The sequence below is a fragment of the Talpa europaea genome, assembly GCF_964194135.1.
Source record: "Talpa europaea genome assembly, chromosome: 8".
Taxonomy (NCBI): Eukaryota; Metazoa; Chordata; class Mammalia; order Eulipotyphla; family Talpidae; genus Talpa; species Talpa europaea.
This window is the reverse complement of record NC_140075.1, coordinates 29,387,734-29,531,912: the sequence shown is the minus strand read 5'-3', so window position 1 is coordinate 29,531,912 and position 144,179 is coordinate 29,387,734. Positions and strand designations below refer to the sequence as shown.

The following is a 144,179-nucleotide window of genomic DNA, read 5'->3' as shown; positions in this document are numbered from 1 at the left end:
CACATCAGTGCAGAGGCCGCTGCAAGGGAGGCAGCAGCCACATGTTCAACATGGAGTTATGTATAGCAAAAGCACAGGGCGAATTTTTCTGTTAAAGTCTTTCTTGTTTCTCAGAAGCCATCCTAGGTAAGATTCCTCTGTCCTCCATAAACCTTTCCTGTTCAGAGGGTGGCAGTACCACAAAACCAAATTGTGAGTCAGCTAAGCTGCCAACTTCCTGGAGACCATCACCAAGCCCAAGGTTAGGCTAAGGTTGAACCAAACTGGCTTTACCAGGAAACAACTCAACCAGCTGATCCAGAACTGCCTTGAAAAGATGAGGTATCACTTCGGCAAACACCACTGTCCTTTCTCACTGGGATCTGGTGTTGGTTTATGGCACTGACAGCGGAGACTGGGAAGAGAAATGAGACAGTCTCAGAGCTAACGAGAGGTCACCTACCTTTATCACCAGGACCAACCAGGCACTGCTGTAAAAATCAGTCAAGACAATGGTGAACCTGCAAACATAAATGCAGATTTTAAGCATGACATTCTTCCTTGGTATTTCGCCCTTTTGGACCTGCTGCTCATATTTTATAGATTTTATCATTTCGCACACCCACATTCCTATTCCCCAATAGATGCCATGGAGAATCCAAATTCCCTGCATTTCTTCCTCCTCTTCCCCCAGTCTGGAGGATTTCCTTCTTTGTCACTTTCTTGGACCCTCTGAGATCCACATTTAATTTTCAACCCCATCAAGGCATTCTTGACTACTCTGAACTCCAACAACCCCTAAACATACTTACCATCTATAGTAACTGTTCCAAAACGGAAATCAAAATAAAACTTTCTGAGGAGCTTTGTAAATATTTACCTATGTTCTCACAAGACTAGTTTGGAAGCATAGGGAAATAAGCTGGAATATTGGCCTTTGTTTTTTATTTGGATTTGGGTTTTTCGGGTTTTTTTTTTTAAAGATTTATTTATTTATGCAAACAAGAACTTTGGGTGTAGACCAGAGTTGGAGTGGGCGGTGAGAGGATTCACCAGAGACAGAGTGGGGAGCAGAACAGGCAGATCCACTGAAATACACTGCTGAGGGGAGCAGTAGGTGAGGCAGGAGAGGTCTGCTGTGCCATGTGTGTTGCTCCCTGGCCAGCCAGGGATCGAACTCCATGCTGCAGTGGCTGGTGATAGCTTGATAGTGCTGTCTTTAACCCGCGACCCATAAGGGAGGCTCTGGGTTTTTGTTTTTTTAATGTTCCTGTAGACCTTCATTTAAGAATCATTGGTCTGAGAAGAATCATGTCGTACTTGATTATATATACTATCATGGTGTTTATCAATTATTTCTACTTTGCTGCTTTTATTTTTCATACCACTCACCAGCAACTCTGGTCAGGGGCAGAACTCCCTACTCACACACCGATAACCCCCCCACAAACACACACCCCACAGCCCAGAATAGTACTAAATACTTGGTTAGGTAAGTGATAGTCAATCATTGATGCTAGGTTGCCATAAGAGATGCAAGGGAAAGGCAATGGAATGGTAGAAGAGTGAATTAGTTACATTGTCTTCCTTTAGTTGTGATTCCATGAAAAGTAAATCCTGTGCATGACCCAGACTAATCTTTAAAGAGCTAGTCTTGTAAGGGGCAAGTTTTGCCAATAATGCAGAGTACTGACAACTCCACGTGTTGGTAAGGTTGTGAATTAACAGGAATTTTCATTCATGGCTGGTGGGAATACAAACTGGTGTGAATAGTTAGGGAAATAATTTGGCAATATCTTATAAAACTAAGTATACTCTTACCATAGGACCCAGTACTATTCTTGATATTTACTCAGATGAATTGGAAACAATTGTCCAAACAAAACCTGAACACAGATATTTATAGCAGCTTTATTCATAATTAGCAAAACTTAGAAACAACCGAGAAGTCCTTCAGTAGGTGAATAAACGGTGGCACATCCTGACAGTGGAACAGTATTCTTTGCCAAAAGGAAATGAGTTATTAATCCTTGAAAAGATATGAAGGAAACATGAACGCATGTTACTAAGTGAAAGAAGCCAATCCGAAAAGGTTACATAACTGTATGATTCCCACCATATGACATTTTGAAAATGACAAACCCTGGAGAGAGTGAAAAGATTAAAGGTTTCCAGGACTTGGAAGGAGAGAGTGGTGAATAGATGGAGCGCAGAGGACCTTTGGGGCAGTGAAGCTACCCTGTAAATACTATCATGGTGGAAAGACACCATTACTAATTTGTCCAAACTTCAAGGGTGCGCCCTAATGTAAACTGTGGGTGATGGTGATATGTCACGGGTATAGTCATCAACTGAAACAAATATACCACTTTGGAGGATGTTGGTAACAGAAGAGGCTACGCATGTGAGGGGTTAGGAGAGAAATGGAAATCCTCTGTGCCTTCTACTCAATTCTGCTGTGAATGTAAAACTGCTCTGAAGAATAAAGTCTATATTTTAGAAAGTGAGGGTTAGGGCAACTTATTTACATTGTACCATGTTTTTGCCACGTGTTCCCACCAAGTCTCACCTGAGTAAAAGGAGGGTTATGAATAGGGTACAGAAATGATGGATTCTTAGGAAAGCAAATTAAGTCAGACTTAGGAGAAATGGAAAACCATCAGAAATATTTTTTTTTAAAGATCAATCTATGCATACAAGAACAGGGGTACAGGCCAGAGGTGCAAGGGGTGAGAGGATTCACCAGAGACAGAACAGGCAAACGGACCAAAATACACTGCTTAGGGGAGCAGCGGGCGCGGCAGGAGAGGTCTGCTGTGACATGTGGGTTGCTCCCTGGCCGGGGATCGAACTCATGCTGCAGTGGCTGCAGTAAGCTTCATAAGTTGTGTCTTAATCCCTTGTGCCACCAGGGAGGCCCACCATCAGAAATCTTAATAATAATAGCTATTGTGAGCGCTTTCTATGTGCCTGGCACTGGGCTAAGCAATTCACCTGGTCCTGTTGTCATTTCCACTTTAAAGATGAGAGAATTGCTCTTACCCTCCTGCGCTTCTGATTGTACCCAGTGCTTGTATAAATAAATAAATCTTTAAAAAAAAAATGAGAGAATTGAGTCTTAGAGAAGTTCAGTAATTTGTTCATGTTCACCAATGACAAAGGCCCAATTCTGCGCCATGTGGGACCCTTGCAGGTGGCCAGGGATCGAGCCAGCACTGCAGAGGCTGTGGGCAGCTTCGCAACCCAGCACTCAACCACTGCACCACCAGGGAGGCCTCCTAATGCAAATTCTTGAGAGAACATGACTTTCCAATGAATTGGCAGGCTTTGAATAGGTATCAGTCCAGGAGATATTAGCCATAGCCATAACCTATAGGGACACCCCAGAGCAATGGGTAGTATAGACAAATTACCTGATGTATCTATCCATCATATTAGGACAAGAATTACTATTCTTGAAGCCAGAACACTGGAGTAGGCATTGCAAACTTCCTACTTTCCTCTCATGTAGAATCAGCCTAATAATATTATACCCTCATGGTGTTTTTGTGAGGTTTTAATGAGTTAATTTATGTGAAGTGCATAGAACAGAGTGGCACACAGTAAGTGGTGTGATGATGGTGTTATTCAGGCTGTGCTACAACTGCTTTCACTCTGCTTTTGCAGTGTGCCATGCCAGTTTAGATTGATTACCTGCCCACCCCTTTCAAGAAAACTTCCTCAATGATTGCCAAACTTAAACATCTCTGGAAATACCTCCTTCCTCAGCAGAGGTTCAATAATATCCTTAGATAACAAAGGTGGATGATTGTCAGTCTGGAAATGACTAGAGCTAGTCTAGAATGATCCAAGCCAATGCTAACCTTTATCTTTGGGGAGGTATTTACAAAATCACATTTAAAAAGAGAAAAATTTTGAGCTCACTTGAAGTAATAGGCAGAAGACACTGAAACAAATTCTGCCCCTCCCGTCACATGTTTTGCCCTGTTGGCCTATTTAACAAGGAAACAATTCATTAATGACCATGAATAACAGACCAAAAGGGCTACTGTACTAAGCTTGTCCAGAAAGCCACAGTGAGTTAGACATTCTCATGATACACCACGCGAAATAGTGACCTAAATAGTGTCACCACACACAATCTGGGGAATTTAAATATTTATAGAGGATTGCTGAGTCTTACAATAGTTCTTCTAGAGTCAACTTAGGCAATACCTTATGCAAAATAAGCATTCAGATTTTTGTTCACTTTACAGAGTAAACAAAGATGCAGAAAGGCAACTCAGCCATGAAGCAGTACACAAACCAGCAAAGCAATGGATCCCTTAGTCCATATACCATAACAACCACCTGCTTATATTTGTTAAATTCAAATTTCTCATTTGATATTCCCCACTGTGGCCCTGCAAGCAATGTAAGGGTGTATTATCCAATTTTAAAGATGGTAAAATTAAGGCTTGCTACAACAAGATTGCTACGTCTTTACACTGCAGGTGAGAAGCATGTGGGACTACAAGCCAGGTTTCCTGACTCATAGGAAACCTGCTTTTTCTCTGTCCCATGAGGTTTCTCTGTGGTATGTTTCTGGTGAAAACTATGGAAAGACCCATCCAGATAATTAAATCAACTGGTTGAGAGATAATCGCCATCTGGCCAAGAGTCCTCCCAAAGTCATGCATCATAGACTCCAAGAATAAGCTTGGAAATTACTGCTCACCAGATAGCCCATCCTGATTTACACTACACATTAGTTCATGAAAGTTGCTGCACGATTCTATCACAAAGAAACCCATATAGTTTATATTTACCCTATATTCCTCAAACCTGCTTGGCCATAAACCATAAACGTCAAAACTCTTTTTGTGGGCATTATTTATTAATATCACACAGAGGAACATTCTTTGGAAAATATGTATGATTGTATTAAAAACAATTATTTGGTGACCTAACTAAGTTAACTTAAAAGTTATATCTCAGTTTGTTTGGTCCAATTCCTAGTTTCTTAGGCCCAAACTAATTTCTAGAAGTAATCCTAATTTTTAGGAAGCTTTCTGGATGAGCAGTGAAGTATATAAGGAAGTATATAAGGGGTTGTAGGGTAAGGAAAATGTCAGGCTTTTCTGCCCTTCTGCCATCAGGATAGATGATGGATCCTTGTCCTGAATGCATGCCTGATGGCGGGCACCTGGAATAGGGTGTGGGCATAGGTAGATGGAATTCAGCTGAGTTAAGACTGTGCTTTTAAGGGCGGCGTCATGGGGGGACGCCAGCAGCACCAGTAGCAGCAGTAAAAGCCAAAGCCGAAGCAGAAAGAAAAGCCGAGAAGCAGCAGAACCAACGCCAGAGAGCCCAAATAGAGTGAAGACTTGCTGGGGGCTGGGAGGCCTGCCAGCCTCCCAGCCCCCCAGCCAGCACCCCTGCCTGCCATATGCCTGGTGAGCCCCAAATAAAAAACCTGCAAAACTACTGAGGACTCTGACTCCTCCTTTACCCGGTCTGCATGGGATCAGAAAACCTGCACTGTATCCAGTCCTGACTTTACAGGGGTGATAAAACTTCAGAGAATTATAGTAGGCTTTAGGAAGGCAGATTAATATAGAAACAGAGTTTCTATGCCCAACCTCTTGCTGGCTTATGGAAACTCTGGCCTTCTTTCTGCTACTGAACACCAGCCTCAGTTTCCCTCAGCCAATAAAAGAAAGCAGAGTTTGGGGAAAAGGAAAGTGGTTTAATTTGTCGACAGCTGAGGAGGGCAGCAGATTTATGTCTGAAAGACCACCGTCCTGCTCTTTGGCAGAATGCAAGGGTATTTATACAAAGGAAAAAAAAAGAGGGGGCAGATGGACAAGGGTCAGCAAAGGGGAAAGGGAAGAGGTCAGTATGGAGACAAGACCGGGAGGGTGCCAGTTTGCTTTTTCAACAACTGCTGTTTTCTTTGGAAGGCAAGAAGACAAACCTGTCAAACAAGGGGGGAATTGCAAGAAATATGGGAAAGACAAACTGGTTAATGCTTACCTGAGAGTTCGGTCATAAAAAAGGCAGACTTGTCAAATAAGGGGGAAATTGCAAGAGATGGGGGAAGACAAACGTGTTCATTCTTATCTGAGAGACCAATCATTTGTAACTGCATCATTTCTTCATTTCTTCTTTCTACCTACGTGCCTTTTTATTTTTCTAGTGCTTTGTGATGTAAAAAGTAAGATATTTCTCCTTTCCTTCCTCATCTTGTAGATTTTCCCACAAAGAACTCTCTCTAATGCTCTGGGAGAGAACCTTAACTTCCTGGAGATCAACATATCATATGTGAAGTAGAAAAGATCCTCCTCTGGTTTCCAGAACAATGATTGGCAGCGTTAAGGGAAAAGGCAAGGTAACTTGTGTGCCTCTCAAGACCTTTATCAAGTGTCAACCATCTGAAATCCACTGCACAGAGTGCCTTTCTTTTTCAAAATATTTTCTCACACCTTATCAGCACTCTAGATAACTACTAAAGCAACTTCCCTTTTAATTGTGACTCTTCTTGACACTACCCCTTCATATTCAGGTAAAATTCATCGCAACAAATTGCCAGTTTTCTGCACCTATCTCCCACTTGGGGACACGCAGGTGCCCTCTTGAGAATGGCTGACCCCAGAAGCAGGGGTGTTTGTATTGTTTTGGTTTGCTGGCCTCACCCTGGGCTTAGGGAGTGTTTAAGGCACCAGCTGCTTTCTGCAGTGTGTTTGCCTTCTCGGCCGATCCAAATTGACCTGGGCCTCCCAGAGACTTTTCTCTTGCGAAGGTTTGAATGATTGAGGTTTCTTTTTCACTATCAGAGCAGCAAGTCTAGGAAACCATCTCAAGGTGTAAGACCAAGACAAAGACAAAATAAGACCAATGCCCAGAGGGCATTGGTCAGCCACCGCAGGCATCAGACTTCACTTCCTTAGAGGCCCAGGCTTCTCTCACAGACCGCGGATGTGTTTATTCTCAGAGGGTTCCTCAGGAGTGGAGATGGATTAGCTCCTTCCGGAGAGCCAGCTGGAGATGGATAAGGGACCTGTAGACTCCCCTTCTGTTACCCAGAGGGCACAAGGCCCACAAAGCGGTCTTGTATCATCTTCAACAATCCTTAAAACTACGTAGAGGTGCTTAGTTACCGGTGAGGTATATATTCTGGCCCAGACTGGTTAAAGCATGAAGGAACAGACACAGAGAGAGCCCTGGGTGACCTAAAAGTACCTTAGCTTCATTAACATCATTTGCAAAGAAATTCCCTGCCCAAGGGGGTACTTCACCACCGTTTCTGAATATGCAATCCTTGCGAGGCATGAGCTGGTCAGGAGGCTCCACTGCACCTGTACAGCCAAGATTCTGGACACTCCACCCTGCCCCGCCCTGTCCAAATAGCAACAGTCCCATAAATGTCCTTGAGGAAGGAAGAGAGAGTCTCTTTACCGGATTCAAAGGAGAAAACTCTCTTTGCCACACTCCTGCAGCTTGGTCTGCTCAATTGGCTGATACACGCCAGCCGGCAGGGAGGCCTTGTGTTTGGTAACCTTTTCCACCTGGGCTGACTCCAGCAGCCCTGAAGCAGATGTTACCTGGGGACAGGACATTCCTCACACTTCTCAGTGGCCTGCTGCCTGAGACCTCGTGGGTCTGGAGCAGAGATGGATCCTGTAGGGTAAAGAAAATATCAGGCTTTTCCGCCATCAGGATAGATGATGGATCCTTGTCCTGAATGCATGCCTGATGGCGGGCACCTGGAATAGGGTGTGGGCATAGGTAGATGGGATTCAGCTGAGCTAAGACTGTGCTTTTTAAGGGCGGCGTCACGGGGGGACGCCAGCAGCAGAAGCAGCAGCAGCAGCAGCAGTAGAAGCCGAAGAGAAGCCGAGAAGCAGCAGAACCCAGATAGAGTGAAGACTTGCCAGCACCCCTGCCTGCCATATGCCTGGTGAACCCCAAATAAAAGACCTGCAAAACTACTGAGGACTCTGACTCTTCCTTTACCCGGTCTGCATGGGATCAGAAAACCTGCACTGTGCCCCTTTTCTGCCCTTACAGATCCCCACTCATTTCTTGGTAGGAACCACACCTCTCGCTCTTTCTCTCTCAGAGCAAGGGCAAATTAAGTTTTTAGACATTACAGAGTGAAGGATTCTTTCTTGAGGAGTTTAACCTCAGGGCAGATAAAAAACACCCTGTTCAAATGATTCCCCCTCCTTAACTGCTTGCCAGGGGTCTTTTGATGTCACTCTGTTATAGAGCAGCCCCGATATTAAACGGGTTCCTGGCTGTGGGTCCTCACCCGCGCACTTTAAAGAGACTTATGAATACTCTACTACAGACACACACAAAAGGGTTAATAAAAGGTTTATTTACAAGAGAAAAAGAAAATAAGGAAAAGGTACAACTCAGGGACAAAATAGGGAAATAAAGTCTTTAATGCGTCCTACCCGATCCAACGACCTGGAAACCCAAAGTCACTCTCAGAGCTGACCGGACGCTGCGAGCTGGCCGAGAGCCCCCCAAAGCCCACGTGTCTGCCTTTTGTATCCACCTGGCTGCTTAACCCCACCCTCAGGTCCCAGCCACCTTCCCTTTGGTGGTGATGGGATTTGGAGTTCCCAGTGTCTTTGGCTTTGACCTGGGGTGGGGGTGGAGTCCACAAAGCCTACATGGAATTTGCTTTGGGACATCCTTTTCCCCCTAACAACTCTACCTTGATCGCAAATGGCACTTTTCTAAAAAGTTAAAAATAACATTTCTAAATAACAAATACTTTTAAATGCTAAATGCAAACACCTGTGGAGTGTACATAAGTGCTTTACAAATATTAATGTTTGTATTCTGTAAATATAATTAATATTCATAAATATTCATAAACTCGTATAACGATGCTATGCGGTAAGTACCATTCTAGCTCCATTTTACAGATTAGAGAACTGAGGAAAAGAAAGGCAAATTCCCTATATATCTGGCATAGTGATGGAGGAGCTGGTTTTTTTACTGCCAGACTCTTGGCCCCAGTGTCCTCCTCACTGAGAAGTGTTCATCCCTCTAAAAATGTCTCTCTCCCCACTCTATGGGGGGTAGGGGGTGAGAGGGGAGGGATTGGGGTCAAAATAAGGGGGTTGCAATTGTATGGGGAATATAAAAATAAAATTTATTATAAAAAAATTTAAAAAATAAAATAGGGCCTCCCCGGTGGCGCAGCGGTTGAGCGCTGGGTTGCGAAGCTGCCCGCGGCCTCTGCAGCGCCAGTTCGATCCCCGGCTGCTCCCCGGCCACCAGAGGAGGGTCCCACATGGCGCGCAGACCTCCCGCGCTTCTGACTGTACCCAGTGCTTGTATAAACAAAACAAACAAACAAACAAATAAATAAATAAATAAAACATGGCTCTATAAAAAAAAAATAAAATAAAATGTAATAAAACACACACACAAAAAAAATAAAAATGTCTCTCTCTTTCTCTCTTTCTCTGTCTCTGTCTCTCTCCCTCTCCCAAAGAAAAAAATTATTCTTTTATTAAAATAATAAGGAAGACTTTAAGACCTTTGCTATCAGGCTATTACAATAGGACAGAGAGAGACAGAGAGAGAGCCGGCTTAACTCCAAATTCCACAAGGACAAATGGTGACCGATTGCCTGGAACAGAGTGAGAGTCATGGATGAAAAATTAGTAAGAGGAGACAGCAGAGGGTAGGCACTCTTGCTAAACTGGCCTAACAAGATTCTTGCTGAAAACAGGCCAAGGATTTGGACTTGAAGCTGGGTGGTGGAGCGGTGGGGGGGGGGGGGGGAGGGGGGGAGGGTGAGGAATCTCTAATCTGATATCAAGGGTATTGTTCATTCTTCCAAAATTGACTTAACAAGATTCTTAACAAGTGCCAAGGTCAAGAAATAGTGGGGAGGAAGAAACACACACATACACACACACACACACACAAGCACACGGTTTGTTCTCAGGCAGTCCCCCTACCGTTATTCCTTTTCAAAGAAATTGTGGCAAGCTAGTGATCAGAAAACTAAAGTTTGGGTCTCCCTGGTGGCGCAAGGGGCTAAGCACAGCACTATGAAGCAGTCCACAGCCTCTGCAGCATGAGTTCAATCCCCAGCCAGGGAGCAACCCATGGTGAGGCAGACCTCTCCTGTCTTGCCCGCTGCTCCCCTCAGCAGTGTATTTCAGTCAGTCTGCCTGTTCTGTTCCCCACTCTGTCTCTGGTGAATCCTCTCACCCCCGCATCTCTGGCCTGTACCCCAGATCTTGTATGCTTAAATAAATAAATCTAAAAAAAAAAAACAACTGAAGTTCTAGCCATTGCCTCCTACTTGCTCTCTGTCTTTATTCTTGAGGCCTGGGAGAGGAAGGGCAAGTTGAGCAGGTATTCTGATTTTCGTGGACCTCCCTGAGAAAGTGCTGGGTGGTGGGAATGGCCAGGCTGAGGTCATATAGGTCCCACTCATTGTCACAAGGCCTCAGTGGGCCCAGTGAATTGGAGTTGAGGGAGGAGGCAGGGAAGTTAAAGTGAGCTTGCTTCCCTATGCAGGTTTCAAGAATTTTTTAACTACATAACAATATTGCAAGAGGAGAAAATAGTGTTACCAAGTTCTTTCTGCTCTAATTTTAAAGGATTTAGTACTCCTACAGATCTAAGCACACAGAAAACTGGTGAAAGCTCCTTGAAAGGGGCACAAAATTATGGCTTATACTTTCAGTGACATGCTAGATATTGTCTGGAAGACTTTTCCAGGGTTTTTGATTCATTTGAGGTCTGTGCCTGTGAGGTAAATGATTTTCAGGCTTTTCTGCCCTCCTGCCACTAGGATCGCCCTGCCTGATGGGGCTCCTGCATTTGTTCCATTGTTGTAAGTTGTGTTGTCTACTTCTGCAGGCCGTGGCTGGAATATTGAGATATTCGCCAAGAGAAGCAGAGGCAGGAGAAAGGGGAAAGAGAGGGAAAAGGGGGGTGAAAGAAGGCCAGAGAAGCCCAGAGTGAAGACTTGTCCGGGGCTTAGAGGCCTGCCAGCCTCGTGGCCTCTGGCACCCCTGCCTGCCATATAACTGGTTGCAGCACAACATGTGAAAAAAGCTTAGTAAAAGCCTGCAGAAGCCACAGAGGGCTCCAGGACTCTCCTCCTTTACCCCGTCTGCTTGGGTCAGTTAAAACCTGCCCTATGACCATCCTGCCCTGCAGTGCCTTTCCTGATTATCAACTATTTTGCAACTCTGTAGTGGGAGATTTTTTGGAGACCGGATAGTGAAGTAAATGATGTCTGTCCAGTAAAAAGCAAACGAATTTTATCCTGTGAAATTACAATTGATTTCCATCCTGTGGAAAGGCCATTTTTGAATCTGTGAGCAAATTAAAATCAGCATTTCTGATTGCCTGTATAAATGGCTTGTCTTTAGCTTTTCTTTTGGACAAGTTGTAACATCTTGTTAGTTCTGGCAATATTAACGAGTTAAATAAATTATTTGACATCTGTAAATTCTACATTTATATGGGAGTCACAATTTTACTTTTTTAAAAAAGCATTCTCTAACAAGAGATATTTCCCAATTTGATAGCTACAATGAAATCTTTTTTTTTAAAGATTTATTTATTTATGCATACAAGAACTGGGGTGTAGGCCAGAGGTGCAGGGGGTGAGAGGATTCACCAGAGACAGACAGAATGAGGAGCAGAACAGGCAGATCTACTGAAATACACTGCTGAGGAGAGCAGCGGGCAAGACAGGAGAGGTCTGCAGCACCATGTGGGTAGCTCCCTGGTCAGCCAGAGATCGAACTCTTCATAGTGCTGTGCTTAACCCCTTGTGCCACCAGGGAAGCCCAAACAATAAAATCTTTTCTTACTACTCTGTACTCTGTTGTGATCCCAAGATTAGACCAGGTACCAGATCACGCTAGCCCTCAAAAAGAGGCAGCTTTAAATGTGAATAAAACTGAAAATTTCCTTAAAAGGGGGCCTGGGAGTCCTATACTATCTCTAAGTCATTGGTAGGGACTCCCTGTAGCATTGCAGCTGCACTTAGGTCAACAGGAAAATACCAGCTTGCAGCATCGGTGCAGTGTAAAGGTGTCTCTGCACAAATACCATAAACTCAGGGTGCTTGGACAAAACCTGCTTAGAGAGTGAGTGTAGGGGCAGGATGAGCGCAGAGCTGGTTCTTTATGATTCAAGCAGAGCAGGTGGGTAAAGGAGAGTCCTGGAGCCCTCAGTGGCTTTCTCAGGCTTTTTACTGAGCTTTTACATGTAGTGCAGCAACCAGGTCCACAGCAGGCAAGGGTACCCGGGGGCCAGGAGGCCCATAGGCCTCCAAGCCCCCGGCAAGTCTTCACTCTGGGCTTCTCTGGCTTCTTTCTCCCCTTCTCCCTCCTGTCTCTTCTGCCTCCGCTTCTCTTGGCGAATATATCACTACTAAGCCATGGCCCACAGAAGTAAACAACACAGCTTACAAAAGTATAACAACTGCAGGTGCCCCATCAGGCAGGGCAATCCTAATGGTGGGAGGGCAGAAAAGCCTGAAAAACCACTTACCCTACAGTGAGCAAGAGCTAGCTTATGTCACTTAAATCACTTCAGAGTTAAGACTTTTAGTTGGAAATAACCCTACTTGTGTACTTTTGCCTTTGTTACTTGTGTTTTGGTGTCAGAGCCAAAAAAAAACATTGCCAAGACTAAGAGAACATTGGTTATTATTTTTTAAAAAAGAAGGAAATCCTGCCATATGCGACAACACAGATGAACCTGGAGGACTTTATGCTGATTGAAATAAGCCAGTCACAGAGGGACAAACACTGCGTGATGCCACTTCTGAAGAACCTAAAATAGTCAAACTCCTAGAAGCAAAGTGTAAAATGGTGGCTGCCAGGCCTGGGGCTGGGGAAGGGAAGCAAGGAACGACTGTTCAATGGGTATAAAGTTTCAGTTCTACAAGACAAAGAGGTTCCAGAGAACTGTGTACAACCTCATGCCAGCAGTTCACAATTCTGTGCTGGTAGTTAACAATTCTCACTCTACTGTGTACTGAAAAAGTTTGTTAAGAGGTTAGAATTCATGTTAAGTGTTCCTACCAGGTTGGTTTGTAACCTCAGAATTTTCTCAGGTGAAATTTGAAATTAGCTGCTCTACATGGAGGGCAAGGTGAGACCAAAGAAAGAGGCAGCCGCCCCAGATGGGAGAGGAAGGTTTCCACAAGCAAGGAAACTGCCATACTGTTAGGGGGAAAAGGCTGTCCTAAAGCTAATTCCATACAGGCTTTGTGGACTCCACCCCCACCCCAGGCCAAAGCCAAAGACACTGGGAACTCCAAATCCCATCACCACCAAAGGGAAGGTGGCTGGGACCTGAGGGTGGGGTTAAGCAGCCAGGTGGATAGAAAAGGCAGACACGTGGGCTTTGGAGGGGTCCCCCATTTTGGCTCCCCGCCAGCTCGCAGCGTCTGGCCAGCTCGGAGAGTGACTTCGGGTTTCCAGGTCGGTGGATCGGGTAGGACGCATTAAAGACTTTTATTTCCCTATTTTCTCCCTGAGTTGTACATTTTCCTTATTTCCTTTTCCCTTGTAAATAAACCTTTTATTAACCTTTTGTGTGTGCCTGTAGTGGAGTATTCATAAGTCCCTTGTAAGCACGCAGGTGAGGACCCACAGCCAAGAACCTGTTCACTATCCGGGCTGCTCTATAACAATACGAGGCTTGTTAGGACAGCACAGATGGGCAGGCTTCTGTGACCACCCACCGGCATCTTAAAAGTTCATATGGAGGCCGGGGCCTCCCCGGTGGTGCAGCGGTTGAGCGCTGGGTTGCGAAGCTGCCCGCAGCCTCTGCGGCGCCAGTTCGATCCCCGGCTGCTCCCCGACCACCAGAGGAGGGTCCCGCATGGCGCGCAGACCTCTCCTGCCGCCCGCTGCTCCCCTCAGCAGTGTACTTCGGTCCTTCTGCCTGCTCTGCTCCCCGCTCTGGCTCTGGTGAGTTCTCTCACCCTCCCGCGCTTCTGACTGTACCCAGTGCATGTATAAATAAATAAATAAACAAATAAATCTTTAAAAAAAAAAAAAGTTCATATGGAGGCCTTACAGGGGTCCTTCACATAACAATCCAGATCATTCCACCGACACATTACATTGTCAAGGTTGCCTCCTTAAAGTGGCTCCTAGAGTGGGAAGTGGCCAGAATCGACATTTCCAGGACAAGGGAGGGGTAAAGAGCCTCTGCTTGCCCAGGTCCAGCTTGCGGGTCAACCTGTAGTCACATGCTCTTGATTGATGACCTCAAGCACACACAGAAAAGGGACAGAGGGAGAAAAGGGTTGGGGGTAGGGGTAGAGGCAGGGGAGAGAAGGAAGAAGGAGGGCTGGAAGAAAAGAAAGTTAACATAAAAAGCTTTAAAAAAAAAAAAAACAGGGCTCTTTAATTTCCAACTTTCTCTGCAATTTTTAAAAAAAGATTTCTTTATGTATGCACACAAGAACTGGGGTACAGGCCAGAGGCACAGGAGGGTGAGAGGATTCACCAGAGACAGAGCAGGGAACAGAACAGGCAGACTGACTGAAATACACTGCTGAGGGGAGCAGCGGGCGAGGCAGGAGGGTCTGGGCGCCATGTGGGTAGCTCCCTGGCCAGCTAGGGATGGAACTCGTGTTGCAGAGGCTGCGGCTTGCTTCACAGTGCTGTGCTTAACTCCTTGCACCACCAGGGAGGCCCCTCTGCAATGTTTTTAACCCAAAAATGAAGACCAAATCCTGGCTATGCTGACCTGGGGGTGGATACTGACATTACCCGAGCAGCTTTTCCATTCCCTGCCCCTGATTTTTAGTCGCCTTTAATCCTAGTTTATCTGAAGGAGAAAAAAAGAGGTGGTATCAATGACCATGAGTGGCTCACTGTCACACAACTTTTTGTTGCCCTGCTTCTCCCACAACCCCTGCTTCTCTCTACCTACAAAAGCAGACCTGATTCACCATCACAACGGCAAGTGGCCTGTTGTCTTTAAAGAAGAAGCAAAAGGAGGCCCAAGCTCAGGTGGTTTCCAAGGTGGTCCAAAGCCCACGTGCGTCTGAGGGAAGAGCCTGTTAGGAATGCAGGTTCCTGGCCCCCACCCTGAAACGTTCTGATCAGCTAGCGATTCAAATGTACTTCAAAGTTTGGAAGTCATCAGATTTTGAGTCCAAATTTTATTTGGACTAAAGCCGGGCAGGAAGAGCTAACCCAAGGGGACAGGTTTGCTGAGAGAGGCCTGCGTGGTTGCAGGCGGGTGGCCCTGAGGAGAGTGGTCTCTGCTGAGGGAGGTCAGTGAGGAGAAGTCCAGGTACAGGTCACGGGCAGGCAAGAGGCTGCTGCCCTGCAGAGGGACAGAGCTGGTGAAAGGAAGCACCTGCAGCAGAAGGACTGCTGCCTAGTCCAAATTTTAAAGAGTGGAGCATTTTGCTTACCCTCTGTGAGTCTTCCAAAGCAGCCAGGGCAGAGTCAAACATGGGCTTGGGCTGTCCCAGCAGGCTCTCCCCACCAGGCCCGCTCCCTCTCAGGCTGCTTTGAGCTGTAGAACTGAAACTGCTTGATAAAAGTGTTTTGCTCTTCGCCATCTGTTTGCCATTTTCAAACCATCTGCTCCTTCTCATGAACTATTTTGGCTATTAAGGCACTGGATTCTGGACCGAGAATACCAGGATTTATAGTTTGACTTAGTCACTCACAGCTTGGAAACCCTGGGTAAAGTGTCCTGTTCCTCAGTTTCTCATCTGTAATAATAGATATCATGGCGAGAGTTATACTAATGAATACAAGTGTGACAGTCATGAGAATTCAAATAACAACATATGGAAGGAGTTTCAAACAGAGCCTGATAAATGTAGTAAGTGCTCAGTGAGTATCAACTGTCACCCTTATTATTGTTGGTTTCTGGCTTAGGAGTCTTCCTTAAGAGAGGAGGAGAGTTTAATAATGACTGTGACTATCATGGGTGTAACACTGAGAGGCGATGCCCAGCTACCATCTTAAACTCCTGGTCCATAGTTCCCTTATTTAGCCCTGTCAGTCAATGTCACTGTCCTTGAACTTCTGCCCAGGGGCAGGTTCATCAGGGACTCAGTTTGACTAATGCAGACTTAGGAGGCAGGGACCTAAAGAGGAACCCACGTATGCCTGTGTGGCCTTATGCCTTATGTCATTGTGACTCTTCCCCTGGTTAGCTTTCTTAAAATTCAAGGTATTCTTTAGTATCCCAGCCCTTGACAAAAACCAGAGAGGCATCTACTAAATCAAGGCACAGACTCCTGCTAAGAGGAGAGATCCTCTCACTCTTACCTGTGGGTCTTGTTCTTCTATACCTTACCCAAGCCTGCCTCCTCCCACATCCCCAGTGAGGGGCTTCTCTTAAAAGGAGAGAAATGCTGAGATCAATTTAGTGCAATGTGCTCCAGAGAGGAGGATTCGATTTCTTAAACATTGATAGCCTGAATCTCTCCTTAAAGGAAGATGACATAAAGAAGTGGTAACTACCAAACTCAAGTCTGTCACTTAAATAAAGAGCAAGCATTACTTATCACATGTGCCCTGGAAATGAGACTCACTTTAGATAATTAGTCTTCTTGCTTTTAAGAGAACTCGGGAGACTCACTGTGCACAGTGGGCTGGAAAGTCATCACAACTGCTGAAGCATGTCGTGCTAGGGCGCTAGCAGCAGTCTCCCAGAATGCCCGGAGGCAGCAGGTCAAGAAGCATCCTGAGCTGCTCAGATGCTGCCTGCTCTTTTCACAAGTATTCATCCTAAGCGGCCCTGGGCAACAGAGGCCACAGGGGATGTGAGAGACTGCTCTGCATGGCTGCTTGCTGAGCCTTGGACCAGATAATGCAAATCCCTTTGAAGTTCGGTTTCATCATCTAGGACAGAGGGAGCAAAAATACTTAACTATGTTAGTTAGGTGCTTTCTTTGGGTGCAAGTGACCCGGAAAAAGCCTGACTCCAGAGCTTTACCGTGGGAAGTCCTATGTCACATAACATCAGGACTGTGGGTGCTTTTCTTGGCTGTGGCCTCCTCGCTCTCCTGTCTTCCTCTATAGTTGGAGCAAGTCCAGGCAAACGTGGAGACAGCACAGAGTCTTACAAAATAAGGGATGACTTTTTCTACATGCCTGGCTTCTATCAGTGAAGAAATCTTCCCTAGCCTCTCTCTCCCCACTCTCCATCCCACCCTCACCACCACCCTCAGGCCTCATTGACAAGAATGGGTCAGAACCAGTCGCTGGGGATGGGTGCCAGAAGTAGTTTAGACTATTCAGCACTCACCCCAGGGCTGAAGACAGAATCACCCTCCTCAGGGAGTGGGCTGTAGAGAGGAGAACAAATACCTCAACAATAGCAGGGCTTTGAGAACATAGAGGAAGCAGTGATTGGTTAAAATGTAGGTGATCAGGGCCTTCCTGGTGGCGCAAGGGGTTAACAGCACAGCACTCTGAAGTAGTCCACAGACTTGACAGCACAAGTTCGATCCCCGGCCGGCCAGGGAGCTGCCCACATGGCGCAGCAGACCTCTCCTGTCTTGCCCGCTGCTCCCCTCAGCAGTGTATTTCAGTCAGTCTGCCTGTTCTGTTCCCCACTCTGTCTCTGGAGGGTCCTCTCATCCCCCATATCTCTGGCCTGTACCCCAGCTCTCGTATGCATAAATAAATCTTTTTAAAAAAATGTAGGCAACCAACCATGTCTACTGATGGAGGATAAGAATAGAAAAACTGAAAAGGAGGCACCCCAAGACCAGAAACCTGGCTCACACAATGCCAAGAGCTGGGGGGGGGGGGGTAGAAGGGATTAACATAGCCATTAACCCAACTATAGGAACCAAGATCCTTAGGCTCAGCCTGGAGCACAAGGCATAAAACCCAAGCTGGCATCACACCAGGTATAGGCAGTGCCAGGAGCACAGACCCCAAGGTAAAGATATGGAGATAGAGCCCATTGTTTTCTCCATAGTTAGCCAAAGTCAACAACAAACAAACCACTCCAGGAAGCAGTGACCCCTCCCAAACAGAAGGCTATATCAGTGCAGTCTCTGCACAGGCTGGGGAAGCAATCCCACCACCCACCTGTGGCTATCCAGGTGCTTCCCTCACCTGTGGCTATCCAGGTGCTTCCCTTCATCTACTCTCACCCTCTGCAGGGCAGCAGCTTCCTGCCTGCCTGTGACCTGTACCTGCCTGGACTTCTCTTCACTGACCTCCCTCAGTGGAGGCTGCTCTCCTCAAGGCTGCCTGCCTGTGACCATGCAGGCCTCTCAGCAAACCTGTCCCTCTCGGGGGAACATTTCCTGCCTGCTTGTGTGAGGAGGTGAGAGGATTTACCAGAGAGAGTGGGGAGCAGAACAGGCAGACTGACTGAAATACACTGCTGAGGGGAGCAGCGGGCAAGGCAGGAGAGGTCTGCTGCGCCATGTGGGTAGCTCCCTACCCGGGGATTGAACTCGTGCTGCAGTGGCTGGCAATAACTTGATAGTGCTGTCTTTAACCCCTGTGCCACCAGGGAGGCCCTCACATTGTAAAGGTTTTTTTGGTTTGTTTGTTTTTTAAAGATTTATTTATTTATGCATACAAGAGCTGGGATACAGGCCAGAGGTGTGGGGTGAGGGGGGCCGAGAGGATTCACCAGAGACAGAGTGGGAAGCAGAACAGGCAGACTGACTGAAATACACTGCTGAGGGGAGCAGTGGGCGAGTCGGGAGAGGTCTGCTGCGCCATGTGGGTTGCTCCCTGGCCAGCCAGGGATCGAACTCGTGCTGCAGAGGCTGCGGACAGCTTCACAGTGTGGTGCTTAACCCCTTGCACCACCAGGGAGGCCCTTGCATTGTAAAGTTTTAAGAGAAGTATAGTATTGTTGAGCAAGACCACCAAGATCATGGCAAAATTTTCTGCAGTTTTGGGCTGGAAGAAAGATGCTAGAATTCAAACTGAAGGTACCTGTGCATACCCTCATTTCCCACAGCCCCTCATCACCTCAGGGATGATGTCCCTGTGCCTGCAAGTCGGGTGCCCAAGTCTTCTGGCTGCCTGGAGATTTGGACCTAAACCTCCCATTCTTATGAAAAGTACCCTGGATTTCCCAGCCAGAAAGAACATTAGAATGTTGAAACTAGAGGGTATTTCCCAGAGGAATCTGACTTGAAGAAAAGGATTTCTCTTTATATCTTATACCACATCCTTGGCACCAACTTTCATGGTGAGAAAGCACCTCCAAGGATGGACCCTGGGCAAGGCTTCCGGTCATATTCTCTTCCCAGATCATGCGTTTGAATTAAACTGATCTATCCATAACCTATTCAGAGTCTTGTCTGTTAACAGGCTCTTGTGCTTCATCTTTTATCCTATTTCGCCTTGAAATTATTCCCCAGCAGAAGAGCTAAAAAGAAACTTCTCTGAAGAGGAAATGCAAATGGACAACAGGCATATGAAAAAATGTTCAACATCACTTGTCATCAGGGAAATGCAAATCAAAACTACCATGAGATACCATCTTACACCAGTGAGAATGGCACATATTAAAAAAACTAGCAACAACAAATGTTGGCGAGGGTGTGGAGAAAAAGGAACTCTTCTGCACTGTTGGTGGGAGTGCAAACTGGTCCAACCACTGTGGAAAGCTGTGTGGAGATTTCTGGACCTACTAAACATAGAGCTTCCATATGATCCAGCAATTCCACTCCTAGGTATTTACCCAAAGGACACAGAAACATCAATTCCAAAGAGCACCTGCACCCCTATGTTTATAGCAGCACTGTTTACAATAGCTAAGCTTTGGAAACAGCCCAAATGCCCCAAAACAGATGACTGGATCAAGAAGATGTGGTCCATATACACCATGGAATATTACTCAGCATTCAAAAAAGATAAACTCATGCCATTTGCAGCAACATGGATGGCGCTGGAAGGGATCATGCTCAGCGAAATAAGCCAAAAAGAAAAAGAAAAATACCGGATGGTCTCACTCATAGCAGGAATCTAGAAAACTTAAATAAGGGACCAGGAAAATGAATAACTATAAGAAAGTGAAAATCAAAATCAACAAAAAACTATGAACCAGAGACACTCTAGGGGGGGTAGGGGGCGGGAGGGGAGTGATTGGGGTCAAAATAAGGGGGTTGGAATTGTATGGGGAACATAAAAATAAAATTTATTATTAAAAAAAAATTATTCCCCAGGTTCCTCTGCAACCTGTTATTTAGGCATCAGTTACCTTTCTAGGTTAATAAAATAGGGGGAGGGTAGTCGTTGGAGTCAGGCCTGAGTTGAGATGGAGCACTGGCATCCAACTCTGGGTGTCTCTGGCCCCAGGACTGAGGCAAACACTCAAAGTACAGGCCAACTCAGTGTCCATCATGGTGGACGGCACAGTATAAGGACTAGATAATTTTCTGGCATATAGTTGGTGTCTTAAGGCTTGGTTTCTGCCACCCCGTCCATTCCCTGCTGTAGAAGGTGGAAGGGAAGGTGTAAACACAATAAAAACAAGAGGATGCCCAATTATGCAACTAAATTGCTGTATTCCTGAGGTGAGTCTTTTACCTTCTCTCCTTTCATTCTCTTTTCTACAACAAAAGGAAGATGGATTTGATGTTCCTGAAGTCACCTGTATTTTTTTTTTATTACATTTGATTTTTTTAATTATATATTGTCAACATTCCCCAAGTTTTGAGTCACAGAAATTCCCCCAAATCTTTTGTCCTGTCCAGGCTCCCAACTCAAGTGGGTGTGGTCCAGTCTCTTCCCTTTGAATCTGGCCTGCGGGATCCTTCTGCTTCTGACCTTTGTGTGATGACTGGTTTCTGAGACTGACAAGTGCCAACTGACCGCTCAGGGGCAGTGATCTCAGAGCCGCTAGACAACCAGCAGCTCATTCAAAGAGACTAATAGCAAACCCATCAGTGGAAAGGAACTCAGGGTCACCTCCTGCAGTTTGCAAACTTTGTGACTTGGAGACCTCTGGCTGCTTCCTCACAGCCCCTGGCAGGGGAGGGTGAAACCAACTGGCCCAGCCTCCCTCCACAGGAGTGATTTCGCCCCTGACTCATTTACTTCCCAGGTTTCAGCAGAATTTCTGATGGAAGAGTCTGCTGATGAAAAAGAAGGGGGGAAAAGCTTGAAAGTCACCAAGATTATCTTCACCTTTCTTTTTATAGATAAGGAAACTGTACTTCATACTTGAAAATCCTCAGAGTGGTTCTTTATACCCTTGGGCTTCAGCAATTCCACCTTCAGGTGAGTTATCCTAAGAAACCATGATTTGTGAAACTTTCAAGAATGCTTATTTTACTGTGGTTTAAAATTGAGGGGAGGGCATCCCTGGTGGCGCAAGGGGTTAAGCACAGCACAGTGAAGCTATCTGCAACCTCTGCAGCATGAGTTCAATCCCGGCCAGCCAGGGGGCTATCCACATGGCACAGCAGACCCCTCCTGTCTCGCTCGCTGCTCCCCTCAGCAGTGAATTTCAGTCAGTCTGCCTGTTCTGCTCCCCACTCTCTCTGGTGGATCCTCTCACACACACTTCTTATATACATAAATAAACAAATCTTTAAAAACTAATGAAATTGGGCCTCCCCGGTGGCACAGCAGTTGAGCACTGGGTTGCGAAGCTGCCCGCAGCCTCTGCAGAGCCGGTTCTATCCCCGGCTGCTCCCCGGCCACCGGAGGAGGGTCCCGCATGGCGCGCAGACCTCTCCTGCCGCCCGCTGCTCCCCTCAGCAGTGTACTTCGGCCCTTCTGCCTGCTCTGCTCCCCGCTCTGGCTCTGGTGAATTCTCTCACCCTCTCACGCTTCTGACTGTACCCAGTGCTTGTATAAACAAACAAACAAACAAATAAATAAATAAAACATGCCTCTATTAAAAAAAAAAAAAAAACCTAATGAAATTGAGGGGAGAAATTGGAAGCACCACCAAGAAGGAGTTCAACAAATACTGGTACATTTATTTCCAGATGTGGAATACCAGGAAGTTCCACATATTGAGACACAGGGCAAGCTAGGAATTATGCAGTTTTAGGGACAGTGCAGGAGGGGACCTCTGAAGAATTTAGGGAGGCTTCAGAGATAAGGACAACCAAGGGAATGTAAACAATTCCACTAGGAAAACAAACATCCCAGGACCAAGGACAACATTGCTAACGCTGGTCCTGGTTTCCTTCAGGTGGTAAAGGGAGGCAGAGATTGGAGAAATGGAGAGTGGTTTAATTTATGGACAACTTAGAAGGGCAGCTGTTTAACTTCAATGCAGGGAAGCCCATCCAGAAGACTGGGCCATAAAGATAAAGATGCAACAAATGGGGAAAGAGAAAGCTGTTAGATAAGGAATGTGAAGATCCCCCGCTCAGTAGCAAATTAAGTGAGACAGCCGAGAACTAACCAATCACAGAGAGACTGGGGTAGCTTTAGAATAATGAGGGAAAGAAGGTCTAATTCCCTGAGACACGACTCCACTTGGGCTTCCTTGCCCCTCCCAGGCCTGGTTTCCTGGCCTGGGAGTCCCACTTTATTTCTGCTCTTTTTCTCCTCAATAAACTTTTTCTTTCTCTAAACAAACCTGCCTCTACTCGCTTGCTGGCCTGAGCGTCTACGAAGTTCCTGCTGCGGCTTCGTGAGACACCAACCCGCGGGGGTCTAGTGGCTGGGGCTCAGCGCTGCCCTGCAGCCTGAGATCTGTTCCTGGCTGGGAGACTAGGCCTAATTCCGGTATCAATATCATGGAAGGAAATTGCTTATATGGAAAGAGTATTCATCATGTATTGTTAAGTAAAACACACACACATAGGTATGCATCTGTTCTGCCCTTCACATCGCCATTCATGTCCCAGGAGGACTTTCTAGGACTTCCTGTTGTCCCTATGATCATCTACTGTTAATCTGTCTTCACGCATCCTTCCACTCACCTCAGCTCTCATGTATCGCCACTGCTACCGTAAGGAGCGTGTCATGCCATACCCAGATGCCCCAGCGCTTCCACTCCTGCTGTTTCAGAAGTCTTCTGGGTTCTTGGCAAAAACAGGTAACTCTGAGTCACATTTCTCCCTGGTCCTCAAGCAGCCCTGCACATGCCCTGAGGTCTGCAGTCTTTTTTTAAGTGATTCTATCCATTTCCGGCCATTATCCCCTAGCCGGCAGGTCTCAGTTTCAGCTTTTCAGTCAGAACTGGAATAGACATCACAGAACCTTCCATTTTTCCATTCTGCTTCTGCCTTTCCTCTCATAAAAACTCCTCACTAATTATTCCTGACGTTATATTAATAAACATCACATGTATATAAGTGAAGGCAAATTGGTGGTGGAATGTGCCTTGGGGTTGGAAAGGTATGATTGACAGATTTATAGACATACAAAAATGTCTGTCTCCTGTTCCCTGGAAGCTGTGGATCTGCTATTTTAAGGACTTTGAAGATGGCGATGAGGATCTTTAGATGGAGAGATTATCCTGTAGCCTGGTGTAATCACAAGCCATGTAAAACAGCATCAGAAAAAGGAGATGTGACATTGGAAGTAGAGGCTGGAGCTCTGTGCTTTGAAGATGGAGGAAGGACTCACAAGCTGAGGAATCCTAGCGGCTTCTAGAAGTGGGACAGTCAAGGAATCTGATCCTCTACTTCCTGGTATTCCACATCTGGGAATAAATGTACCAGTATTTGTTCAACTCCTCCCAGGCGTTACTTCCAATTTCCCCCCCTCAATTTCATCAATTTTTAAGGATTTATTTATGCATATAAGAAGTGGGGTACAGGCCAGAGGTGTGGGTGTGTGTGTGAGAGGATCCACCAGAGACAGAGTGGGGAACAGAACAGGCAGACTGATATATACACTGCTGAGAGGAGCAGTGGACGAGACAGGAGAGGTCTGCTGTGCCATGTGGGTAGCTCCCTGGCTGGCCCCCTCACCCCGGAAACCAAGCCATCTTTAAATGCCATCAGGGGGCCTCCCCGGTGGCGTAGCAGTTGAGCGCTGGGTTGTAAAACTGCCCGCAGTCTCTGAAGCGCCAGTTCGATCCCCGGCTGCTTCCCGGCCACCGGAGGAGGGTCCCACATGGCGCGCAGACCTCTCCTGCCGCCCGCTGCTCCCCTCAGCAGTGTGCTTCGGTCCTTCTGCCTGCTCTGCTCCCCGCTCTGGCTCTGGTGAATTCTCTCACCCTCCCGCGCTTCTGACTGTACCCAGTGCTTGTATAAATAAATAAACAAATAATAAAAAAAAAGAGTTCTCCTTTAAAAAAAAAAAAATAAATGCCATCAGGTCCCTTGTGGTCAGGGAGTGCTGACCCTTCCTCGCCATGTCCAGGACGGGATTCACCTCCTAATGTCAACATTGGAATGGATAAGAGCCTCCTGCATCCTCCAGATCAGCGCTGGCTGAGATCCAAGTTAAAGCTCCCAAAGAAACAACTAGGCTTCACAGCTTTCAAAGTAAATGTTTTGTTTTTAAAAAGGACATAAGGAAGAAGGAACCTGCTAAACTGGCAGCCATTTGCCTAAGTTCTGTTCTCCATTGCACGAATACTGTTTCTGCTTGATCTATACCCTGAGCTACAGCCGTGCCCCTGATGAAACAAGATGAGAGTGAGAGCAGCTACAACAGGAAAGCGTGACTTATCTTTCCCCTCCCTGGTGAACTTTATGCCGAGCAGCGAGCACCAGCCCCTAAATGATGTTGGGTGACCTGCGACCACTGTGGGCTTGGCCCCCAGACATTGGCTATGTGTGGTTTCTCCCTACAAAAGGAACAACCTTGGTTCAATAAGGGATGAAATCAGAATACCAGGGACTGAAAGGACTTTTGTTTTAGATAATCTTCTGAAACCTTTATTTTCCTTATCTCTGCTCCTTTTCATGTCACTCAACAATAACTTACTGTTCAGAAAGAGCTGCATCAGCCAAAATCATTGGGCCTTGAGAGTTGACTCAAAAGCCACCCTGATTGTCAGAAACCTATCCTAGGTTAGAGATAGCCCCAGACTTAGTAAAATTATACTGTAAAAAATATGGACTGTTGTCAATTTGGGGTAGCCCTGCCTCTCACAGAGGCAAAAGCACAGATCTGTGCAGAGAAAGAAATATTTGCCCGGAGGATGAAGTAAGCTGGGACATAGTTAAATAGTTTCTCAGGAACCTGTATCCATCATACTTCTTTGGTACAGAAGCTAGAAAGCAGGCCAGCCGTCCTACTTGCTGAATCTCCTTGTCTTTCCTTATCTAAAGGCTACTCTCGGGCCTCCCTGGTGGTGCAGCGGTTGAGCACTGGGCTGCGAAGCTGCCCACAGCCTCTGCAGTGCTGGTTCGATCCCCGGCCACCTGGTGAAGGTCCCACATGGTGTGCAGACCTCTCCTGCCGCCCGCTGCTCCCCTCAGCAGTGAACTTCGTCAGTCTGCCTGCTCTGCTCTCCCCTCTGGCTCTGGTGAATCTTCTCACCCTCTTGCACTTCTGACTGTACCCAGTGCTTGTATAAATAAATCTTTAAAAAAAAAAAAAAAAAAGGCTACTCTCTGCTCCATGGGCATCCCTGTTAATTATCCTCTGGGCCTTTCATGTTACCCTCCTTTGGATGGGATGTGGTATGCAGAGGGCTGAAAGAGGTGCCAGACCTCATGTTAAATAGAAGATAACATAAAAAGTGATCCTCAAATGCCCTGGAAGAGAGAAGGGAAGAGCAAGAAACTAATGGAATAGCAGGGAGTAGAAGCCTGTGTGTCACTTGTGAGTCTTGGGCTGGGTCCAAGAAGAATAGTGCTGCTGAGTCAGAAGGGCCTTGAACATGATTTGCCCTATGTCAAGAGCAAGGCCAGTGAAGGAGCAGAAATTTCTCTCCAGTGCCCGGATCTGTATCGGAAGCTATGAGCAGACTGGGTTGGGCAGCAAGGTAGGAAGATACTGAGCAAACTGGGTTTCTGAAATGTTCAGATGGTCCAGTCTGGAAAGCTGAACAAGTAGACAAGAGTCACAAAAGCAGAAGAGTCAAAAATCAGTCTTAACTCCTACTTGACCAGGTTAGCCCAAAGTCTGAAAACATATTCATACCTGTATTCATACCTGTAGGGTAAGGAAAAATGCCAGGCTTTTCTGCCCTCCTGCCATCAGGATTGATGATGGATCCTTGCGGTCCTGAATGCATGCCTGATGGCGGGCACCTGGAGTAGGGTGTGGGCATAGGTAGATGAGAGTCACCTGGGGTAATACTGGGCTTTTAAGGGCGGCGTCACAGGGACGCCAGCAGAAGCCAAGAATGAATGGAAGCTGAGAAAAGAGCAGAGAAGCAAAGAGAAGGCCAGAGAGCCCAGATAGAGTGAGGATTTGCTGGGGGCTGGGAGGACTGCCAGCCTCCCGGTCCCCCAGCACCCCTGCCTGCCATATGCCTGGTAAACCAAAATAAAAGACCTGCAAAAGCCACTGAGGAATCTGACTCCTCCTTTACCCGGTCTGCTGGATCATAGAAAACCCGCTCAGTGTCTGTTCCTGTCCCTACAATACCTTAAAAAAATATTCATACCTATTGAGTGCAGACTTTAAGACTGGAGTACAATTCCATTGCTAGCTCATTCATGAGAATTTTTTTTTTTTAAGGATAATAATGAACCGAACTCTTTCCAAATAAAGAAGCAAACAAACAAAACAAACTTCTTGGGTTTTAGGATTAAAAGTCCTGAGGAATAATGCTTGAATCATTTGATCTAAATATTCCCCATTGAAGACAAGGACCAAAGGGCCTAAAAAAGGAATCATAGACAAGAGACTGTAATAGGAGCCATGTTTTTAGTTCAGTGTGCTGAGAAAACATGTGTCCATGAACACACACATGACATGGTGGATGTCATGTGAGAACTGACAGATAAAGGCAGGAGGCCCCACCAACATATTAATACCACATTTTTGATACCTATACTTCCACTTTTCAAATCACTGAAAGTGAAAACTTGAGGTAGGGCCTGAAGAAGTCTTAAGTCAGTTGCTCTCCTCCCCCCACCAATAACCAAGTCTTTTTAGAGATCATTCTAGCTGGTGTGGGTCCAAGCAGCAGCTGTAAATAGATCAAAATGCTGACCAGAAAATGCTCAGCTTTGCAACCTGTGGTTAATGAGACAGCATTTCAATGAGACCATCAACAAAAGAATTAGTGCTGATTACTTACCCTCTTTACTTCACCCAGAATTTCACAGTGGGTAATAGCATAGGCTCTCAACTGTTTGGGTGCAAAGCTAGTATCTTAGTGTTACAAGGTAATGCCGATATAAAACGGGTTGCCTGACTGTGGGTCCTCACCTGTGCGCTTGAAAGGGGACTGATGAATGCTAAACTGCAGGCACACACAAAAGGTTGATAAAAGGTTTATTTACAAGGGAAGGGGAAATGAGGAGATGAATAACTCAGGGAGAAAAAAGAGGGACGTAAGTTTGTAAATGTGTCCTACCGCTTCCGCTGACCTGGAATCCCAATAAATCGCAGAACTGGAGAAAAACTGAGCGCCTTGCGTGGCCATGAGAGTGACCCCGGGTCACACGGCGGGTTAAATATCCAAACAGAGAACATAGTTGCTTAACTCCGCCCTCAGGTCCCTGGCAACCCTCCCTTTGGTGATCATGGGATTTGTAGTTCCCAGTGTCTTGATGGCGTGGGGGTGGCGTCCACAAAGCCTGTATGGGGTTTGCTCAGGACATCCTTACCCCCTAACAATAGGAGTGGACAGTGTAGCAAAGTGGTGATACACTTGGGCTCCAAAATCACACCGACTTGAAACCTAGTTTCACTTTTCACTAGGTATGTGTCCTTGAGAGAGTTACCTAACCTTTCTGAACCTTAAATCCTCCATTTGTAAAGTGGAGATAATAGTAATAAATCATCATGAAGGTTTTCTGTGAGGATGAAGCACTCGGCACAGTGCTTGTTATGGAGGGGATACTTAGTAGGTTGGCTCTTATACTTGTTGTAAGAAATGTAGGTTGAAAAGAAAATACAGGAAAAAAAAAAAGCAAAAGCTGTCTCTTTGATGATACAATCTAGCTCAGTGAAGCATAACATCTAAGTCAACCCTTTTGGGGTTTGCTTATCTGTTTGTTTTGCCTCCTACTGATATGCCCAATTGTCAAGCCAACTTTCTGCATAACCCAGGAGCTGTCAGACTCCTGTGTGGCTGCACCTCTGGGTACAACAGCGCCAAGTTCAAGTCTGACACAGAAGTCATAGGGACTTACTCCCTGGTACAGGACCAGCATTCTTTGCTCACTACCCTGACAGATCATTGGTAGAAAAGTATTACTTTCTTGCCTTAAAATGGAACCAACCCTCTGGTCTTAGACGACCTTTCAGAGCTCCTACTCTCAAAGGGGACCTTGTATTTATCATTCCTCCCCAGGTAAACCTTCACTTTTCATCCTATTTCTTGCCTCTGGTAATCTTTCATATCCTCCCTAGCGCACAGACAGGGAGCTCCTCCTAGAAAATCACCTTCCCCCTTAATTAATACCATTTCTCAGTAGAAGCCACTAAGTTCTCCGGAACTAAGAGAACACTTTGTCTATTACAAAAGTGCCAGCCTAACTCCCAGCCCGAATCCAGGAGGTTCCGGGCCTGTGTTCTCAGAAAATGTCTTAATTTCTTTTTAAGTCAGAAGAAAAAAATGAATATGATAATAATGAAAGCATGAAAATGAATTCAATCTGGATCATAGTCATCTTTGCACAATCATAACTATATTTTAAGATATGCTTTTAGGGAGGAAGGGGCCCGTAAATGCTGAGATGTGGCCCTGTGGCTCCTGCAGAGTTTAGAGTGATCTTCAACAGGGAGGGCCCAAGGCAATGCTCACCACACACCCGGCCTCCCGTCTTCTGGCCGGTACAGGAGTCACAGCGACTTTGATTTTAATAGGATTTTTAAAACAACTGTCAACGTTGATTATATATAACGTGTCTATTTCCATCGTAAGTCTAACCCAGATGTCTTCACCCTCCCCAAACACTAACGACAGCTGGATCCCACCTGCCGTGGCCAAATTGAGATCCAACATGAGGTAACCCTCCTTGGGGAGCAAAGCCTCACTTCTGGAGCACTTGGAAATCACACCTAACTGGGGACTGACTGGATTTATCACAGCATATGGCAGTGCTTTTCACTGATTAATTTTAAATCAATTAAGCTGAGTGCCTGGTTGACTCTGCTGGGTGATGAGTAGGTCTGGTCCACGCTACAGAGCCTGCCCCAGGCACACTCCTTCAGCTGCACGTCCTGTTCAGAGTTCACTCTGTTTTTGATACAAGGTGAAGAGAAAAAAAAAAAAACAAACCAAACAATACAAAACAAAAGAAACAGTTTCCTTTTGCAGCACATTTTAGCTATCATTTGGATGGAGTCTGAGAAATTATTTCATCCAGAAAGTTTGAATTGGTTGCCAGTCAGACAGGAAGGCAGGTCAACCTTGATCGATCATTGCAGCAAATGGGAGCTTTCAGCTTTGTTTCTTAATCAATACATTTCTAATTTTCACGATGCTGTCTTGGGTGTGACTTTATTATTTGTGACACCCAAACTGCACTTAGGAAGTGCAATTACCCAGGAGGTTAAGATACACTCTCTTTAGTTGGACTTGAGAGCCTTGCTGCTTTGCATTTGCAAAGTCAGAGAAACAGAGGAGAGACATCATTCTGTCCCAATTATGGCTTGCCTAAGGTCATTTCCTCCCTATTCGATGTTCACTTCCTATGCCCAAGACAAGGAATCAAACCGAATCAAAAAATACTTACGCTCCTTGGGAGGTGGGGAAGACTAAGCAGGCTTGGGCACAGAGGGGAGCGAAGTGGGGCACTAGCACTGTGTTGTCAAAATAAAGAAGTAAAAATGCTTGTAAGTTGCGTGTGAAATGGCCTACTTTAGCATTTCTTAAGTTCGAGTAAAGGATGCCCCCTTTTAAAGGGAAAGAATTACTTCTAGACCCTTAAGGATGCAGCTACAGATGATCCCATCTGAAGACGCACCCACCCACATTTATTTACAGTGATTTTCCCTACAGTTCACATGTGCGTGTATCTATTTATACTCAGGAGTTTTCATGTCAATACTCTGCTTATTACAGTACTTTTTAAAGTGCATATTAAAGTTTTGTACCCGGAAAACCACATCCTTTGGTCGGTCCAGGCCATTTTGAATCTTTCTATGAACTGTTCTTTTTTAGTTTGTACCCATGTGTTTTTGTAGGTGTTAAATTATTAAGTAGTATTAATGCTAATGTAGTGCTGCATGTACAATGGGAGTTTTAAAAATAGTGTTTGCATTACTCAACTAGTTTTAGCATTCAAATGATTGCTGTTCTGATGGCAGTGGCAGCCATTTGAAAAGAGGCCTGGTGTTGAATTTTAATTAACTCAGGCCTGTCTTCAGCACACTCATCTCAAGCACCCAAAGGCAAACTTGAGGAGAGGTGTTAATTGAATCACGTCTAAAGTGGCTCAAGCAATTTAAGGAGTCCGTAGGGACTCTTCAAGGTGTGAAGGCAATAAGATGAAGTCAGAGAAACTTCGATCTTCGAGTGGGGGGAGACCGAATGAGTCCATGAGTACTATGGTTCTGCCCTTTCTCCCTCCTCTGCATCATCCATTTCTCTGAAACATCTGCCTGTCCCCTCACTTGTTTGACTCCTTGGTCACCTCACCCTTTGCATTCTAGCCCCCCTTCATTTCCTCTGAGAAGTCAGTTCCCCATCAGCCAAGAACTAGGGCAGGTAACCCTTGGATGACTTCACATCGTGCTGATTTGGTCACTGAAACACCAGTTTAGGGCCTCAGCTACAAGCTTGCCTGGGTGTCACTGGCAGCAGCTGAGAAAACAGGTCATGAAGCCTGTGTGGGGAGCAGGAACATGTCTTTATTATGAGGCAGCGGGAGACACACAGGTAGCAACAGCGGCAGCCCCTGCCCCCACCCCCAGGATCCAGCCACAGCGGTGGCCCTGTGATCCAGTGAGTGGCCAGTGAGAAGCCAAGAGAGGCCTGGGAGTGTGCCCCTTCCATCCCAGGATCCCCTATTAGCTTTTATGTGACGTATAGACAAAGCCGCCACATGACCAAGTCTTGGCCTAGTTTACAGACCTATACGTCAGGTTTACATATTATTTACTGCTTCTGCACGTGCAGACTACACCTCAAGGCTACATGTTATCTACTAGGCCACCTGTGCTGGAAGGTCATGGCAAAAAATAGTCTGAGAAAACTGTTTTCCCCTACAATGTGCTTTGTATGCCACAGCTGGGCCCTGAGAATCACTCAAAACATTAGCACATCTTCAGTGGTTACCCTACTCCAGGTGTAGACTGTGGCATATAACCATTAGCAAAGTTTCATGAGGTAGACCTTGTTTATACCCATTTTTACAGATGCAGAAATTGAGGGTTAGGAAAGTTAATTTTCTCAGGGTCACATCACTAGGAAACATGAGGGCTGAAATTCAAAATCGACCTTACTCCAGAGCTTACACTTTCAGTTACTGTGCCTTTCTTCCTCCCCAACTATTCACCAAAAAAAATTTTTTTTAAATATTTTTTGATAGGGCCTCCCTGGTGGCTCAAGGGGTTAAGCACCGCACTATGAAGCAATCTGCTGCCTCTGTAGCCCGAGTTCGATCCCCGGCCAGCCAGGGAACAACCCACATGGTGCAGCAGACCTCTCCTGTCCACCCGCTGCTCCCCTCAGCAGTGTATTTCAGTCAGTCTGCCTGTTCTGCTCCCCACTCTGTCTCTGGTGGATCCTCTCACCCCCCACATCTCTGGCCTGTACCCCAGCTCTTGTATGCATCAATAAATCTAAAAAAAATTTTTTTTTGATAAACTTTAACAAAGTCAACTCATCGATAATTTGTGTTCATCAGCTATAGCCTCTGGTTTTTAAACCCATTCAGGCTGAAATCAGAAAGCAAGAAGTTCTGTGCCAGAATGATTCAAAATAGGATTTATTTATTGAATAGATGTCTTCACATGATACAAAAATAGAAGTTACAAAAGGGGAAGCAATGAATAGTAAGCTCCCCCCCCAACTCAGAGATAACTAATTCCCTTTTCCAAAGGCAACTGTAGACATCTGTTGTTCCATGAGAGGTAGAACTAGAGCTGTTTTGTAAACTATAATCCCGAACCCTTCATGGATCCATTTTGTGGGTGCAAACATGTTTTTTAATGTCACTTTGAAAAAAAGACTTGAAGGGACCAAAGAGACGCACATATAGTGAGGACAAACATTGTTCACACAGCCTGGGTTTCAGTTTTACACGTAGCATAAATGTACATCTGAGTCACAGCATGTAAACTATGAAGTTCAGTTTAGAAGAATTTGAAAGTTAACGACCTGGTGAACCCAGAAGTTAGGCATTTAAAAGGTCATTTCAAGCAAAAACCCTTCACCCCTTGTATCCTATGAGGAGCTTTGGGGTTCAGTTGCCTGAGAGATCCAATAAAGCAGAGTCAGGCCTTGTACCTCCATTATTCAAAGCCCTCCAGGACTCTGCTTTCATTAGGAGTAAAAGTCATGGGACATGTATTTTTGTTTGTTCTGTTAGCATCCCTTAAAAAATTCAAAGTCAAAAGTATGGGCTCAGTGATACAAATATATGACTTGGCTAGGGGGAGGGGTTCTGGAAGAACTTTCTGGAAGCCCTTCAAAGCAGCTGAAAACAAGAATGGATACTCAATTTAGGATCTCTCTCGCTCTGGGATGATCCATCTTAAAATATAGTTATGTGACTTTCATAAAATTCCCTTTGGAAAATCCTGGGATACCCAGGGAGACAGAACACTTTCCAGATAAGCTGGTCCATAGACGGAGAAACTCCCAGAGAGGCTTGTGCACCCATGAGAAGATGCTGCGGTACAGGCCAGAGGTGTGGTGTGGAGGGCTGAGAGGATTCACCAGAGACAGAGTGGGGAGCAGAAGAGGTGGATTGACAGAACTACACTGCTGAGGAAAGCAGCAGGCAAGACAGGAGAGATCTGCTGCTCCATGTGGGTCATCTCCCTGGCCGGGGATTGAACTCGTGCTGCAGTAGCTGTGGATAGCTTCATAGTGCTGACGCTTAACCCCTTGTGCCACTAGGGAGACCCCAGAGGAGTTGCTTCTTGCATGGACATTCCTTGGTCCAAGATGCCGTTGTGTGGGACAGCAGTCGCAATAAAATAGCAAGGCCAACACTCCTGTTCCAGACACCAAAGCAGCCACCAGCATGAGAGCAAAGGAGTGCTGTCCCTCCTTCCTCTTCTCCATAGCTCTTCACTCTCCTCTGCAGCTATGTGTGGTCCAAGTGGGAGGCTCTAGTGGGGTACCCACTGACGACAGGGATATCTTCACTCTGAGGTAGCAGCTCCTGGAAATCACAGTGTATTTCTTCCTTTGTTGACTTGGTTAGTCTGTTACATGTGAGCATGTGTGGATGTGAGCGTGTGTTATATGTGAGCGTGTCTGTCTTGTTCTCTGTCAGATACTCAACGCCAAGGGATGGGCAGCTGACACTGTCTAGTCACCCACTGGTTCTATCATTTTGATAGAGAAATAAGTATTAGACATGAGTGGAGGTTTATGTGGCCATAGGTTCTCCAAATACAGCCATTCATCAGGCAGATTCTGAAAGGATGACTTGTGTCCCTCCACCCCTGAGAAGCAGCCCTGTGTGTGCCTTTTATGGTGACTCGCCTGTTGACATGCATTTAGTATAACTGTGCCATTGTGGGTTTTCTAGGTAAAGACAGAGCAGTAGAAGGAAGTATGAGGAGCAAAAGCTCTGGTGCAAGAAAGAGCAAAGGGCAGAGTAATTGCCAGGAATCACGAAGGTCAGCAGGGTCAGGTAGCTGGGAGGCATGGTCGGAGTTCCAGTGGACAGGTAAAATCCAGTTGTAAAGGTGCACAGAAGTTTGTATTCTATTCTGTAGGCATTTAGGGATTCCGCCACAGCTCGGACAGAGGAATGACACAATCATGTAACTGAAAGCAACGTGAAAGAAGGACCAGGGAAAATGAGGTTCTGTAAACAGGGAAGCCAGTTGTGAGATTACAGCACAGGTCCAGGTAAGCGACGATGGGCCAAGACCAGCATACTGGCCATGGAGATATAGTGAAAGCCCTAAGGGACAATCACAGGAGATGACCAGTTGGAAATGCGGGTCTGGATGTTACATAGCATGGCTGGATACTCAGACACGACAGTCACGGAGGTCCTGCTGAAAACATGGAAGAAAATAAAAACGCCTCATTTAAGTCATGGAGCATTTAGAAAATCCAATGAAAGCAGGTGTTTTTCATTTCAGAGGCTTCACTGATACCTCCTAGAAAGCTAAGGGAGGGCCTCCCTGGTGGCACAGGGGGGTTAAGTCTCAGCGCTATCGCTGAGTTGGCCTGGGTTCGATGCCCGGGCAGAGGAAGACAGTGGTCCTCAGCCTTTCTCAACTGCGATAGAGACATTTATGCATATGTATAAGTGCCAAATGAAAAGACATACCTTTATGTAAATGCACATAGAAACACCTCTCCAAGAGGTGGCAAAAGCAGAAGAAAGGGTAAGAGGAGAGAATGAAAGAAAAGAGTAACTTGGTTTTTGAAGTCCGAGGCACCTCAGTCAACAGCAGATCCGTAGGTACATGAAAGAAGATGGAAAAAGACATGGAGCCAACGTCTCGTTTTGTAGATGTTTGAAAAAGACAAAATGCTCAGGTAGGAGCAGTCAGAAAGTCTCAGGAGCTACGGTGGGCCCAGAAACAGAATCAGGTGCAAGTGGAGTACAGGGCTTTTAGGAAGCCAGAGAGAAAGAAGCTTCCCAGGCAAAAATAGACCTCTCTTTAAAAAGAAAAAAAGAAAAAAACAAAAAACAAAAAACCTCAAGAATCTTACATGAACTAGTAACTAATCATTTCTATACTTATAAACATACTGGGTTACTGATGTAGAGCTGTGTATAATGCCTGTGTATGTCTAGAATTGTAAGCTAAAGAGCCTGTCAACCAGTATTTACATGTAATTATGCATTTACATAAAGGCATGTTTTCCCGTTTGGCACATATACATATGCATAAACAGTATAAGTCTGGAAGAGTGTCATTTGATATTTATTAAACATCCACATGTCCCTTCTTTACATATGGCTGTACCAGGGACTTAGTTGTTTCTGTCATCCAATGCTTGTGAGCATTTTCTGCAGTATTTCTAAACCTGTAGAAATTCATGACAAAAATCTTGGTCCCACTTGTAGCAAGGGCATTGTAGTCAACAGAATATATATATATATATATATTTAATGACATCCATTTTTTTGACTCCCTTTTGTATGCCTAATTTCTCACTTTTCATGTTATGCACTTGCCTGGTTATATAACTTTGTAAGCTATCTTGAATTTTTTTAAGGGTAAGATGGCATATAAACACAAGGAACTATATAAATGAAATCTCAGAGAGTGGCTTTAAGGTTCTGAGCATTCTGGCTGGGAGAGAGACCTGTCCTTGTAGGGGGAGTTATGTGTGTGATAACAACAAGAATGGGTGTGTTTCTAGGGCAGTCCAGCAGCGACTGCAGGGAGTCAGAGAGATCGCAGCCCAGTCATACCTCTGCGGCTTACTGGTTGTGTGATGGGAGGCATGTTATTTCCTAGACCTCATTTCTCATCTCTAAATTAGTGATCTCTTCGTGCTTGGAGAAGACGGGCAAATGAGGCAATGTATAGAATTATCATCCTATCAGTTGGACAAGGGGAGGCTGCCATTCCTGGCGAGGTATGCTACAAGAAAACTCCCCCCACCCGTCCCCACCTGTCCCCACCCTGTCCCCCTCCCCACTTGTCTCGCACACCCGCGGACGCCAGGCAGCTGTCTCTGGCCTGGCAGCCAGACAGGGATCAAGGCTCCCAAGTGCACCTCCATGTCCGCGCCTCGGGCCGTGCATCGCCAGCCCAGCCTTGCAAACCGCTCCCTGGAAGACAGACACCCAAAGGCGCAGGTTGAGACCCGTCCACACATGTGGCTTAGTTTCTTCTCCCGTCCGTCCCCCGCGGCTGACACACGTGAGCGCCCAGCAAGGGGCCAGGGGCCCGCGAGAACCAGGCTGCCAGGGCCGCGCCGCGGGGCAGAGGGCGCGGAAGGCGCGCGGGCTGTGCCCCCACCCGGAGAGCCGCGGGCCGAAGCGGGTGCCCCGGGGCTCGCGCCTCCTCTCCCGGCGCGGTGTCAGGCGGCGCCGCCGGAGCCTCCCCAGCCCTCGGGTTCCCCTTCGCGCTTCGCCCCGAGCCGGGCGAGACCGCGGGCGCGGGCACCGGGCAGGAACCGCGAGGGGCGCCGGCTCCGGGCGCTCCCGAGTCATGGGGGCAGGTTTGGGCGAAGAATACGAGCGCCCCGCGTTTGCTGAGCCGAGAACCTCTGCGCCCGTCAGGTGGGGCGCGCGGCGGGCGGCGGGGGCGCGCGGCGGGGGCGCGCGCGGCGGGGGCGCGCGCCCCGGAAAGTTTGCGCCGGGTCGGGCGCGGCGGCTGGGCTGGGCGCGCGGCGGTGGGCGGCCAGGTCGGGGCGCAGGGGCCCGAGGACGATGCGCTGCGCCCCGCCGAGCCCGTCCCGCCGCGCGAGGTGAGGCGGCCCGGAGCGCGGCCGCGGCCATGGGAACCCTGGGCAAGGCGCGGGAGCCTCCGAGGTGAGCGGGACCCCGGGCGCGCCAGGGTCTTCTCCGGGGCCGGGGGCCGCGGCGCGGGCGGCCGCCCGAGACCCCAGGGGTGGGGAGGGGGTGCCGGAGCGCCGCCCCCTGCGGGAGCTGCTGCCCTGGCCGCGGGCGTCGGGCTGGGGTCGGGCAGACGCGCGCCGGGGGCAGACGCGCTCGGGAATGGGGGGTCCGCGCGGGGCTGGGAGGACGGCGCGGGTCCGATGTCAGCGCTGGCCGGGCGAGCCCCGGAACGGCACCCCCGGGTCCCCTCCCTGCCCCGCGCCTCCGCGCCCGGCGCCTGGGTCTCCCCGCGGACGCGCTCCTCACCTCCCGCACCTGCGGCGGGCGCGGGGCTCGGGCGGCGCCACCTGGCGGCTCCCCCGGCCCGGAGAGGCCAAGAGCCGGCGGTGAGCGCAGAGGTCACTTCTCCTATAGCATGGGTGGACATCTGTGCGCCCCTTCCCTGAGATGTTCTGGGAGGGTCTTGGGGCGGCAGGGGATGAGCGAAAAGTGCAGTAGGTGAAAAGACTTGGAAGGAGAAAGAGACCTGGCGGGGCCAGGTAACCTGAGTTTGTGCCCCCGAGGGGCTGGCACCTGACAAAGGCCTGGAATTGGCACAGAGCTGGCCTCCCAGCTCATCCCCAGGGGTCGTGATGCGAGTGCGCGGCGCACAAGCATACCCAGGGGAGGCAGGAAGCTTTGCCATGTTGGACTTAATGAACTATTCTTTTGGCCCTTTCAGCACCCCCTCACCCCACCTCCTTTCCCTAGAGGGTCCAGCCCTGTATCTTGCTCTAGAGTGAGGGGAGAGGCTTCAGGGATTTGAGTCTATATTAAGGGGGCAGGAAGAGGACAGGACTAGAAGGAATCCTCACAAAGCTGCCTGTAGTGGCAGGAAGGCCACTGATCCAGCAGACCAGGTAAAGGAGGAGTCAGCCCTGGAGCCCTCGGTGGCTTTGCAGACTTTCATTGGGATTACCAGGCACACCGCAGGCAGGGGTGCTGGGGGGCCTGGAGGCTGGCAGGCCTGCCAGCCCCCAGCCTTCTCTCTGCCTCTCTCCTCCCTTCTCCTGGTTCTGCTTCTCTGTTCTCCTGGCATCTCCGTGACGCCGCCCTTATAAGCCCGGTCTTAGCCCAGGTGAATCCCATCTACCTATGCCCACACCCTACTCCAGGTGCCCGGCATCAGGCATGCATTCAGGACCACAAGGATCCATCATCTATCCTGATGGCGGGAGGGCAGAAAAGCCTGATGGTTTTTACCTTAACCTGCGCTACCCTCTGCCGAAAACAAAGTTGTACAAGTTTCCATTATCTCTGTCTTTTTCATCCCTTGCCCTTCTCAGAGGGATTTCACAAACAGTTCAACCTGAATTTTAACCTCCTTGAGAAACCTCGGTCTGAAGAGGGTTTCACCTGAACCACTTCAGAGTTTTGACAATTTCCTTTAGCAGACACGCCACGGGACCGTGGCCACTTTTAGCCTGAGAAAACATCTCCAAGTTAGTTTCTCTTGGGTTTAAAAAAATGGTTTTTATCCTTGTTTTTTTTTTATGTAATTCACTAGGAAATTGGCCAGAAAACATTTGACTACTGTCCTTTAAAAATATGCTTTTAAGGTCTTAACAGGCTATTCATTTGATGGATTTAGACACCCTTAGATCTACTCTAACAATACCTTTTGTAAATCCTTATCTGCAGCTGTTTCACCAGAAGAAACAGAGTGATTTGAAGATTTGTCACAAAGCAACCAGCTAGGCTGCACCACAGCAGCAGCGCGTTTCCTAGTTTATGGTATAGATCACCCCATCTTCGTAGACCTCTCAGGTTGTAGTTTGGCTTTTAGTTTCTCTTCTCCTTTTATTCTCACATCTTGGTCTCCTGAGTCTCCCCAGTCTCCATAATGATTTCTGGACCACATCTTTCACACTGCCTTCTCTTCCTCCTACCCTGGATATTCCCTCCAAGTTCCTTCTTTCTACCTGAATCTACCCCAGTCCTTCCTAGTTCTGGTAAAAGCATCTACCTCTGAGAATTGCCTTGTGAATCAAAGTGGCTCCCCTACTGGTGAAACGAGGAAACTACTAGAATTAGAGACAGAGTTGTGTTCAGAGTCCTGGATCTGTGAGAGACAGGGAGAGGCGACTAGTCATCTCCCAGCCCCAGCAGGAGGAGCTTGAAGTGGAGGCACAGCCTCTTCACCAGGGACCAGGGAGAAGTAATGTAAAGGTCTAGGAGAAAAAAGAGAATTTTACTGAGAAGGACTTTATTTTCATCTTCTCCGACTCTACCTTGGGTTGAGGTCTCAGGTGAAAAGGCAGCAGCTAAGGCAGAAATCTGAGTCATCCCAATACCTGACAATTGGCCCCAGGTTTAGAGCATTGTCAGTGCTTCCAGGAAGGAGCTGGGGAGCACGACATGGGCACAGGTCTGTCCTGCCACTACAGGTAGCTTTGAGGATTCCTTCTAGTCCTGTCCTCTTCCAACCCCCTTAATACAGACTCAAATCCCTGAAGCCTCTCCTCTCACAATAGAGCAAGATACAGGGCTGCACCCTCTAGGGAAAGGAGGTGGGGTGAGGGGGTGCAGAAAGGGCCAAGAAAAATTAGTTCATTAAGTCCAACATGGCAAAGCTTGGACTGACACCTGGACTGACATGGAGGCCTGACATGGACACCTGTGTTTGTACCAGTGGCAGTCACGTTGCCCTACTGAGCCTGCACTTGCACATCAATAGATGAGGGACTTCCACCATGGCCATGACATAAAGAGTCCTTCCAGACTGGGGACTGTTTCAGGGACCTGCAGAAAGAGAAAGAGTCAAAATTCAGCCTTTAAAATATCAGCTCAGCTTTCAGAGGAGTTTGTCTTAAATTGACCTGACCTTTTCAGCCTTTTTTTTTGGTGATGGTCTACTTGCTAGTTCCAATGTAGTAAAAGGGAAACCATTCCAGGGATGGTAAATAGTTCATAAAGTCAGAGAGGTGCCTAGTGCAAATCTCCTATGTGGCATGTCTGAGCTGTACAGCCTTGGTTATGGCACATACCTCCTTTTCAACATCGTAAAATGGAGATATCTTACCAGGCAGTAAACTTTAAAAACCTGGAAATTTCCAGTACAGAACCATACCGAGTTACTCAATTCACCATGGCTGTTACAATTTTCTCTAGTTTTCAGATACGGATCTGATTCTGGGGCCATCCCAGGGCCAGGGTGACCATGGCAAGAAACTTGATCAAAATCTTCTAACACCAACTTGATCTTTCAAAATCACTGCTTGTGCTTAGCAAATCTCCAGTTTGATTTCACTGGACTCATCCCAGGTCAAAACTAGCCCCCTTGGCCGCTGCCATGCCAGTAACCTGGAATTCATTTGAAACAGGACATGAAGGGCCAGGGTGTCCCATTCACAGTCGGACCCATACAGAATAGCCCCAGAGTTGAGTACACTGTCTCTCAGCAGGCTGATTTCCCAAAGCTCAGGTGTGCTTGGTGTATAATTTGATGTAAGTTTCTTCTGGTTGAGATTTTATCTTGTCAGAGAAACTTTCCCCATCACTGCACTGGGAAGTGGCGCTCCCTCCTCGGACAGTATCACACTGCTTATCTTTGACACTCACAGGAGACTAATTTAAGATTTATCTTTTCATGGTCTGGGGCTGATTCTTCAACTCGATTTTCATGGGAAATTTCTAGATCCCTTTAAACAACTAAGATAGAATGAGTGTTGGACAGTTTACAAAGTATCCTCCGACAGACCATCCACTGTGGTCCTCTCTGGCCTGTCACATGGTCTTACACAGAAGGATCATGTATTGATGAATCATGTCAGTCAAAATAGCAGCTAATGTGATGATCTTAGGTATATTTCTGTTTTCTCTTTTTCTCACTTCCTGTTTAATAGAAACTATGAAATAATCAAGTCCATAGTAGAGAGAAGAGCACTATGTGCTCAGTGAAGTTGCCAGCAGCAATAGCACATAGTGAAAGACTCTTCAGAGAGGATAGTTCTTTGTCTGTATATGTGGGTTGTCTTTTTTTTTTTAAGATTTATTTATTCATGCAAGAACTGGGGTACAGGCCAGAAGCACGGGAAAGTGAGAGGATTCACCAGAGACAGAGCGGGGAGCAGAGCAGGCAAACGGACTGAAAACACTGCTGAGGGGAGCAGTGGGGCGAGACAGGAGAGGTCTGCCGCGCCATGTGGGTATCCCCTGGGCCGGCTGGGAATCGAACACGCTCTGCAGAGGCTGTGGACAGCTCTATAGCACTGTGCTCCACCCATTGCACCACCGGGGAAGCCCTGTGTTTGTTTTTTAATGGAAGAGAAAATGAAATGTTTGATTATCCTTCATCGTTTTCAAACAGCTTATTCTGATGAGGTCTTGAGCCAAAGATGAAGCCTAGTGAGAGTAGATGAAGGTAACTATTGGACTCCTTAGGAACTTTCATGTAAAGCTCTCATAAGCTTTGCTTTCTGTTAATCTCTAAGGATCCAAGGAAGGACTTCATAGAATGCTGTTTAATGGTAAAAAAATGAGGCATAATAGTTACCTGCATTGTCAATAATGAAAACCAGAACCCCCAAAATAATCAAGATTTGTGAGAAAGGCAGGATTGGCTTAAAATCTAAATATCATGACTCACCCCCTGCACATGGATCCTCAGTCTTTGACCTCTTCCGGTGTCCTTAAAGATGTTTCTGAGGCCACCTGACTTTCTGTAGAATCTCTGGTATTTACTGAAAATGAATGAGCTTGACTGAATATGTGACAAACTTGAAAAATTCTTAAGAGTCAAGATTGTGGCCAAGTGGCTAAAACAAAAATATATCTATTGCTAAGAATTAAGGACTGCCAAGACAGGCTGCATGTGCCTCTCCACAGCAGGAACTGGATATAGCAGGCCCAACCTAACTCCAGGATGCTGAGTCCTAGTTGCAAGCCTGACATCTCACCTTGTTATTTACTTGGGAGATGTCTCTTTAACAGCCAACCAGTCCGTTTGGTGCATTTGCCAAGTGGGAGGGGTATGTCTTCTATCTGTCCAGCTCCCGGGATTAATTGTTTTATCTCTACTCCTGTCTTCTCCAATCTGCCTTCAGAGCACGGAGCTGCCAGTTTCTTCTTTGCCTGGCTGATCTGCTTGCGCTCACTGCCTTCTCTCTTTCCCCAGGAAACCTTCTCATGGCTGCAGAGCTGCCCCTAAAGCAAAATTAGAGGCAAAGCCAGCCAGCAGCCCCTTCCCAGCCCAGCCCAGCCCTGCCCAGATCACCCAGTTCCGAATGATGGTGTCTTTGGGACATTTTGCCAAAGGAGCCAGTCTGGACGATCTCATCGACAGCTGCATTCAGTCTTTCGGTGAGTTGGCTCGCTGCCCACATACATAAACATTGCTGTATTACTTGGTTCTTCTTTAAAAAGTGCTTTATAGATTAGCGACTTAAATTGTATTTTGACTTTAAAAATAGATTTTGAGCCTTTGAAATGTTGGAGACAGTGTGCAGTGCCTGTGGCACATGACTCTGTGGGTGTACTAGGTCGTGAGGAGAGGTGCGATTTAAAGTGAGAAAAGTTACTGAGGAGAGTTTGCATTTCGTTTTTTTGAGAACAGCGGTGTTTCTCCTGATGAAAGAGAGCGTGAGGCTCTTGTGCATCTGGTGCTTTGACATTTTTCTGTCCTTGTGTTCTTGGGACACACCAAGACAATGTTACATGAGCAAATGTGGTTTTTCAAACAGAAATTTGAGAGCCTTTGAATCATTTGGACAAAAGAGTCTTAATAATCCCCCTGCCAATCTGGAGGGTAGTTGAGGTGGAATAGGAAGGCACCCAGGAAAGCCAGCATGTCTGTGACCGGGAGACACTGGTTATTAAGCTTGGAGATTGAGGGTCAGGGAGCTGGGCGATCAGCGCAGACCCAAGTCGACAGTGAATTATCTAGAGCTGTGCGCTCATCTGCTGTACCCGCCAGGAAGGATGCACATCTTAGCACTGCTGACAAGCAGTGATCTGCAGAGATGGCCTGGTGTGTTTTGGGGTTTTGTTTGTTTGTTTGTTTGTTTTTGTTTTTTTACAAGCAGCTGTCTCTTGTGATTGTTATTTGTGAAACAGTGACTGAAAAGTGAATAGTTGCTCTCTTCTAAAAAAGCAATGATGAAAATTGATGGGAAATTTGTAGATTGCCAGCGCTGTTGTTTCCCCGTACACCCCTCTTCGAACCCCTCTGTCTTCCTGGCCCTGAGCTCCTGGGGAGGGTCGGGTGGCCTGATCAGATCACCGCATGCGGATGTATCCGAACTCAGAACTAGGAATTATCGGCTGGTACGTTTGGGACTTGGTCAGACTTTATTTGCAGAACTGGCAGACTTGACAATTCAGGAATACTCGTTTTAGTACAATTTAGTATGACATGGAAAAGAATAATTTCAGTGATTTCAACATCAGTTTAAAGCCCTGGGTCTCCAATGTTAGTGCAGAATCACTGGGCTTTTTCTTCCTTTTTTTTTTTTTTTTTTTTTTAAATAACATGGATCCCTGGACCCCACCCCCAAAGTTTCTGCTTCAGTCGGTTTGGGGTGGGGCCCAGGCATGTGTATTTCCAGCAAGTTCCCAGGTGATGCTGATGCAGTTGATCTGAAAACCCCTCTGAGAATCACTGCTTTATTGTGTGTGGTAGGCTTTTTCACTTGGAAACAAGCATTTTTATTCATCGTTTAGGATTAAATTTTAACTAATTTCCTATTTATCCGTTAACCTTTCAGTTCAGGATGTATTCGGCAGCAGAAAGAGTGATTTTCTATTGCAAAGTGATCACTTAGAAAACACGCACGCGAGGGTGTCACAGCAGACAGGGAGACGTGCAGGAGCACTGCTGCCCGGGGCTCTTGTTCATCACAGACGTGGCTTTTACCTAGTTCCCACCTTGAATGAACTGCAAAGTTCCTTGTGGTCCTGGGAGTCATATTTTCTGGTCTTTGCGGGGCACTGTGACTGTTTAATGAATAAGTGTGTTAGCAGGGTGTTTGTCACAGCACCTCCTCCTGTGCTACCGGTCATGCCGCTGCTGGCTGAGCTCGGGGCTGTTTTCTTGACCTTCAGATAATCAAGACATCAACCTGAAACATACGTGACTGATTCTGAAGTTCTTGCCCCAGAAAACCTAATCTACTAAGCAGTCTAGTCTGCTCCCCTCCAGAAATCCTACAAGGACTAAACGTTGTCTGGAATATGTTGAACCAGAAAAGAAAAAAAAAAACAAACCACTATCTTAAACTCCCAAAACTATAAAACGCCCGTTGAGTCTAACATTGTTTCATCCATTGTCAAGAAGCATTGGCCCGTATTTGTATCTGACCTCTTGCTGGGCAGTGCACTAGGAAAATTGCAGGGATCGAACCCCCTTTTCCATATACCGTTGGGGGGGGAAATATACACAAAGAAACTAAGGTGTGCAGGAGGAAGAACTTGTTTATATCATGTAGCGTTTAAGTTCACTTCAGGGGTGAGGCCATAGATTAGGAAGAAGAGCCACTGATTGTTCAAACGCTTCTTGGGCCACAGGCATGCAGGAAGGTAAGATGTCAAGGTTTTTTGTTTCCTGAGCTGCAGTCCTGCCACAGGTTGACGTGAAAAAAAGCCAAAGAAGGGGCAAGAGCTAGCGGGAATGGGAGACAGCACCTGCTGTGACTCTGACTGTGTTCGTGCTCCTCGGTTAGCAGCCCACACAGCAGGTGGGGGAGGGTGGAGGTTGAGCTTCAGAAGTGAGTGGAGCTGAGCTGCTGAGCTCAGACTAAACCCAAGATCACATGTGTGCCTGTGTTTCCGTATGTCCTCGGAGGTGACCCGAGAATAGCACAGTGAGGCTAGTATTTCTCTTGAATTCTAGTTATTGTCTCAGGTTCGCACAGAAGAGTTTTGCTTTGCAGTAAAGCAGTGTAGCTTAGCTTTTTGTTAGTGAATTTCGATGGCTTCTTCTTTCAATACCCTGAAGAAATAGTACAGGAGTGTGGGGAAATGATTTTTTTAAGGGGGTACATTTATCAGTTCAGAGCCCGGTTTCAGCCACTCTTCTTGCCACTGCGGGATTAAAAAAGCAGGGAAAAATTTTCTTTTGCGCATAAAGACTAAGTCCATTTCTGCTACTTTCTCAGCCTCCCTTTCACACAGCTGCTCTGAAGACGTTTGAGTTAGAACTGTGCTGTCCAGTGTGGTAGCTGCCAGCCATGTGTGGCTTCTTACGTATATATTTCAACTAATTAAAATTAAATCCAATGTGAAGTTTAGCTCCTAAGGCTCACGAGCCACGTTTCAGGTGCTCAGTGGCCACAAGGGGTAGCCTGCTGCTAGGCCGAGTAAACAGAAAACATTTCCATCATCGAAGAAAGTGTTGACTAGCCCAAGACAGGACTCATGGTTGGCTTGAAGGGGAAAAGCAACGGGCAGGTCTGCTGGAAACTGGAGTTTGCCTTTTTCTGGCAGTTCGCGGTAATAGACTGAATACCCTCAAAGGCATCACAGGCACATGACAGGCTTTACCGAGGGCTCTCTCACTTTAAGATTATTAAGCTTTAATCACCACCCACACTGCTCTCTGAGCAAAGACAGTACTTTTAAGGATAGGTGACCGGCACATACAAATTAAGATTACTCTCAGAGGCCTCTAGCAACCCTCCCCATGTCACAACCAAGGTTACAGATCTGCGATTAGCAACTCAGATCCTTGAGTCATAGTTCATGCTTTACCCACGAAACAACCCCCTCCCACCTTCTATTTTAATCAGGGGTCATGCCTTACATTCTCAGCATAGTACTGCTAGTTACTCCACTCTCCAGTTGAGCATAATGAGGCAAATCATCACAACCTGGTACATTTATGTCAAATGTATGTGAATCACACCATCTGTTTCAGAGGCATCAAAGACCTGTGAGATCATCTGGGCTTTTAAAAATGCTTTCGCTGTGTGAGAGGGCTGCCAGTATTCGGGACCAAATGGAAGGTTTCAGGTGTCCAAATTCACAAAGCTCCTCAGTTGGCCTCTTCTGAGTGCAAGAAAGCATTTGACATCGGAGAGGAAACTGCAAACACGTTCCAGAAAGTAGCTCTCCTGCCAGGGTGTAGGAAGAAGAAACTCAGTGTTGCCATGTCAGTGTGAAGAGAGGCACATCTTACCTTGCATCTTATAATTGTAGACTTTATTTTTTCTGGGAGTTCCATATTCCACATGCATTAATTTTCTTTTAAATTGAAAACAACTCTAAAGTGGGCAGGTCCAGTATTATTGTCTCTATTGGATAAATGAAAAAAAAAAAAATTCAGTCTCTGAGAATTGAGATTTTCAATTCCCCCAGCTGGAAGAGGAAACATGAAGAGTGTTGGGTACTGCAGTTTAGAACCATGTGCTCCTTCCTCTGCCCTCAGCAGCCGCCTGCGACCTGAGCTGGAACATGCCTGGGGCTCTCACCTGGGACGAGCTTGTCTTTGGTCAGCGGAGACTGCAAGGCCTCACCATTCTGCAGGCCTGACCTCCCCTAGCATAGAGATTAAACTCCATTCAGTGCAAGACACGTTTATTGGACCCCACATATACCAGGTGTCTGCTTGAAATCCTCTCTGAACAAAGTGTTAATTAATTAAAATTACCCTGTGCATTGTGCTGATGCTATCCAGACACCTCCCAAACCAGAAATACCCTGGAACAACAACAGTTGTATTTCCCACATCATGGAGCAGTTGGACATTAAAAGCATTTTAGAGACCTCAACTAATTAAGACGAAAAGGGTATACCTATTTTGAAAATCAGAGTTAAAGTAGGCAGCAAATACACACTTGTAGGACTGCAGTTCTGTCTGTGGCAAAGGGAAGGTTAGGTCCTCCTCACCCCTCTGCAGCTTAGCGCCTGAGCAGCACAGCACGGTGCCCGGAGACACAGAAAGGAGCCAAGGGCACAAGAGTCAGGGCGCTCAGGCCTGAGACCAGACAAGTCCAGGGAACAAAGCCCAGGGCAGGATCAGGGAGGACCCCAAGCCTGGGCCACTGGTGATCACACGCGCTTCATGAAGGACACCGTTGCCTGCCCCAGCAGCCTCATTGCAACCTCAGCCACTGGGAGTTAGGCCACAAACTTTCACATGTGAAGGATATCCTGGGGCACCTGTGTCCTAAGGCTTCTAGACATCAGAGCAACTCCCAGGCCTGGCTGTTGTTAGCCCTCAGGAGTGATCAGAATGCCATTTATTCCAGTGAGTGTCTCTGCTGCATCTCTGACAGCCTGACAGCACACAATACCCCAGGCAGACACATCTGCCCTACCATGGAGGAGAGTTATGGTGACTGCCAGCCCTGAGAAAGGAGGGAGCCCTGCTCCTCTGTGATCTCCAGTGTGGTGGGGTTCATAGTAGACCTTCCTGGCACAGAGAACAGAGGTAGTCTTGAAAATGTTCGTGCATAAGGTTGACAGTGTCTCAGCAACGCTAAGCCTTTTAGTTCAGGAAGCCCAATCTGAGGAGAGGTTTACTGCTGAGAGAGGGGCCTGGAGGGAAGGAAAGACTCTGACAGTGGTGAGGCACTTGCTGTGGGCTCTGCCCAGAACAACCAAAATGCTTGCATTAACCTGCGTAACATCGCCATAGGTGGTTATTATTTTGCTTCTTTAATCAGGAACTGAAGTTTCGGGACATTAACCTGTGGAAACCCAGTTCATTAACGGGAAAGCACTGAGATCTGAACTCTGGTCTGTCTCTGAGGCATACGGTTTCTTCAGCCTTACATGAACTTTAGGGGGAGGGCAGGAGGGAGGATGTTCAACATTAAGATTCTGAGAGATTTTCATTCAGCCAAAGTCACTATGATTTTTAAAGGTTTGCGTATGCATACAAGAACCGGGGTGAGAGGATTCACCAGAGACAGAGTGGGGAGCAGAACAGGCAGATCTACTGAAATAGGCTGCTGAGGGGAGCAGTAGGCAAGACAGGAGAGGTCTGCTGTGCCATGTGGGTAGCTCCCTGTCTGGGGATCGAACTCATGCTGCAGTGGCTGGTGATAGCTTGATAGTGCTGTGTCTTTAACCCCTGCGCCACCAGAGAGGCCCCTCACTATGATTTTGATGGAGGTGACCCATAAACTGTTTTTGAGAAATACTGTCTACTTGCATCTTGAACATCTCAGATATTTTCTTAGGCTTTCTAGTAAAACATGGAAAACCCAAAAGGTACACGTCTTTTGAGAAGCAATAGCCAAATGGGTTTTTTCCATTAGCTAAATTAGAAAAGCACATGGGCAGCCTCCTGGGCATCTCTAAAGCAATCCAGTCACATGTCACTAGCGAGAGGCCGGCCTGTGAGCAGGTTTGCAGTCACTGGGCCACTCAGTTCAACTCCTACATTTCTACCCCTTCACAGCTGTACAAACTCTCCTCAGAACTTCTGCCCTGTCAATCTTTTAACTGTGGAAATAAGCAAAATGAGAGTATCTGTTATGGCTACAGTTTAATTCCTTGCACTCCAAGGCAGCATTCCAGGTGGCATCCTACCTGTGTGCTACACTCAGACTGGTTTACTCTGCTGTCATAGGCCCTGGGTGCCCTATGGGTGAGAGACTTAGAAATAATAACAACTGAGGAGGCGAGGACTGGAAAGGTGCTTCCTCTGAGCATTTTTCCCAAAGTGTCTTTTCTAACAGATTTTTGGCAATATTTGACATGAAGGTTCTTAAATCTGTAGTGGAAACACATTAGGAGATAGTGTAAAAGCAAAAACAGTATGTTCAGTCTTTGAAACAGGAGTGATTGGAGAGTGAGACCCCTAGAGAAGGTCCTCTGAAGTGCAGTGCCCTCCCCCCAGCCCCGGCCAGGGCCACCTCCCGATGGTGGGCCCTGTTCCTTCTGCTTGAAGCAGGTGCCACTGCTAGACTTTGTGCCTTTGTCTGCAGGAAGTTTGGTCTGCCACCTAGTTGGGATCTTCGATTAGCGGGTAGGAAAACAACAGGGAAAGAGCAAAAGTGTAAGCTGTGCTAGCTTCCTGGGCACAGGACGGCACACTCAATTTAATGTCATCACAATTTTGAAAGTCTTCATCTGCAAGAGCAGATTGCTACATTTTCAGGAATTTTGCAAGCCATTTGTTGAACACCGCCATCATTAAAAATTAACTCATTTAAACTTACAATTAAATTACATTAAAAATAACTACAGGAAATTTTCAAAATGCAGCATTTCCTAATATGTGACCACATTTTACTATAAACTGTGCTCTGAGGTTTCAGTGCTGTACAGTGGCATGCTATGCGCTCTGCCTTTTCTCAGCTCGGTTCCATGAAGTCAGCAGTAACTTGACATCGCCTGTGCTGGGGGCATTTCCACCAAAAAAACGGACAAACACTCCCAATCAGGGCTTCCCCTTCAACCTCACCCCTGGAAAGCCCGTTGGGACCCATCTACCTGCACACTGCTTTCTCCCAGCTGTACAGGGTGCTTGTATAGCAAAAGGCTAAGGTGGGAAAGAAAGCTAAAAATTGGAATCTCTGTTTTGTATCATCTAATTGAAAGAAAATAATCATAATTTGTCTTTGGCTTCTTCATCTAACTATCTTATAAAGCAACTCTCTGTGTGTTCTTCAAGCAGAAGGATCTCTGTACTTCAGAGATATCAAATATCAGTGAGGGTGGCACATTTTCTGAAAGAAGTGATGGACAGTGGAACTGGCAAACAAAAGTTGGAGGAGAGATGCTCCTTTTTTATAATTGATTTTTTAAATTTATTTTTGCGTAGAAGAATTGGGGTGTTGGCCAGAGGTGCGGGGGGGCTAAGAGGATTCATCAGAGACCGAGTGGGGAGCAGAACAGGTGAATCTACTGAAATACACTGCTAAGGGGAGCAGTGGCTCTCCTGCTGAGGCAGGAGAGGTGTAATAAGCTTTCGAATGCCTTTGACTATCATTTGCTGTAGTCTTTTCTCCGTTTCTTATTTCTATTTTTATGTTGGTGGAGGGATTTTAATGTGGAGATATCTGATATTTTTATGTAGTTAAATGTGTCCATGTTCCTTTTATCTTTTTCCTTTACTATAAACTTGAAAACATGCCTCCATTCCAATGATTCAGTGAATGTTCTATTTTCAGTTTAATCCGTTTTATTAAATCCATTATGATATAATTCCATATTCCACTGTTGCGGCTGATCAATAATAGCTTCTTAATAAGTTTTGCTGGAGAGAAAGAAGCTTGGGTGTTTTTAACTTTGTCTGGCCTAAACCCAAAGGGTTTGGACCCTCACTCTGTAACCTAGAACCTCCCCGCCCCTCACTGAGATTCTGTTGAAATAATTTCTGAGACTGAAAATGTCTAGAAGAGGGAATGATGTGAATGATGTAAAATGTGGGCTTGACAAAAGTTCTTTAAAGAAAATATAGTAATTTATTTGAAGAGCCAATATCCTTAGTGTGAAGACCTAGAAAGCCAAGCAAATTTAATTCCATCCTTTTCAAGTTATTCATACAGACCGAGTCCATATTCTTTTTAGATAGACTTTTCTATTGTGGTAAATGTACCTAACATAAAAACCTACCACTTATGTAGACTTTTAAGCTGTCAACTTTTGAGTATTTATGAATAAGGCAATGTTTATATTCATATATTTTATGTACATACTGTCATTTGATTCCTACTCATAAATTCTTATATTTACAAAGATCTGAGTGTAACTTGGATCTTAGATTTAATTTCTAAATTTTAACAACTTGAAAAATTGTTCATGCTCACTGTAGAAAATACAGACTAGCCAAAAAAAAAAAAAAAAAAAAGAAAATGACAGTCATCCATTCTATCACCAAGCGCAAGAGAAGCACTATTAACATTTTTAGGTATATCTTCTAGGTTCTCTTCTATGCTTATTTACATAACTATAATCACATTAACATTTTTGTGGTAGGTATTTTATGATTTACTATTTTCCATAATTCACATTTGAAACAATTATGATCTTTCAACATTAGTATATAGGAAGAAGTGTGCCAGCATATACAGTTGTTATTCTATCATAAAATCCAGATAATAAACCATTCTGGTTTAATCCCTTCAAATATGGGACATAAAAGAGAAGGTTGCTTGGCAACTGAAGATTCTAATGAGGAATAAGGATGTTCAGAGACAAGAGTAGTTGCTCATTCCTTTCTAATGCTAAATGCTAATTATGATAACCGTGGTTGATTATAGTTGTAAGAAATGAAGGAAAGAAAAAAATGCTTCCATTAACTTAGAATTCTAGATGGATGCTTTTTTAATATATAGAGAAAGTCAGATGGGTTTTGTTGAAGAGAAACTTTAAGAAACAAAGAAAAAAAGCTTGTGTCTTTATTAACTTGCGCAGAAAATCTCAAAAAGCAGCAACTGGAAAAGATGCATCGCAGAAACAGGAGGCTGCTACAGTACCAGTGCATCTGTGATGCTTCTGCAGCAGAGAAGAGCTAGTGGGCAGTGTGGGAGGCAGGCCGCGTTGTCTGCTTTGGTTTTTTCCAGAGAGTGTTCAGGGGCTCTGGGGAGACTGCTAAGTTTCTTACCCAAAGGTGAAAGATGCTGCCAGAACGGAGCTTGGATTGAAGGGGAACCACCGATTAACTGAGATGGGCAGAGTTGTCGGGACTGGAGGCCCTGAAATGCCATCCCGGACTTGTTTTTGTGATCTCTCGAACAGTCTCCTTTTAAGGAGGCTCCCAGGGCATTCAGGATGCCAAGAAATGCCCCAGCATTATCATTTATCAGTCTGTCTTGTTAAAGTGTAGTTACAGCCTACAGAGCAGCCATAAATCTGACGAGCCGTTAGTCATTTTGGTTAAATTTACATTTGCTTATTTAATGCCAAATGCAAATGCATAGGGACTTTTCAGTGTTTTTTCACCCTCCCTTCATTTTAGCACCATGGGTTCCAGACTTACTCCATCCAAACCTGCTCACCATTTACCTAATCTAGGTAGTTCAGGCTGGCCTGTGAGCCACTTAGTGTCTGGTGTGCTGCCCCCAGGAGACAGCTGCTGGCTATCTTCAGTTTATAAGCGTGTGTGCGTGTTTTCAGCAGGTGACTCTGGCGTTCTCCTGACTTTTAGGCACTGCTGTGACCCCAAAAAGAGCTCCCCGTATTTACTGTGTCTATGCTTCCCCTCTGTCCTCTCTGTCCCTTGTCACTTAGAGCCCATTATCTGTTCAGCAACCGCCAATATCTACCTGAGATGACTTACTTCATCCAAGTGTGCCTTTGAAACTGCAAGAAGGAAAGATGGAGGAGAACTCTCTAAACTAAAAAACCCTTAAGGGACATTTCAACCAGTCAGTGTGTGAACATTTCTCCAAAAAAGTTGTATATGTGTGTGTGTGTGTGTGTGTACATTCATGTCATTTAATAGTATATAAATACATACAGTATTTATGTATACAATAGTATACATAAATATATATGTATACAGTATATAATAGTATATTGTATAGTATATAAATATGTATGCAGTATACAGTATAAATATGTATACAGTATACAATAGTATATAAATACAGCACACATACAGTCATTTAATAGTATATAAATATTTAATTCTGTGTATTGGAAATTTGGATGCTTACTGTACATAATGATGATATTAAGGAATTACTATTGGTTTTTGTGTTAGGCCTGTCAATGCATTTGTTTTATTTTTTTTAACTTAAGTGCTCTTACTTTTAAAAAATATATACTAAAATAGTAAATATACTAACATAGTTAAATAATATACTGATGAAATGTCATGTTTGGGATTTGCTTTAGAATAATATGGGTGGGTGGGACCATGGAATATTACTCAGCATTCAAAAAAGATAAACACATGCCATTTGCAGCAACATGGATGGCGCTGGAAGGAATCATGCTCAGAGAAATAAGCCAGAAAGAAAAAGAAAAATACCTGATGGTCTCACTCATAGCAGGAATCTAGAAAACTTAAATAAGGGACCAGGAAAATGAATAACCATAAGAAAGTGAAAATCAAAATCAACAAGCAACTATGAACCAGAGACACTCTATGGGGGGTGAGGGGCGGGGAGGGGAGGGATTGGGGTCAAAATAAGGGGGTTGCAATTGTATGGGGAATATAAAAATAAAATTTATTTAAAAAAAAAAGAAGAAGAATATGGGTGGGAGAAGTGAGTGGGTCAGAAAGGGCCATGTACAGGTCCCTGTTGCAGCTGGATGAGTCCCTGGAAGCTCCTGACCTCATTTTGCTGACTGCAGTATATACTTCTGATTTCTTATATAAGATCTTAACATGAAAACTGTCCTCAAATTTAAGAAAGATAGATGCTTAAGAATTACAGAAAAATCAAAGGAATCCTTTGCTCTAGTTTTCTTGGTTTGTATGAAAGAGGGGAGAGAAAGATAATAAAAAAGGGTACTTCAGTTACACACCACTGAAATTTTTCATGCCCTGTACTTGACATCCTGCATCACATTCAGCTCATTTTCCTCTCAACTCTTAGATGTGCAATTTCTGGTATCTTGGAAGATCAAAATAATAATAATAATAATAATAAAATAATAATAATAATAGAACTGGAAACTTGAATCTTCAATCCTACTATCAGAGGTGAGGGTTGGAGTTAGGTAAATGAGAATGTGTAATACTCTCCTCCTCACCCCAGGTCCTCCCCTGCCGCCCCCACCCCCACCACACCCAGTTTTCATCAGGGAAATGTCATGGCTGTGGCACAGCCTGATTTCTGCAAGACAGCAGAGGAAGCCATGAGAGGCCATTCAACACTGTGGTCTTTGGAATCCAATCTTGACTCTACCATTTATCAAGTGTTGGCCTTAGGCAAGATAATCTACTGCAGTTTTCTCATTTGTAAAATGGATAATAATAGTGAAAAAAATTTTAAGTTCCTTTTAGTCTGAGTAAACATTTATGTAAGTAAGGTTATCTTCCTTTGGGTTTCCTCAGAAGCAGATCGTGAGATGAGGATTTGAATACAAATTATTTTGGAAGATGATCCTAAGAAAAACTAGAGAAAGGAAGGCATGTACCATGTGTCTTCTCAAAAATTTAAAATAATCTGATTGTATTAATAGAAATTCCATGTTAAGAGATGAATGCCCAGATTCCATTCTAATAAAAGATGTAAATCCTGCATCAGTCCTAACACAGGCACATGGTAACTTTTTTGTGCTTAACAAATATCTCTCTCAATGTTTCTGAAATTAGGTGTCTATCAACATGAAAGATAGAACACATTCTCTGTGTTGTTGTGAAGAAGCTATCTTAGAAAGAAAGCACTTGTGGGCCTCCCTGGTGGCGCAAGGGGTTAAGCACAGCACTGTGAAGCTATCCCCAGCCTGTGAAGCACCAGTTCAATCCCCAGCTGCCCAGGGAGCTACCCACATGGCACAGCAGACCTCTCCTGACTCACCCCCTGCTCCCTTCAGCAGTGTATTTCAGTCAGTCTGCCTGTTCTGCTCCCCACTCTGTCTCTGGTGAATTCTCTCACTGCCCTGCACCTCTGGCCTGTACTGCAGTTCTTTTTTTTTTTTTTTTTAAAGATTTATTTATTTATTTATACAAGTACTGGGTACAGCCAGAAGTGCAGGAGGGTGAGAGAATTCACCAGAACCAGAGCGGGGAGCAGAACAAGCAGAAGCACCGAAGTACACTGCTGAGGGGAGCAGCGGGCAGTAGGAGAGGTCTGCGCACCATGTGGCCATGTGGGACCCTCGCTGGTGGCCAGGGATCGAACCGGCGCTGCAGAGGCTGGGGGAAGCTTCGCAGCCCAGCACTCAACTGCTGCGCCACCAGGGGAGGCCCCTGTACCTCAGTTCTTATATGCATAATTAAATAAATCTTTAGGGGAAAAAAGCATTTATGCAAAACACTATTAAAATACCATTATACAGAACATATCCAAAAACATAAGTAGCCGTTACTACAACAGACTTGAATAATAATATACTACCTGCTCCCACTAGTAATGCAGACTGCCAAAGGGTCTCAAATTGTCTCATGGTGATGCAAGATCGCAGTCTCTGGTTAAAATAGGGGTGTCAGAAATTACCAGGCAGTTGTCATGATAGACACAAATAGGTATGAAGTTAGTAGGAAGGTAGTGGTATAATTTTAAATTTTACATGAATTTGAGCTATATTAACAGTTGTTCCATAAATTAGTTGCCCAAAAGTCATTCTCTTGTTCTCCTAAATATTAGGACAATGACAGAAATCCAATGTGAACTTCTTGTGAAATTTTATTATAAGGAATATAGGTATCTCATCTAACAAAAGCACAGGAAGAGTACTGATGTCTGTAGACCTTGGGAACATCTGAAATTAGGGACTAGGACACCACCAGGAGACACTCTATCCCCCTCAAGTGCCCCCCACCCTGCAATTTCCATTCCACCCTCCTTTCTGACCTGGTTTCTTTGTCAAGTAAGCAGTCCCTTTTATTGAAGCCTTGTTTTCTCATAGATAGTGAATATGGCACAAATTCTGCACATCTAGCCAATAGAGATTTCATTTTTTCCCCCTCCAATTCAATGAAAAATTTCCAAGGAAATAACTTTGAGTGTTTCCGACTGGGGCAGGTGGCTACTGCTTGAACCAATCAATGTGGTTACAGAGGTGGAGTAATTTAAAAATGGAGCATCTCTCTCTAAAATCACATGATTAAATTTGAGGAAGGAATGTTTCTCCAAAGAGGACTGATATTCTGGGTACTGAAAACAATGTCTACTATACCAACATCTGACCAAACACTGAAGTGAAAGGTGTTATTAATTTCAGATTCAGCCACTGGGTTTTAAGATAGAAATGGGAGGTTTGAGAGTATAGAGGAGAGAAACAGTTTTTTAAATATGTGAATAAAATCAGTGAGGGTGTAAGATGGCAGCACCTGGGAAAAAAGACAAATAATTAGCCTTTTCTTTCTAATTGGTTTTAACAGTGTTAGACTTATGTATGTCTTGATAATGGTAAGCATGGAGCATTAATCTGAGGTATTTACTTCCGTGAGGACAGATAAATAAGAATTGGATTTAAATTTCAGCAAAGTACTGCCACTTCCCATTTATGAAGGTATTAAACATCAAAACAGAAACTTCAAGCCATGGAATAATGAGTATTGACATTATATACCTGCTTGAAACAACTGTAAAAGTTATCAGAATATGCACAGGGACTATTTTCAGTCTTTGGAAAACACAGAACAGAGTTTTGGTTGCCAATAAAATGGAAAAACAAAGAGGTGAACTCAAAACTCATCTTGACTTTCTCTGGGGGCACTTTACAAATTGTGGTTCAGGAGACTAAATTCCAGAGAGTAACATGTTGCCTGGCAAAGGGAAGAGTTTGTGTTTTGGGATGACTGGAATGTGTGGAGTATGCTGCTGGAGAGAAGGGAGCTCCTTTAGTCTTTGACCATATGCTAAACTATGCATGGATATGGTGAGACTCCATGACACCAAGTTACGGGGCGGGGGGCAGGGGGGTCTGTGAGTCTGAGGAAGTTTCATAGTCTGGGAAATACCATAGTCACAACCAGCCAGAATGACGAGCTCTACCACCGTGGGTATTTATCTAGAACTGCTACACAGGAGTTGGGCCACTCCAACAAGAGCTACTCTTGACCACTTTAACAAAGATTAAATCTTGGGCCTCCTGGTGGGGCAAGGAGTTAAAACACAATCTATGAAGCTGTCTGCAGCCACTGCAGCATGAGTTCAATCCCCAGACAGCCAGGGAGCTACCCACATGGTACAGCAGACCTCTTCTGACTCTCCCGCTGCTCCCCTCAGCAGTGTGTTTCAGTCAGTCTGCCTGTTCTGTTCCCCACTCTGTCTCTGGTGAGTCCTCTCACCCCCACATCTCTGGCCTGTACCCCAGCTCTTGTATGCATAAATAAATAAATCTATAAAAAAAAACAACAAAGATTAAATCTTTGCCTTGGCAGGATCAACTTAAGGTCGCAGTAAATTAAATGCCTTTATACAGGTATATGTTTCATTCTCAATGTTGTATCCATAGTGACCAGCATGTGATACAAAATTAAAAGATATAAAATGTGCAGGAAAAATGGTGAATACAAATGAAATCAGAATTAACACGAATGTTGAAATTAGTCAATAAGGGGCTTAAAACAGTGATTATGAGTATGGTGAGGAATTTGAAGTAAGTGAGCAGGTGGGAGTCTCAACAGAGAAATGGAGCAGTGCAAGGAAGGAGCCAAAAGAAAAGTCTAGAAGTGAAAAATAAAATACAACGAGAAGAAAGCTCGCTGGCTGGACTTCTCATCACACTGGGTGCTGGAAAAGAAAAGCTTCATGAATTTGAAGGCAAGTCAATATCTGAGAAAGCAGAGACTGAAAAAACAAAAATTTCAGGCAGTATGACTAGAGCTTATATGAAAGTGAAAGGGCCAGCGATAAACCAAATGATCTTAAAAAAGAAGAAGGAAGTTAGTCACTTTAAAGATTTACTGTAAAGTTATGAGAATCAAGATTGCTGTATGGTAGAGTCATAAGGGGAGACAAATATGTCAGTGGAATTGAATGGCAAATCCAGAGATGAACCCACATGTATGAGCAAGTGGTTTTCGGCAAAGGAACCACAGCAAGTCAGTGGAGAAAAGACAGTCCCTTCAACACGTGGTGATGACACAATTGCTAAACTATGAAAAATATGAACTGTGATCTGTATTTCACACCATGCACAAAAGATTATTTTTGATTAATCAGAGAACTGAATATCAAGTGAAAACAGTAAGACTTCTAGAAGGAAATATAGACTATTTTGGCAAGCTTGGATTAAACATTGTTGGACAGAATGCAAAGGATTTGCCATAAATGATGTATTTAACAAGTTGGACTTCATAAAGTTTAAAAATTTATGCATTTAAAAAGGTACCATTAATGAATGACCAAGCTATAGAATAGGAGAAAATATTGGCAAATATATGTTTCACAGATTTTTTTAATCAAAATATATGAAGAACTCTAGCAACCCAATAGTAAAAAGATAAGCAATCCAATTAAAAATGGCTAAAACAGTTGGTATACATTTCAGAAAGAAAGAAATATAAATGAAATGAAAATTGAAAATTGCCTTGCATCATTAGACACTAGAAAACATGAATTATAATCACAATGAGATGCAACTGTGTACCCATTGAAAATGCTAAAATTTAGATTTATGACACCAACTGTTGGTGAGGATGTGAGGATCTTGAACCCCTAGACATTACTAATGGGGATTGTAAAATGATACAGCTACTCTGAAAGATAGTTTAACAGTTTCTTATAAAGTTAAATATACACGTACTCTGTGACCTATCATTTCCAATGTCAGGTATTTGTGCTAGAAGAAGAAAAATATGGACACAATATGGCATATACAAAAATGCCTGCAGTAAGTTTAGCCATAAAAATCCAACACTAGAAACAACCCAATATCAGTCCATGTCAGAAAAAAATGTTATTTATACATCAGAACACTTACTCATCAATAAAAAGAAATGAACCACCAATATATTCAACATTGATTAATCACGAAAATATTTTGTCATGAAAGAATCACTACATGTAAAATCTGCATATGGCGTCATCTCAATATGTCAAGTTCTGAAACATCAAAAATGAATCTGTGATTTAAAAAAAATAAAAATAATGGCTTTATGTTGGTGGGGATGAAGAAACTGACTGGGAAGATGCGGGGATTTACTGGGCCATAGATATGTGCAAGATTTTGAGAGGAGTTTGAGTTAAATGGATGTACGTTTTTGTCAGAAGACTAAAAACAGCACGTAATATATGTAACCTTCTACTGTACTGCATGATAGAAAAAATGATTTAAGCAAAACAGACCCCAAAACATGTTACCAAAAGAACTGGCAGAAGTGCCTTCTGTAGGAACTTTAAGGGAGAGGAACTCTTATCACAACGCATGCACATGTAGTAGAGCTTGCTAGAAGGTAGGTCAAGACTCTTCAAGATAGGTGTGACCCGTGAGAAGGAAAGATGACTAACTTCTTCACCTCTTCTTTAACCTTTGGGTTCCTTTGTGATTGTGTGTGATCAAATATGTGAGGTACAAAATTGTCTAACTCAGAAACCAGGTGCTGGGTCTGGTTGGGAGCCTGCTCCCCCCAAAATTGTCCTTAAATGGCCTGCTACCAGCGAAGCATTGTTTGGAACTACTGATGAAAAAAGCGAATTACATGAAGTTTAATCGATGAGACCATTCCAGTCAGAAGAGGGGCTCATTGGATTTTACCAGGAACCCACATGTTCCATTTTAATCATGCTTTTGAGTCTTTTCCAAATGTTTTATTACAGTTACTGAGATAACTATAAAATGACTAGTATTTCGTCCCCCTTATGGGTCCTCTCTCTGGCAGAAGTGCTGTTAGTGGTAAAAGACCCACGCGTTAGATAGTAGAGAGGGAAAAAGAAGTGTTTTCATATACTGGATAAAATGCCCCTGTCCAAACAAAGCAGAACAAGTTTTCCCTGGAATTGAGCTTTTGGGGGTCCCATCATTAATGCCTGGAAAGCTACAGACTTCCTTGGAATGCGTGGGCATGGGAGAGAGAGGACTGCCCAGGTACGATGGGCAGAGCACCTGAGTCAGGATAGCCTCTGAAGGCCACAGGAGAACTGATATTGTTATTTTTGAAGAATGGCTTGAGAGAGAAAATACCACCTTAGACTATGGCTGTGCAGGCCCTGGGAAGAGGGGAGTTTTGCTAATATACAAGAGAGAACTTCTACAGCCCAGATCAGTAACTGTTGATCATGGTCTTCTGGCTCACCCCAGATTGACTCCTGATGTGTTTCTGATTGTGCTTTATGATTAGTACTAACCAGGCTTCACCAAGGAGTCTGTAGTGTTGGCAACAAGTCAGTTATTTGTTTGGTATTTTCCTCATGTCTAGCCTTGAAAACCGCTGGGAAAAAAAATCAGTAAGTTCTGAATTTGGAAGTGGTCATTTAGTGGCTTGTAATGAACTAGAAGGTTTAAACCCACCAAATCAAACTTCATTGATTATCAGATCCCTGGAGAGAGATTAAAAATGCAAATTCTATGCCCCATCCCTGAAATTCTTGATATAATCAATAAGTCCGAACTAAGGTCTTGGAACCCATGGGGGGACAGGAGGTTTTTTTCTCCTACAACAGTGTCATCTGTTTTCTGGTGGGTTTATAATGATAGAGATGTATGATCTTAGCGTGCATTTCCTTGGTTTCTGTCAAGGCTGTACAGTTTTTGTAACTTTATTGGTCATTCAGTCATTGTTTTTGGTGAATGCCTGTTGTTCAAGTCTCTATGGTTGTGTCTTGCTTTTTTTTTTTTTTTGAGGTTTAAAAATAACAAAGGTTCTTTGATGCTCACTGATAATATATATCCATCCAGAACAATTTTATTGATGTGTGGATTTTTTGGTTCTGAAACCACCTAGGAGGTCTTGAAAAATCAATCAGGTTTAATATATTCATTATATTGCTTCTGGATAAGCCAGAACATACCCATCCTAAAATGGAAAACATTGATTTCTTTTCTTCCTGAAACTCTAAATGGTGAGTGGGGGTAGCATGCAGAGTATTACCATAAATCCACCTACCAAAGCTCAAAATTGTAGCTGTTGTGAGTTTTTCCTTTTCATTACATTATCTCTGCTCTGACTGATTGTTATGTTAGTATGACCTGAAGAATATTGAAGTCTCCAGCACCTTCACGTAATCTTTCCAGAGGTTTCCATGAGTAGCACAATGTGTGAAAGGATGGGAGGTAATAGGAGAGCCTTGAAGTCTGTACAACTTCACAGTCTGCTCTGGACTATCCTCCTGGCCACAATCTCACCACTTCACTTAAGTCACAAACACAGGTCAGATGCCAGCTGCTGCCTGTGCGGGACCAAAGGTGAAATAACACTGTGATCAAACTCTTAGCCAAGCAGATGAAGCCGTCATGGGGGAAATTTTCGAGGATCTCCACCTGACCTCCTTTGGTTCATTTGGCTGATCCAATAATAAATTGAGAAAGATTAGCAAGAGAAGAGACTAATTTTGTGCACACAGAGGTCCCTAAAATATGGAACCTGTGGTCCGGTCAGCAAGATGAGATTAGGTGGTTTTTAGAAAGGAGATAGTAAATCTGGGAGGGAAAAAACAAAACAAAACAAAACAAAAGAATTTTTAGATTTATATATAATTTGGAAAGGAATTTTGCAGTTTATTTACATAGGAAGAGGCCTTGGGAGCCTGGTGTGGGGTGACAAGGGTATCTGCTTCTAGGTATGGGAGGAAAATTTTATTCTCTGCTTTTAGGGGACACCTATTAGACAAAGATACTGTTTCAGGGTCTGCCTTCAATTCAAAGTAAGTAGTGACTAGTGAGGCACATCCTAGGGCAGCCAGTGAGTGGCACCATTACCATCCTTGCCAATTTTCAGCCCATTCTCGCTGATTTGGGGTACATTTTGAGGGTGTCTGAATTTGTCGCAATGCGAGTGGCCCAACACCCCATGACATATCTAGTCAGCTATTGCTTTCCGGAAACCATGGCTGGCCTTCTGTCATGGTCACTTAGCTTCTGAAGGAGGCAGGGAAGGTGTGGACAGAGAAGGAAATTGAGGGTTAAGATGTTGATGCTGGCAAACAAGGTGGAAAAATAAATGTAACCGACTGTCCTAAATGACAAAGTCACATTCAGCAAAAGCCTACCTTTATTCCATACACTGATGTGACCTCTCTGTAGCAGCAACCCTCTCTCTGGCCTTCCCCGCAGCTGTGTCTCACCATGGGCTGTGCTGTAAGCCAAAGATATGCAAGTAGAAATTAAAATGAAGCTCAAGCTTCCTCTATAGAAATGATCCACCTTGAAAAGTGCCATATTTGTGCTGACAACAAGTCAGGTTGTAAGAGAGGACAGAATCCTGGGTAATGGGTGCTGCTTTCCTCTGTCTGTAGACTAACTGCTTTTGCAGAGTTTTGAGGTGAAGGTCAGAGTAAGGACAGCTCCCAATTTAATAAGTGGGGTGCCTATCCTATATCCCGGATCTACTTTCCGCACACCTTTCCCTCTCTGCCTTGGCTTTCTAATCCAGCCAAACTGGGTTTTACATACTTTCCCCAGCACCCCTTTAACAATCTCATCCCCGACCCAGTAGCCCTCTACTTCCACTTTGTCTGTCACCATGTGACCTCTGCTTCAAGGCCCCTTTCACATGCCAGCTATTCACGAAGAAGCCATCTCCTCCGGCCAGATCTGGCCTTCCTCCGCCACGCCGCAGTAGTGCTCGGCCTGTACCTCCCGGCAGGCCTCATTGTGTTCTGTTCTATAGGACAGCCAGGGCGCTCTGGACACTGCCTGGGACAGGACCCCCGTGACCTCTGCTCCCCCTCCCGCCCCACCGTGCCTAGCACAGTGCCTGCTGAGCAGTGCACCTGGACTTGTGATGAGAGCATCCATGCCTGAAACTCCAGCTTTGCCACGGGTGATAGTCAAAGTATTTAGTGGCTGATGGAGCGCTGCCCTCCTCAGCCTGAGCAGATGCCAGTTACACAGGCTGAAATATCAGCCCTGTCATCATGCCTGTGTCTGTTATGTGCGACCTCTACCCACCTTACAGGGTCGTTATGAGAGGCGAGATCGTGCCTGTGAATTATGTAAAGTGACAGATGGTGTGCCCGGGTAAGTCAGGGCTGCGCAGTGGCGCTTGTGAGCATGTGTATGGGAGCCCTGTCCTCAGCACGCCCTCCTGCCCTGCTCAGAGCCGGCATCTGCAGGGCGGACCGAGGAGCAGCATGTTAATCAGTGGAGCCGGAAACCACAAATCAGAGAGATCTTGGGCTCAACATGTAGATCCCACACAAACTCTCAACTTCCTTGAGCATCTCTCCCTACCGTCATAATTCTTAAAAAAATGCCATTTTCTCTGTAGGTAAGTTTTCAGAAATCTAATCAACATCAAAAGCCTAGGGAGACTTGTTGAACTTTGGGGTCAGCTTTTCTTACTTGAGGACACCTTGTGCTACTGCACAGAGACTTTAACCTTCAGGACCCTGAAGAGAGCTGATGGGCACTGCGTGTGAGAGGACAGCTCTGTCTGCATCTGTGAATGGAATTTGATACCAGTGACATTAACACAGGAGAGGACAGTCTAAGACTTAGTTCCTGCTTTGTCCATAGAGTTTCTTGATTCCTCTTTTTGTCTTTTCTACTTAAAAATTGTGTTAATTCCCTTACCATCACTTCTCTGCGTGCACACACACACACACACACACACACCCCCTCCATTTTCTGAGAATACCAATCCTGAGCTATTTCTTCCTTCCAGAGGCATCCAACTCCTTCCACATAGGAAGCTCACAGCTGTTGTTTTGTGTTTATTAGTAATTAGTAGCTGTTAGTGCATGTCTGTTCTTCTATATTGTGACTTAAGCGAAGGGACTAGCCCTGGTGTCAGCACACACCGAGAAAACTGACAGAAAGTGGACACTCTCCCCGTTTTCCTTGGAGAATCCCCATTTCAAAGGCATCACAGAAATATCATAGACTAGGAACCCTGGAGCCCAATGATAGAATAACCAGTACAGTAATTTGCAGCCCGCCTTCCTGCAACTTCCTAGCTAAGCCACTAACCAGTTATTTTACCTCTCTCTTTTTCTTTTATTTAAAGATTTATTTCATACAAGAGCTGGGGTACAGGCCAGAGGCACAGGAGGGTGAGAGGATTCACCAGAGACACAGCAGGGAGCAGAACAGGCAGACTGACTGAAATACACTGTTGAGGGGAGCAGTGGGCGGGGCAGGAGAGGTCTGCCATGCCATGTGGGTATCTCCCTGGCTGGCTGGGAATCGAACCTGCACTGCAGAGGCCGCAGACAGCTTCACAGCATTGCGCTCAACCCGCTGTGCCACCGGGGAGGCCCCAGAGAAAGGGTTTTATGTGCCTGCCGTGACAACTGTCAGGCAGCCTAGATATTTGGGACCCACAATTCAACCACATCGCACAGTGGTTTGGACTAGTTTGGGACCTTGTTCTCCCCAAAAGATATCAAAGCTCTTTCCTTATCTTGACGAATCTCCTGGTTGTCTCTCTGCTGGAAGGGATGGGGACAGGATCTTTTCAAGTTCTCATTTTGCAAATGAGAGCTCAGAAATGATGAAGGCTATGCCAGGGCTAGGCAGCCTAGGTTTGAATTCAAGGTCTGCCCCTTCATAGATGTAAAAACCCAGGAAAGTTACCCTGCCCCATTTTTCCTTCAGTTTCTTAATCTGTCAGGTGACGATGATGCCACCCATGTCTCTGAGTTAACAGAGGTAATCTTGCGACGGGGCCTGTCACACAGAAAGCACTCCATGTGCGGTAACAAAGAGAGATCAACAGAGAGACAGTGAGAAAGGGAGTCAGGCTAGACTTTCAGTACAGTTCCTGGGCCTCCCTGGTGGTGCAAGGGGTTAAGACACAACCTATGAAGCTATTTGCAGCCACTGCAGAACGAGTTTGATTCCCAGCCAGGGAGCTACCCACATGGCACAGCAGACCTCTCCTGACTCGCCCACTGCTCCCCTCAGCAGTGTATTTCAGTAGATCTGCCTGTTCTGTTCCTCACTCTGTCTCTGGTGAATCCTCTCACCCCCCCACCCCCATGCTTCTGGCCTGTACCCCAGTTCTTGTATGCATAAATAAATCTTTAAAAAAAATTAAAATAAATACAGTTCCTTTCTTTTAGTCAGATATCGTGTTTCCTGCAGCGTTGTCAAGCACTCCTCATGGCTCTTTCGTCTTCCAAATGGTAGCAACATGAGGAGTGTCCGTGTTGAGTTATTGCTGATGATACAGCACCAATCTGTGACATGGGCTGGTTTGAAGCACATTCTTATTTGGCACTTGGCTTCTGGGGAGGGGGCAGTTTCTCCCTTCCCTCTGATCATGAGGTTCTCATGCCCATGTACAGCCCTCTCTTTTGCAGTGTTCCCTAGGCCCCCATGCATTTTTCTTTCGAGCACTTCAGTCAACTTTTATGAAATCCTGTGTCATGATGGTCCGTGGGGAGGGTGCACTCAGAACCCAGCATTAGAGGGGAGCATAGAAGTCCCAGAATGAACGCTTGAGAGGCAACCGAGTCCAAGCTCATTGGCACAGGCAGGGTAACAGACCACAGTGGACAGCCACTCTGTGCTGTGGGTAAAGTTCGTGTTTCATAAAAGGTCTGGAATAGCCACAGACTAAACAAAAGAAAACAACAAAACAGCATTCCAAATCCAGCAGGAAAAGTAAGAACAATTCACCCCAGTTTACTGAGCAGTTTTCTAGATGTAGCCAAACAGTCTAGTTCTAATAAGAACTGAAGAAGAGGGCCTCCCCGGTGGCGCAGCGGTTGAGCGCTGGGTTGCAAAGCTGCCCGCAGCCTCTGCAGCGCCGGTTCCATCCCCCGCCGCCAGCGAGAGTCCCACATGGCACGCAGACCTCTCCTCCTGCAGCGCCCGCTGCTCCCCTCAGCAGTGTACTTCGTCAGTCTGCCTGTTCTGCTCCCCGCTCTGGCTCTGGTGAATTCTCTCACCCTCCCGTGCTTCTGACTGTACCCAGTGCTTGTATAAATAAAATAAATAAGTCTTAAAAAAAAAAAAAAACACGAAGAAAAGGAGGGAAGACTTTCAGAGTAACTTCTATCAGATTACAAAAACCAAGCCAGTTCCTTTTACCATACACGGTGATGTGATGTTTTTTGTGCGGGACTGCTCCTGGTGGAGAATTACAAGCCCAGGACAGTTTCTGTGGTGAAAACAGTGGTGTGGCAAGACGGCTTTCAGTGCATTGCTGCTTTGTGTCAACACCCGCGGTTGCTTCAGTCCTCGCGGGTGCTGGAGTGAGGCGATCTGGCTGGGCATGCGGGGCTTTGGGCCAGGTCAGCAGCGAGGAAGACTTTCTGACAAAGGCTGTTTGAGACCCACCAATCAGTCTCAGATAGACCTTGAATTACTTCACCACGTGAGTATATTTGGGAAGTTGCCCTTGTTGCTTCTCAGCCCCTATTCAGGCTGTCCAAACATATGCAAAAGAAGCCCAGAAAAAAACAGACTAGGATGAAGGGAGGAATGTGGCCCAGCAAGTGGGGAAAGAGCACTGCCCCAGATTTTCTTCCCCCTTGGCTTGCATTTGTTTTTTCCTTTGAGTTCACTCCCTGCTTGCTGGCCTCCCTCCAGGCCACCTGTGGGCATTGTCTGTGTGGTCTGGGGAGCTGGAGCTGGTAGCCTCCTGCCAGGCACGTTCCTGAGGCTGTGGTGAGGGCAGCTCAGCGGCCACCAATCAGATCATTTGATCCTTCCCCAAGAGTTGCACGGGCCCTGGAGAAGCAGCCACTTGGGCTTCTCAGCTGGTGCTACCTCCCAGCAGTGGATCTTAGAGTTTGAAGCCATGGCTTTTCCCATAGTTGGTCCAGGACCTGCCAGGCCTCTTCCCCGCCTCTGTGCCTGTAGTGCCAGTCCAGCCCCCATGTCACCCCCAGAACTGAGTCTGATGTGCAGATCTGAAGAGGACAGCTTCTCTCACGACTTCTCTCACCCCTTACTCTTCAGACGCGATAGGCCCTGACTGAGGTGGCAGTCCCCAGGGAAGGCCGACTGTCTTCTCAGCAGAGGTAGCACAGCTAAAAGCTCTTTTTCACTTTAGGCGATTCATGCGCTTGGTTAGACATTTATAGATCACTGTTGCTCATCCAGAAGATCTAGGTCATCCACAGAGGGCTTCATGCTTTGGAGGAAAAGACAGGCCCAGGGAGAATGTTGCCTTTGAGGTCTGCTTTGGCCAAGGGAGGGGAGAAAGCATCCGCTGCAGAAGAGAGGCCAGCGTGGGTCAGCGCAGGGGGCTGAGAGCTCTCAGGCCGCTTGGTGTAGCACCCACGTGGCTGCTGGCTCTCAGGCTCTGCCAGGCTCGCTCAGGTGTCTTAGCAATGCGGTGCTGGTAATAGCTGATTTGTATTGATGTCATGAAAAGGGGTATGTGTAAGCGTTCACATCCCCAAAGAGCTTTTTAGAGCATGTACCATGCTTGCTGAGGAAAGGGTGCACTAGGAGTTCTTGGAGAGAAAAAGGGAAGTAGGGGTGTGAGTAAGTGGGTTAGCCTTATAGCACAGGTGACTGAGTCACAGCTCTCCCCAGTATAACGAGTGTGCACCCCACTCAGCCTCAGATCTTCCAGGAGATGCATGTGCCTGGGGGTTAGAGGTCATGCCTGTCAGGAGCCACCACTCACCATCCCCATTGGCCAAGGCACAATCCTCAGTTCCTTCATCCTTAAAACCGAGCCCACAGTCCCTGCTGTCACTAGAACTGTGATTCTTTTTTTTGTTTGTTTGTTTAAGATGTATGTATTTACGCATACAAGAGCTGGGGTACAGGCCAGAGATGGGGGGGCAGGGGTGAGAGGATTCACCAGAGACAGAGTGGGGAACAGAACAGGCAGACTGACTGAAATACACTGCTGAGGGGAGCAGCAGAGGGTGAGTCAGGAGAGGTCTGCCGCACCATGTGGGTCGCTCCCTGGCCAGGGATCGAACTGGTACTTCAGAGGCTACGGATAGCTTCAGAGTGTGGTGCTTAACCCCTTGCGCCACCAGGGAGGCCCCTGGAACTGTGATCCTTAACAAGCAGTCGTAGGTGCTACAAAAACAAAGTATTGCTACTGGGCATTGTCATCTAGGAAGGAAAGTGGTTCTGCAACCCCTGACTTGGGGTTAGCTGCAGGGAGAGCTGAGTGTGTGTGAGCAGGCATGCCCGGAGCCAGATGCTGCCTGCTTCAGAGCACCCACCCCTCCTCCACTCCACCACTGCAGCCCAGCAGGACAGTGAGTCAGTGTCAGTAGAACCAAGGGAGGAAGCACAGGTCCTCTCCTTTACCAAGTGTTTCCCACATTGACTTTTCTAGGGCAGGAGCCTAAGAGGCCTGGGGAGGCCTCACGTAGGTACTGAGAAGCCAGGTTTTCCCCTGCTCTGCCCTTAGCCTTGGCTGTTGTCCCACCTCCCACGGTTGTCATCACCTTCGCGTGTTGGGTGGGAGTGGCGTTACTCCTGGCACCCTATTGCTAAGTCCCGCCCTTTCCCCACTTTGGTCAGACTCTGTTTAAAGGCCTGCAGTAAACATTTCAAATAGTGCACTGTGGGTAACCGGAGACTTGCGTACTGTCCACATCGTGGCATCCCTGGCCATTTAAATAAATAAATAGGAATTGTGTATAAGATATTCAGAGCTCCTGGAGCCTGTCCCGGACCACAGAATAGAAAGGCTTGAACTACACACGTCCTCACTCGTGTGGCAGGCTCCACGCCATCAGCCTGAATCTGATATGCCAGGTTTTCCCAGAGGGAGCAAGATCAGGGCTAGACTTAAAAGCACTGGGGAATTGCCTTCTCCAAAATGCTCACCTCGCACTAATATTTTTGTCCTTGAGTTGGCACCTGACCCACTCCCAGGAAATTGCCGTTCCACACAGATGTCTCTGAGAGGATGCACCCTTCATGTCTTCTCTTCCCCAGAGGAGTTTGTTGATCTGGATTCACTTCTCAGTCACCAGGCCAGGTCCAGAGGGCATGAGCTCAGGAGTGCTGTATGGGGTAAAGTGAGCTCTGCAGCTCTTGGGGGGTGGGGTTGTAACAGGGTGGTCCCCAGGAAAGGGGGAGGTTCCCTGCCCCACCCAAGGGAGGGTGGAGCTGAGCAGGGAGAGGAGAAGCTGAAGAAGAGACTGAGGAAGGAAGGAGCAGGATGGAGCCAGAAGGAGACCTGGAGGAGGCGCATGGAGCCTAGAGACACGTGAAGAAACTGCGCTTGTCTTTTGGTCGTGGACTGGGTGACACAGATGTGGGTGAGACCCGTGGGGAGGTGACAATGGCAGCTTTTATCTTGATGTTGATTTTGCTCTTTTCCTTCCGGGCTTGTCCAGTTGTTTGTGACCCTTTTCTGTGGGTCCCCACTGGAAGATGCTTTAGACTTGTGGCAGGCTTTGGGGCCTTGTTCTGGGCCGATCCCATATGGATGGACTTTTACCCACGAGGGGACGGGTAACTTTGGGTGCTTCATTTAGAAACTAGACTCTTTGCCTTACCTGTATTGTTTCCTAGTTTTATTAAAGTTCCTTCCCATTAAAGTCTCATGTGTTTTGTGTTGATGCGGCGGATGGCAGAACCCATTTAGAATAGGCAGGTTTGCGGGGTTTGGGCTGCCCCTCTCCCTGTCCTATAACAGATTGACCTGGTAGGAAGCTGAGCGGGATCCAGGCTTTTTGACCTCGTGTCTGCTGGTGAGAGGTGCAGCCGCATGTGCTGGAGCCACCAGCTCTCAGTGCAGCTTCTCATCCCAGCTCCATGTTCAGTGACTTCCCTTTGGTCGCTCGGGATTGACCAGAGTGGGAATATTCAGTACCCAAAAAATCTGCAAAAAATATTGAGTACAGATGAGTGCCCTCTCCACCCGGCCTCCCCCAAGTGAGCTGCTCTGTCATCTCTCTTACCGGCAGTGCTGGCCAGCGGCGCCCATGCTGATTCTCTCTCACATTCGCTGTGGGTCGGGAGACTCTGTCCTTAGCCAGTTTCTCCTGATTCAAGTTCTCCTCGCCCTATTCTGCAGGGGAAGAGCCAAAAAATAAAAGATCAAGGTGGTGTCCAGTGCCCCTTTTCTGTTGCTCAGGCCCTGAGAGCTCATGGCGTTATCACCACCTTCTGGCTTCACGGGTACGTCCTACCCCGAGGGCAACTGCTGGCATTAACAAGCCTCAACCACAGAAGAGCAGTCAACTCATTTTCAGCTTGCCAGTTTTTCTATACTCTAAGCAGGATTGAATGCCTACAAACAGTCTTGCTGCCAAGTAGTTTTATTTCTTTGGGATGTTTATCTCATGGTTTCGTGTCGAGAAGTCTGTGTGTTTGTGAGGTTCTCCCTGGATCCAGTCTCCCTTGTTTCTGGACATCCTGACCCCCATTAGCTGCTTCAGCCCAACTACCAATTCTAGGTCAGCTGCGCCCCCTGGTTTTCTGATACCAGCTTTCTCATCATCACCATTTTTTTCTGGCCTCTGGTTTCGACACACCTGTCACTCGTGTCATGCCCCAGCATTGACACCCTGCCTGCCTTCAGGGTTCCAATGTCTGACGATCCACCTTTGGTCCACTCGGTCACATGTCCAAGGATCTCCGTAGAAATTGAAACAAGGGGAGAAGAAAGATGCAATTCTGGAGTTTCTCTGGTGTTGGACACGTTTCATGCCCATTTTGCAGAGTCATCAATGCTCCTCTCCACCCACCCCCCAACCCCCTAGTCACACCCTCACTGCAGGAAGATCGTCCCTCCTCTGGTCAGCCAGCACAGGGCCTGGAGCGCAGCCCTCTGCCCCTCTGCACGTCTGCTCTCACAGCCCTCTCGTCACTGGGGAGCATTTCAGCGCTCTCAGGGGCACGCAGTTGATTTAAGGTTAAACCACAGAGAGGAAGAAAAGAGCGTGCGGGCTGCTTTAGAGCAGAGAACTGGACCAGAAGGCTGTTGGTTCTTGAAGTTCTGGGTCACTTCACCGCAGGGCTCACGAGACACTTGGTGAGGCCCCGAAGCTGGGTGGGCCCTCTCCCCTGAACCCCACCGTCGGTCAGCGCGGTCCTCATGGCTTTCACGCTAAAACATTTACTGCCTGCTGCTGGGAGATGTCTAGATGGTGAGCTTCTCAGTGACAAAAGTTTTTCAGACCTTCTGTACCTAGGACAGTGCCTCACACACACAGAAAATGAATTACTGGGTGTTCTGAATTAGAGGAGAATGAAAAGCTGCTCTATAAATCAGTTAGGGAATCATATCCTCCCGCTGGAAGGGAGCAAGTAGAAACGAGGCAGCCACTTGCCCAGGATGGTTTTAGGAGGAAATAATGCATTGGACAAAAAGGTTGAGGAAGATAGCTAGAGTCTCTTCCACCCCCAATTCTGTGATTTCTTAAAGTGTACCTATTGCTGGCACTCAATCGAATAATGAAAAATGGGTTGGTGGCTAGTAGACAGCTGCCTCTCTAGATGTCAGGTGGCTTTGCTGTGTGCTCTGTAGCACAAGTCGGTCTTTAACTCGTATCCTACCTTAGCGTCCATTACTCCCCAAGTGAAGTGGTAACATATGTAAGATTGGCTTTTTTTTTATCCCACTGAGGTCTCGACCCTTTAAAGAAGGCTTCTCCTCAAGTGTAAGGAAAAGCAGATGGTAATGAGGAAATATGCATATTTTATTATGCACTGCACATTCTATTTAGCAGAGTTTTTGGTATGACACCCTGCATTTTAAAGAAACCTAAAGATGCAAACATAATAAAATTATTCATTGAAATATTCAAATCAGCTTCCAGCAATTATAACAGAATATCAAAATAAAATCCAGCCATACCTCGAAGGTAGATTCTTCTGGCCACCCGCTTTGAAATCGGACTTTCTGGGAGGAAGCTCTTCCTTTCTGAAAGAAGGAAGAAGTGCAGGCTCTTTGAGATGAGGGAAGGAATGGAAGTATCCTTGCTGAGGTCACGTGGGGGCTGCGGCTCATGCTGGGGAGAGGTGGTGGTGAGAATGAGGGCGAGTAAATGTACCAAGACATTCTCTTGTTGGAGAGGAGAGCTGGGGGCTGCAGAGCTGCTGCTTCCCTTCCCCTCTCCCTTTGCTGAGTGAGTCATCCTTCCTGCCCTTCCGATTTGCCAGCCCCACGTCCTACATAAGGTGTATGAGGGTTCACAAGTCGCAGTGGAGGGACGGCATGTACATGAGGGGTGCAAGATCAAAGTGGCAAGAAAATAGGGCTGTGAACCTTGGGCACAGTACCCTTCTGCTAAAGACATCCCAGGAGCTAATCTTCCCCGTGTACACTGGTTTCAACCCAATAGCGCAATTGCATCTCTTAGATTTGTCACCCTAAGGACTGGGAGACATCTGGTACTTTAGCTTCTATTAATTCTTGAATATTGTAAAACCTGATAAACAGTCATACAGCACGTAGCCGAGGACAGTGGAAGAACAGTTCTGGAATCAGACAGACCTAGCTCTTCCACCCATTGTCTCTTTGACCTAGAATAAATTAATCTACCCTTTCATTTCCTCAGCTGTAAATGAGGAACAATACCATCATTGCATCATTCAAGTGCGTAGCAAGCCTCTGGTATTAAGCAGGGCTTCAATAAATAATGGCTACTCTGCTGATTATAATAATGCTTATTAAGTGTCCCTCTGAGACCGCCTCTTGGGTACCTCATGATGGGAATGCTTCCATTGTTGGGTTGTCCTTGTGGTGAGAATTTTCTCTGCCACATTTGTACCTCGTTCTCTTTCTTGTGACTTCTAGTCTGGCTGTTCCTTCTAAGGCCCCATAGGAGAGGTCTCAACCTTTCCCCAGAAACAACACGTCAAATATTCGAAGACAGTTCTTGTATCTCTTCTGTTTTTTCTCCATGGTAAACCTATTTAGTTCCTTGAATAATTTCAATGTGACATGGTTTTGCTCTTACCCAGGACACTTCTAAGCCCCTCTCCCTAATAAGCAAGCCCCCACAGAAAGAAGGTGGCTGGCCAGAAAGGACAGTTGAGACAGCAGCCTTAGATTCCGTCCAGACTGGTTAAGCCTGCGACTGTCCGTAGCTCCTGTGACTATTCTGTCATAGGATATCCTAAAAGGATAGCCTAAAAATACGCTTCAGAGTCTCTCCTGCTTTGTGCGTGATATACAGGAATCTGAACACTTCCACCTCTATGCGGAAAGGTGCATTGTAAAAACTGCTGTCAGATGCTAAATTTAAAAGTTCCTCTGTAACTGTGGTAGATTTGAATGCATTATTGCCCCCCCCCCAATTTTTCACCTTCCTTGTATCAATGATCTTTTCCATCTGACTCTACGAGTCCTACACTTTGACTTCGATTTAACAGAGTGGCTTGCTTTGGCCTGCACGGTAAGGCAGAGTGACAACATGCCGGTTCTAAGACTAGGCTTAAGAGGGCCTTGGCTGTTGCCAGTTGTCCCTCTATAGGCTGCCATCACCCTGAGGGGAAGTACCTTTGCCTCCAGCAAAGGCCAGTTCACATACACTAGAGAAAAAAAAATAAGTGATTACTGTTTTAAATAAGTGAAATTTTTTTAATGTAGATGTTTTTATGACAAGAGATAACTATTAAAGTATATGCGTCAGAAAACAGAGAGAACAATGCTAGCCTTACCTTACCAGAACATAAATTTAGAAGAATTCATGTAAGATTTCTAAAACTATACTCAGGCTATATGAATATATCATAAAAGTGATTTATTACATTGCATCTGTGAACAGAAAGAAAATAAATAGTTCTATTTTTTTTATCATTGATGAAATGGCTAATAAGAAAAGGAAAATCACTATCTAAAGATATTTGAAAAGTTAAGGGGTGAACTATTCGATATAGTTTGCTCATTTACTCAATAAATATTTAATGAATACCTACTGTGTGTCAGCACTGTTTCATGCCCTGAGATATGATTGTGAGTAAAACAAGAGTAGTGGAAATTTGGAAGATTAAAAATTAAAAAGATAACTTCCTTTCATAAGTGCTATGAAGAAACTCAGGCAGGGCAGCGGCTGCCTTAGGGAGCTTAACGACAGCTTCTCTGAGGATAGGACCTTGCAGATGAGAGCTGAATGACATCTGAATCAGATCTGAATGACATCTGAATGACAGCTTCTCTGAGGCTAGGACCTTGCAGATAAGATCTGAATGACATGAATGTGTCAAAGGAAGAAAGACCACATTGAAGGGAATAACACGTGCAAAGCCCATGAGGTGGGAAAAGGTTGGGGGTGCGAGATATAAAGAGACATGTGGTATGAACTGAAGTGGTAACCATTGCAAGGGATGAGAACTGTGGCGCTCCATTGATCATGGTAAGGCGTTTGTGTTCTATTAAAGTGCCATGGAATCCATTAAAGTCTGTTAAGCACATGACCTGACCATTGGATTTTAGGAGCTCACTTCTGACTGCTGTGTAGAGACTGGATTGAAGTAGACAAGAGTAAGGACAGGGAGGTCGATGAGGTTATACATCACAGAAATAGCTACAACAAATGTGATGGAAAGGTGGAGAGAAATGGGCATGGTTGAGATATATTTTGAAAGTAAATGAAGACTTGTTGGATTGGATGTGAGGGGTTGAATAGCTGAGAGGGTGGTTGATAGTGTGCCAGTTCCTAAAATGAGGAAGATGGAGGGAAAATGGGCTGGAAAGAGGGGAGGTCATTTTGTTTGAATGAGTTTAAATTAGACATCTAGATGGACCTACTATGCTGGGTGGTGGGCATACTAATTAGATGCTCAGTGATGAAGATATAAGCTGCACCGTCATCAGCATACAGATGTTATTTTTTTCTGAAGAACTAGGTGAGTTTACCTAGGAAAAAAAGCCATTTTTTTAAATTAAGATTTAAGTCTTACATTTTTCAAGTTGTTAGAACAAAAGAAGTGGGGTCACGAAGCCACAGAGTACTCTGACATTTAAACACTCAGCAGAAGCGCCTGAGAGAGAAGCCAAGAGTGTGGTGTTATGAAAGCCAAGAGAAGAAAGTGTGTCTGGAGGGGTTATTGTGTTGGTGCCCAGTGAGGGTGGAGCCATGAAGGAGAGGCCAGCCAGCGTCATTCATGGGCGAGACCCCGCAGCAGAGGGGAGGGAAAAAAAAAATCCTAACTTTTCTCTCCTCCTCTTTCCTTTGGATGCTTCCTGCTAGTTGATCCCAACAGTGATGTAGCTGGCAAGTGAGCCCAGAATGCAGTGCATGGTGAAGGGCAGAATAATCCGCACAGCCCCTAACCCTTCATGCTGTAAATGTTGAAAAGACGAGAAAACCACTTAAAGGGGGATCTTGGGAAGCAGTGCCAGTGTACAGAGGGTGTCTTGTTAGCTGGTGCCACTGGAATTTGGGAAGATCTAGCTAACCGTGCTCTTTGAGACAAGTCATCATGGGTACTTGCAACCAGCTCATCATCTCCAAATAGTGTTTGCCCATAGTCTTCCTCCTTTATTTCCATGCGGAGGCCTGGTGTCCATAACACCAGACAAGTGTCTGTTCCAGGACCTCTCATTCGCACGAGTCTCTTCCAAGGGCATGGGAGAAGCCTAGACGTGTGTAACATTTGCAGAAGTTGGTATCTTTGCTGTAAGCTATTGGGACTTTTTTCACTCTGACCTTAGAAAGGACTCCGCCTCCCACAATTATATGCATTTTAAGCTCCACAATACCTGGCTCTGCTTCTGCTTTTAGTAGAGTGGATGGTACATATTGTATTTTTTCCCCAAGATTCCACCACCTTGCTGGTGGGGTAATTAATAAGCATCAAAATGAACCTTTTGGGAAGGCCTCCCTGGTGGCACAAGGGGTTAAGATGCAACCTATGAAGCTGTCCATGGGCACTACAGCACGAGTTCGATACCCGGCCAGGGAGCTACCCACATGGCACAGCAGACCTCTCCTGTCTCGCCTGCTGCTCCCCTCAGCAGTGTATTTCAGTCAGTCTGCCTGTTCTGCTCCCCACTCTGTCTCTGGTGAATCCTTTCACAACCCCCCCCCCATACCTCTGGCCTGTACCCCAGCTCTTGTATGCATAAATAAATAAATCTTTATAAAAAGTGAACCTTTTGGGAAGGAAAGAATGCAGCAGGAGGATAAGAAAAGCAAAGAGGGGGAGGGATATGTGTGTATGGGGGAGGGGGTGGGCAGTGGGAGCAAAGCACTCTGCCTGAGGCCAACCCCCTTGATGGGTGGGGGTGTGGGGGGATGTCTGGTTGTCAGGTTCTCAGGCAGCCCCTCACCTGACTGATTTCTCTCTGGGGCCTCACTCAGAAGCTGCTCTTTGTGTTTTCAGATGCAGATGGAAACCTGTGCCGAAGCAACCAACTGTTGCAAGTCATACTGACCATGCACCGAATTATCATTTCCTCCGCCGAGCTGCTCCAAAAAGTTATCACCCTATATCCTTTTGCACAGTGGCTGGCACCCCAAAATGGGGTTCATCCAGGAATATGAAAAACCAAAGTATGATTCCATTTTGGTTTGGCTAGCACTGAGTGGTCAGTGGGTTCTGTATTCCTTTCAGGGGTGTGTGTGTGTGTGTGTGTCTGTCTGTCTGTGTGTGTCTGTGTGTCTGTCTTGTTGGTTGGGGTAAGAATTATTGAGACTGATTGCTCTGGGGAGTAGCCAGAGAAAGCAACCTGCAAACACAGTTTTCTTCAGTCTCTCTTTCTAGTAAAAACAGCTTTCCCTAATTTAGATCAGTCAGAGTTCATACTCCTCGTGCAAATTGCGGGTGCAAACCTCACACACACGATAAGCTGCTTGCTGGCTTTCCTGTCCAATGCTTCAACCTTCTCCAGGCTCTGAGGAAAGCTGCCGGCGCCTCCGCGTCTGGACAGGGCTAGCCAGCACCAGCAGCCCTGCTGCCTTTCAGCCTCCTCGAGGCCACGAACTGACTAGGGTGGAAAAAGCACCTGCTCTGTCCCTCTCACCAACGCCTCGGTAAGCCGTGGCCCCAAAGAGAAAAGGCCGTAGGTGGAGTGAGACTAAGTGACGGGAAGCTGTCCTTGCCACTGAGTCATGACCCGGGGCTCTTCGCAGTCTTTCCCAGTCCCCTGACACCTCCCTGTTGCCCGGAAGACCCTCAGAAGAGGAGGAAAGGAAGCCATGGGGAGTGAGTCTCTGCTCTCACCCTCGGTGAGTGGGTGAGTGGGTGTGTCCAGCCGCGTGCCGGGGCGAGCGCTGGGAGCAGGTCACAGAACAAGAGGTGCAGGCAGGGATTCTAAAGCTGTAATAAAACAAACTCTGCATCTCTCCGGGTTTTGTGAGCTGCACGTGCCAGCAATTCTGCACACTGTCAGAGGCTCCAGTCGCCCGCTGCAAACACTGCTGGTGGCGCAAAGACTAACTTGTCCCTGGGGTGCCCACCTTGGTGTCCCCCGGCCCCCCACCCACATGCTAGGCTGGGGCCCTGCTCCTCCTCACCCGCTTCTCCCCAAATCTTACTCCATCGCTTACCTCCTTTCACGCTTTTTAACTCTCCCGAGGCACCTGCTCGTCAGCCTACATCACATCCAGGTCTCCTGAAAATAAACTGCTGAAAATAAACTGCTGACCCTGCCTCCCTTTCCTGCCATGGCTAGGGTTACAAATGTGATGTGCAAAATTCTTAGAAGAGTCTTTACTCACTGTCTCCAATCCCTCAACTCCCACTCACTAACCCCTCAAGTCAGCTGTGGCCCCTGCCGGGAGGTCACGGCTGCGGCTGATGTCTCCACGGCCTGGCTGCTCCGGCCCGGGCTTGTCCGCCCTCGTGCACACGGACACTGGAGACGGCCAGGCAGCTCCAGCTGTCTCCCCTTGGGCTCCTGACACTGTGTTCTCCTGACTCGCCTCCCCCCCGGGCTGTGTCTCCTGCAGCTTTTCTGCTGGCCTTTTCCGGGAGGCCCCTGAAGTCCGGGAGAACTGGCCTCCGTGCGTGCGGGGGATTTCTCCCGGGGCCTCCCTCCCTCCGCGGTGCCGGGGACTTTTAAGACCATCGATTGATAAGCCAAACTCTTTTTTCCCCCTGGGTTGCTTTGGATGGGCTTGTCCTGAAGACACCCCAGTTCAGACATAACCCATGGGCTTGCTGCCACCCCAGTAATTCTGATTTGACGCTTGTGTCAGTTTCCGTTTCGGTGTGTGGTATGTCATCACCCACGACTGCCTCGGCCACAAGTCGCAGAGGCGCTCTCCAGTGCTCCCTGCCTCTCACTTCTTGCGGAGCCTTCACCCGAGCCAAGGGCTTCTCCTTCGGAGACGACTCTGCTCTGGGCTGTTCTCTTGGTTCCCGTAGGACGCTGTTCTTCTAGCCTCGTCTGTGTGTCCTCCTACTGTTCATTTACCCACTATGGAAGACACTCCCCTAAGAAGCAGATCAGGGGGACCCTTGCTTCAGAGGCTCTGCAAAGTACAGGAGCAACAGCAGGCTCCTCAGTCGCCAGGAAGGAGCCTCCACCGTCTGTGCCCTCCCGCTTCATCCCGAATCTCGGAGGCCCCCACAATCCCACCACACGAACTTCTCAACACGCAAGACATGCTGGGCCCCTCCCAATTCCAGTGCCTGGAATGCCTTTTCCTCCTCCTGCAAAGCTTTTGCTGACTCTTTCAGTCCACCCCACCCCTTTAAAAATACGTCTTGTATCAGTGGTGGACAGCCTGTGTCATGGCTACGACTTCAATTTCGTATTGCTGAAGTCAGAGTGGTTCTCACATCTCTGGCTTGGATGTAATCTGCCTTGAAAAGCGTTTCACCTGTGACAACAGAAAGAGAGTTTATTCTCTTAGCTAAATGAATTGCTCTGTCTGCACCTCAGCCTATAAGTAAGTGTCAGGGTAACATCTGGACACCCCACACTGATGACCGCGTCAAGCAAACAGCAGAATCTTTGCACATACTTACTCGGTTGACTTGTAACATAGCAGGTTGTAAGGGCGCCGGAGAACTCATTACAGGTTCCTGTAAGAATATAGGTCAGTGTTAGCACTTACTGATTTTCACCTCATCTCCCCCATTAGACTGTGCCCCTCTCATGCAGGAATCAAGGCTAGATTTCTCTAGAATGTAGCTCAGTGCTCATGTGGTGAGATACCATGAATGGTGCATTACCTCCGTGTGTGAAACATGGGGATTATATCTCTATTTCCAGCAGGACTTTGAGGCAAGAAACTTGGACTCTGTTTAGGTCAGCAGCTGGGGAAGTGATTCTTAGAGGACAGTCGGAATTCCAAGAGTCCCTGTTATTGGAACTCAGGTTAAACTTTTGAAGTCAAAACTTTTTTTTTCCCTTCATGCTTAATTTCCTTGTTTGCTTTTCTTTTCTTTCTTTTTTTTTTTTTTAAAGATTTATTTATTTATTTATACATGCACTGGGCACAGTCAGAAGCGCGGGAGGGTGAGAGAATTCACCAGAGCCAGAGCGGGGAGCAGAGCAGGCAGAAGGACCGAAGCACACTGCTGAGGGGAGCAGCGGGCGGCAGGAGAGGTCTGCGCGCCATGTGGGACCCTCCTCCGGTGGCCGGGGAGCAGCCAGGGATTGAACCTGCGCTGCAGAGGCTGCGGGCAGCCTCGCAACCCAGTGCTCAACTGCTGCGCCACCGGGAAGCCAATTTCCTTGTTTTCTGACCTGGAAGGAACAGAATTGTTGGGGTAAACAAGCCAGGGAGTTTCCTGTTCCTGGTTTTCCAGTGCTGTGCCTTCATGTGCTTGATGGCCCCGTCCTCACGGGCTCTTCTGAGTGATCCAGACAGAGCCTTCGCCAGCTCTCTGCTTGTATTTTGGGTCATTGACACGGTTTTGTGTGCCCTGCCATCCCGTCAGCCCACTGACATCCCCTGGCATATTTTCTTTCTTCTCTTTTCATATGATTGTTCTTAATTCTGCTGGTGGTATTTCTGAGCACTCACACATCCCCCTTCTAAGTCGCTGCTCAGTATTGTCTCAGTTGAACTCCTGGTTTCTCGGGTGCAGGCTGAGGTCATTTGTCCCGGTCTGCAGATCTCACGGGTCCCTGTGCTGGGGCCTCTCCATGTTGACGTCCTAGTGCTGTTTCTGCAAAGGGGATGCTACAGCCCCTTTCCCTAATCCCCTCGCGTGGGTGGGAGCGGAAGGACCATCATCACCCTGGGACGTGATAATCAGCTGCTCACATGACGTGGGTTTTTATCCTACTGCGAGGAGATAAAAAATATGTTCATTAAAGTATATTTTGGCACTGGGTGGGGAGGGGAAGCTTTAGCAAACCCCGCTAAAGATGAGAAGCAGGTCTGTCTCCGTGACAGCAGTTCCCTTTCCTTAACCTCGGCCTACCTATAAGGAAGCCCTGGCGAAGAACTCCCCGGGGCTGTGCCTGAAGATCTGCTACTTTGTAAGGTAACGTTTGTGCCTGCTTCGGGGGCTTGCTGGAGGAGGGTGGGCTCCAAGACCGAAGCAGGGCCCTCTAGCTCCCTCATGACCCTCCCTGTCTGGAACGCCTCTGGGCAGCCTGGGGAGCTCAGTGCTTACTTAGGACTGGAAATTCCTCGGCACCACATGATTCCTTTTTTTCTAGTGATGGGAGCTTGAGTTTAATACTTTCTTCAAGCTTGTAGCATGGCGGCATCAAATGACCTACGGGAGAGATAGAGAGATAAGGAAGGAGCTCTTTGTTTTTATTGGTAGCTCATTCTAGAGCACGTTGAAAATATGGAAAAGAAAAAAATTCCATTGCTATAGTAATCATCACTCATCCAACTCCCAGCTTTGGTATATTTACTTTCTCTTTTTCTAGGCAGCTTTTTTTTTAAAACATAATTGATATCAACACACATATAAAGTTGTAAATTCACATGATGTAAATCTCCTCCAGTCATTAAAGGCTTTTTTTGTAAAATTTATTTTTAATGACCATGCATCATTCTAAGACATAATGAAGCAGAATCCGTCACATACCTTGTCCCATCTGTGGACATGTGATGTGTCTGTAGTTGTGTCTCTCGTGATTATCTTTGATACATGCAATGATGCCTACATCTGTGTCATGGCCTCTGAATTGCCATTTCCTTTCCCACCAAAGCCTTTAGTAGAGGGAGGACAGAGGATTATTATCAGGTGGTTTTCTTCCCCATGCCACCCTCTCCTCCGCCCAGCTCCTCATTCTCTTTGTACAAGGAATGCGTTTTCATATTCCTAAGTAAGTAGAAAGACAAACCCAGCAGTCTGAGTCCTCTTCACAGGAAGAACCCATCAAGGTGTGAGTCCTTGGCTTCAGCTTTGGGTTGTACTTTTTAACACCCACCTTGCAGGTATTGGATAACAGAATTCTGGATCATGTTTAAAATGGATGCTAGCTTGACAAACACTATGGAGGAGTTTCAGGAGCTGGTGAGAATGAATGGTGAGGAGCTGCACTGCCGCCTGATTGACACAACTCAAATGTAAGTGACGAGGTTTTGACTGGGCTTTGGAAACCTCCTCCCTCCTGTGACACAGTCCCTCAGGCTCTGCTAGGCTTCTGTCTCTAAGGAGCCCTCAGCTGAGCAGGTTCACGCTGTCTCCCCAAAGTGAAAAGCTTGGTATTTACCAGGAAAGCAGAGGAGCCCCCTGGTGATAAAGCTGTAGGTGACTACTATCCAAGAGCAGGACAAAAAGAGTCCCAGTCAAAAAGAAATCAGGTAGCAAGATATTGACTAAAATTTATCCAGATCGTGAGAAACTGAAAGTGTAGTGACTAAATCCGTGCTTCTTTAGCGGCTAATGTCCCCTACTTTGTAAATGGGGAAGGGACTGTTGAAAAATACATTGTGCATAACATGTATGTTATATAGATGCTTGCAAAGAGTGTGTGTGTGTGTGTGTGTGTGTGTGTGTGTGTGTGTTGATGGAAGACACCTAGACTTCTGAGTTGGAAGGGGGTCTCAAATATTTCAAAGTATTCCCTGGATTTCTTACTTGAGATTGGCCCCTCTGGAAAAATGAGTGTCTTTCTAATTTGGGAGACAAGAGTGAACACATTTTATGTTAAGGTTTTCACAACGTGGCCACTTTATTTTGGAATTGTACGAATCCCTAGGAGATAGATTTGAGAACTGGACCATATTCTAGAGACCACTTCATCCAACACCCTGGGAAACTGAGGCTCAGCAAGGGTGTGAGTCGTCCGGGGTCACCCAGATGACTAATCGCCCAGTTAGAGGCAGAGCAGAAGCAGGACACTGAGCCCCCTTAGTGTGCTAGGCCATGGGTATGTAGAGATGATTCCACAATCACATGTCATAGTCCTGACTAAATGTGGGATTTCCCAAAGCACAGACCATTTGCTGTAGACTCCTTTGTCAAGACAAAGATTTCAGGAAGACCGCTTTGAGAAACACAGATCGGCAATATTCTACCTGTCAGAACGACTGCTCCCCTTCACTACCTCGGTGAAGGCAATTGAAACTGATTAAGAAGCACGCAGATTGGTGGGGGTGGCACTCTGGGCTCAACAAGGCTTCCTTGGTCATTCCAATGCCTGGAGACCTTTGAGGAGGATGCCTCAGGTCTACCCAGAGTGACCTCTTACTCCTGTCCATGGTACTTTGCAGTCTGACAGCTCTCTGTGGGTCTCTGTGTTTTTTCTGGGTGAAAACTGTCCATGATCTTGACATTTCCAACCAGAGAGAGAGTGCCTGTCACTTCCATGACAAGGAAGGGACATCCGGAAGCATGGGGAGGGAAGTCACGCCAGAGGCCAGGCAGAGGCGCCAGGACCAAAGGCAAGGAAGCTGTGACTGGTGCCTGAGTCTCTGTCCTCCCAGGCCTTAAGCAAACCCCCTTCACCAGTTCCAAAGACATGGTCAAAAGATTCATTGAAAAACAAGATTTCCTACTTGTCACTGTAGAAAAAAATCAATTGAGGAAACTATTAATGCATTGTTTTGGCCGAGGAAAGTCAACTAATGGTGCTTGTAGGAAATATTACTGAATTTACTTGAATTAAAAAGCAGTTTTGATATATTCATTTTCTCCATTTCTTCCTTTTACTTTACCCATAAAAGCAATTCCCGAGACTGGTCCAGGAAACTTACTCAAAGGATAAAATCAAACACCAGCAAGAAACGCAAAGTGTCTCTGCTCTTTGATCATCTGGAACCAGAAGAGCTATCTGAACACCTCACCTACCTTGAGTTCAAGTCTTTCCGGAGGATATCAGTATGTACCCAGGGGCAGGAGAGAAACTTTGGGGGATATTTCTGAAAATAAGCAGAGGAATTCAGCAGCCTGTGTACCTCCTGACCGTAGAGACAGCCTCTGTGTTGGCAGGCTTTCCCCTCAGACATCTTGCGCTCTAGAAAATCTCTGCATTCTTTATTGCTCCTGCTGTGCTTCCCATCCCCAACTCCACGCCGCACCCCACATGCGCTCGAGTGACCATACTGTGGGCACAGCTGACCCAGCACACATGATTACCTGAGCGTACACACAGCATGAGCATGCACAGTCAACACACGCATGCACAGATACCCTTTCACCACTGTTCAGTCATTAGGTTTCCAGAATGAAAAAAAAAAAAAAAATGGTTCTTCCCACACCCCACATGGAGTTTGAGTTCATTCTAGGATAGGCCTCGAATGGCTCTGGGAAGCAAAGTGGATGACACTGATCTAGCTCAGATTATACCCAAACCTTCCAAATGTTGCTAACCACTTGGAGATGAACTGTGCTGACCCACACCTTCCGCCGTACAACGCCTTATATGATACCAAGAACACTGTCAAGGAGAACTTGTCAGCATGCCAGCGCCAACAGATTCTTGCTGGCCAGTGTGCTTTCTTGACACATAACAGGCTTATCTGTAGCCCTAACCCCAAAGATGGTCTTCAGCTTTGCTTTAAGAAGAGAGACCACCTAGTTGCTGTGTCCATTTCTTAGAATGACTTGTGTTTGCTGAAGAGCAAATGGAGTCCCCAAAGAGTGTCTTAAACAAGGCCACCCAGCTCTGCAGTCAGAGCGTGGCCTCAGGTCTCGTGCCCCTTGGTCAGTCCACATTCAATTGAATCTAAGCTGGTTGTATGTGTCGGAACTGCAGACCTCCTTCAGGGGTTATACCGTCCTTTCTCCCGGGATGTTGACATCCCCCGTTTTCACACAGCTTTTTAGCCAGTCAGCCAGAAACACCTCCTCTCACCCGGGGCTTCCATTCGGAAAGCAGTTCAAGCATAAATGTGTTGGCACCGTCAGTTCCGTTGTGGTACCCCTCAGACAGAACCACAGGACCCCATCGGGAAGCTCTCCCTGGAGAGATGGCATTTGGCAATGCCTTCCCATCACAAGGACACAGAAAAGTGCCATTTATGACACTTTTGGTCAACTCTTATTTTGGTCAAGTCTTATTTGTCTGCCCATCAGCAATCACAGCACAGTAACCGGGGCATGGACTTGCATTAATTTTATTAAAGCTAATACCATTCCTCAGTTAATATACTTACTAGTGAGACAGAACAAGGGTCTGCAACAACCCTCCAGACTCCCCTTCAATATCAGACACTTAATAAAGCAAAGGTCTCTCGTGGGCCCCACTGGTTCAACTAGATGCCAGGTTTCGTCTTGACACATTCCCAGTGTCTCTGTAGCAGTGGGAAGGCAAGAGGGCACATCATTCACTTACCTCACAAATCACGTCACTTGCACATGGTCACACCTGACTTCCAAGGGGGCGTTTGGAAGCGGAGACTTGGGGAGTAGCACCACAATTTGCATAGGAGCAGAGTGGACCCCTCCCCACTCTGGTTTATACTGTTGGACCAGGATTGTTGTTGGCAGGGACGCAGCAGTTCGATCCTGCTAGGTATTCGGGGACTTTGCCATTTTCACATACGCTGTTTCACTGTCAACTGTCATTAGTGCTGTTCCCTCAGGAAACTGCCCAATTTCATATGCCCTGCTCAGTTGGCCTTTGCTAAGTGTGCAAGGACAGCCACACTGGTTGACATTATTTTTTTTTTTAAGATTTATTTATTTATACAAGAGCCGGGGTACAGGCCAGATGCGCGGGAGGGTGAGAGGATTCACCAGAGTCAGAGCAGGGAACAGAACAGGCAGACTGACTGAAATACACTGCTGAGAGGAGCAGCAGGTGTGACAGGAGAGGTCTGCCGCGCCATGTGGGTTGCTCCGAGGCTGGTGGGGATCGAACCCGCCCTGCAAAGGATGTGGACAGCTTCACAGCGTGTCGCTCAACCTCCTGCGCCACCAGAGAGGCCCTGGTTAACTTTAGCATGAGACTAATAATGATGCTATGAGCACTACCTCGTGTTTATGGAATGTTTGGAAACATGAAACTGCTTTCACACATCATCATGCTTGATCTTCCTAACAAGGCCACATCCTGGGTGGGGTGGATGTCTCATTCCATTTGAAGTTAAGAAACCAATTAGGGGAGAGATTAATTTTATGGGCGGATCCTTTTTTCTCCCCGTTACTTCAGCAAGAGCTGAAACTACAAAAAAACTGGCCTCCTCCTTTGCCCTCTCTAGGAGTTGGAAGGGACGGTTAGTATCCAGTTCAATGTAAAGGCTGACAGGTATGCACATTGTTACACCTGATGGCTTCTGCTGTAGGGGAACCAGCTGTGGGTCCATTTCCTTCCTACCATTCTCGTCACCCAGGGGTGGATGTGCAGGAGCTGTTTGTAGCCATCCTCAGAGCAGATGTGATGTGGCCCTGGGCTCTCGGAGTTCCGGAGTGGCAGTCCTGATGTGTTTGGTTTTTTTCCTCCCCAGTTCTCAGATTATCAGAATTACCTCGTGAATAGCTGCGTGAAGGAGAACCCCATGATGGAACGGTCCATTGCCCTGTGCAACGGCATCTCCCAGTGGGTGCAGCTAATGGTCCTCAGCCGCCCCACCCCACAGCTCCGAGCCGAAGTCTTCATCAAGTTCATCCAGGTGGCGCAGGTGAGTGGACGGTTAAGACTTTGGGCCGGGGCCAGCAGGTAAATGATTCCCTATTTCCGCAAGCCGCCTTGGGCCACTGGAGCTGCTGTCCCCTTGACCTGCAGCGGCATCTGTGGGCCTTTAACTCTTCCCAGATGCAGACAGGATGACTGCTCTGTTTGCCTTAGAAGGGCGGGATGGCGAGGCCACAAAGTCCAGGTCAGGAATCAGGACATGGTTCTCGATCTGATTAGATCTTTCACATTTTTCACAAAATGCCTCCAGGTCTATATTGTTTACCCAGATCTGGCCCGTATGGCAAGGGAAGGGATAATTCCAAATGTTCCTGAGAATGACCACCCTGAGCTTTGACAAGTTTGATCCATGCTGTGCTGACTGTGTAGGGTTAAATGTTTGGGGGGGGGCAGGGATTAAGCTTTTGATAAGGGGAAGCTAGGTACTAGGAATGCATGTTTGCAGTTTCCCAGATTCAAGCTCCTCTATCCCAGTTACTCTCCTGTGTAGCTCCCGACATTGCACAGAATAAGACAAAGTCCTTGATCTCAGAAATAAGTCTGGACATAAGCAAAGGACATAAACATGATATATATTTTTTCTGGTCTAGATTCGTGTTTCTCGAGCATGGTATACAGACCACCTGCTGATACTTACTAAAGACAGATTAAAAGCAGAGATCATAATGTGAACATCTAAGCGTGGGTCCAGAAATCTCTTACACACACTTTGGAGTGTTTCTTTGACACCGTTTATGCACAGGGCGGTCCACAGCTCAGCCGCAGTAGAGGTGTGGCACCTTGGTGGATTTGGGTCTAAAGGGAAAAATGGGCTGAAAATTGCAAGACCTGCTTCTTAGTCTTTGACAAGCAGAGAGAGAGGCAGGTTCTGAGTTCTCAGGTAACTGGCCAGGAGTGACTGTTGTTTCCTGTGTCTCATGTCTCAGAAACTCCACCAGCTGCAGAACTTCAACACACTGATGGCTGTGATAGGTGGGCTGTGTCACAGCTCCATCTCCAGGCTCAAGGAGACCAGTTCGCACGTCCCTCATGAAATCAATAAGGTGAGAACCAGCTCCTCTCTCTGAGCAGCCTGAGCACTGGGCTCTCTGCCTCAGCTTCCCCTCCTCTGCTGGGTGCTGATCTAGTGTATTCAGTCTGTGCAGCTCTGGGGTTCAGTCTGTGACACCTGCTTCCTAGACATGGGCCCCTTTTGCGAATCACTGACATGAAGGCCCCAGCGCAGCACAGAGAATGAGACCCTGCCGCCCAGGCTGCGGAGGCTCAACACACAGGACATGACTGTCCCTGTGCTAGCCACACTCGTAACGCCACTTCCAGTCGCTGCACATGGTGGTCAGTGGCCCTGGACAACGTAAGACACCAGGGCAGGGGTGAAGGAGGACATGTACTCTTCACTGGATATACGCGTGCACCTTTCACATTTTTGCTCAAGTGCTTCTATTAGAAAAGAGGTTTTCGTCTCTGGGACTCTCATTTCGAAGGTTTCCCATATAGCGTGTAAATCAAACAAGTAACATGCCTTTAAATAGGCTGTGATCTGGCTGGACTTTGAAGCGGGGTGTCATCATCTGTACCTTACAGGTGAATCACCCCCTCGCCTCATCACATCAGGGGCTGAGAAACGTGGGTGTTGCCAACCGTGCGGCCTGCCTGGTGGGCCCTGTGACTGGGTGTGTTTATGCCTTGTAGGTTCTGGGTGAGATGACTGAACTGCTGTCCTCCTGTAGAAACTATGACAACTACCGCCGCGCCTATGGGGAGTGTACCCATTTCAAGATCCCCATCCTGGGGGTGCATCTTAAAGACCTAATCGCCCTGTATGAAGCCATGCCCGACCACTTGGAGGACGGGAAGGTGAATGTGCACAAGCTGCTCGCCCTTTACAATCACATCAATGAGCTGGTGCAGCTGCAGGAGGTGGCCCCACCCCTGGAGGCCAACAAGGACTTAGTGCACCTGCTGACGGTGAGGAGGGCCTTTTGTAGGGAGGGAGGGGACCAGGGGGACCGGGCGGGGGGAGAAAAGAAGGGGAAGGGAAGAAGAGGGGAAGGAAGGATGCACCAACCATTCCGCCTCCCCGCAGCTGTCCCTGGATCTCTACTACACCGAGGATGAGATCTACGAACTCTCCTACGCCCGAGAACCCAGGAACCACCGTGCTCCCGTGAGCCCACCCTCCTTTCCTTTCTCTGTGCCCTTTCATTCAACACAGAGGCCTGAGATGCTCCACTTTACCACACGAACTTCAGAAAGACAATCGACACGATTTAATGTCTTCTTCTGTGTGGTGATGTGGGGCATGTGGTGACCTAGTCTTTCCGCCCCCTCGTGGGCTTGCTGCCCCTGTGCTGTCGTGCGCCAGGGTGGGGGCGGGGGCAGCCAGAGACCTGTGTTTGGTCTTCATTGTGCACATTTCTCTGGTCATTTCAGCCACTGACTCCTTCGAAGCCCCCCGTCGTCGTGGACTGGGCCTCTGGAGTCTCCCCCAAGCCCGACCCGAAGACCATCAGCAAGCACGTGCAGAGGATGGTGGATGTAAGTACCTGGGGTTCGGCCGACAAGAGCCGGGCGTGGCCCAAGGGGTGGTAGCAGCACGCAGGTGAACTACTAGCAGCTCCACTGTGTGAGCACCCTCGCCTCACATGGGGGGGGGGGAGCAGTGCCCCCTAAGGATCTGGCAGGACAGCCTATGTTTAAAGGCTGTCAGCGGATTTGGGGGCAGGGAGTGTTGGAAAGCATTTGAGTAAACGAGTGTAATAAGGAGAATCTAAAACTGAACATTTCTGAAACTGCCTGATTCACCTCGGTGCAGTGCACGCTGAAGAGGGGGTGCACTTTCATGGACGTCTACATCTGGCCTGCATGCCAGCGCAGCCAGAAAGTGATGGAACAGTGAAACCTGGAGGATTAAGCTGGGGGAGGGCGCACCTCCGACTGCACTCAGGAGGTGGTGCAGTCTGGGCTGAGAACAGAAGGGCAGAGTGGCAGGAGTAAGGTAGCCCAGGGCTGAAGGGAGGTGCTCCTGGCGGAAGCCTCTGGCCTCCCTCCAGGCACGGCCAGTGGCCCGGATGTGACCCGCGGCATCCCCATCTCTGGTATGTTCTCGTGCCTCATTCAGGCTGATGAGACAGAGGCTTTTATCCAGCCACGCCAGCCCCTTTTCAACTGCCTGAAGGGACTTATTGCTCTCTCATAATCACTCAGGAAAACCTGTTTTTACAGTCTGTCTTCAAGAACTATGATCATGACCAGGATGGATACATTTCTCAGGAAGAGTTTGAAAAAATTGCTGCAAGTTTCCCCTTTTCCTTCTGTGTGATGGACAAAGACAGGTGAGGTTTGGGGTATACAGATATTTGCTTGTCAGCCTGTTGGTAAAGCAGCTTATGGGCATGTCACTGGCCGCTGGCTCTCAGGCACTCGAGGGTTGGGCCATCTGGCTGTAGACCACGACAGGCCATTAAAAATTGCATGCCTTCGTTGGTGCCTCAGAGTTGCAGATTTCATAAATTGCCCTTTTATGAATAATCAACTATACATATCTAAGAAAAAGTGAGTCTTCCCCTGGCTATCCCTACAGGTTGTAAGAAACAATATTTTTCTCAGTTCAGTAAGTTCTGTCAGTTTGCTGTGACACCAGATGCACCCTTGGTGGGTTCCAGTTATATATCATGCACTGTCTCCAGTGAGAGACAGTGAGAAACTGCTACAGTGAGAAACTGTAGCAGAAAGTCTTCCTCCCTGTACAGTCTTTTTTTTTCCCCCCAAATCTGGTAGACAGCGGTTAAGTTAGAAAAACCTGCAGAACAATTCTGTGGAAATGAGCAATGCTAGCTCTGTATCCTTACTGGGAACTCGAGGTAATGATCAGGTGATGCGCCCTGTCGACCCTTCAGGGACAAGGTGAGTCTAAGGCTAGACGCTCCTTCCCACCCCCTCACCCGCCCCCATTCACCTGGTCTCTCGTTTGCTGGCAGGGAAGGGCTCATCAGCAGAGATGAGATCACGGCCTACTTCATGCGGGCCAGCTCCATCTACTCCAAGCTGGGCCTGGGTTTTCCTCATAACTTCCAAGAGACCACCTACCTGAAACCCACTTTCTGTGACAACTGTGCTGGATTTGTAAGTTACTCTCACACTGCTTTAGGGCTGAAGAGGGGCACAAGGCAATTCAAATGAGTAAGCCGGGCACAGGCGTCACAGCCCCTGTCGCTGCATCCTACCTAAGTGACCACCTAGTGCCACCCAGTCTGCAACTGCAGTTCTCGCTTGCACGCATCTTCCCATTTCGTCCCAATTTATTTTTCCTGATACCTGAGGCATGTGGTAGATGGTGGGAAATGTGCATATGGGGTAGGCTTGTTCAAATGTTAGAAATGAGACAGCCTCTCCCCTTTAAAGGGAACTGCCCTTTGACAAGTCTGGGCAGCGCCTCTTCTGCCCCGCACATCACCGAGTGTCCTCCTAAACCCAGTCCCTGAGCCTGGGATTCCACATACGCGTTCTTAGTTTGGAATCCGCAGAAGCCTGCTTGGCTTGTGCTTCATCCACTAAGGGTCTGGAGATGGCCCGGGTCCAGTGCACCCTAATGAGTTTCCTGAACATTTGACTGATGGGCACAAACCTTTCCTCTTTTCAGTTTAAGATTAGGAGAAAAAATACTTCCCACTTGAGGTAGAGGAAGACCAGGGAGCGTAAAGAACGATGTCAGCATCTAGCCTGACAACACACAGATGACTGACATGTTGTCCTGTCTCTTTTCTCCCAGCTCTGGGGAGTGATCAAACAAGGCTATCGATGTAAAGGTAAGGCTCAGCTTTGTCAACCGCGTTGTTTCCCCCGGCCTTAGGGTTTCTCCACTGCAGTGTTTTTGCACCCACAGTGGCTGGCCATTCAGCTCACTCACAGCCGCACCTCACCCTAGCTCCTACAGCAGCCTCATGACAGCTGCCGCCAGAGGCGAGGGCTATCTGGGGGCCTGGCCCTGCAGCTTCCCCTTACAAAGGGAAAGCACCCCTGTCTTGGGTGCTTTGGAAATAGGGGTGCCTGGAAGGAGAGTAAGCGGCCACATGATCATAGAAAGACAGGTTCTTAATGAAAGGCACAGAACTAATTCTGGAACAGAAGGGATTACTAAAAAAGCCCTTGTCAGTTTTTCTTCTCCCAGTAGCTGCCTGCCTTGTGACTAGAGAAGTTTAGGAGTGAACGAGAGAACTTACACTTCCCGGAAGGGAAGGGAAGACCTGACGGCTGGGACCCTCCAGCGCGTGTCCTCAGAGCAGGCAGCTTGTGCAGCATCCCAAGGACAGCACCTCCTCCCTCCAAGCTCACAGGAGGAGTCCAGGACTGTGAGGTCCAGAGCTGAGCAAGTGAGAAAAACTTGAGTTCCTGAGGAATGTTAGGTGTCCCCGTTCCAGACACTAGGAGAGGCAATGGGTGACAAGAGATCACTGCATGAGTGAGGTTGTGACTGGAGAAATAAAGAATTCCTGAGCAAGGTGTCTTCTCCACAGACTGCGGGATGAACTGCCACAAACAATGTAAAGACCTGGTTGTGTTCGAGTGCAAGAAGCGAGCCAAGAACCCAGCAGCCTCCACAGAGAACAGCAACTCTGTGGGACCAGCATCCAGCCTTTGCTCACTGGGTGCCAAAGACCTGCTCCATGGTAAGACTGGAAACATCCTCCCGGGAAAGAGGTGATAAAATACGGAGGTGGGTGATTATCTCCGTCCTTCCCACTCTTCACGGAAACCACCACAAATACTAGTGTCAAGGGCATGCCCTGTGCATCAGGCCCCCTGTGTTTTAAGAGTTACTCATCGCCAGCAGTAACAGTTCCGTCACATGCAATGCACGTCTTCATGGGGGCAAGTGGCTGCCCATACCAACTCCCAAACAAACATGGTAGACAGGGGCTGTAGCTCGACTTTCACTTCTCCAGTCATCTCCTCCCTGCCCGACCCCACCCACATCAGAGAAGGCCTTCAAACACTGCCTCAGGAAGGACACTCATGGGCAGGGTAAATGTGGGCAGACAGTGGGCAGCACATGCAGAGCTGGAGGGTGACCGTGTCCTAAGCGGTGCCTGTAGTGGGGACATTGTTGTCACCCATTCAAATTGCTTCTATTTTGTAATGTTCTCTCCAATGGAACCTGCTTGTCAATTCAAAATTTCCAGTGAATTTTTTTCCTTAGCCCATTATCCTCCTCAATCTCATTGTAACTGTTTATCCACTTTTCCTTTCTTAAAAACTTACACCTCCTGGCTTTTAGAATCACTTCTGCAATTTTAAGGGCTCTCTTTTTATTTGCTTGCTTGTTTCCATTTGAGGAGGAGACACTTCTAAGTTTCTTTAGCATTTCTGCCTCACAGAAGTGTTGGTGTTCATAATTTGGACTGGTAAATATAGAACTGACAGAAAAGGTGGAAGAGAGACACTGGTGTTGTCCAGAAAGCCTTCTGCCCATACCAACCCAGTGTCTTGGTTACAAAAAGTCCCCTAACTCCCCTGCACTGGATACCTGCGAAATGAATCCATTGTGGACCCAGGGCACTCCTGTAACAAGGAAGGTCTCATCTGAAACTACGGAGTCAATTTCGGATGATGCTTTTCCGCGCTGAGTAGTAACATGTCCCGTATCTCCCTCCAGCCCCTGAAGAAGGACCTTTCACATTCCATAATGGGGAGGCTGCGGAACATACTGAGGAAAGTAAGGATCGGACCATCATGCTCATGGGAGTGTCCTCGCAGAAGATTTCTGTGCGGCTGAAGAGAACTGTCGTCCACAAGGCCACCCAGACTGAATCACCGTCTTGGCTCGGCAGTGAGGGTCCTACGGGCCCCTTTGTGCTGTCATCCCCCAGGAAGACAGCCCAGGATACTCTCTATGTGCTCCCCAGCCCCACGTCTCCGTGCCCCAGCCCACTCTTGGTAAGAAAGCGGGCTTTTGTCAAATGGGAGAATAAAGAATCGCTCATAAAAGCAAAGGAGGACCTCCGTCACCTCAGACTGCCCACGTACCACGACTTGGAACAGGTACCTACCTTTTCCTTTTATTCAGGCTCTAAGAGAAGTGAGGCTAAATGAAGGAAGAGCATGAACATGGAGGATAAAAAGATTCAGGCATTTGCCCAAAGAAACCAGGGTGGGGACCCTGGCTCATAGCCCTTGAGTGCAACAGGCTGAACCACACTCCCTAGTGCCAAAGAGGTGCCAGTTCACGCCCCCGTGCTGTTCACTGGATGCCTTGAGAAACACCAGTTTCGATCCCTCAGCTTCACGATGCTGACTCCACACCACACCCTTTTGCTAGGTAGAACATTAAATGGCCTTACCTACATCTTCCCCTCTAGAGGACCCGTTAACCTCTCTTCAGGGCTATGTTTTGACACCGTCATGGTTGACTAGGCCTCTTCCTAAAAGGTAGATGATCAGTGTGCTACAAAAAGGAAAAAAAGTAAAGCTCACCCTAGTCCAGCCTCCCTCTTGATAGGATTAAGGGCAAATACATCAGGTATAGACTCTATAAAATGGTAATCACTGTAGTACCAGGAGCTGCTTTTTGGTTTTTTTGTTAGGCTCACAGTGTCTTACATACAGGCACCTCATGGAGGGACAGAAAAGACAGTTTAGCCACAAAAGAAAACAGGAGTTTGAGAATAGTTATCAAATTGAAGAAAGAAATAATGAGGTTTAAATAAAAGAGAAAAACAGAGTAGGAGAGGGGACAGCTGGGGACATCAGGCAGTTAGCCAGAAACAATTCTGCAGAGTCCATTACTAAGGTATTACATTTTTGTCTAGAGGACAAAAACTCTCAAGGTCTGGCTTAGATGACTTGTGAGAGAATTTCTTACTGCTGATAGGTAACTTCACTCCTTCTAGAGAAAGAGAAGAGGTACAAGGTACAAGGGGTTAAGTCACAGCACTATGAAGCTATCTATCTGCAGCCAATATAGCACGAGTTCGATCCCCGGGCAGGGAGCTACCCACAAGGTGCAGCAGACCTCTCCTGTCTCGCCTGTGGCTCCCCTCAGCAGTGTATTTCAGTCAGTCTGCCTGTTCTGCTCCCCACTCTGTCTCTGGTGAATCCTCTCAACCCCCACACCTCTGGCCTGCACCTCAGCTCTTGAATGCATAAATCTTTAACAAAAAAGAGAATCAAGAATACATTCATCCCATTATAGTTCTCTTTCTTTATTAAATGGGGGTTTGCCTGTGTGCTGCCCTTAATGTTTTGGAAAAAAGGAAAGTTTTTGAGTACCTACTAATAGACATAAAATCACAACCCACCTAGCTAGAATCCCTGAAATATTATATTATAAATATTATATTATTGTACTTTATATTAAAGTCAATATATTAAAGTCAGTCAGTCCCAGAGGGGTGTAGGATTCCCTGTGTTGTCCTGAATATTATACCTCCTTCCCTGTCACACTCTCAAGAGTTGAATTAACTCTTGCTGTGATCTGCGGAACAAAGAATACAACATTAGGAACAGAAACAAATTTTCTGGATTAAAGGTACTGTCTTGCTTAGAGTACTTTTCAGACATGCTTTGAGAGTCAAATCAATCCGAAGGTAGCTAAAGTGTGGGTTTTGCAGAAGCCCTCTCTTTAAGGTGAAGAAAATACTGAATGCAATTTTTAACAGCAAAGAGGGAAACATTGAAAAGTGTACTTGACTTTGGTCTTGGGGACAAAGATTTCTGTTTGCAGGCCTAGATATATGTTGGCTGTAAAACTAACTTATTTAATCCTCCGTAAAATTTAGGATTAGGATTCCACATCCTTTACATTTTGCTTCAGATCTTAACATTTCATAAGCCTAGGGAAAGAAACAACACATTGGTAACAATGGCCGCCTGCTAAAAGAATGTGGGTGCTTGATTTCAGATGAGCTAGGTCCGAAAAAACTCCTACCCTGTGTGACACCAAGTGGGCCGGTAAACCCTCTCACCTCCCAGTTGCCTCTCTTTACATTCATCCTTCTCAGTGGCGCCCAAAGGGGCAGAACTGTCTGAAAGCACTATTTGAGCCCCACTTGCCCACTGAATAAAATCCTTACAATCACTTGTTTATATGTAATTCACTGGTTCCATTCATAGTAACTAGTCAGATCAGTCTTGAAGAGCAGGAACTTGCCTTTCACAAACAACTCCACTACTAAGCATGTAGGCGTTCCCCCTGAAAACCAGCTGAACAGCACATACACGTGAAAGGATTCAATGATCACAACAAGGCTAGGAGAAGCAGAGAAACAGTCTTGCCCGGAACTCCAGCATGAGCGTGGCCACCCATATTTTGGCGGGATCCCACAAATACGACGCTTTTCCCAGAGGACTAAGAGGTTTGTGACCCACATTAAATATCCCAACCCTTGAGACCTATACTGGAGAAACTAGCGGCAAGAAGTACAGCTTTTGTGAAAGGGACCTATAGAGCCGTAGGGAATAGGTTCCAATTCTAAAGAACTCAAGAACTAGCTCATTTCAACCATGACCAGCAGCTTGAGACATGCCTAGATTCATTTGATGATCTTAAAGCATCAGCCAGAGTGGGTAGGAAACTGGAAAATGACTGTGGAGATGCCAGCAGACACCATGTTAGAAAGTACTGCTCTAAACACTGCCTGCCAGAGCTGGCTGAGGAGGAACATCTGCCTGTTGTGGGAGCAGAAGGACTCACGATTCTCTTTCTAGGCCCTACAGATCTAAAACAGTTCTTGGCATCTGCAACAACCAGGATCAAGAAAAAAAATCTGACTCCTTAGACAATCACAAAGGTTCGAGAGATGATCAAAAGCCAGGGTAATGTTGAAAGATAAGATTCATCTCTTGTACAAGGCCAGTTTAAGACTCAGCTAGCAGTTTAATTCTGAGAAAGAGAGGCCAAGCAAAGGACAGACACAGAGGATTATGTTCTGAATAAACAAGACCAGCAAAATATCATGACCAAGATTTTAAAGTTATAGTCATAAAGATGCTCACTAAACTCAGGAGATGCATGGTTTGGTGTAGGCCTGTTGCTATGTTTCCCTTGTGCTCTTGGAGTCATATCCAAAGAAAAACAAGGACTGCTAAGGCCATTGTCAGTGTTAGCAATTTCCACAAAGAGGAAAATGTAAGAAAGCTCCAAAAGCTGAAAAACAGAGTAACGGAAAAACACACTAGTGGGATTCGACAGCAACCAACATTGAGGTTTCAAACTATTAAAGCTACAGTAATCAAAGCAGTATGGAAATGGCATAAATAAAACCACATCAATGGACCAGAATAGAGGCTAGAAATAAACCCATACATACATGACAAAGACAAGAATATGCAACAAAGGACAGTCCCTTCAGTAAACACTGTTGGGAACTGGACAGCCACATACCAACGGAAAAAGCACACACACACAAACACAAACCTGGACCACTATTTACACCACACACAAAAATTAAAATGAAATAAAGACTTTAATGTAAGACCTGAAATCATAAAAATCTGATAAGAACACTTGGGCAGTAAGTCCTTTGACAGTCCTTTGACAAGGACCAAGGACAGTGGTCCTTGTTTTTCTCTGGCTATGACTCCAAGAGCACAAGGGAAACAGCAACAGGCCTACACGAAACCAGAAAGCACTGGATAGCAAAGGAAATCAAAATGAAAAGCCAACCTACTGAATGAGAAAAGATTATCTACAAACCACAATGAGACACCACCTCACCCATCAAAATGGTTATCAAAAAGATGCGAAGTGTGTGCTGGTAACGGTGAAAAGAGAACCCTTACACAGTGAAAATGTAAATTGGTGAAGCCACTATATGGCTTCAATATGTCGTTCAAAACAGTATGTCGTTTTCTTCAAAAAAAAAAAAATTAAAACTATCATATGATCCAGTAGTTCTACTCCTCTATATTACCTGAAGCAAAAGAAACCACTAATTAAAAAACTATGTGCACCCAATATTCCCTGCAGTGGCCACCCATATTTTGGAGGGTAACCTAGATACGGAAACCGTGTAGCCATCGATGGATAAATATGTGGTGTCTAGTCATGATCTCACAACCACAGGGACACATTCTAAGGAATGGTCACTAGGAAATTCTGTCATTGTAGAAAGGTATAAAGTGCATTTCTGCAAACTTAGTTAGTACAGCCTATTACACACATAGGTTATTTAAGGACCACCATCTAGAGTCATTCCACTGTTGTAAACGGCATCGCAGCACATCAGTGTATATGAAATGGAACACTACTCAGTCAGTCACAGCAAGTATCACGTTCTTGACATCTGTAGCATATGAAAGACCTGGAGGGTGTTATACTAAGTGAAGTAAGTAATACAGAAATCACATACTGGTGTGAAGGGGATCAAGAGGCACAAACTTCCAGTTAAAAAGTAGGACATCACAGGGATGTCATTACAGGATGAGAACTAGTCATTAGCACTGCATTGGAAATTTAAGTGTGAGTGTAAATAGACATAGGGTGGTCATTTCAGTGTGTACACGTGTCACATCACTAGGTTGTACACCTGCAACTACTGCTGAGGTCAGTTATACTTCAAAAACTATATTAATGTTGTAAATGCTTTGTAATATTAATATTAAATATTTTAAATGCATAAACCACTAAATCAGCACAGAAGAAAAAGTAAACACTTTTAGGGTCACATATACCGGTGTTCAAATCCCCAGTCTAATACTGTATGGCAACATTTTTTGCTTCTGTGAAATTGAGTTATACCAGTAATGTGTGGACTATTTCTCAGTTAAAATACTGTTACTGTGTAACACAGTACCTGACATACAGCAAATACTCAATATTTTACAGTAGCTAGTAAACAGCTACCTGGATCATTTAGGTTGAAAAACTTAAGGTACCCCCAAATTACCCAGAAATGGCCCATCTATTCTTTTGGAGTAATCAATGCAATATAAAATATTTGACTGAAAGACAAAACTAGAGATCAGCTGCTGCATCTCCTTAGATCATGGTAAATTAGGTAAACAACTCCCAGTGCAGAGAGCAGATTAAAATTCCCACCTACATCAAGAGGCTATTAGTTTTCAATGAACGGGGAAGAGGAGTGACTTAATGACTTGGGTGGACTATACTGTCTCATTACAGAATTCTGATCCGCTGCTGCCGTACTTAAGAACTCATCAAAGACTGTATCTGCTAAGTTTAGGATTCCTGTTGCACATCATCCAAAGGTTTTGTCATTATCAACCTATTGTCTCAGACAGCTTTACTCCAAATGCTAGCCATTCCCATCTTTAATATAACAAAAACTGCTGTTTGACCATGCTCATTTGATATTTGACCATACTCATTTGATATTTCTCTTCAGGAAAAAATAATTCATGGTTATAGTTCCTAATTTTTAGTAATAGTGACTAGAATGCCAATCACATATGCATTACTCCCAATACTGATTTGCTAGCCTTTGCTGCTTTATTAACCTGTCTTTCTCGTCTCTTTAGGAAATAAATACTCTGAAAGCAGATAATGATGCCCTGAAGACACAGCTGAAGTATGCACAGGAGAAAATAGAAACCCTCCAACTTGCTAGAAGCAATCATGTCTTGGCTCAGATGGAGCAGGGTGACTGTTCTTAGCCCAGAAACTCAAGGAACACAGCTGATCACAACAAAGTTCACATTTCCTAGGCTTATTAGGGGAACATTACACTGACAGGCTTTTCAAAGGGTACTTACAGAAAAGCCAGTTCCTCTTTTTTTTAACCTAAGATTCTGACTGTGCAGTATTGTTTACCAGTCTGGTTAACTCAACAGGCAGAAGCTGATGAATTGCATTTGTAACACAAACTTTATTCCCTGGGACTCATACCAAAAGTGTGCAGAAGTGTAAGCCAGCTTCTCCTATGTAGCCTGCCTGGCTACTGTCTCCTTTGAACTAGTCCCCAGAAAATGAGTTTCCTTTTACCCCTAGGTTTTCTGTGAACTGAATATTAACTTACTTTTACTCAAAGGTTGCTTGTAGTAGAAAATTACCTGCATTCCAAAAAGATTCACTTCTACATCCCATCATCAGATTTTAGGAATCTGTTTCCTACTGTACTACCTCAGATGTAATCCACTAGCCTATTTCCCTTCCCTTCTCACTACACACACACTCCCATGAGTCGTCCTGCACAGGAACTACTGACATGAAGCCACAATTTCTTTAGAAGCATGTTAAAGCAATGTGACATCGAATTCCAAGTCACTTCATTGTTTTAGTCTCACAGTCTTAATAAGTAACCAAATGAAGTACCTGCAAACCTGGCTGTTAGCTAAAATAACACAAACAAGGTGTTTATTCTATAATCTACAATGGACAGAATTAGACACTTATGGCTTTAAAAAAAAGTAGAGTGTAATTCTTCATGTTCCACCTTTATTTCAGAAACTGAAGAATATTCTTTGAACTGAACTTGTGCTTATTTTCACTATAAATACTATCTAGAAATAAACTGCATCAAAGGCTTAAGGGTCACAGCTCACAGTATACATATGTGTACAGTGTATATATACAGTATCATGCATGTGGTTTGGAATTGTATTTCCTCCTTCATGAAATGTGGAAGTGATTTAAACTACTTTAGTCATTTATACAAATTTGCAAATACAAAGATCAGTCTGTTAAAAGATGTAAGAAATTGTTTCCAACTATTGTTCAGCAAAATGACAAGTAGGTGTCCTGTGAAATTTTCTAATGAAGGCTAATGATTAATGGACTCATTCAGTTGCCTGGGCAACTGTTCACAAATTCTTGTCATTCTCTTATTGCTTTAAAAATGTTCATGTGAGCATTTTCTTTGGGGGGGCGGGGGAGAGGAGAGCAGCAGGGGGAGGGGAGGGCTTACCCGCCATGCTTAGAAAGCCTGGTACCAAGCTGACTTCAAATTTATACTGATGTTGAACAACTGTCAAGAATACAATGTCAACTACAAGTTCCACACCTAAGGCCAAAACTCTTAACCAGAATATGAAGTATATGTACAGTGTAGCTCCCTTGGGAGACTCACATAATTTAAGACATTTCTTTGATCAAAGGCAAGTTTCCATTTGCATAGCTCCTTGTACTCGATTTTTGTTGACATTTAGCTTCCAGTTAGTACTTTTAAACAACCATTTTACACACAAATTTTCTCAAATTCAAACTCAAATACCCAGAGCAGGGCTGCTGTTGTACACCACCTGGTATGTAAACTTAAAGCACTTTACTATTTACCTTACATGGAACCAACTTTGAACAGTATCATGCACCATGATTTCTTTCATTCCTCTCACCCTCCATCCAAAATACAGATGCCACGTTAGTTTATTTTCTGTGTAAATTATCTATAATCTGTAGGAACTGGAAATGTCAGCCAAATCAACACAGCAAGGGTCTCAAACATTTCAGAATTTATCACTGAAATGCATAAGATTTCACATCTGACAAGGATCAATTAATATTAGTGTGTAAATTAGTAGTTATGCTCTGAGCTACACAGAGTTACTGGAGCCCACAGAAATAATCTGGAATAAATGTTTTGGTTTTTCAAGCCTCTGATACAAACTTTTGTGTCTTCTACTAACTTGAAATAAGTTCGGGCATTCATTTATCTGCCAAAATGAGGCAGATAAATGTCTTGTAAACAGCACTTCTTACTTTCTTTGGTAACTGACTTGCCTTTTCCTGTTTATGAATTTGTGTCTTGGTATCTCATGTAAAAAAATAAGGAAAAAAACATGTACAGATTGTAAAGATTTTTTTATATCCCATGTAAGTTTTCCTTGTGCAGTATTTATATCATAAAAGACATTAGGATCCCTACAATATAAATGTCTTGTGCTTATTCTAGTTCAAATATATGTAGAAGCTTCATGTGAATTTTTACTATAATCTACAGCTGAGATCATGCCCCAGTCTATTAACAAAATAGACTTTTCCTGGAAGGGAAAACAAAGCAACTAATGAGCCAATAAAATTTTTTCTAATTCTTTTAACATGAACAACACAGAAATATCCAACTTAACCCCATGACTTACAGTGATCCCTAAATATTAAACCGATGAATACTTTGGACAACTCTGAAGGATTATTTCACTGCAGGTTTAGTCTTTAATTCCACAGTTTTAACAGAAACTTTGAATGTGTGTATCAAATTGTAGATGATTTAAGCCAGTGTACAGACTCATCCAGAGAAGTTAATTTGTGCTCATAATTATTTACAATGAAACACAGCTACAATATTCTCTTCATCCCCAGCCAATCTTTGTTTAACCAAATGAATGCAGGGCTGGGGAGAGGCATTTCAATCACTCAAATTCCAGTGGGGAATGCATTCTGGTACATTTGGATGCAAGTATATTTCTCATTTTAGCAATTCATAGTACTTCAGACAAAATAACGAAGTCACACTAATGCTATCCTGCAAGGCCAGGTTGTCAAACGGCCTCCCTCTACTCTGCCCCCAATTCGCATCCCAAATATTTCTACTCTCTGTTCCTTACAACAGATAGGTGGTGTCATTGCTCAAAACATTCTCTAGTTTCAGCTTTTTTAGGTTATCTTACCTCCTTCTGACACAAATACGTAATTACAATTTGATTTTCAACGTCTTCCTGTTTAGTGAGGCAAGGTTTCCCTGATTTGCAGAACACAAGGGTATAGGTGCAAAGAAAGCACCTGAGCCCTTCTTTTGCTGAGACTTATGTGTAAAAATTTGGTGATTGTGTATGGACAAGACAAAGAGTCTTTATAAGATCCAGATAAGTGGTCAGTTACTTCTTTAATCCTAGTAAGTTCAAGTCTAATTGGTGCTATTAAATAGCAAAGGCCAAAACCAAGACAAAGAGAAGAAAAAAGGTGAGAGAAAACAAAGTGCAAGCAAAATTGAAATTGAGAACCAGGCAAAAAAAGAGGGTGTTAGATTTTAGAAACCAGTCATGTGCCAGTCATTATACTCCACATTTATATTGCATTTGAATTACAAAACATTACCACATGAAGGTCCCAAACTGCCCGACTGCTAGTCTAGATACTGCTCAGCACACTCGCTCTTCTACAAAACAAATTTTACTGAATAAAGATTATCATCATAATCATACCTTATAGAGAACACTAAAATATCAGAGTCTAGAACACTTAACTTTCCATTCAAGTGCTGTTGACAGGAATGTGCAGACAGGAGTGGTTCCAGCTCCAACATGATTCCAAGAACAAGCACTGTATGTGGTTAAGCTTTGCAGTGAGTGCAACAGATAACCGAACAGCACCCCTATGAAGATACAAAGCAATCTTACAAAAATTAATGTCTGTCATTATATGTCATAGACTTTAGTGACAAAGGTTGAAAGTAGTTGTAAATTTCCCTTTTATATAAGCAACTAAAGTCCTCTCAAAAGAAATGAAGCAGAAAGGTAAGGGTTTTAAATGAACATTGTTTTAACTATTAGCTCTTTTGAAATATTGTACTCCCGTGGCCTTGTATATTTTTTAAAAAGTATTTATTTTCCAGAATTCAATTACTCACAAAAGTGTTTCCTTAATTATGGAAAGCCATTTCCTTCAAGTATCACAAATGAAATTAAGTATCTTCATTAAATATAAACACGTTTTTAAAAATCTAAGTTTACAAATAACTGAAAACATGTTTTCCTATCCTAAACAGTTTTCTTTGAAGGGCTAGCTGGAAAAATACATGGCCAAGACTACAGTACACACAACGTTTACTTTGAATATTTTTAACATTTTAGATTTCACCTCCATTTACTGTTAAAACTGCCAAGTATCAAATACCATTTGTCTACCAATACTCAGCTTTCTATTATGCCAAGTTGATTTGATCACAAAAAGTGGTTATTGCGAAGGTACTGATCAGGAGGCTACAATGGGGCACAGATTTTACAGTGGCACTGAACAATCGTGTGGCTATCTCTTAATCATCTATACTAAGCAAAAAATGCATTTATTGTACCCCTTTAACCATTCACACACATCCTCTAAATTCTCAACAAATGGCAGTAGTATTTGGGTCTTTATGAAACCACCCGAGTCGGGGACAAGTGTCACATTCCTCATTTAACAGATGAGGACAAGTCAGTCCTTGAGGCCACGGTCATTTCTGCTTCTAGCATCCCTGGGTCAGTGCCACGATTTCGATTCAGAACTCCTCTCCCCCAGCCTTTGACTGACATTCCCTAACCATGTTTCCCGAATCTTCCTGTGTAGCAGAATCACCAAGGGATGATTACCTCTCCCTCTGATCTTTTGAAACTGAAAATTACTTCTCTGATACCGTTTAGTACAGTTCAGCCTGCCTCTTTTACTTATTTGTATGTGTTTTCAGTTTGCCTTTTATATGCAGATCCCCAGTTACAGCACAAATGATGAGAAGCTTCCATGACTGCTTTTCACATCAGGTAAAATTTAGTCTTTCTCCCTTTAGAGTAATTATCATCTTTAACTTTCCTTTGTTAGTCAAAACAAAATCAGATTTCAAATCCAATTAGAAAATTAATCAAATATGCACAGCAAAACACAGACTGGACTTTCATTAAAGGAACTTCACTGGAAACCTGGCCAGAGAATTGCCTCCTGTGAAAGATAAATCATGTCCTTACAACTACTTATGGAACAAAACTATCAGTCTCTCTCCCTATTTTGTAAAGCAGAATTAACAAATACAAACACAGTGCAGAGGAATACAGATGAAATGAGGCCACATCCTTTCTATTACAAGTGGGGTAATTTATGAGTCCCAAACCTGAATAAAATACAGGCAGCAATCTAAATTCAGTCGTGACAGTAAAATACTTTCCATTTCCCAAGTTCGATGGTAATAAATATTTACAATTTTAAAAATAATTTTTACTCTTTTAAAAAGACAACATGCTGAGGGTACACAGGACAAGGGCCGCGCTGCGCTGTGGGGGCACGAGGGCGGTAGAAAACAAGGTCCTCGCAGAGCAGCCCGCCCCGACGCGCTCTAACCTGGGGCTGCTAACCTGGGGCTCACGTCCGTCAAGCGCATCCGCGGGACGGGGGTCTGACGCCTCCGCAGCTTCAGTACCTCCTGTAGCCGCCCCCGCCCCCTCCGTAGGGATCCCCGTACCCTCTGCCGCCGCCGTGGCCGCCGTGGCCGCCCCTGCCGCCGTAGCCCCCCCTGCCTTGAAAGCCTCCTCTCCCCCCGCCCCCACCGCCCCCCCAGCCTCCCCCTGCTCCCCCGCCCCAGCCGCTGCCGCCCCCGCCCCAGCCGCCCCTCCCGCCCCCGCCCCTCCCGCCCCCCCCACCCCAGCCGCCCCGTCCACCGCCGTCCTGTCTCTTCTGCCAAGGGGGCATTTCGGGGGGTGGCGGCTCAATCTCGTTCGGGCGTCCTCCCCTGTCGGGGACCCGTCCCATCAGCACCTGTGTGAGGAAATATTTTTTCAGTTTCTGCTATTTTAAGAGTTTAAACTGACACAAAGGATTCAACCGACACTGAAGTTACTATTTCTAGTACGGAAACCGAAGCCAAATATTTAAGGACATGGCAGTGTCAGACACGGCAGTATGAATAAATATCGAAAACATAAATGTCATATAAATTCCTCATAGAATGTGATTTTTTTAATCTGGAAGAATATTTCTGAAATTTAAAGACAACTTTCTCATCTAAATTTGTTCAGTGAATTTTACATCAAAAGTAGTATGCATCACACTAGGACTTTTTTTAGTAAATTATTTTCAAGACAAAATATATATACACCATTTTTAACTTCATACCCATTTATTCAACAACTCTTAGTTTTCCATTGCCCACTAATTGGAGAATGGAGTATTCAATTAAAGATTGTATTTCTAAGTACATTTTATTTCAACAAAGTATGAAATAAATGATAAAATGTGGAGGCAGTGAAGTCAGCACTGAATGACTATTAATCCAAGGACCCATTGCAAAGACACACGAAGACTTGCAATAAACTGTTCCTTTCTTACCAGAAACTGAAGATCACTAACTTTCAATGATGATACTAGTTGTAATATTATAAAGAAAATAAAAGACCGGCTATCCTTTCTTTATCCTGCTTAACAATACTTTGAAGAATGAACCAGGGAAGAGTTTGGTGTTGAAGTCTCCAACCTTCTACAGAATAGTTACTTTATATGCCCTTGAATAGAAAAATAAATCAAAGGACAGTGGTGAGGAGGACATCTCCCACCCACCACAGTCAAGGGGAGGCCCATAGTTTCCTGCTAGACTCTTCCAAGTAAAATAATCAGTGCGCTAATTGCCGCCCACAAAATGGCCTAGGAATCAGTTAGGTTCTCCTTCCACTGATTTTCTAATAAGAACCATGTTTCAGTACCACGTCATTCATGAAAGATAAAATGCAAATCATCATTGATCGGCAAGGGTGAAAGGGTCAAACATTCTTTTAAAATAATCACTAATGTCCTAATTACCAAAAACCCCCCCAAAAAAATCTTTTCTTGATTGTTATTCTCGATAGGTCTCTCCAGCCAGCACTCTATTTTGGTGAATATATATGGGGATGCTGCTCCCAAAACTGATCAAGAGATTGTCCAAATAATTAAGACTATACATTGTAAATTCAGAAAATAGATGGGTAATCTTTTCTTAAAGAAACAAGACTGGACTGCAACCTGATCAAAATAGTAAAGAATGTATTTGACAGACAGAACACTTTAAGATAGGGGAAGTTCATCTAACGTGGGAGTGAGACAGGAACACTTCTGCAAGTTAGCAAACTGACCTGAAATATAACCCACGCCCCTCTGGCAAGGTTTCCTCTGTCAAAAACACATTTCTTATTATAATGAGAAGTGGGAATTTAAAACATCTAAATTTCTTCCATTCACTATTTTGCTCTTTTGTAATATAGTTTGAGTGCATGACAAACTAAATGGAGAGGAATATGCTAGCCGAACTGACAAACATTCTAGATAATTGTTGTTGCTACCATGGTAAAGAAAACTCATATGCTTTGAGTTTCTTTAGGACCACTGTCAGAAAAATGGATCTATGTACTCTGAGTCAGGAATGAAGCTCCAAGAGATTCAGTAACCTGCCCAAAGCTATTTCTCTAGTAAGAGACCTAGGCTGTGAACCCAGATTTATAGGATTTGAAAGCACGGACTCTGCTCTTTTCTACCAAGGATGTAAAGAATAAGTCAGTACCTGAAACAACTCATAGAATTTCAGTGACAAAAAGTGACTCCATTCTCAGACAGCAAACAATTTCTTGCTGAAGTTATTGGTAACAATTCTTAAGTCCACTAATTCAGATAATTTACTTTATGAATATAGAGCTCCAAATGACATAGCACACATAAAACATAGTAACCCATGAACTGAGGCCCCTCCATCACTCTTTTCTAGGCGCTCACCAGGTGTAAAAGAAAAAGGGGATTAAAATATGTGAAAATATAAAATGAGTATATGATAAATTCATTCTTCACTGAACTGAGAGAAAAACCAACCTTATTAATAGCGCAGGCTGTCTTTTCTCGGGTGGTGCCGCTACTTGTCCTAATGATCTTAGAGAGATCCTCACGAGCAGCAAGTAAATGGGCCAAAGAAATTGTAGTCTTGGGTGACAAAGCATAACGCTTAGGCTGGTAAATTCTTGCTATGTCATCTGTTTTTATCTAAATGACAAAAATTAGGTAAAAAAGAAACCAAAGAACATATCAATTGAAAGAGCAATGGCAATCATAATCTTCTGAAAGATTAGAGGAGATAATGTATAAGAAATAGAAATAAGTAAAATAAATAACTAATGATAATTTGTGGAATGAAAAAATAAACAGATGTTAGAGATACGAAGCAGTAGCAGCTCAAAAAACCACACAGAAAGGAGTCCATTCACAATTAAGTTATTATTAATAACTTAATAGTCATTATGTCTTCAGTCCTGAAAACATCCTTTTAGAGTGAGTTGTTTCCACTATCCCCTTTTGCAGAAGGAAAAAAAATTCCAGCTTAGAAAGCTGAAACAATTTCACAAAAATACAGAGGATCCCAAATTTTGTCTACTTACTAATTACTTCACGCCAAGATAAGAGATGTTTAAGAAGCAGTGTTTATCTAACCTAAATCTAATGAAAAGAAACAAAAATAGATTGATGTCACAAAATAAGTAAATGAAATTCAAAGCCTCATGAGTGTATAAATGCAATAAATAGAGGCAACAAAAGTCAGCGAGAAAAGGGATATTTTAAATGATGTTGGAATGAACTGCTGTTTATTTATAAAATTAAAAAGGTATAGCGTATAGCAGAAGGAATTCCAAATATAAAAATTGTTTGAGGTTTTATTTTAAATTAAAAAAGTTAACTCTGTTTTAAAGGTTAAAATTTCTACATGTCAAAACGCAAAAGTCAAGACAACTGGAGAAAACATGTTCAACAAAGAAGGCACCTAGCTAACTCCCTTCATACATAAAAAGCTCAATCAGAAGGAAAACAGAAAGGGGAAGGGAAAACAAGACAGAAACAGACATTTTTTAAAAAATGTTCTTAAATGGGGAAACTCAAATGATTAATGTAAAAAGGCTCAACTTTATCAACAGTAAAAATATACAAATTAAATCAATTTAGTCTTTTTTAACCATCAGTTAGCAATAAAATGGATTAACACCCTAAATATCAAAAACACTAGAGTGAAAATAAAATTTACACTACTGACTAGAGTTCAAATTCATATATATTTTTAAAAACAAGGTTGGCTATTTGCATCAAGAACATTAAGAATCATCTTTGACCCAGTAAATTTCCTTTTAGGAATCCACCATAAGAATATACTTTGAAATTTACTAATAAAAATCATACACAGTAATAATCGTGGTGTTAGTTTATATAGGTAAAACGTGTAAGAGTTAATTATGATATCTCTATATGATCAAATATAAAGCACCCATAAAAGTGACACTGAAAGGAAGTAATGATACAAGTGACAAACATGGATGAACCCTGAAAGCATTATGCTAAGAAGCCAGATACAAAAAGCCATTTATTGTATGATTCCATTTATATAAATTGTCCAGAATAGGCAAATCCAAAGAGGCAAAAAACTTCTTTCAGAGATGATGCAAATGTCACATTACACAGAGGTAACGGTTTCACAATACAATGACTACACCAAAACCACCTAACTGGACACAAAATGGTGACCTCTATCACAAATTAAAAATTAATTTAAAGAGAGTACTGAAATAGAGCTTTTAGAAAGATGGGACTACAATCCCAACATTAGTGAAAAAGCAAACTAAAGTCATGCTCATAATGCTAGGAAAAAAGTAGAGAAACTAGATTAACTATACTAAAATAGACGTGTAATCTTTCTGAAGGGCATCTCTGAGTGTGTATTAAAAACATTAAAACATGCATTTCTTTGATCAAGTAATTCCACGCTTGGATGCATCAAGGACACGGATAATAACTGAGCTGCAGGGCCTCCCTGCAAGGGGTGGTGCAAGGGGTTAAGCACCACACTATAAAGCAATCCGCAGCCTCTGCAGCACGAGTTTGATCCCATGCCAGCCAGGGAACAACCCACATGGTGCAGCAGACCTCTCCTGTCTTGCCCGCTGCTCCCCTCAGGAGCAGTAATCAGTGTATTTCAGTCAGTCTGCCTATTCTGTTCCCCACTCTGTCTCTGGTGGATCCTCTCATCCCCCTGCATCTCTGGCCTATATCCCAGCTCTTGTATGCATAAATAAATAAATCTTTAAAAAAAAAAAAAAACTGAGCTGCAAAGGATTTCATTAAAAAGAAAATTGAAGTGGGCCTCCCCCGGTGGCGCAGCGGTTGAGCGCTGGGTTGCGAAGCTGCTCGCGGCCTCTGCGGCGCCGGTTTGATCCCCGGCTGCTCCCCGGCCACCAGAGGAGGGTCCCACATGGCGCGCAGACCTCTCCTGCCGCCCGCTGCTCCCCTCAGCAGTGTACTTCGGTCCTTCTGCCTGCTCTGCTCCCCGCTCTGGCTCTGGTGAATTCTCTCACCCTCCCGCGCTTCTGACTGTACCCAGTGCATGTATAAACAAAACAAACAAACAAATAAATAAATAAATAAAACATGCCTCTATTAAAAAAAAAAAATCTAAAAAAAAAAAAAAAAGAAAATTGAAGAAAACCTCCATGCTGATCAGTAGAACATATCTATATAAAAAAATAATCTGCCAAGATTTAAAATGCTATGGAACAGTATTTGATGAGTCATCCAACAATATCAAGACAGTTGAAATAAGTTTAAACATTAATTTTATCCCTAAGAAAATAAAATTCAGGGTACAAATGCATACACACACATAACCAATGCAAAAGGATTAAATGAAGTGACTTATCAATAGCGTAAGAAAAAAGTATTTTAAATATCCTCTAGACTCATATAGAGAAACCAAACAAAATCAAGAAAAAGTCAAAACTAGCAAGCTGACCATAGATCTGAGGTGTACAAGAAGAGATGGAAGGGATGGGGGGTCAAAACAGGACAAGGAAGACAAGGGAATATGGTGATTGTTCAAGGGTGATACGGTGGTGGGAGAACTATGGGGACGCTTGAGGACTACAACAATACAAGAAGAGTAATAAAAAATATGTAAGATACTTAAAACATAAAATATCTTTCAGACTAAGGAAAAAAGGGACAAAAATACAACCTTTCCTAAAACAAGATGAAAAAAAGACCTAGATAAAATAAACATATTTCCTAAAGGTATATTTTCTCAAAGTCCCCAAGTTTAAGGCTAGTAAAGTGTCAACAAGCCCAAGAGTCTATACCACTCTAAACATTCAAAACTCATTTCTTTTGGAATTCTCTATAAGCTTAAGACCACCACCTGTAACAATGTCCAGTTAATATGTTAAGACACTTTTAATATACTACCTTTACCCATTTTACTTATATTCCTAAATTCCTTTTTCTCATTAAAATTCTATCAGATTAAACTGGACACCCAGTATATACACAGCCTCAGTAAAATTTCATGGAGTGGGCGGTGTCAGTAAAACTGCTACCTCCCACACATCTGAATGTTATTCCAATTCTCAAGGTCAGTAATCATGTCATCTACCTGTTGGTAATTCAAAGCTCTTAAAGGATTTTGGTTTCTTGCACAAAACAGTCAGTCCCCGACAACTGAAGAAGAGAAAGACTATCTGAGAAGCCGATTAGGTATTACAACAACAGAAATCTTCTGAAAATATTCCAGACCTAATAACACACGGTCCTGAGATGCTCATCTAGAACCAGGTACAACATTATGCCTTACTGACACACATAAGGCACTGAGTAAAGGCTTATTGAAAGAAAATACATGAATGACAGTCCTCAACTCTGCCTTATAGCTATTCTATTACTATACTAAAAAGAATGTTCTCTGAAATAGTTTCCCTGTTCTAATCACTCAACTTTCTGTATTTTTCTGCCAGATGTTTAGAAGGAAACTATGTACAAAATATGAGGTAGTAGTTCTAAATAGATGGGTCAGACTGAACACACTCAGTCACAAAAAGGCACACACAAACTACCACAAAGAGAATGGATAAAAATGGATATAGGTAAAAAGGGAATCAAAAATCTCAGAAAACAAAATATGGAACAGAAAATAGGGGTTAACTCAGTTTAACTATAGAGCAACCCATTCTTCCAATTCCTGGTGTGATGCTGTCACTCCTCCACTAAAGCAACTTAAGTGCATCTACCCAGGATGTCTAATATCTGACAAAGAAAGATTTTCAGAAAGAAAACAAAAGGGAAGAAATACATAAGAGCTAAGCGTCTATAGACTAAAAGGTCCTCCTAGGGTTTAGCATCTGAATGAAGAAACATCCAGATCAACACATACTGGGAAATTTTAAAACTCCAAGAATACACAAAAGAGCCCAGATGCTCACAGAGACAAAAAAAAGATCACCCAAGAGGGAAGTGCATGGCATCAGGCTTCTCAGTAGCAGCAATGAACGCTAGAAAACAATGATGCAATCAACACCTTTAGTATTTTTACAGAAAAATATTTAACCTAAAATTTTATATTAACCTAAACTATCAAAGAGGACACCACAATAAACATGTTATGAGGAAGCAAAGATTAAGAAAAAAAATCACCTCATTTTTCTTCATCAGAAAGTTGTTTGTGGGTTTACATCAAATAGTAAGAGAATAAACAACAAAAGAGGAGGCCATCTAAGAAACAGTGGAGAAGCCAAGAATAGGCACACCAGTGACCCAGACTATAATAAGAGAATACAAATTTCTGGAAAGGAATGTATACAGAAAACACCTGATTTTTAAAAAGTATATATATATAAAAGAGGAGCAGCATATGATAAAACAGTGTGCAAGAAAAATAAAATCCAGTTAGAAGGAAAATGAGATCTGAACTGATGATGATGTCTAAATCCCAGTTCCCGGAACCTGTGAACCATGCAGATGTGATGAAGTTATGGATCGTGACATGAAAAGATTATCCTGGATTGTCTGGATAGGCCCAGTGTAATCATGAGGACTGATATAAGAGAGAGACAGGAGAAGGCAACCGACAATGGAAGAGAGAGACCAAGGATACTATGCTATTGGTTTTACACAGAGGATGAGACCAAGTGCCTCAAGTTATGCAAGGTGACTTCTGGAAGACAAATGCAAGGAAACATTCTCCCCTGAAGCATTCAGAAGGAATACAAGCCTGCTGATACCTTCATTTTAGGACTTCTCATTTCTAGAGCTGTAAGAGAATAAATGTGTAAACTTAAGCCACTAAGTTTGTAGTAATTTGTTAGAACAGTCATAGGATACCAATACAAGACACCATGTGGTGACAGATTACATAAGAGCCAAGACGACAACTGAAGCAGCTGAGCAGATAGCAGAGCTCAGACAAGTGAGACATCACCTCAGATGCTCCAGTCAGCCCAGGCACCAGATGAAAAAAGATGTATGCTGGGCCTCCCCGGTGGCGCAGCGGTTGAGCGCTGGGTTGCGAAGCTGCCCACAGCCTATGCAGTGCCGGTTCGATCCCCGGCTGCTCCCCGGCCACCGGAGGAGGGTCCCACATGGCGCGCAGACCTCTCCTGCCGCCCGCTGCTCCCCTCAGCAGTGTACTTCGTTCCTTCTGCCTGCTCTGCTCCCCGCTCTGGCTCTGGTGAATTCTCTCACCCTCCCGCGCTTCTGACTGTACCCAGTGCTTGTATAAATAAAAATAAATAAATCTTAAAAAAAAAAAAAATAGATGTATGCTGACACAACTGATACAACATGTGCAGAACTGCCCAAAGTTAATCCAAACAATGTAATAATGATGTCTGAGAATAATGGGCATAGAACGGTAGTGGAGAGAGCGAGCTATCTGAAGTTATTCTTATTTACGGGCCTTCTGATGGCCTAGGGGTTATTACGACTCAGAGCTATCATGACACCGCTCCACTGTGGCCTCAGTTCAGTCCAGAGAGGGAGTTAACCCACATGGTGCAGCAGAACTCTCCTGTTTCATCTGCTGCTCCCTTTAGCAGTGTAATTAAGCATATCTGCCTGTTCTGTTCCCCACTCTGTCTCTGGTGAATCCTCTCACCCCCCTGCACTTCTGGCCTCCACCCCAGTTCTTCTATGCAAAAATAAGTAAAATCTTTTTTAAAAAAAGATTCATATTAGTATGCCACCCGCACACACACTCTCCACTCCCTTATCAACTGGAACACACATTACAGCCTTAAGACACTTTTAAGAAGAAATGTTCAGGCATCACTACGAGCTATACATCTCCCTGAATCCTACTTTCTTGCTCACATATCTAGCTCACTGTCTCTTATGATGACCCTATTATGCATATTCTCGCATACGTCACATTTATAACTTTAAAATAAAAGTAAAATACACAGAAAATTAAGATATTTACAAATAGGGATTTATACAAAATCAGGATCATTATTATATGAGACCAGTATGTAGCCTGGGCTTGAGCTTAAGGTAGTGATCAAGTTCAAGACTGGGGTAATTACATAAGTCAAGCACTGAAGAGCTGTCACACAGTACCACCTACAGGACACAAGTGGGAAAACAGCTTTACCTTTGCTCTATCAGACCAGCCAAAAGATTGCACTGTCACATCTAATCGTTTCATCAGCATCCGCCGGCGGCACTCATATTCACAGGAAAGAGCATCATTAATTTTTCCTAGCTGCTTCTAAAAAATTTGGAAACAAAAATCCTCAACTTTAAAATCTTTCACTGGCAGAGAAAATAAGTTTGAAAACTGTGGTCAACACTTCTACTGATACAAAAGATACCATAGTTGACTGTTTTCTAAACCTGTTAGACCTTACATTTAATTATGTGTAATAGTTTTTGATATAGCATTTATGATATTCAAAAGTTTAATTTAAATAAATTCTACAATTGATCGTTTACCTACCATACGTAAAACATCAACTTGCTAAATAGTCTGGACCAGTAAGGAAAATAATAGCAATGGTAACTTCCCATCTTGTTGGCTTTGAGCCACTATGTTTTTTAGCTCACAACTATGCTACTTATTGAATACCCTAAATACTTCTGGCCAGTATTTTAAAAATTAGTAATCTGAAGAAACGCTCAGAATTATTACTCTATAGACTATCAATTCATTTTAATTCCCCAAAATAAGTGCATGCTACCCACTGTAAAATCTAGATGTCTATTTATTAAATTAAGTTGCATTCAATATTTAATTACAAGAAAATAATTAAAAAGGTGATTTACCGCCTGTTCCAGATTTAAATCAATTTTCAGCAATGGTTTTCCCACATGACTTTTTTGCACTTTTGAGAGAATATCCTTCACCTAAATGCAAATATACAAAATTGAGAAAATGTAAATCTCTAGTTTAAAACCATCCTATTCTTGCTTAAAATGCTCTGAATAAACAAAAAGAGAAATCATTAAAATACACCTTCAAACATTCAGAAGAATATCACTATGATGAAGACAATCTTTCTCAAAGAAGCATTTGTTATATTAACTCAAGTATACCTTCTTTTCCAGAGAACATAATATATATAGACAACTTAAGAAATAGCTACTGAAAGGTTTTACTATGAGAATATGTTTTATGTAAAATAATTTAGGAGTCTCTTCAAAGTTTCCTGGTAAATTCTCAAAAGGGATTCTAAAACTTGGATGAGCACATTGATTTCTCTTTTCTCAAATATTATGTTTACATTCCAACTTAAGAATTCTAGTTTTATTGTTCAGCAAGAAAGTAAGAGGGCAAGCCCTCCCAGAGTCACCACAAACATTCCATTACATTTCCAAAGTCGCTGACTTGAATTATTTGGAAATTGTGCAAATGAGGGGTCCCAAAGCTTACGCTTTATAAGCTGTGCAGCAAGTCCACCTCTGCAGAGATTAACTGATCTAATTTTTACATATTATGAAAAATTAAAAACTTTCTTAAGGGCCTCCCCGGTGGCGCAGCGGTTGAGCGCTGGGTTGCAAAGCTGCCCGCGGCCTCTGCGGCGCCGGTTCGATCCCCGGCTGCTCCCCGGCCACCAGAGGAGGGTCCCACATGGCGCGCAGACCTCTCCTGCCGCCCGCTGCTCCCCTCAGCAGTGCGCTTCGGTCCTTCTGCCTGCTCTGCTCCCTGCTCTGGCTCTGGTGAATTCTCTCACCCTCCCGCACTTCTGACTGTACCCAGTGCTTGTATAAACAAAACAAAACAAACAAACAAATAAATAAATAAAACATGCCTCTATTAAAAAAAAAAAAAAAACTTTCTTAAAATACACCTTTCTGTAGATTCTCCAACTATAGTAAATATCACAAATTTTATTATTTCATTTTTTTTAAAGATTTATGCATAACAAGAACTGGGGTTCAGGCCAGAGATGTGGGGGGGGGGGGGTGAAAGGATTCACCAGAGACAGAGTGGGGAACAGAACAGGAGGAATGTCCGAAATACACTGCTGAGGGGAGCAGCGGGTGAGGCAGGAGAGGTCTGCTGCATCATGTGGGTAACTCCTGGCTGGGGACATCTTCATAGGTTGCGTCTTAACCCCTGCGCCACGAGGGAGGCCCCTATTTCATATTTTCGTAAAAGTTTCAGCTGTAATTCCTCACACAAATGCATACTTGTAATTTCTTACAAGTTATCACATCGCCTCCATTCCCAGGATTGCAACATTAGTTAACAATGTTAGTACATTTGAGAATTACTTGTGAGGAAGAGTTAAAAGCACACTCTGAAGGTTGACTGCCTACTTTCTAACTTCATACCTACCACTACTCAGAAACATCTAATTTATCAGAACTTTAGGAACACCTGTTACCTCATATGCCTGCTGCCAATAACTTCCTCATAGGTAACAGAATTAAATAAGATTACATACAAAGACTTACAACAGTGTTATTTGTTTACTGTTGGAATTTAACTCTTTGAGATTTTACATTTAAACAGTTTCAAGTTAGAAAATAATGATAATTTTCCTCTGGACATATCACATATGGAATATAGAAATTTTTGCTTTTGACAAACTGAATGGAGATGGAAATCTTTTTATTTAGGTAAATATTTAGCCATTATGGCCATAGGGAGAACTGCCTCATAATTAGCCTGCCAGCATCTGAACACAAGCGTTATAACCTATTTTCAAGTAGCACAAAGAGATTAGGAGGTATTAGTAAACTAACTGAAAATCCTAAAAGGGAAGTCTCTTTGGAATCAATATATGGAAATAATGGAAGATTAGGAATAGCCCAGAAATCCGTCTCAATTTGAAAAAGTCCAACATTTTAGTCAAACTCAGATCATTTGCAAATGAGAGAAAAACGGGGTGGGTGGGGGGAACACTCTCTTGAAGAGTAACTGCAAAATGTTCTTGAGTTAGGATTCACAATTTTATTCTTTGGTCTGCAAGTTCTTCCAAAGAAAGTTCTTAATATACTAAAATTCTCTTAAAATCTTTTTACTTTCAGTTCATAAATTATCAATTCAAGACATCTCTATTCTAGGATTTGTTTTAAAGCAGACTGTCAAAAAGTGGAGTTTCAGTACCATTCTTAAGGATGAAAAATTTCCTGTCCTTTAAAATGGATCATGGGGCCTCACCTGGTGGGTTGAGCACTGGGCTGCGAAGCTGCCCGCAGCCTCTGCAGCGCCAGTTCGATCCCCGGCCACCGGGCGAGGGTCCTACATGGCGCACAGACCTCTCCTGCCGCCCGCTGCTCCCCTCAGCAGTGTACCTCGGTTCTTCTGCCTGTTCTGTTCCCCACTCTGGCTCTGGTGAATTCTCTTACCCTCCCGCGCTTCTGACTGTACCCAGTGCTTGTGTAAATAAATAACTTTAAAAAAATAATAATTAAAATGGATCCTGCATTATTCCCCTAAAGGACTTCCACAGAACTATGAACTGGGCTAGAATTCAGTCTGCGACAGTAGCATTCTGATATATGGGAACAGCATGGCTTATTTAAAAAAAAAAAAAAAAACACAAAAACAAAAACAACTTGAGGTACAAGTTTGTGGTTGTTTTTAACTATTCCACCAGGGCACTCATTCAACTGTTCACTATACAACAAATAACTTACAAATGCTTTCCTACCAGAAATTGTGCTTGCTCACTGTCAAAAGGCATTCACACTGAAATCTATTAATATCCACTCAAAAAATATTGTTGCCTTTGAGATTATAAGCTAACTCTTCTTCTTTCATTAACTGTATTTACCATTGATACCTTGTTTAGGAAAGAGAAATCACTGCAAATTTAAGCATCCATCATATCAAACCTTTGAGCCACTTAAGGGCACTTACTTATAAGATACAATTCCTGAATATGGGCTACTGGTAAATAAGGTCACAGGAAAAATCAAGTCCAAATCCAAAATTTAGGTTACATGAAATAAACTCTTGAAATGTCTGTTATACCTAAAGGAAATACTTTCATTTTTATATATTTACACATTAGTATTTAGCTAAATTTTGAGGAAAATGACCAAAAAAAAAATACCTTTGTTTCCACTTGGTTTAGTGTAAGTGGAATGTCAGAAGTTGTTGACTTGGGTATACCCAGGGCATCACAGATAGCCTGAACTTCCTGATGAATTTCACTATTTTTATCTGATTGAGAATTTTTACATTTCTTGTTCTGTAGTATCTGTAAAGCTTGAAGCTCTGTACTTAAAAATACTGTAAGACAGGGAAAAATATTGTTAAGGGACATGATTATACAAAGGTATGAATCTCTAAATTGCACTGTTATTTTCCACAACCACTTGGATATGCCTTCTTATTTTTTTTTTTTAACAAATTTTTTATTGAAATACCATTGGTTTACATCATTGTTAGTATTTTGGAAGCATAGGATCTCCCCCTTTTAAATGCAATCACATAATGCACCCACCACCAAAGCACTAATAATTTAGTTTTAAATTAACTTTCACTATAGCAGCTAAAATATTGGGGCTTGTGTTTGTTTCAAGTTATATATACAAATACATCACAACAAACAATTTAAAACAGTAGTTTCAATTTTAGCTGAGCACAGTAACTGAGAAACTGTAAGTGCCAGTGTCCAATTCTCAGCGATTCTGAACCAGCAGAGTTCTGTGAGCTGGGAATCTTGTGGTTTGATTTAGACCCAGAATGATTCCAATGGGCAAGAAGGATTGAGTCATTTAAAGATTTTTTCCATGCAATCTACAGTCTAAAGGGTCTACAAAAGTTAAGACCAATATATATCAAACTATGCTTGTAAGAACTATCTTGAGGTCCCTCTGATAGCAAAGCTTCACTGGAAAAAAAAAAAAAAACATTCTTAAATTACTTGTAATTTTGACAGAACCTCAGTTGCAAGCTACCTGTGTTCTATTTAATATTACTAACCAGAGTTCAGCCTAGTATTTAAATGCTAATATATGCTGATGGTAGAAAATAAAGTGAAAATTAAGTCTTCTTTCTACCACAGATCCTTAGATTTTCCCCACTGAGGATATATCACATGGATCTTTCTATAAATGATATAACCTGTAACAGAAATTTCAATAACAGATGTTAGAAAATAAAAATCTTTCAAATCATTATTGTTTGTAGAACTTTCAAAGTAGCATAAAACTAAATAGACTGAATTAAAGAATTTTTAAAGGCACCCAATACAAATGAGATTTAAATGTTCAAAGATAACTTACATAAAAGTTTCAAACAGTCATCCTTCTTTTTTAAACGGTCTTTAATATCTCCTGATATGAGTACAGAATATGGACATGCCATTTCTTTTAAGAATCCACTTATCTCAAGTTGGAAGCTCTCCAGATCATCTCTCCCTTTAAGAAAAAGCATAAAACATTTACTGAGTATCATATAATCTGACATTTTCAAACTGACCACTAGTTGTTTCAGTTTTACATTCAACCCCAAATGTTCACTTTCACATTAGATCCTTAGAGGTGACACCTCATAAATTAGGTAAAAGTAACCAAAAAATTTGTACATATTGAAAGTAACAAATTAAAAAAACCAAGTATCTAATCATGAGACTATATTTTTCATCTTAAATCCCTGATAAAGGTATTTTCCAGTGGACTTTCCCTAAAAGCAGAATAACTGGACTTTGTTACCTACTGAAATATTAAAAAGATTATTAGAACTATAATTCATTGATTTCAGATCAAATGATCCATTTCTATCGTTATTTCTACGAACTTGGATAATAAACACAATCATGTAATTAAGCCTCACTACTTTTTATTTCATAATGAAATTAAGTAGGAATTGTGCTGTAAATTTTAGATTCAGCTTATTTTGCTGCTAAGTATTCTTTTTTTGAGTTAGCAAGGAAAAAATAAATTTAAAGGATAGTTGCAGAAGATAAGGCTGCTTTGTTCCCTAGCAGATGCCTAATAATTTTATTTTTCATTTAATTATCATCTGAAATTCTACAACACTCACTCTAATTACCAAGATAGTAATGAATTAAACTTTATGAACTAATATAGGAATTTCTTATAGAAGTACTCCCATGTGAACCCATGTCCTGAATTATAGGCTTGATATTATCACTTACATTAGGGATATCAAATACTAAAAAAATTTAAACTTATTAAAATATCAAAATTCAGGCTTCACTTTTTCTAAAGAACAATATTATGAGTGGATAAATAGTAATGGTCTATGACTTTAAACAAATTTATCAGCCAATTTTATATTCACACAAAATTCAATCCAAAGGTTTAATATATAGATTTATCTTTGCACAATGAGTATGTTTTAGAAAAAACTCAATTGTAAGCTATCATTTCATTTTACTATTACATAGAAAAGTAAATAAAACACAATGGCAATACCAGCTGAAGTGATACTTTCTTCCAAGTTGCACAATGATTTTATTTGAGAGCCTAACCAAACACAGAGTTCTGAAAATTCCGGTGAAGACAGTCCACCCTCTGCTGCCTTAGTAAGTGCTTGCTCTTCTAACAGTGGTCCCTTATACCTAGAAAAGAAGACAAAAATTAAAAAAACAACAATACTCTATCAGGGCCTGCAGACTGTTAATAAATTTTTATTGGGATACAGTGAACAAATGTAAGACTGTGTCTTGCAGCTTTCACACTACCAATGGCAGAGCAGAATAGTTGTGACACGGTAAAAATATTAGGCTTTGCCGGTCTGTTTAAGAAATGGCTTATTAATTTCTGTTTTATATAAGTAGCATGTGGCTTTCTCTGTATTTTAACATCTTTAGAAAAAATTAACCAGAAACTATTACATGTAGTAGAAAAACAGCAGAACCTAAAAATCTTACACTAGTTACAAGAAAAAAGAAATTAGTGAAGAAAGACAAATTATTTTGGATGCAAATTTTAAATTAAAAATCAAGCTGAAAAGGAGCTATAAGATCATTTTAACTTAAACAATTTACTTTCAGTTTTGTACTTCTAAACACCACTACAATGTGTATTTGAACAGAACCTTAAATTTTTAATCGTTTCATTATCTTAAGTCAGTAAGATACTAGCTTTCTTTTTTTTAAAGATTTATTTATTTATACAAGAATAGGGGTACAGGCCAGATGCACGGGAGGGTGAGAGGATCCACCAGAGACAGAGCAGGGAACAGAACAGGCAGACTGACTGAAATACACTGCTGAGGGGAGCAGCAGGAGAGACAGGAGAGGTCTGCACGCCATGTGGGACCCTCACCCGCCAGCCGGGATCAAACCCGTGCTGCAGAGGCTGCAGACAGCTTCACAGTGCAGCGCTCAACCACCTGAGCCACCAGGGAGGCCCAAGATACTAGCTTTTTGCTTCTGTTGTCCTTTTGGCAACTGTGGTATTTAATCTTTATAAACTTACAGATTTTAACATATGTGACAGGTTTTAACTCACTGCAGTTATTTTTCTTTTGATACTCAAATTGTCCCATCTCCTTCGTGGGAGCCCAATCATATTGGCCAATGAGTTCTTTGACATATCCCTAGTATTCCTTGACTACTTTTCTTGCTTTATATGACAAGATCCTCCTACTCTATACCTGTCATCTGCCATTTCTCCAAGGAATTCTGGATTCTTTTTAATTGTAATTAGAGTACACAATCTGGCATTAAAGGTTAATCATGTTATTTGTATGTTTATAAAAGAAATTGCACCAGGAGTTCATATTTCCATTTCTGATTAAAATTTAGAATTGTAGGATTTTTACTTATTTTGTTTTACATTTTTACCTATTTTTCTTTTAAAATGATAGTTACATAACACTAGTATAGCTAAAAAGCTATAAATTAGTTTCCCAGTAGGAAAAACATAAAAAAAAAAGCTGAAAACAATTTATCTTTAGAATATATTTCCCTTCCCTAGTGAAGAATATGGAAAACCTTTTCTTTCCATGAAATTAAGCCACCTACTCAATATACTGACATGTTTCATTTTGTTTTTAGGGGTTTGTCTCCTTTTGCTTTATTTTTTTGCAATTATGAAAAACATTTATATAGTTTCAGGGTGTGTAATATACAAAATAAGGTCCATTCGCACAGATCTACCTTACAATCTTATTCTCTACTTCTGTTCCCTCCTCCTCCACAGGTAACCATATTTGTTAGTTCAAGGGTATCATCCTGTAATGGTTTTCAATATTAATACATTTATCTTTTTTTAAGTAGCTTACTACATACTTTTCTATTCCTTGCTTTAAACACATACACACTCACACATATATTTATTCCTACTGGAGTTCAATAAAGCTACTACTCAATCATTTCAATAGCTGCAGAGTACTCCACTGTCTGAAAGCATTATGTTTTATTCACTATGTCCTTACTGAAGGACATCTGGAATGTCTGCATTGTTTTACTATCATAAATATTTGGCAAATTTTTGTCAGTGTATTATGTAGGATAGATTCCTAGAGGTTAAGATTGCTGGGTCAAAGGATAAATAGATATTTAATTTTGCTAGATACTATTATACTTTCCTTTGCAGGGATTGTATCAAAGTTCCCTGAAATTCAAAGTTATCAAATATTTGGGTTTTTTTTTTTTTTTGACCATTTGGTACCTCATCAGTATAGTTTTAATTTACATTTCTCTCAATATGTTTTTTTTTTAAGATTTATTTATTTATTTATACAAGCACTGGGTCAGAAGCGTGGGAGGGTGAGAGAATTCACCAGAGTGGGGAACAGAACAGGTAGACTGACAAAATACACTGCTGAGGGGAGCAGCCGGCGCAGCAGGAAAGGTCTGCGTGCCATGTGGGACCCTTGCCAGCAGCCGGGAATCGAACCGGCGCTGCAGAGGCTGTGGGCAGCTTTGCAGCCCAGCAACCGCTGCACCACCAGGGGAGGCCCTTTCTTATGTTTTAAGGCAATTTGCATTTCTTTTCTCTGAATTCTCTGATCATATCATGTAGGCGAAGTTATTTTCAAATTCCCATTTTTGCAGTTAAGAAATCAAGGCTTAACAAGGTTAAGGATACTTTCCTATAGTAACAGGTCAGGCACAGTGACCCTATCAGCTTGCCTCCGATCCAGCTTTCCACTTCTGCCTCTCAAATTCCTCTGCACCACCATCTATATATGGCTTTCCTAAACTGTCAATCTCTTCTCAGAAAGATTACCCACACCAGCTTCTACTATAGCTATTTTACTCTCAAGTTCAAGGTCAGATGGTAGATTGTTTTTGTCTCCTTTGCTTTCCAGTACCCCACTCACATCATAACTCCCCCATTGTCTTATACTCACTGTAGGCTCAGGACAGTCAGATTTGCCACCCACATTCTCTTGTGGTTTTCAGTCTCTTGTGCACTCAACATTCCCTATGCTCAGTTTTATTTCCAACCCTATTTCCGCCATTATTTTGCTTTTCTTCAGTCTTTATGTACACTCTAGCCAATATCTTGTTATCTCAATTCCCTAACTTCCTCTTTTCCAGCCTTCATCACTAACCAGGCCCTAAACGTAGTCATCATGGCAACTACTTCATTCCTGTAATCATTAAATTAAAACGTAACTCCTTCACCACAATCTACTATCTATTGTTTCAAGCTTCCCATTTTGACTACTCACCAACAACTGTTCTTTGACCTCATTTCTACTAACTTCCTCCCATTGGTCCCTCTACATTTCAGTATTTTTTACTAGATTCCTCCTCTCTTCACTTTCTCCCCTATCCAATTCAGACCCCAAGATGTATCATTTCATTTTGGTGCTCATACCTACTAAACAAATGAATCCTTGACATGATCATCTCCTTCAGGTCTAATCATCCAATCAATCACTAAATCCTATACTGTCCTTTCCTCCATATCCACTGCCACTAAGCAACCATCCCTCTTGCCTAGACTACTAAATTTGCCAATGTACTCTCCACCTTGATTACAGAAGGAACTTTCCAAACTTGACATTTAACTACCCTTTTTTTATTTAACATTCTTTAATCACAGCCCCCAACGATCATACCCCACATTAGGGTATCCACAGCATAGCCTAGAAATTATTGCATGCACAGGAGGTCACCTAACTCTATAATCTTCCACAACTTTGGCCCTCATTCTCTGCCTTCCTGCTACATTAGCCTCCTTTCAGTTCTTATACAGCATGCGCCTTTCCACTTCAAGTCCTTTCACATTGTGTTTTCCCTGTAAGGATACTTTTATCTTTTTTTCCCCAACCTCACTTAGTTAACTCTTACTCATCCTTCACATGTCACTTCCTCAGGAATCTCTCACTAATGGCGAAGACTACCTTAGTCCTTCCTGTCATGTTATGTCAGCCTGTTGTTCTCCTTTAAAGCATTTATTATAGTTCATAAATATTGACATGATTATATCTGTCTTTACTAGACTAATCTCCATAAGGCCTGAGACAATTATGTTTTGCTCATGAAAACTTCTCAATATGGAGTTGTACTCAAATATTTAAAATAAACTTCCCTCCATAAAGGTGGTTGTCAACATAGGCTGTGAAGCTTTCTTAAATTATGTGTACCTGGACCATACCCCCATAGACCATGATTCAGTCACAAGTTCCATTCGTGATTCTGATACACAAGTAGGGCTGAGATCCTGTTTTACAAAATCAGATTGTCAAAACTGAAAGACTTCTGAAGTCATTTGCTTCAGTTTCCTCATCTGTGAGAGTAAAGCAAGTTATTCTTACCCTGTTCTCTCAAAGGTACCATATCACCAAACTGTACTTTCAATGTACTTTCACTTATTTCCCTCCCTTTAGTTTCCTATTTTATCTGAGAAACCTCTGCTAATATTTTAAATGTTTTACTCATAAAAGAAATGCATTATTAGCAACCTCATGAGTATCAAAACACCTCACATTTCACTGTCATAGGAAAATTCAAGCTTCAAAATCCTGTCCTCAGTAATTATAAGAAAGTATTTTGCTTTCCATATTGAGTAATCTATTTTTTTTAAACATTTATTTATGCATACAAGAGCTGGGGTACAGGCCAAGATGCGGGGGTGTGTGTGTGTGTGTGTCCACCAGAGACAGAGTGGGGAACAGAACAGGCAGACTGACTGAAATACACTGCTGAGGGGAGCAGCAGGCGAGTCAGGAGAGGTCTGCTGCACCATGTGGGTTGCTCCCTGGCCAGCCGGGGATCGAACTCATGCTGCAGAGGCTGCGGATTGCTTCACAGTGCGGTGCTTAACCCCTTGCGCCACCAGGGAGGCCACATATTGAGTAATCTAAAACAAATTTTCACCTTGATACAAGATTATAGCAAACTTCACTTTTCAAAACACCTGTAATATAAACAAATTCTACGAATGAAGGAAGAAAAAGCACTGTCTCTTCCCTTTATACAAACTATTCACACAATCCTACTGTTAGGGGGAAAAGGATGTCCCAAAGCTAATTCCATATAGGCTTTGTGGACTCCACCCCCACCCCAGGTCAAAGCCAAAGACACTGGGAACTCCAAATCCCATCACCACCAAAGGGAAGGTGGCTGGGACCTGAGGGTGGGGTTAAGCAGCCAGGTGGATACAAAAGGCAGACACGTGGGCTTTGGGGGACCCTGTTTTGGGCTCTCCGCCAGCTTGCAGAGTCCGGCCAGCTCTGAAAGTGACTTTGGGTTTCCAGGTCGTCGGATCGGGTAGGACGCATTAAAGACTTTATTTCCCTATTTTCTCCCTGAGTTGTACATTTTCCTTATTTCCTTTTCTCTTGTAAAGTAGAGTATTTCTCTGTAGTAGAGTATTCATAAGTCCCCTTAAAGCGCGCGGGTGAGGACCCACAGCCAGGAACCCGTTTAACATCGGGGCTGCTCTATAACACTACCATTCTTTTTCCATGGTGCTTTAAAGCTCAAATTGTTTGTATGCCTAAATACTTTTGTATGCCTAAATACTCTTACTAAGTATTTTAATTTCTTGTTTTAGTTACTTCCTTAACCAAATTAAGCAAAAAAAAAAAAAAAATCCACTGATTTTCACAGATGTCAAAATGCCCCCTACATAAGCACTGGCTCTGTTCTTCATGTAATAAACATTTTATTCAGGGTCTACTAATAAGTGCAAAGTTCTGTAATACTTTATCATTGCAACGTAGTTATTATTAGGATCCAAAAACAGTTGATAAAGGAGCAAATACAGTTTTAGGGGCGAATAAAAGCAGCAGAAGAGTGATTCATAGCCTATTCTATGAAAGGAACTCCAGCATGTGGCAGGGCAAACATCTGTGCAGATGGCTCCAATCACTTTAATTAGCTAGCTGTTACTTAGCTGGTTCTATACTTCCCTCTGTAAGAGGTAATAAGGCTCATCAGTGCATTCTGTATACATTATCTTTGAACGATTTCTTCATACATTCACCTCATTCACCCAACCACTATTTACAGCTTCAGGGCCCATTCCTTGTAGAATCTTGCTGGTAACAAGATAGGGAAAGCACCTGTTTTTCCAGGAGCAGCTGGGGAGGTGGGTGGGGAATGGAGAGAAGGAGCAGTCCAGGGACAATAGATAAAAACAAGACTACAAGGGCCTCCCTAGTGGCACAAGGGGTTAAGCACCACACTATGAAGCAATCCACAGCCTCTGCAACATGAGGTGGATTCCCCCCCTGGCCAGGGAGCTACCCACATGGTGAGGCAGACCTCTCCTGTCTCCCCCGCTGTTCCCCTCAGCAGTGGATTTCAGATCATCTGCCTATTCTGCTCCCCGCTCTGTCTCTGGTGGATCCTCTCACCCCCCCATCTCTGGCCTGTACCCCAGCTCTTGTATGCATAAATAAATACATCTTTAAAAAAAAAAAACACACACACATTGGGCCTCCCCGGTGGCGCAGCGGTTGAGCGCTGGGTTGCGAAGCTGCCCGCGGCTTTTGCAGCTCCGGTTCAATCCCCAGCTGCTCCCCGGCCACCGGAGGAGGGTCCCGCATGGCGCGCAGACCTCTCCTGCCGCCCGCTGCTCCCCTCAGCAGTGTACTTCGGTCCTTCTGCCTGCTCTGCTCCCCGCTCTGGCTCTGGTGAATTCTCTCACCCTCCCGCGCTTCTGACTGTACCCAGTGCTTGTATAATATAAGTAAATCTTTAAAAAAAAAAAAAAAACACACACACACACACACAAGACTACAAAAGAAAAAAATTATTTAGGATAGACACAGGGGCTGAGAGGGCAACTAGTCTCTCCCTCCATCTCCCCCTATCTTGCAAGCCTGGAATTATCACCCCAGGAGTTACAAGCACTTAGCATTCCGAATTGTAAATACCAGCGGGCTCTGCAGCCTCCACAGCAGTATAAACTGCCAGTACTCTGAAAACTTCCCCTCTGCCTGGCACATACACATGCATCAATGGATAAAAACGAACAGCCAGTTCACACAGTCAGGAAAGTGGGAAAGCGCCGAACAAATGAACTTTCAGTGAATTAAAGCACTCTGTGGAGTCAAGGAAGCAGGAGAGGCGCGTTCCCGAGATCTCCCTCAGCAGCAGGGGGGACAGACAGGGGACAGACAGGGGACAGGGCAGGTGCCTGCACCCCCCCCCCCACCCCGGCGCGATGACGTCAACAAAAGTCTCCCCAGGCCCGGGCAGCGCTCCCCCGCGCGGTGGCCGCCCCGCCCGCCACACACCGTGCTGGCCCGCTGCGGTGGCGGGGCGTTTCAAGGCGCGAGATTTAGGGGAGCGCCTCGTGCCCGTTTTCCAACCCGCCGCCCCCCAGCGAACCCCCTCCCGCCTCCTAACTCCGCGGGAGGCGAGGGCGGGAGGCCGGGAAGAGGCCCGCGCCCACTGCCCGGCCCATGGCGCCCCCAGGGAGGGGCCTGCGGGGCAGGGCGGAGGAGATGCTCACGGGGACACTCACGGGAAAAGGCGTCCCCAGGAACACTCACCCCAGCGCCTCCAGAGTGTCCAGGACGTCCCCCTCCATCGCTGGTTCGGGGCCCGGCTCTGGCCCTCTCATGGTCCTGCGGCCCAAAGCCGTCCAGCCCGCTAAGGAGCCCGCCGGAAACTGGTGTCTCTGCATCAAGGTTCCGGGCGCGGTCTCGGCCGAGCTGCCTCGGAGGGCCTGGGGCTGCACCAAGGTTCCTGCCTGCAGGCGATGGCGCAGGCCTGCAAAGCACAGTGTCATGGTAATAAAGGCTGTAAATGATAATACTGTGGGTAAACAAATGAGAGGCACAAAAGGCTTTGTGTTGGGTGTTAGCTCTGTGTTGAGATCAATCAGCCAAACAGGCTATTAAATCCAAGTGGGACACCAGCGTCAGTATACAGACTAACGAAATAGAATTAAATGTCCAAAAACAAACCTTCATAAGTGATTTTCAACAAGGGTGCCAAAATTATTCAAGGGGAAATAATAGCATCTCTAACAAACGAGATGTTGGATTTATATATATATATTTATATATATATATAGCTGGATTTATATATATATATATATATGTAATTGATTACAGATCCACACATTCAGGTAGAAATCCCAATCATGCCCCAAGGAGGGATTTTATTTTTAATAAGAATAACCCTTTTTTTATAGGCAGAAAAGAGGAAGATGAGGCAAGTGTTTCAACAGATAATATTAATGGGTTTAAACTATTCTTGGTTATAAGTAGTTAAAATATATATAATATTTATTATATATTTATATTATATATTATATTTTTATATATTATATATACTATATATTTTATATATACTATATATTTTATATATATAGTTACTCATATATTTATATATAAGAGTAACAAAAGACTTTATGTTGGGTGTTATCTCTGTGTTGAGATAAACGGTGATTCACAGCCAAAGAGACTATTAAATCCAAGTGGGATACCAGCATCAGTATACAGATAGTGTGTGTGTGTGTATGTGTATAGTGTATATATATACATATATGTATATATACATATATATATATATATATGAGACCAGCTTATGAGATGGGACATCTCTATTACTAAAATCCTGAAATAAACAGTAATTATCCTCTGTTAGCACTGGCACATAATATGTACCTACAGATAACTTTTAAATCAACATATGTCACAATGTCACAACTTTAAGAAATAAAGGAATTTATAACAAAAATAGTACATTGTGAAATACAGAAGATCAACAAAATGGTGAGAGATTTGCATGTAACTAGTTTCTTTTAAACACCCATACAGGTCATGTGCTATATTGCTGACAAATATAAGAGTTGTCTAAGAAAAAAATGCCACAAAAAATCAAAGAAAAAGTTGCCATAGGCAGAGTAGTAGGCTAGTTGATGTGATTATGATTATCACAAAATTCTATCAAAAGAAAAATTCAGGAGATGTGTTTATTTGGGATCAAGTAATTGATTACAGATCCACACATTCAGGTAGAAAACCCAGTCATGCCCCAAGGAGGGATTTTTTTTTTTAATGAGAGGATAACCTTTTTTTTATAAGAGGAAAAGAGGAAGATGAGGCAAGTGGTTCAAGAAAAGAGATAATAGTAATGGGTTTAAAGTATTCTTGGTTATACATAAATAGTTACTAATTCTCTAAAAAGGATGGAAAGGGAATTGACTGATTCTACCTCAAACTATTTGTTTTCTTAAAGGAATTGCTTTTGACCCAGTCCAAAGGTGTTTAACCTATGAATCTGGAGACCAGTAAAGTGATTTCTCTGTAATGACTCCAGGTTCTGTTTTAAAATGGCTTCAGAGATATTAATTTTTCTAAGAAAATAATGGAATATCTTTAATATGCTGAAGAAACACAGAATTTATACAGTGGAAATACCACTGAGAAAAGAAAAATAGATTTTTCACACATGAAAACTGATATATACTAAATTACTCTCAGGAGACCCACATGGGCAAGGGATTAAAAAGAATTATACAATAAAATAAAATGTCTCAGATAAAAGTACAATTAAAAATAAATGAAAGGTACTATTAGAAAAGATAAATATATGAGTAAAAATTAATGAATACTGACTGCAAAATGGCAATAGCAATGTCTTCTGAGATGCAGAGAATTCAAGAGGGGAGAGTTAAAAATAGTTAAGCTCTGAGATTCTTCTATTGTCCAGGAATGGGTAAAATAACTAATATTGGATAGTGAATAGAAGTTTCGTGTCACCAAACTTAAGGTAATCAAAAGAATAATGAAATGTTTTAAAACAAGAGTAGTAAATGTAGAATGGAAAAACAAATCTAAAAAGTAAATCTGAAAATAAAAGTTTGAATCATTATATAGCTAAGTATCAACATTTTACAGAAAAATAGGTATCAATGAAAGAAATATTAAGGAGACAAGTAGGGACATTTCATAATGATAAAAGTGTCAAATTATTAGGAAACTAACAATCCTAAATGTTTATGTGCTTAATAACCAACCTCAATATATATATAATATATAAAATATATATGTAAATGAAAAACTTTAAGGAGGAATAGTAAAATCCACCATTACAAAGGAAGCTTCGTAAGTATATTATCTTTCATTAACTGATGCAACAAGCAGTCAAAAAACACAGGACTTGGAAAACATGACTTATAAATTTGACTGAATTGATATACATACATCACTGTTCCCCAAAATTTTAGAATTTGCATTTTCTCATGTGCTTATGTGTCATTTATAAAACTTGACTTTATACTGTGCCTGAAAGTCTCATCACATTCAAGGACTGAAATCATAAAAGCGTATTTTCTCATTACAGAAGAATTAAACTATGAATAAGGCAACAAAAATTAAAAAAATATTTAAGCAATACACTTCTAAATAACAAGGACTCATACTAGAAATCAAATGGTTATAGGAGCGGGAACCCACTGCTGGGGCAGACCGGGCGTGCAGGGAGTGCATTCCTCATCGCCATTTTAGAACAGGGACATTTCTTCAGTAAAGACTGCTTGAAACCAGCAAAAGGCTCCCGGAGGAGCCAGAGGGGAGCGGAGAAGTTCACCCATGATGCCGGCCAGTCCCAGCAACACAGTGTCCCAAGGCATACGGCAAATTAGAAAACAAACAGTAGAGAGTAGAAGAACCACACGCAACCTAGCAACTCCTCAGGAAAAAAGCACACCACAAAAAGAAAACCACCCCCCAGATTGCAACGACAGTAACTTGGAAGAACTTCTGAGCCTTCCAGAAAGAGAATTTAAAATTGCCATGATTAAAAAACTGACAGAAGTCATAAAGGAAAACAATAATCAAAGATCAGAAGAATGAAATTGAGTCCCTAAAGAGGGAAGTAAAAGAAATTCAGATCAAAGAATTAATGGAGGCACTAAAGAACTCTGGGAAAAGCAATGAGAGCAGAATAGATGAAATGGAAGAACAAATAAGTACTCTTGAAGACACTGAAATAAAAAGAACCAAAACAGAAAAGGAAAGAGAAGTACAAAGGAAAAATTCAGAAGAAAGACTTCGGGAACTATCTGACTCCATGAGGAAAGGAAATATAAGAGTAATAGGAATACCAGAAGGAGAGGAGAGAGATGTAGGAACAGAGAAAATATTCAAGGGGATAATTGAAGAGAACTTCCCAAACGTGAAGAAGGAGCTGAAAATTGATATACAAGAAGCAAGAAGAACACCAAACTTCCACGACGAAAGGAAAAATACAGCAAGACACATAATAGTAAAGCTCCCAAGAATCCAAGACAAAGGAAAAATAATGAAGCTGACAAGAGGGAAGAAACAGATAACATTCAAAGGAAAACCAATCAGGCTGACATCAGACTTCTCTGAAGAAACACTACAGGCAAGGAGAGAGTGGAGGGACATAGTCAACAGACTCCAAGAAAACAGATGCCAACCAAGAAAACTCTACCCTGCAAAGCTCTCCTTCCTCTATGAAGAAAGAATAAGGACCTTCCCAGACAAACAGAAACTCTGGAATTTCATTACAACTAAACCCCCACTCCAAAAAATACTACAAGGAGTCCTAAAGCCAGAACCTCAGAGGGACGAATAACAATGAAAGAAGGCCAAAAAAAAAAAAAGTTATTGAAAGAATAAATAAATAAAATCAAAGGAAAGACAAACACAATGGCAAATACAGATGCTAACAAATCAATATTAACTCTAAATGTAAATGGACTAAACTCTTCAATAAAAAGACACAGAGTCGTGGGCTGGATTAAGAAACAAAACCCAGCCTTTTGCTGTCTCCAGGAAACACATTTAGCTACAAAAGATAAAAACAGACTCAAAGTTAAAGGATGGAAAACAATCCTACAAGCAAATGGACCAAAAAAGAAAGCAGGAACAGCTATACTTATATCAGATAAAACAGATTTCAAACTCAAAAAGATAGAAAGAGACCCCAATGGTCACTACATTATGATCAAGGGGACAATACTTCAAGAAGAAATAACACTCATTACCGTATATTGACCAAACGAAGGAGCTCCAAAATATATCAGACAACTATTGTCATCTCTGAAAAACAGACATCAGAGAAAACACATACGTAGTGGGAGATTTCAACACACCACTATCAAAAATGGATAGATCAATGAGACAAAAAATAACTAAAGACACTAAAGCTCTAAATAAGGATCTAGAGCGCTTGGGCTTAACAGACATCTATAGAACACTAAACCCAAAAAAAAGCAGAGTACACATTTTCGCAAGCGCACATGGATCATTCTCCAGCATCGATCACATACTGGGACACAAGACAAACATCAACAGATATACCAAGATCGAAACCACACCAACCATCTTTTCTGACCATGAAGGCATCAAACTAGAAATAAACCATAAAAAGAAGGCAAGGAACTCTCCTACCTCATGGAGATTGAAAACCACACTACTGGAAGACCACTGGACTAATGAGGAGATCAAAGAAGAAATTAAAAAATTCTTTGAATTGAATGACAAGAAGGACACCAATTTCCTAAATGTATGGGATGCAGCAAAAGCAGTAATAAGAGGAAAATATATAGCAATAGAGGCTCACATCAAGAAACAAGAAAGAACTCAAAGAAACAACCTAATCTTGAAGCTCAAAGATCTAGAAAAAGAACAACAAAAAAAAAAAACCCAAAACCAGTAGAAGAAAAGAAATAATAAAAACCAAAGCAGAAATAAATGAAATTGAAACTAAAAAACAATCCAAAAGATCAATGAAACCAAGAGCTGGTTCTTTGAAAAAAATCAATAAAATAGACAAACCCCTAGGAAGGCTCACAAAGGAAAAAAGGGAGAAAGCACAAACAGGATCATCAATGAAAGAGGAGAAATCACAACAGACACAGCAAAAAACAAAAGAATAATCAGTAACTACTATGAACAGTTATATGGAAACAAGTTCAACAATCTACAGGATATGGACAAATTCCTACAACTCTACAATCACCCAAAGCTAGATAAAGAAGAATGGCACATATTTAAAAAACTAGCAACAACAAATGTTGGCGAGGTTGTGGAGAAAAAGGAACTCTCCTGCACTGTTGGTGGGAGTGCAAACTAGTCCAACCACTATGGAGAGCTGTGTGGAGATTTCTGGACCTACTAAACATAGAGCTTCCATATGATCCAGCAATTCCACTCCTAGGTATTTACCCAAAGGACACAGAAACATCAATTCCAAAGAGCACCTGCACACCTATGTTTATAGCAGCACTGTTTACAATAGCTAAGCTTTGGAAACAACCCAAATGCCCAAAAATAGATGACTGGATCAAGAAGATGTGGTACATATATACCATGGAATATTACTCAGCATTCAAAAAAGATAAACACATGCAATTTGCAGCAACATGGATGGCACTGGAAGGGATCATGCTCAGTGAAATAAGCCAAAAAGAAAAAGAAAAATACCGGATGTGTCTCACTCATAGCAGGAATCTAGAAAACTTAAATAAGGGACCAGGAAAATGAATAACTATAAGAAAGTGAAAATCAAAATCAACAAAAAACTATGAACCAGAGACACTTTTTTGGGGGTGGGGGGCGGGAGGGGAGGGATTGGGGTCAGAATGGGGGGGGTTGCAATTGTATGGGGAATATAAAAATAAAATTTATTATAAAAAAAAAAGAAGAAGAAATAGAACACCTAAACAGGCCAATTACAAGCAGCGAAATTGAAATGGTAATCAAAAACCTCCCCAAAAACAAAAGCCCAGGACCTGATGGATTTACAAATGAATTCTACCAAACATTCAGAGACGAATTACTGCCTATCCTTCACAAACTCTTCCAAAAAATTGAGAAGGAAGGGACAATACCAAACACGTTCTATGAAGCCAACATTACACTAATACCAAAACCGAACAAGGACAACACAAAAAAGGAAAACTACAGGCCAATCTCCCTAATGAACACTGATGCAAAAATCCTCAATAAAATTTTAGCTACCAGAATCCAACAATGTATCCATAAGATAATTCACCACGACCAAGTAGGATTCATTCCAGGGACACAAGGATGGTTCAACATCCGAAAATCAATCAACATTATCCAACACGTCAACAAAAAGAATATAAAAACCATATGATAATATCAATAGATGCTGAAAAAGCTTTCGACAAAGTGCAACACCCATTCATGATGAAAGCCCGTAAAATTCTTGGGATACAAGGAACTTACCTCAACATCATAAAGGCCATCTATGACAAGCCAACAGCCAGTATCATTCTCAATGGTGAAAAGCTGAAAGCATTTCCATTAAGATCTGGAACAAGACAAGGATGTCCACTCTCACCACTGCTTTTCAATATAGTCCTGGAAGTCCTAGCCAGAGCAATAAGACAAGAGAAAGATATACAAGGAATCCAAATAGGAAAAGAAGAAGTCAAACTATCACTATTTGCAGATGATATGATAATATACATAGAGAACTCCAAAAACTCCATAGAAAAACTAACTCATCAATCAGTTCAGTAAAGTGGCAGGATACAAAATCAACACGCAAAAGTCAGTAGCCTTCCTATACACAAACAATAAATCTGAAGAAGAAGAAATAAAAAATATATCCCTTTTATTATCAAAACAAAAAAATCAAATACTTTGGAATAAATCTAAAAAAAAGAGGTAAAGGATCTTTACAAAGAAAACTATAAAACACTGTTAAAAGAAATAGAAGACACAAAGAAATGGAAAGACATCCCCTGCTCATGGATTGGAAGAATAAACATTATTAAAATGGCCATCCTACCAAAAGCAAATACAGATTCAATGCTATTCCAATCAAAATTTCAATGTCCTTCTTCAAAGAAATAGAACAATTATTGATGAAATTAATATGGAATCACCAAAAACCCCGAATAGCCAAAGCTCTCCTGAAAAAAAAAAAAAAAAAAAAAAAGAAGGGAATGGAGGTATCACACTCCCAAACTTCAAACTATACTACAAAGCCATAATCATCAAAACTGCATGGTATTGGAACAAGAACAGACACTCAGACCAATGGAATCGAATAGAAAATCCAGAAATAAACCCACAGATTTATGGTCAACTAATATTTGATGAAGGAGCAAAGAAAGTTTGTTCAATAAATGTTTTTGGGAAAACTGGGTCACTACATGCAAAAGAATGAAGCTTGACCACTACCTCACACCATACACAAAAATCAACTCAAAATGGATTAAAGAACTAGACACAAGACCTGAAACCATAAAATACATAGAAGGAAATATAGGCGAAACACTATGTGATATGCACATCAAAGACATCTTTACAGACACATCACCCAAAGCAGTGATAGTGAAGGCAAAGATAAACAGCTGGGACTACATCAAATTAAAGAGCTTCTGCACAGCAAAAGAGACAATAACAAAAACAAAGAGAAACCCCACCAACTGGGAGAACATTTTTGCACACAACACTAATGATAAAGGACTGATCACAAAAATCTACAAAGAGCTGATGAGACTCAACAACAACAATGAAAATATTCCAGTCAAAAAATGGGCAGAAGAACTAAAAAGAAATTTCTCTGAAGAGGAAATGCAAATGGCCAACAGGCATATGAAAAAATGTTCAATATCACTTGTAATCAGGGAAATGCAAATCAAAACTACCATGAGATACCATCTTACACCAGTGAGAATGGCACATATTAAAAAAACTAGCAACAACAAATGTCCACGAGGTTGTGGAGAAAAAGGAACTCTCCTGCATTGCTGGTGGGAGTGCAAACTGGTCCAACCACTATGGAGAGCTGTGTGGAGATTTCTGGACCTACTAAACATAGAGCTTCCATATGATCCAGCAATTCCACTCCTAGGTATTTACCCAAAGGACACAGAAACATCAATTCCAAAGAGCACCTGCACCCCCATGTTTATAGCAGCACTGTTTACAATAGCTAAGCTTTGGAAACAACCCAAATGCCCAAAAATAGATGACTGGATCTAGAAGATGTGGTACATATACACCATGGAATATTACTCAGCATTCAAAAAAGATAAACACATGCTATTTGCAGCAACATGGATGGCGCTGGAAGGGATCATGCTCAGAGAAATAAGCCAGAAAGAAAAAGAAAAATACCGGATGGTCTCACTCATAGCAGGAATCTAGAAAACTTAAATAAGGGACCAGGAAAATGAATAACTATAAGAAAGTGAAAATCAAAATCAACAAAAAACTATGAACCAGAGACACTCTATGGGGGTAGAGGGCAGGAGGGGAGGGATTAGGGTCAAAATAAGGGGGTTGCAATTGCATGGGGAATATAAAAATAAAATTTATTTTAAAAAATAAAAAAATTTAAAAAATAAAATACAGAGAGATGTAAACACATATCTTTCTATATATATATGTTGTTAATATTATATTAATGGTACAGCAAGTTAGCTTGAAAATATTTGTGTCAACATAAATTATCTTTTTCCCTTTCTAACAAAATTAAAAGATCAGATTTTCTTCAAAAAAAGAAATCAAATGGTTATAAAAATGTTTTTAACTGAATAATAAAAACAATATACCACATGAAAGATGCAACAACACTCATACTTAGAAAATACATAGCATTAAATGCAAATATTAGAAATGAAGATAGAAATTATCAACCTCAAAAAGCTGGAAAACAAAATTAAACCAATATTCACTTTATGAATAATTGTGCCAATAAACTTGATAATTAAGATAAAATTATAAATTCCTTGATAAACAAAAATGATACAAAGAAAAATTAAACATGAATAGTTCCACAGTAAAGAACTTACTAATTAAAATGTATCCACACACAAAAAAACCTCAAAACCCCAATTGTTCTAATAATAGTCTGTAAACATTTCAGAAAGAAATAGCACCAATCTCATACAACCTTCTCCAGAGACTAGAAAAAGTTGGAGCATTTTGCAAATTTTTTTAGGACAGCAACATTACCTCACACCACAATCAGGAAGAACAGTACTAAGAACGTATAGACTGACTCTTCTCATGAACATAGAACTGCCCTTAGGTAGGCACTTGAGTGTGACAGAGTTGCCAATGCAGTTCACATCTTCTCAAGAGGTGGTGCTGGGTCAGTGGGAATCTTGATCTCTACCACATGTTATATATAAAAAATCAGTTCCAGGTGAGTTGTGGATGGAGATTAACTAGCTAAGCAAAGTATCTAGATAACAGAACATCTTTCTGAACCAGGGATAGGCAAAAATTTCTTAGTCTATTACTTAGGGCTTCTGTGCCCTATTTAAAAAATCTTTGACTATTCCACAGGACATGAAGATTCTCTATATTGACAATGTGGTCTTTCAGTTTATAAAATGACTCCATGAAGAAAGCAAGAAGCCAAGTTACACAGTGAGAGAAAATATCCAAAATGCATCTATATGACAGGAATTCATTTTCAGATTTAGTAAAGGAATGCCTCAAATCAGTAAGAAATGTCAGACAACTCAAAGAGGAGGAAACTGGACAAAAGATGTGAATAGGAATTCACAAGAGGAAACATTCAAAGGGTCAATATAATGAAATAATGTTCAACCTCACTGTACTAGAAAAATGCAAATTAAAATAAAATGCAACAACCCAGGCAATATCTAATGTTGGCAAGAATACATGAACTAGAACTCCCATTTACTATAGAAGGGAATGTACATTTGGGGGGAAATTTAAATGGAGACTCTGTATCTATTAAATATGTGATAAATATGATACAGAAGAATTTCATAAAATCAAAGGATTTCAAAATGGTGACCTTTTCAAGGTGTTATGGGTAAGACAGTCATTGAACCCTCAATTAATGAAGCTAATAGAGAAATTGTGGGCAGAAAAAGCAAACCCAAATTCAGAATAACCACCCTCTCCAAGACAGAATGTGACCAACCTACCAGGTGACAGGCTGGAATCCCCAGACAAAGTGCTATATTCAGATCTTTGTTGCTGGAAGGTTAGCATTCAGGAGTACAGTTATATACTTGCATATATTTGCTCTTGCTGCCTTATCACCCTTTCCATCATTCTGGCTTCCCAAGGATTGGACTTGCTAATAACATCTTAGCACATGAGCATTTGGCTCAAACTGTTTTCTAGAAACTCAGGCTAAGAATTAAATAAGTTTTTTTTTTTAAAGATTTATTTTATTTATTTTATTTATACCAGGGTACAGGCCAGATGTGCAGGAGGATGAAAGGATTCACCAGAGACAGAGTGGGAACAGAACAGGCAAACTGACTGAAATACACTGCTGAGGGGAGCAGCAGGCAAGGCAGGAGAGGTCTGCCCCACCATGTGGGTTGCTCCGCGGCCAGAGGGGATTGAACCAGCACTGAAGAGGCTGCAGACAGCGTCACAGCGCTGTGCTCAACCACCTGCACCACCAGGGGGGCCCTTAAATAAGTCTTAAGTGCTTCATCTGTATTTGACACCTTTAAACACTTTTCACAATTGACATGGTTTTAAAGCAAACTTAAAAAGTTAAAGAAAAACAGGGCCTCCCCGGTGGCGCAGCGGTTGAGCGCTGGGTTGCGAAGCTGCCCGCGGCCTCTGCGGTGCCGGTTCGATCCCTGGCTGCTCCCTGACCACCGGAGGAGGGTCCCACATGGCGCGCAGACCTCTCCTGCCGCCCGCTGCTCCCCTCAGCAGTGTACTTCGGTCCTTCTGCCTGCTCTGCTCCCTGCTCTGACTCTGGTGAATTCTCTCACCCTCCCGCGCTTCTGACTGTACCTAGTGCATGTATAAACAAAACAAACAAACAAACCAGCAAACAAATAAATAAAGCATGCCTCTATTAAAAAAAAAATTAAAAAAAAAAAAGTTAAAGAAAAACATGTATACACACTAGTGCAGAGTTCATCAGCCTTGAAGAAGAGAACCCAGGTGGCTGCCTCAATGCATAGCCCTTCCATACTATCACAGCTGCTCTGTTATAAGCCCCTTGGGAGAGCACTAGTGAGGCTGAGGATCAAGTCTGGCTTACATCCATGGGATTGAACATCCTGTGGACATCATGATTGTTAAGCGTCTTTTGCATTAGACACTCTCATCAGCCTGAAGACACAAAGACACACAACATTTAGGCCTACTCCCTTAGATCTATCCATATACTTCTTCCCCAGATATTTTTGTCTGTTTTATAGCCAAGCCACTTGCTTTCCCATTAGCCAATGTAGTAGATCCCTACCTCCAGGAAGCACGAAAATATACAAGTAAAAACTGTCCTTAAGACAGTCCCTGGGCAGGCCTCCCTGGTGGCGCAGTTGGTTGAGCACAGCTCTGTGAAGCTGTCCTCAGCCCCTGCAGTGCGGGTTCATTACCCACCCGCCGCGCAGCAACCCACATGGCCAAGCAGACCTCTCCTGTCTCGCCTGCTGCTCCCCTCAGCAGTGTATTTCAGTCAGTCTGCCTGTTCTGTTCCCTGCTCTGTCTCTGGTGAATCCTCTCATCCTCCCACACATCTGGCCTGTACCCAGGTTCTTGTATAAAAATTAAAAGAAATCTTTAAAAAAAAAAAAAAAAGACAGTCCCTGGGCTGGAGAAAAATAATTTTTATCTGTTCATCTCCTTTGATCATTTTTACCATTGATCAAACATTTCCCTGCACCTAAGTTTGCATCATTTTCCCCTTCAATGACTTATCTACGTGTTAAATCCCATGTCGAATGATCTGGGGTTTTTCCAAGTGCAGAAGTGACATAAGGAGCCAGACCCTAGGTGTTCATGTATTGCTGGCTGAGCTGCATGACAATGGCAAAGGAGAAAAGCTTAGAACTCTCAATATTCTCGAGACTAGTTGGCTTTAAATGAAAGCCCAAGAGATATTAAGCAGGTACAATGGTCACTGAAGTAGAACAAACAGCTAAAGTTCCAGGAGAAATCCAAGAAGGCACATCAGCTGTGTCCAACATGCACGAGATAAAACACTATGCCTGATCTGGCTTGTGTATACTTCTCCAAACTCAACCAACATGCCTCACATTGCCCACTGGCCTCTGATAGTTTCTCTGCTGAGCAGCGTCCCTCATTCTTGGAGAGTGCTCAATAACTCTTTGTGGAATGATTAAAATAGAATAGAGCAACAGGTCAACAACATGGCAGAACAGATGCTGGGATCAACCTCTCTTCTAACAACAACTAGAAAAAGGATTGATAACAAGCTTTCATCAAAACCTAGATGCTTTGAACTAGTTATATGACGTTAGCAATTCTCCAGGACGCCCAGGAACCAAAAAGGGAGGGGAAAAAAAAAGGAGTCCATTCTCCACAGGCACCAGGCCAATAGGTAAGGCCAGCCCACCAGGACAACTAGCATCTTACAGCCCGGACTGGCTCCCAGGCTGGAATACCCAATATCCCACCCTACTGCATCTGGAATCTCTGGATACCCACAGGTGAGCAACCTAGACCTCAGCATTAGCCACCAGCTCCACAGGAGCTGTCAGAATTCTTTTTTTCCTTTTTTCTTTGCCCTAAGACACAACTCACAAGTAAACCCTTGCAGGGAGGCATACCCCACTCAGCTCTCTAGCACCACCTAGCAAACAGGGCCAAAACACCAGCCACCAGCAGTTGAGCGCTAGCCACAATCTTGAAAGACCAAGCGCCACCCACACAACTCAATCAGCTCATGCCTTCAAGTGGACCAGGCCATGCCCTGCATTGGGGACCCTTAGCTACACAAGAAGTGCATTCCATTCACCGGCTGCACCCACCAGCAGATGGGGCCACAGACAGAGCCTTTCAGTGCCAGGCCCTACATCAGGGCACTTTGGATACTCCAAGTGGTCCGGTCGAAGGAGGCCACAGTAGCCCCCAACCCTGCTCAGCTGCCACAGTGGCCCAGGCAGTGTGCAGACCCATCCATTGGCCATCAGAAGAGGCCCAGTAGGTGGGAGCTGAGGGGAAAGCAACAGGAACACACACCCATCCCCTAGCTCCACCCAGAGCAGCTCAAGCTGCAGGCAAATCCATATATGCCCTGGTAATGCCAGTGGGTACCAGTGGCCATGTGATCCTACGCCAAGGACAAATACAAAAGCAAAAAACAGGGAGAAAGAAATATACAAGTGGTCAAGCAAACTCCTGGAACAATACATTACAGAAAGAAAATCAGCTTCCAGAGCCCAATGACACTGACATGGAAAAATTTTTGTCTGACAGATACAGAATTCTGAATTCTCTGAATTAAAAAAACAAAAGAAGCAGAAAAGGAACAGAATGGTATGAGTAATAATTAGTGAAGAGAAGGACAAGATTGATTCTCTCAGAAGAAAGTAAAGGAACTGGAGGAGGTTAAAAGATCAATAGGAACTAAAAAAATTCTGGAAATGTTCACCAAAATAGATGAAATGGAAGAATCAGTCTGTGCTCTTGAACATACAGCTATAAAACGAGCCAAAAAGAAAAAAGAAACTCTCCGAGAATTATCTACCACCATGGGGAAAGTAAATAGAAGTTGTAGGAATTCCAGAAGGAGAAGAGAGAAGGAACTGAGAAATTATTCAAGGAAATTACTGAAGAGAACTTCCCAAAGTTAAAGGAAATGAAAATAGACGTGCAGGAAGCTACAAGAACTACCATAGCCACACCGGACAAGAACAATAGACATACAGGAAACTTCAAACTATCATAATGAAAACCACAGCAAGATACATAATAGTAAAGTTTCCAAGAGTCCAAGACAAAAAATAATGAAGCTGACAAGGGGAATGAAACGGATAACTTATCCAGGAAAACCAATCAGGCTGACATCAGACTTCTCTGAAGAAACACTACGGGCAAGAAGGGAATGGCGCAACATATTCAAAAAGCTCCAAGACAAAAAATGTCAGCCAAGAATACTTTATTCTTCCCTCATAAAGGAAGAGCTTGCAGAATAAAGACATCCACAGACAAAATATTCAGAAATTCACTACCACTAAACCCCTACTCCAAGAAGCCTTAAAATCTAAACCAACAGAGAAATGGACAGGAAGAATGGAACAAAGTAGTGAATAGAACCAAAAAAAAAAAAAAAATCACCAAAATGACAATAACAGACTTCCATGGATCAATAATTACCCCTAACTATTAATATATTGAATTTACTAATAAAAAGACACAGTATAGCATCTGGATTAAAAACCAGAATCCAACCTTCTGCCTCCACAAAACACACAAGCTCCAAAGATAAACAAATCGAAAGTAAAGCAATGGAAAACAATTCTATAGGGAATTACGCCCCAAAAGGTGGCAGAGGTAGCAGATAAAACAGACTTCAAACTAAAAAAGGTGGAAAGAAGCACCAAAGGACACTGTACAGTGATCAAGGTGACAATAGGCCAGAAAGTTATAACACTCATTAGTATATAATCACCAAACAAGGGAGCACCAAAATACATTAAACAAATACCATCAGTTCTGAAAACAGACAATGGAGAAAATACATATGTGGTAGGAGATTTCAACATCCCACTCTTACCAAAGGACAGATCAACAAGATAAAAATTAAACAAGCACACAAAGAGCCCTAAATGAAGATTAGACCATATGGACCTAATAGACATCTATAGGACACTGCACCCCCCGAAAACTGAATACACATTTTCTCAAATGCACATGGCTCATCTTCCAGGATCAAATATATATTAGGTCTCAAGACAAACAATAAATACATGAAGGTTGAAATCATACCAAGTATCTTTTCTGACCATAAAGTGATCACACTGGAAATCAACTGCAACAAAAAAGCAAGAGGATTGCCCATTGCATGGAGACTAAATAACATGCTACTGAGGGGCCATTGGGTTAATGCACAAATCAAAGAATTAAAAGATACCTTGAGACGAATGACAACTTTGATGATGACAACTTTCCAGAACATAGCATATGCAGTATGCTGTATATAGTATATAGCAATATAAGCCCATATCAAGAAGCAAGAAATAATCCAAAGAAGCAACTTGATCTTCCATCTTGAGAAATTAGAAAAAGAACAAAATAATCCAAAAGCCAATAGAAGGAAATAAAAATTAAAGCAAAAATAAATGAAATAGGAGTGAAAAAAGACAAGCCAAAAGATCAATGAAACCAAAAGCTGTTTCTTTGAAAAAATAAATAAGACAAACCCCTAGTAAGGCTCACAAAGGGGAGAAACCCAAATAAGTAGGATTTTAAAAGAGAAATTACAACTTACAACAGAAATCTAGAGAATAATTAGAGATTTCTATGAACATCTATATGCAAACAAGTTACCCAATCTAGAGGAGATGGACAAATTCTTAGAACTATAAAATCACCCAAAGCTGAACAAACAGAAAAATTAAACCAGTTACAAGCAGTGATATTGAAATAGTAATCAAAACCCTACCAAAAAACAAAAGCCCGGGACCAGATTGTTTCACAAACAAGTTCTACCAAACATTCAAAGATGAACTAATGTCTAGCCTACAAAAACTTCCTTGCTTTTTTTTTTTGAAAGAAACTACCAAATACATTGTATAAGGCTGACATAACAAATACTAAAATCAACACCCCCAAAAAGGAAAACTACAGACCATCTCCCTAATGAACACAGATGCAAAAATCCTTAATAAAATCTTAGCAGATTGAATCCAACAATGTATCAAAAGGATTACACATCACAACTAAGTGGAATTTATCCCAGGGACACAAGGATGGTTCAACATCTGAAAAATCAATTAATTCAGCACATCGACAAAAAGAAAAATAAAAACCATATCATCATATTAATAGATTCTGAGAAAGCATTCGATAAAGTCCAACATCCATTTATGATGAAGACCCTGAAAAAACTCAGAATGAAAGTAACATATCTTAACATAATAAGAGCCATATGTGACAAACCCACAGCTAACATCATTCCTAATAGTGAAATACTGAAAGCGTTCCCATTAAGATCTGCACTAAGACAAGGATGTCCACTCTCACCACTGCTTTTCAGTATAGAATGAGAAGTCCTAAGTAGGGCAATTAGGCAAGAGAAAGACAAATGCAATCCAAAAAGGGAAAGAAGTGAAACTATCACCATATGCAGATATTATATGTAGAGAAAAATCCCTAAAAACCCACAGAAAAATTAAAATAAACCAGTTTAGTAAAGTAGGTAACAAAATCAGTACACAAAAATCAGTAGCCTCCTATATGCAAACAATCTCAAGATACAGAAACTAAGAAAACCATCCATTTATAATTGTACCCTAAAAAATTCAATACCTGGGAATAAACCTAATAAAGGAGGGGGAAAACCTAAACAAGGAAAATGACAAAACACTGATAAAATAGAAGACAAAGAAATGGAAAGATATTTCCTGCCTATGGATTGGAACCATTACATTATAAAATGGCCATCTTACCAAAAGCAATTTACATACTCAATGCAGCTCCAAGAAAAACCTCAATGATATTCTTCAAAGAAATAGGACAAACAATGAATAAATTCACATGGACCCACAAAAAATCCCTGAATACCAAAAGCTCTCCTGACTAAAACAGGGACAAATGGAGGCCTCACACTCCCAGACTTCAAACAATACTACACAAAGCCGTTATAATAAAGACAGCATGGTATTGGAACTGAAACAGACAGAGACAAATGGAATCAAATTGAAGGCCCAGAAATAAAACCACACATATGTGGTCAACTAATCTATGACAAAGGAGAATATATATATATACTGGAACAAGGAAAGCCTCTTTAATAAATGATGTTGGAAAAGCTAGACTACAATATGCAAAAAAAAAAATGAAACTGGACTACTACCTTACACGATATACAAAAATTAACTCAAATAGATAAAAGACTTAATTTAAGGCCTGACACCTTAAAATACATGTGAGAAAACATAGGCAAAACACTCCATAACATAACCTCAGAAACATTTTTGAGGATTCTTCTCCAGAAGCCGGGAAAACAAAGGAGAAAAAAGCTAGGACTACATCAAACTAAAAAGCTTCTGTACAGCAAAAACGTCAATAATCAAAACAAAGAGATGCCCTACTGAATGGGAGAAAATATTTACACACCATATGGCAAATAAGGGACTGATAAAGATCTACAAAAAGCCCAATCCAAAAAAAAAAAAGGACAAAAGAACTTAAAAAGACACTTCTCCAAAGAAGAAATGCAAATGGCCAACAGACATATGGAAAAATGTTCAACATCACTAGTTACCAGGGAAATGAAACTCAAAACCACAGTAAGACACCACCCCACTCCAGTAAGAATGGCTCACATTAAAAAAACAAATGCTGGAGAGGATATGGAGATAAAGGACAAAGGAACACTCTTACACTGCTGGTGGGAATGTAAACTGGTGCAGCCACTATGGAAAGCTATGTGGTGTTTCCTCAGAACACTAACAACCAATTTGCCGTATGATCCAGTGATTCCACTCCTAGGAGCCTACCCAAAGGACAAAAAACACACTAATTCGAAAGGAAACCTGCACTCCTATGTTTATTGCAGGACTACTTACAATAGCCAAGATATGGAAACAACCCAAATGTCCCAAAATAGACAAATGAATCCAAAAATTGTGGTATACTTATGCAATGGAATATTACTCAGCAATCAAAAAAGACAAATTCATGCCATTTGTAGCAAAATGGATGGAGCTGAAAAGGATTATACTAGCCAAAATTAGAAGGAAAAAAATAAATACCAGATGGCCTCACATATTTGGAATATAGAAGAATCAGACAAAAGGTTGTCAAGTCAAAACTAGCAAGCTGACCATAGAACTGAAGCATAGAGCAAAGCAGTGGGTTTGAAGGGGCAGAGGAT

The 144,179-nt window shown here is 43.6% G+C and overlaps 2 protein-coding genes across 4 annotated transcripts; one reads left to right on the top strand and one right to left on the bottom strand.

Annotated features, from left to right (window-relative positions):
* Positions 1–36,575: 36,575 nt before the first annotated feature.
* Positions 36,576–97,733, top strand: RASGRP1 (RAS guanyl releasing protein 1; the record flags this gene model as incomplete). 3 transcript variants are annotated; one of them, XM_084239706.1, is made up of 17 exons in its annotated part: positions 36,576–36,610; positions 41,793–41,977; positions 75,503–75,623; positions 79,502–79,564; positions 80,476–80,607; positions 82,210–82,363; positions 84,934–85,107; positions 86,048–86,164; positions 86,814–87,089; positions 87,208–87,288; positions 87,555–87,659; positions 88,347–88,456; positions 89,102–89,246; positions 89,893–89,929; positions 90,638–90,790; positions 91,777–92,162; positions 97,599–97,733. In XM_084239706.1, 17 exons carry the CDS (start codon positions 36,576–36,578, stop codon positions 97,731–97,733), a joined length of 2,409 nt encoding a protein of 802 aa, XP_084095832.1. The 3 variants fall into 3 exon arrangements, with proteins under 3 accessions (XP_084095832.1, XP_084095833.1, XP_084095834.1); XM_084239707.1 differs by lacking the exon at positions 87,555–87,659; XM_084239708.1 differs by lacking the exons at positions 87,555–87,659; positions 91,777–92,162 and having other exon boundaries at positions 97,599–97,624.
* A 5,440-nt stretch (positions 97,734–103,173) lies between these two features.
* Positions 103,174–125,979, bottom strand: FAM98B (family with sequence similarity 98 member B; the record flags this gene model as incomplete). Its single annotated transcript, XM_084239461.1, has 8 exons — positions 103,174–103,515; positions 105,592–105,759; positions 112,169–112,285; positions 112,840–112,920; positions 116,082–116,260; positions 117,259–117,393; positions 118,414–118,559; positions 125,909–125,979. The coding sequence occupies 8 exons, from the start codon at positions 125,977–125,979 to the stop codon at positions 103,174–103,176; spliced, it is 1,239 nt and encodes a 412-aa protein (XP_084095587.1).
* Between the last annotated feature and the right edge of the window lie 18,200 nt (positions 125,980–144,179).